The sequence below is a fragment of the Oenanthe melanoleuca genome, chromosome 1, assembly GCF_029582105.1.
Source record: "Oenanthe melanoleuca isolate GR-GAL-2019-014 chromosome 1, OMel1.0, whole genome shotgun sequence".
Classification (NCBI taxonomy): Eukaryota; Metazoa; Chordata; class Aves; order Passeriformes; family Muscicapidae; genus Oenanthe; species Oenanthe melanoleuca.
In genome coordinates this window covers 41,632,508-41,741,891 of record NC_079333.1, presented here as the reverse complement: position 1 = coordinate 41,741,891, position 109,384 = coordinate 41,632,508, and the positions used below count along the sequence as shown (strand labels likewise).

The 109,384-nt window shown below is 38.0% G+C and overlaps 3 protein-coding genes across 9 annotated transcripts; 1 reads left to right on the top strand and 2 right to left on the bottom strand.

Moving 5' to 3' along the window:
- Nucleotides 1-12,899: 12,899 nt before the first annotated feature.
- On the bottom strand, nucleotides 12,900-68,673 carry ATM (ATM serine/threonine kinase). Of its 3 annotated transcripts, none has more exons than XM_056492446.1 (63): nucleotides 68,589-68,673; nucleotides 66,715-66,815; nucleotides 66,517-66,629; nucleotides 65,151-65,296; nucleotides 64,569-64,733; nucleotides 63,949-64,114; nucleotides 63,435-63,673; nucleotides 62,494-62,657; nucleotides 62,090-62,259; nucleotides 61,171-61,542; nucleotides 60,445-60,639; nucleotides 60,023-60,118; nucleotides 59,341-59,566; nucleotides 59,081-59,212; nucleotides 58,275-58,400; nucleotides 58,064-58,153; nucleotides 56,941-57,109; nucleotides 56,100-56,299; nucleotides 55,493-55,575; nucleotides 55,246-55,404; nucleotides 54,718-54,793; nucleotides 54,450-54,580; nucleotides 53,975-54,095; nucleotides 52,719-52,895; nucleotides 51,808-51,977; nucleotides 51,300-51,546; nucleotides 50,603-50,721; nucleotides 49,226-49,352; nucleotides 47,827-48,026; nucleotides 46,424-46,598; nucleotides 44,734-44,898; nucleotides 44,348-44,480; nucleotides 42,389-42,484; nucleotides 41,515-41,686; nucleotides 40,961-41,102; nucleotides 40,137-40,313; nucleotides 39,626-39,794; nucleotides 37,377-37,464; nucleotides 36,869-37,024; nucleotides 36,000-36,108; nucleotides 35,140-35,228; nucleotides 34,942-35,044; nucleotides 33,799-33,947; nucleotides 32,964-33,068; nucleotides 32,346-32,465; nucleotides 31,565-31,799; nucleotides 30,046-30,213; nucleotides 27,945-28,064; nucleotides 26,405-26,622; nucleotides 25,496-25,703; nucleotides 24,852-24,965; nucleotides 24,283-24,441; nucleotides 23,486-23,624; nucleotides 23,021-23,103; nucleotides 21,651-21,791; nucleotides 20,676-20,792; nucleotides 19,383-19,532; nucleotides 18,505-18,670; nucleotides 17,166-17,252; nucleotides 16,972-17,086; nucleotides 15,519-15,582; nucleotides 14,701-14,837; nucleotides 12,900-14,570 (listed from the first exon to the last, which is right to left on the bottom strand). In XM_056492446.1, the coding sequence occupies exons 2-63, from the start codon at nucleotides 66,784-66,786 to the stop codon at nucleotides 14,387-14,389; spliced, it is 9,204 nt and encodes a 3,067-aa protein (XP_056348421.1). In that variant the 5' UTR covers nucleotides 66,787-66,815; nucleotides 68,589-68,673; the 3' UTR covers nucleotides 12,900-14,386. The 3 variants fall into 3 exon arrangements, with proteins under 3 accessions (XP_056348421.1, XP_056348436.1, XP_056348430.1); XM_056492461.1 differs by having other exon boundaries at nucleotides 12,900-14,567; XM_056492455.1 differs by lacking the exon at nucleotides 68,589-68,673 and adding an exon at nucleotides 68,286-68,360.
- A 24-nt stretch (nucleotides 68,674-68,697) lies between these two features.
- LOC130253648 (protein NPAT) lies at nucleotides 68,698-91,742 on the top strand. Of its 5 annotated transcripts, none has more exons than XM_056492421.1 (18): nucleotides 68,698-68,844; nucleotides 71,867-71,985; nucleotides 73,501-73,561; nucleotides 74,989-75,061; nucleotides 75,522-75,565; nucleotides 76,302-76,532; nucleotides 77,053-77,137; nucleotides 78,132-78,264; nucleotides 78,758-78,849; nucleotides 78,933-79,020; nucleotides 80,781-80,877; nucleotides 81,293-81,424; nucleotides 82,175-83,878; nucleotides 85,142-85,257; nucleotides 85,351-85,459; nucleotides 86,475-86,532; nucleotides 88,556-89,717; nucleotides 90,458-91,742. In XM_056492421.1, the coding sequence occupies exons 1-18, from the start codon at nucleotides 68,808-68,810 to the stop codon at nucleotides 90,533-90,535; spliced, it is 4,419 nt and encodes a 1,472-aa protein (XP_056348396.1). In that variant the 5' UTR covers nucleotides 68,698-68,807; the 3' UTR covers nucleotides 90,536-91,742. The 5 variants fall into 5 exon arrangements, with proteins under 5 accessions (XP_056348396.1, XP_056348361.1, XP_056348368.1 ...); XM_056492386.1 differs by having other exon boundaries at nucleotides 68,701-68,844; nucleotides 78,132-78,285; nucleotides 85,351-85,516; XM_056492393.1 differs by having other exon boundaries at nucleotides 68,705-68,844; nucleotides 77,056-77,137; nucleotides 78,132-78,285; nucleotides 85,351-85,516.
- Nucleotides 91,743-92,145: 403 nt separating this feature from the next.
- On the bottom strand, nucleotides 92,146-106,227 carry ACAT1 (acetyl-CoA acetyltransferase 1). Its single transcript, XM_056492434.1, has 12 exons — nucleotides 106,124-106,227; nucleotides 104,191-104,238; nucleotides 101,605-101,722; nucleotides 100,615-100,710; nucleotides 99,411-99,511; nucleotides 97,517-97,660; nucleotides 95,614-95,764; nucleotides 94,991-95,086; nucleotides 94,197-94,310; nucleotides 93,748-93,812; nucleotides 92,941-93,098; nucleotides 92,146-92,520 (listed from the first exon to the last, which is right to left on the bottom strand). The coding sequence occupies exons 1-12, from the start codon at nucleotides 106,181-106,183 to the stop codon at nucleotides 92,400-92,402; spliced, it is 1,272 nt and encodes a 423-aa protein (XP_056348409.1). The 5' UTR covers nucleotides 106,184-106,227; the 3' UTR covers nucleotides 92,146-92,399.
- Nucleotides 106,228-109,384: the final 3,157 nt, after the last annotated feature.

Genomic DNA, 109,384 nt, shown 5'->3' with positions numbered 1-109,384 from the left:
AGCGTTATATAAACTTATGATATTATCAGCCCCTTTAGCACTGCAGTTTTGCAGAGATTTTGTCTGTAAGGGCGGTGATGAAGTGCAAGATTTAAGTGCACAGGATTTAACAGCTAGAATTTTCTTGCCTGTGAGAGGTTTTATAGCATTTTGATGAGGCTATATGAGTAAAAATGCTTGAGTTTTGAGTACAGTGCTTCTGTGTTGAGTTGTTAATAGGAAAATCTATACTGCAGACAGTTATGGCACTAATTTTGGATTTCGCTGTGAGAATAAGGGAAAAAGGATTATTTGCGTGTTTGTTTGAAGTAATTTTAGACATTGTAGCACATTCCTTAATTGAGTCCCATCATGTGAGCAGTGACAAGCAGGAGGTGCAGGTACTAGCAGGAGTGTGGCCAGCAGGTCAAAGCAGGTGTTTCTTCCCACCTGCTAGGCAGTTGTGAGCTTACAGCTGGAGTCCCATATTCAATTTTGGACTCCCCTGTACAAGAAATACATTGGACATGGACCACCAGGATGACAAAGGCAATGGGGCACATGGTGTATGAGGACAAGCCGAGTGAGCAGGGTTAGAAGAAGACTTCTCAGAGGGACACAGCAGAAATCCTAACAACAGACACAAGCTGCATCGTGGAAATTTTCAATTAGATAAGTGAAAAAGAATCCTCAACTGCTATCCCCAAGGAGATGAAGCTTGGTCTGTGCAACCTCCAGATGTTCATTTTTCTGTGAACTACATTTCAGTCATACAGCAAGCATTTATCTAGTCACATAGCAGAAGGATGAACCCAGGTCTTGAGTGTCTCCAAGAGGCAAAGTAGCGTTTCTGTGCTGACACTTTTGGCACTATTCATGGTTATGTCTCCCTTGATAATACTGAGAAAGTTTTGCATGCATTTTTGTGTGGGCTTGTAAGGCTATAAAGTTATATCTTAATTACACTTTTATAATATTAATATGTATAATATAATAATTTGCCTTAGTAATATACATTATCACAATATATCCTAGTCATGCAGTACACAGAAGATTTGACAGAAATGAGATACATTCATGTAGCATTACAGGCCTGGACTGAAAGTGCAAGACCTGCTCTTTCAAGAAGCTGAGTATATACTTCACAGGTATGAGACAGTTGTAAAATATTGTGAATACAGTTATGAACCATCAAAGTAATTGATTTTAAGCAGTCAATGAGAATATGAATGTATTTATTAGTTATACATATGCTTAAATGCCAGCATACTCTGTAGGCTACTGGTGAATGAGCATGACATAGTCCCATCTCACTCCCAGCACTAAAAAAATCAGTCAGGATCATCCATCTGTAGCACAGGTTCACAGTGTAGTGTGGAGAGACTCAAGATAGCTCAGCAGAATGCCAGAAGCGCCTACCCATACAAAACATGTGAAACTTGATAACCTTCCTGCTGAAACCCCACAAAGTACATTATCCTGCATGGAACCTGGCTGAAAGAATCTATCTGAATCAATTCAGCTGTGCTTGTCAGACCTCAGCTTCCCCTGGAGGTTATGAAACTCAAAGAGGTCATTTACCATTAGCAGATGGTTTTGCCTATCTTTGAGTCAATGGTAGCCACACTTTCAGCTATTCTTTGTGTCCCAAAATGCCCAGCCAAGCTGTTTCACCACTCCAGCTGCAGAGATCTGCCCTCTCATGCTGATACCCACGATAAACCAAAATGGTTGCTACCACATTAATATCCTGCAGGTCCAATGCCTGATTTCATCTTGCATGTTACTCTCACCACATTTTTCACTGTTGCAACAGAAAGGTATTTGAGTATCTTGTTAACCTCAACATGGAAATCTGCTCTCAGAGTGAAATACTTTAGAATGAAAACTGAGTTTGCTTCCAGATGATGATTTTTTTTTTTTTTTTTTTTGCTTAGGACCATCAGCTTTTAACTCAGGAAGAAGGTAGTTCTGTCGGCACAGTTCATTTTATTAATGAATGAAGAAAAGAAACATTATTAAACCAAAAAAAACCCACTCTGCAGGTAGAAGCTGTTACTCTTTCTAAAAAGATGCCTGTTACAGATATGTTGGTATGTTCTTTGCAGTGAAGGCAGAGTGTGAACTGAACTCTTTAAGCAGAATGAGTTTGAAGGAATATTTTAGGAGCAGCTTTCCTGTATTACTCTACACTGATAGTGAACTCCAAGACAGATAATTCAAAACAGTGAAAATAAGATCCTAGATTATATAGTAAGATTTTATATGCTAAAACATAAGATACAGAAGAATCAAGAAGACGTTCTACGTCTGACATAAGCACTCAAGCAAAATCCTGTAGTGAAGAGATTCAACTCATTCTGCCAAATGTCCTTAAGTTTAATTAGGCTTTTTGGCAAGGTGAGTTATTTAGAAAATATCAGGAATGTATGTTACTGACAGAAGCTGCATCTCTGCCAATAAATTCTGCTTTCTTCTGCCTTAGGAACAGAGGTACTTTAAATGTGGGCTAATCCTCACTGACAAATTCCAGCGTGCCTTTTCACACTACAACCATTCCATATTATTTAGACTTTGGTATTTCTTCTATTCCCTGAAAGATTTGTGTCTGTAAGGCAACCAACAGTCACAATGATCCCAAACTTCTTGTAACTCAACCTGAGTGATGTGACTTTTAAATACCTGATTTGTACTAAATTAGCTTTTGACTCTTTAAAAAACCAAGCATTTAAAGGTGGTAGAGATCACATAGATTATTACTTTCTAACAATTGTAAGTATTTGGCAATACTTAAGTATAGGTAGTACATAGATAAGATGCAGAATATTTCTCAGTATTTCTTGTGAAATAGTTTCCAAATTCTGATTACCTGTGGGATGGCAAGTTTCCCTGTAATAAAATGTTGTCTCAAATCAAAATGTTCACTTAAGATGCCAATTTGAGTGAGGTCCCCTCTAGATCTCCTCTACCATCATATGCCAGTCCTATGAATCTGAAGAAATAAAGTCTTCAGGGAGTCCTTCATGAATACCCAGCTCTGAGTACCATCCACAAACTCAAGCATTTACTTGAATCTGGTGATGATTGAATTTGGTATGAACTACCCTCATATGCAGTAGATATTTTCTCCATTCCAGTCCCTAGTTGGTATTACACCAAAGCCAAACAATTCTGCTCGGAAGTCACCACCTTCAGCCTTCTGAAGCAGCTATGATACTGTCAAATGTGTTTGCTATATTTAATATCAAGTTACACCCTGCCTTGATGACATGCAGTAATGCCCAATTGTTGTCAAACTGGATTTGTTAAGTAGGTTACTAGGTGCTGTTGTCACCAGTTCTTTGATGGATTATCTTGTTAAGGAGGCCACTAAAAAATCACTTTTGATGGGGATTACAAATTATATTCACATAGAAAGGCCAGACTATGGTACCATTAGAGTAAACAGCACTGGAGTTTTCCTGAGTGCATTCAGATTTGTAACAATAGATAAGGTATTGAAGGTACCTGATCCAATGGAAAAATTAAGGGAAAAGCACCTACTGTTCATTGACAAATGAAAAATTAGCTTGCTTATCTTTAGGGTTAAGACACAGGACATCTAAATTTAGCTAAGCAGTCTCCTAGTTGTAAGAACTTGATAGTTTAACAATTTGTCCCCTCAATCAATTCCTTTGAATTTGTCAAACTAGCAAAAATCCTAAAGCAAGTAAATTATATGCATAACTGTTAGAGCTATGGAAATGAAATTTAGTCCCTTGTCAGTTAGATTTATTTCTCATGGTTACATCATCAAGTAAAATTTTAACAACCTCTGCCCAGATCTGAAGAGCCCAATGAATGTGGATGATAAACTGTCATTTTCAGGGCAACGGAGGCAACATCAACACCCTCTGAACTCATTAAATTGGCCCTTGAAAATTGCATCATATCAGATGCAATTGTAGTCTTCTACTTGTTTCTGAGAGCAAAATGGTCTGTTCCTGGAAAATTCTTAATTCTATAGAAAAAGCAAAAATACATTATGACACTGGTCACTTAAGTAATCCAATTTGATAAGTAAGAAAAAATTCAGACATTTTCTGGGACTTATCACTTAAAATGGTCTGGCTTTTACTGCAAAGCTGTGGTAATTAAGCATATTATTTATTAATTTTGGACTTCTTGAAGTGGATCACTATGTTACATTATCCCAAGTAAATAAATGGTTAAAATTTTCCATACTCATCAATTGTTTGGGAAATAAGTATTTCCTGATTCAATAAAAATATCCTGATAGTGCTCTAAGACTTAATAGTGGTTACCTGAAAAGAAGACAGAATAAAACTAAGCTAAGGCTCTCTTTCACACAAAATAATTGTATGTTGAGTTGAATCTCAACCTATAAAGTTTCTTCTCTTCCCCTTCTTGAAAAAAATCATCAACTCATTAAGGATCAGTAGTTCACTAATTGCAGAGGCCAATTTTCCTTTGGGAAAGAAAGCAAGCAAAGAAAACAAATCATGAGTTACAAAATCAGTGTTTCAACTTCCCAGGAACACTTGCTCCCGTCATGGAGCCAGCAGGTATTCCCTTGGCTGATATCTCAAGGTCTGGGAGCTGTGACAGCTTTCCTGGCACTTCCCCAGCATCAAGCAGTCACTCCCAGTAGGGAAATCAGCCCTATTTTCAGTTAAACCAAAGCCTATTACAGGGTCCTCTCTATTTATAGTTATAACTGCCTTATTTGTATAATACTGCACATACATTTGTATTCTCCCTATATTGTCAGACTAATACTTTGTCTGGATTTAGCTTTGCATTTTAATTCAATGTTAAATTACATGTAATTGCTTTCTGTAATAAGTCTTAATTTGGAGTACTGATGGGGATGAAGGCCTCTGGCAAGAGCTGGCTCTTAAAACTGGCCTGAGTAGTTTCAAAAGCTATCTTGTGAGTATAGTTGGGCCTGCTTTCAAACAGACTTTATATTACTTTCACAGCTTTTTGATCACTGTTTCAAAGTCTTTGTCTTTGAAATCAAGTTGCAATATCATCAGAAAATCTAGGGTGTGTTTTCTCTTGTGCTTTATGTCCTCTTCTTCAATCAAGGATTTTGAAACTCTTTGTTATATAGAAGGCAGAAGGTTTTGTGGAACAGTATCTCCTGGCTTAATCAGTACAGGCATTCTCCTCTTTTATTTACCTGATTTTTTTCCATCTAGCTGATCTAACAGCACTAACCATATATAAGAGGTTTGTTTTAAAATAAAAAAAAAACTTTAGGGTTTGGTTTGAGGTTTTTTTGTTTTTTTTTTTTTGTTTTTTTAACCTGTGATAAAGTAAATAATATAGGATAATATGCTACATTATAAGAAGGATAAATAAATTAAAATTAAATGAAGTTTCTTCTTTCTCTGAGACATTTAAAAATTCCCGTTACCTGGGGCTGGATCAACAGTGTGAATGTGATTGTCATCTCTCAGCTCTTCACATTACTGACAAAGGAAGTCAAAGTAATACACATGCTGCTACCATATCTGACTGGTCACAGGCTATCCAGAAATAAACATATTTATTTGCTTATCTGGTAATCTCTGATTTAAGAAACAGAGATTCTGCTTACTTACCAAACTGATGGACATTACATAAAAATACAAATGGGCATACATATTCCTTTAAAAATGAATCTGTTGGAAGATTCATTTGCATGTCTTCAACTATCATTGAAATCAGTCACAAAATCTACTTTGTTGGCAGTAGGTATTGTTTTCTTCTATTATTCTTTAAGTAATTGGATATTCTGACAGGGAGGTTACTCACCTTCTTTAATGTTCTTGATGCAACTTTAATTTAAACTGTAGAACTATTCAATAAGAGAAGTATCATACTAAACAAATAAAATTTTTTTTTAAAAAATGACGGAGAGTCGCTCCCTGGCAGGCAGCAGATGCCCCAGGCCTGGAGCAGCCAGGGCTTGATGTGGGAGTGCCAGCTCCCTGTGAGTCACCCCCTCCCCTTGGCTTGATCCTTCCTCAAAGAAAAAGGCAGATTTCTCTGCTCATTCCCAGCTGGTGGGAAGCACGTTTGTCAAGCCATGACACGAGTTTCAGCTTGTCTTGCAGCTTATACCTGAGTGTCAGGCTGAGGGGAAACAAGCTCTGTGAAAGCATTTATGGACTCAGGAATCTTAAATGGGGGTAGTTTCATTGTTCAGGGATGGCTTTCTGTGATCTTTATGGAAGCTGCCCACAAGGAAGGGACCCAGAAGGATCATTAAGTCCAGCTCCTGGCCCTGCACAGGACACCCCAAGGGCCACACCATGTGCTTGAGAGCCCAAAATCCTGTGTATCCCAACCTCAAGGATGATCACAGAACTGTTCCAAGCTTTCACTGATATCCTGTTCAGCCTCAGGTTCACCTCTCATCTCCGTTCTGCTCTCTCACTGTACCCAAGTCTGTTTTCTGGACCAGCTCTTGTGAAAGGCCATTCATAAACCTGTTCCTGACTGCTTTGCCTTTTGTTATTCCTGCTTTTTCCTTCTGTGCATGTCCTTTGTTTTTAATTCAGGGTCATGGACTTACAGAGGTCAGTCTTCCAGAAGTGAGGACCTGTCCTACATGCTTGCTTGTCCATCAGATGACTCTAATTCATCAATCATACTTATATCCTCTCTTACTATTTAAAAAGGAGGAGGGAAAGAATTCTTCAAGGATTGCAAGCTAGAAAAGAATTAAAGAAAGATATGGATATGATGACCTAAAAAAGACAAAAAAAAAAAAAAAAAAAAAAAAGAAAGAAAGTTGTGTAGGACTCAAACATTATTTTTCAGAGTATCTCTGTAAATTCTAAGGTGGGGGGAAAGAGCTGAGTTTCATCTAGGGGTTATTTCAGGAAAAATAAATTTAGGGATCTAGATGCTCTATTTCAGCCTACTTTCTATATAGTGAATGTGGGACTGTACTTTATACTGATACATACTTCTCTCTGAAAGCTTTTCCACTATTAGCTTATTCTAATGTAAAAATAAACTATTTCTTTAAAAATGTGCTCAGTTTCCCTTACATGAATTTGATTTATTAGTTCAAGTTCTTCATTAGTTCCAATTCACTTGAAGTTGTTAAATTCTCTAAGGTTGGAACAAGAAAATCTGCTCACAGCTTTTTTCCACAACTGTAAGGCACAAAGACCTTTTCTTGTATATTTGCACTCTTCCACAGGATGCCCATATATTCCTTTATAACAAAGAACTTGCTGGTGTCAGAGGAACAGATCTTTTTCTTCTGGTGAGGAGCATTTACCCTCAGATGAGGGCTGTACAAGCAAGGGACTGCAGTGCAAGACAAAATGAATTCTACTAGAGGCTTGCTGGGTTCCACTGCTGGCTGTCTCACTGCTTCAAAGTTGTGGCACAGGGTTGTAAAATAAGGCTCATTACAGTAATTTAAATCAGACAGTTATTTTTGATTGCCCCCAGTCTTTTCTGGGTCCCACAGTTACGGATGCACTGTGAGGCTGAAAACAACTGAAACTGATCCAAGGGAAAACAAAGCTGAACATCAAAGTAAAGACAAAACTAAAGGGAAGGAAGAACAGAAGAAACAAAGCACACAGAAGGCAGCTGTCTTTGAGAATTAGTTATGATGAACTGGAATTCATTTCTTACAAGCCACTTGAAAGCTGCTTGACAATTATGAAAATATTTATAGGCCAAGTTGACTTCCTTTGCTTATTCTTGGGAGACTGTAGATGGTGTATTCTTTAAGCAGCTTTGTCTGCCTGCTGGAAACCTCACTATGCTCTGCAAGTTTTCTAGTTTCTCTACTAAAGGGCCTAAACATGATCAAGAGCCTGTTTCTGCAAGTACTGCCAAGTAATTGAAACAGAATATTCACAGTAAAGTACTTTCTGACCTAATTTCTCTGTAGGATGCAAGCATTACAGATCATTATCTTTCCACTTGCAGACAGAGTTGCTAGGTGTTGCAGCAGACACTGTCATCAAAATCAGGCTAGGTACTGCAAGCATCACTTTACCATATGGGGTATTTTCTGTACTATTCATTCTGGATGCACAGAATTGTCACTGCATGAAAGCACTAAGAATATTTGCATTCACTAAATGAGTTCAGCACAGCAAGTCAAAGTGGATAAAACTAGATTCCTAAATCCACAATAATCTCTGCAGTGCTAACCACTTGTCAGTGTTATTGACCTAGAGATTAGTGGGGGTTTTGCTCTTACTAAACCACAGATTTCTTTTTTTTCTCCAGCTCAATCTTAGTTTTTCTGTTGATTTCAGCTGCACCTGATTCTTATGGCAGACTTTTAGTGGCCAGATTTATTCCACCTGTCTTTGGTCCCTTGGCAGAGATACATAAGCAAGGACCAAGAGTTGTTGAAGTTTCTTCTGTAATTAGGAGGAAGAAACTGGGATCTCTGCAGGGCAGTTCAGTCTTGGTGCTGTAGAATTGCTCTGGGGAAGGACCTTTCCAGCTCTGGTAGCTACAGAAGGAGCCTATGGTGTGTAGGCTTCTGACTTGGGTGCTACAGGGAGACTGGAAAACAGTGAAGTGCTTAAATTAAATGTTATTTCTAATTGAAATACCTTAGTACATGTGTTTGCTCTGATTTAGGCATATAATGCTTGTCTCTTGATTTTTGGTGTGTAAATGACTTGAAAAATCATGGTCCTATGTAAATGAATAATGCTTTTAGCTAAGTATTATGGCTACCTCACCTGAAATTGCTGGAAGGAAGCTAGTTTATTGCCCAGATGTCTGGCATATTTACTAAATTTCTGCTTTCCTTCTATAATGACTTGGTTTCTGTCTCAAACCTCTTCCTCATTTAACTTTGCCTTATGCAACAATGTCACCTCAACTCAATTATACACAAAGAAAATGAAGCATTAGGCACATCTATACTTTTGAATTAGCTAAGGATTTAACTGGTTTTATTGTGTTTTATTGTTGGCATAAGGTTTTGTTAAGCAAGATGGTAACTGCATGTGCACTTAATTATTTTAGAATTAAGTTTACTTTGGTTCTGACTTTACTTTTTGAAGAGAAAAAATTAATCAAAGGCTGCAAATGCAGTCCTCTGCAGGATTTTCCTTCTATTTAACACTTCCAATATTAGGAAATAGTGTCTTCTTGTAAAAAAACCAACAAACTGGCAAAGGCCACACATCAATACATGGGAGTGGTGTCATGAATCTTTCAAGAAAAACATCTGGCTTGCATTAATCTGCAAGGATAAATCACTTTCTGATCATAAAACATTGAGCAATTCTACAAGGGAGCTCTGATTTTCTTCTTAGTGGATGACAATGCATTTTCAGTAAATTCTAGTTACCTCATAGTGAGACTTGGAAGACAAATATCAAAATAATGAGTTATTCATAAATTGGATATGTTAAATGCATTGTGACAGCCAGCAATAAAAGTAAATTACTTATTTTATATAGAGATCATGTTGTAACAGCCTCCTCCTCCAGCTAAGAAATCCATTAAACTCCTTGGTGTATAGTCAATTGGATCACTTCTGTACTGAGATACTCATATTTCTAATAAAGAGTAACTGGAAAATGCAATAGAAATGTAAAAATATTTTTAATACAATCCTATTACTTTCTTAAAATGTTTTTATAGACATGCAATTTCTGAAAGCAATATTTAACTTTAAAAGCTTAAAGCATGCCTGTAATTAAGAGATGAGTAGTTCTTTCATGGCAACAAGCTATAAAAAGACCCCTCAGCTACAACTGTAATGCAGATGCTGTAATGAAACCAGAAAACAATGAGAGAAGTAGGGGAGGGACAGGCTGAGAGCCATATTCAGTAAGGGCTTTTGAAATTAAAAAAAAAAAAAAAAAAATACTTTATAGCCATTAGAACAAAGGCTCAAAAAATAGTGTAGGAGTGAGAAGAAAAGTGGTTGAGAAGAACAGTGAGAAACAGGGAGCCCACAAGCTGACTTCCATGTTTTACATAAAGTAAAACTGGTAATTTGGAACTGAATGATGACAGGACACTTTTGCTTTAAGTAATCCTTGCATATCCTGAGGAGAAGCAGAGGCTCAAAGGTCTGTGTTTATCTTTTTGCACATAATGTCTGCCTCAACACAATACCTGGCGTATTGTCAGTGCTTTATGAGACCTTGTGTGTAAAAGACAGAATTAAGGGGAACAGATAAGAGATAATTACAATGAGATGTGTGTCACATGGAGGTTTGCACCCACTGTGGTTTGCACAGACCTAAATAAATTGATTTAAAACTGGTTTTAATTACACTGGTAGGACAGCTGTGTGCTGATAGGGCATCAGTTTCTGTGTTTTGACATAGCCAAGGGGCTCTTAGTGTGTATGCTCTACTTACACATTATGCAATGCATAGGTGTGTTAACATAATCAACTGATTAGGGTAGTGAGGCAAGTCTGAAAACCAAAACAAAATCACATAGAGAGTCAGATTCTCCTTTCTTCTACACTGGAATGATTGAAATAGTTTGGTGTAATTTAGGACTCACACTGCTGTCTAGAAAAAAATCGGCCAACAAACTTATTTTGTGAGAAATAATGTTGTATTTTAAACAATGGAACAATGTGAAGTGGAAATTATTAAGTAAAAAAAAAAAAAAAAAGACTCAAACCCCAGAGATATCAGATATGTCTCATAATTACAGAAACTACTTTTGTTAGGTGCACTATCTTAGAGAAATTTAATTTGCTTATATCTCCATTTCTGCTGCACAAATAGAACTGTCTCTAGCTTTGATTTTGCTTGTTTTAAAGTTTTAATTTAGTGTTATAAGGATTTGTAGCAAGTATGTGTATAATGTAATTTTAAAGATGTAAATTTTATATTTACTCACATTTTCACTCTTGTTTAGATTTCAGTTTATTAAGTCACAACATGATCCATATCCACACCATAATTTCAGAACAGAGGCTTTTACTCCCTCTCAAGAGAAACAGATTTCATATCAGGACCAGATGTAACACCAGTGAGTTCACTTTTTCTCTGAGAAAGACCTTTTTCCAATGGATACAAATCCTAAGTGGTCATTTTGCTAGTATTTATTTATATTTTATCTGCTCCATTGTGATGTGGAGTTATAATTTCAGCAGAAAAGCTGACTAAGCAAGCACTGCCCGACTGAAAAAACAAATGTCAGCTGCTTTTATAGTGGACTCTGTTTATAAACTCCAATGTCAACATTCTGCTCAAAATGCACTTGCAGTAATTTAGTTTTTCAGAATGCATTTCTTCAGAGCACAGCACAAGGCTTCTCCAAAGTAGGTTGCTGAATTAATGCTCAAAATTTACACTGAAAGCTGAAGAAGTTGTTGCAAAGTGACCTTTTATTTTTAGCTCCTATTACCAGGATTTTTAATCTTTTAATTTTAACCTGCTTCAGTGACATTTACACAAATTTTGCCTGTAAAGTAATCCCCTCTAAACTGTGATTGTGTTCTCTCCCTGTCCAAGGTTGTTTGCTTTACTTCTGGCAGGTGACAACACAGAAGTTTCTCAGGAGAGGATGCTGTGAGGGGATGTTTTGTCACAGTCAATATGGCTTTTAGGGAAGATGAAGCCAAACCACAGAGCTTGTCTGCAGCATCAGCCCTAAGCCCTGAAGAACCATGGAATTCACCTTGGTTTTGCTTAACTAAAGTCTTTGCCTTTATTGCTAAATAATAAGGGGGTTAGGGATCCTGAGGGCCGTGGGTCAAGCAAGCTGGATCCTCCATGCTCCACACTGCTCAGTCATCACCTACTCCATGGGCTCAGCTTCGGGCAGCACCACTTGGCTTTTGCTCAGCTTTAGTTTGAGAGCTCGTTTCAGAAACAGGGTGCTAAAGGGACAGTGGATAGCACTGCATGAGGTTTGGCTCCACAGCCTTTATGTACATTGGACTGTGGGTGCAGTCAGTCTGGTAGGAAAAGGAAATGCAAACCAATGTGAGGACAAACAGAGTAAGGGATACTAAGGGAGGTTGGTGAGACATTGCTTCCTTTTTCTGTCTGATTAGAGTAACTGACTTAACTTTTAATTTTTGAGTGAGGGGATATTATTTTCCAATTAAAGACTTACATCATGTGTGAGCTATTTCAGGTATCTAGGCAAACTTTGTGGAATGAAAATCTTAACCAAGGAGTACTGGTCAGCTGCCTGAACAGAGGTCAGGCCACTCCAAGAGTCTCTCCTCCATGAAAGCATTTGTTTTGGGAGTTGCCCATAAGAAATACTCATTTAAGCAAAACATCTTGATTATTGATAAGTGTTATCCAGAACTTCCATGGCATGTTTAAGGGCTTGGAAGCAGGGCTGGAGACTTGAAGAAAAAGTGTAAACTAACACTATCTAACAATTGACTGCGTTGATAAAGTTTACAATGTGTGACCTTGCTGGTAAGAAGTTGAATTCCCTTGAAGAACAGGACAGCAGGTTGGGAAGGTGTGCTGAGGAATGTGCACAGCACAGGCTTCAGCTACTGTACAACTATGTAAGTATAGGTTTTCCTTTGGCTTGATGGGCCCAAGTCCAACAGTGGTGTCCAGGCAAAGCTAAGCTCGGGGTATGATGACTGGAAGATGTCTGGAAATTCCAGGTGGATCATGGGAAGCACAACTACCTTATTAGTCGTTTATTTTATATAGTCTGAACTCTGTACAGAGCACTTTTTGGATAGTTTCCAAAGCCATTATTTTCTCTGCAGTGGCTTGAGAAACACTTAAAATAAACATTTGGTCTTCTAGAAATCAGAATCTGTCTCTATGGGAAATCTCATAGACTCTCTACCACAGACAGAGGTAAGTGGGGAAAGTGTAAGTGGAGGCAAAACTGGGTTTTGTATGGAAGTGTTAACAACTTCGATGAGAGTCTAAAAGAACTGTATCTAGATGGAAAAAAAATCATAGGAAAAAGAAAAGCAGGATCTGCTCTCCCTTTACTGAGGATATAATGTACAAAAATACTACAAAAATGATTAATAAGATACAGTAACAATTTTTGTGTGCAGATAGATATGGACTACAGTAACATAGATCACCCCAGGGCAGCCTGTGGTGAAGAAAAATACTTTAAGTACTTCTTGTTTACTCCTTTCCTACCTGCCATTGCTTGATAGGACATTTCCCCCTTTCCTAAGTGTCTTTTAAATTTCACGTAAAGATCGTGTGCTCTGTCAGTTACTTTAATTTTCAGAGAACAAAAGATCACTGTACCCCTGGACAGGATTTCCTCCTCACAAAAAAAGCCAGGCTGTGCTTTTGGTTGCAAGGATCAACAGAAATTCATCAGCTGCATGAAAACATACAACAGACTCATTTTGCTGTGTAGACAATATCTTATAAAATAAAGGCACAGCACAAAAGTTGTGGGAACACCATACAAATAAAAACCCATTCAATGCTGATTGGAACAGGAGTTCTTCATTCATACTGCTGCAAAAACGTATGAAATGTAAACTAAAATAATGTAAGGGTACACCAACCTTAATTCATATTTTTAAATATAAAGATGATTTGGGAAAATTTATTAACTATGCAAGTTAGACCATTATTTAAATGGATTCTCTGATTATCCATATTCACTGACTACCCAATCTTTTCCTTTCAAGAAGGACCAATGTCTTCTGTAAAACCACATGCACTCAGAATGAGATTTTTGTGTTCAGAATACAACTTCAATGTTTCTGAGAGGTGTTTACTGCAAACACAATGACTGTTTGCTTTACAGACATTTCCAATATGCTAAGTTTCATTGTACAGTCAATATGTTTTGTCAAGGAAGTCAGAGCAACAAAAGCTAATTTTTTTTATTGTTTTATGCTATTAGAATAATATAAAGTAGCAGCATAATTTAATTTACATCAGGAACAAAAAAGCAGCCATATTATACTTGACCTAAAGTTGTCATCTATACAGAAGTATCATTCAACTAAGCTTAAAAAACCCCAACTTAAAAAACCCTTGATTTATTCCAGATGAGGTTCTCTGGTTTTCTTTTCTTTCACTGTGGAATTAAAGTATAACCCACTTTGGGAAATGTAGCCACGAGTCCTGGTTTTTGAATCATCCATTCTACACAGATACAGATAAAAGACTACCAGATACAAGAGTCCAGCATTTTAGCAGATACAGAACAGTGATGAATCTCATGTTTTAAGAACACAACACATCCAGTCTATCCAAACAAAGTCTTCGTGGATCACAAGGAACAATGCAAAACAAAAAATGCTTCTCAGTAACAGGTTATTGAAAGAAAACCCAAACCATCCACCAAATGCTAATATGTAAAAGGAAGGCATCATGGTTGCTACTGATATAAATTTTGTGAAATACCAGTTTGAAATGTTAAAATGCTTGGTGCAAAAAAATAGGGCTCTTCTAAAAGTGTGCTGGATCCTTCTTTCAGGTCATACCCAGGGTTTCCATCCAGGAAAGAGACGGCTCAGGTTTTTAGGGTCCATGGCCTGCTGTATGAGGAGGTTCACCTGCCCTCCCACACTGAGCACTGTTCCCTCCTCAACACCCTTCAGCTTCTCCTGAAGTCTCATCAGAACACGCTCAGCCACCTTGTTAAAACTCTGGTCGTCACTGCTGGCAGAATAAAAACAGGAAAACAAGTGCTCTAGGTATGGATCATGAACAATATGAACAACTTCCAGTGAGAAAACCATAAAGCATGGCAACAGTGCAGCAAGAGGAGGGTAAGAAAAAAATCTTGCACCTGGCTTTTCTTTTAGGTTCCTGTGGATGAGTACCAAGTGTAGAGCTCATGTCAGCCTCATCCTCTGGCCTCTGCTGCAAATACAAAGCTTTCAGGGGGTTCATGGTCCAGTCGAAAAGAGGATCATAGAGCAGGACCTGCACAGTAAATAAACCTCTTTTTAATTTAAACTATTAATTACAGCTAGTTCAGTGCCCTGGTACTGCTGGAAATGCTCACACTAACCACAACAGTAGGAGAGTGGGTGTTTTGTTCTGGTTTTCGTTTGTTTTTTTTTTTTTTTTAATCAGTAGAATTGAGCTAAATTGCTTAGTAAATGATCCAACAACAAAACTGCCTCTGATCACTTGCAGGTATTTGTGTTGTTCATACTTCACGAAGTTTTGCCATCAGTCCCACCTCAGCAGTGAATAGGTAATTTTTCAATAAGCTGCTAGGCACTAAAGAGAATCATTAGCTTTTAATGCACAGCATAACCTGCTTTCAAAAATCAGTTTAATTCTCTTCTTTGTGACTTATGCAAAGAGGATTTAATTCAATCAGGATTACTCCTGCTGCGAATGTTGCACTATGGCTAAAGCATGTAAGTGTTGAAGAGGGAGAACTGCCTGAAGGAAACAGTTCCCATGGAAAATGCAAACTGATTATAACTTTATCAAAGATTATATGAATTAACAAATCTGACCAACACCACTATGTTCTAATTCAGTACAAAAGCCCTAAATGAGTGTATGGTGCAGTGATACATACAAAGACAAAACCAAGAAACTGAAGGTATTCTGGCAGGTTACTGTCCAAAAGAATGAAAAAATGCTTACCTCTACAATAGTCAACAAAGCTTCTTGAGAATTTCTCATAACTGCCATTGTTTTCTCACAGCATCTAGAAAATATTTTACAGTATTTTAGGTTCTTTTCAGTAAATTAAATTGTATTTTTGTAATTTAAATAATGGATATTTGTACTCAAAGTGTAATTTCTAACATAGGAGTAACATCTCTGATTTTTTCACTTGGGAAAAAAAAAGAAATTTAGACACGTAAAACCAAGAGAAGACTGTGTAGTTCACTGATTATTATTTCTCTGTGGAAAGGGATGACCTGTTTCACTGTCTTAAATATTTTGATATGCAGAGTTAACCACTGAGTTAACACTGCCTGTTAGGGTATCCCATGATGGCAGAATTGCTTGGCTGAATGAAAACATTGGAGAATCTTGGTATGGTGGTTTTCCATGAAATGAGCAGATCCCGTGGCCAGACCATAACTAATGTCTGAAATCTCCCCACAATGAGTTTTGATACCATAGTGGTTACCCACATTCACTCCCAAGCAAACTAAGCTCCTGGAAGGAGTTTTGGGAAGATACTCCTGTGAAAGAGGGATTTGGCCTCCTGTCTCCCTCAGGATGAGAACACACACACCAAAGTTAACTGAACACCTCACAGCCAAGGACTGGTTTACCACTGTACTGTTAAGCACAAATCAGGCTGGCTGAGGCAGAAACAGCATCTGCACCATTGCCTTTGATACTCTTACTTACCTCAGCTGGAGCCCAACAATTCATGTATTTCTGTATCATGGTTTCAGAAGTAATTCCAAACTGTAAATTTGACAGCATCATCTTTAGACAAGAAATGGCAGTGACTGCTCCTTTATGGGACAAAGGACTTATTAACCTTAATTGCTGCCTTAGAAAGACAACACCTATTCTGTGTACTTTTTTAAAGACATGAAATTTGGGGGTTACAAGTAATACTTCATGAACATCATCAAAGTCTGGAATGAGAAATATCCTGCTATTTAGGAGTCCCTTGGGTCATTCATAGAAGGTAGGATGGAGGTTGACAGAAACTCAGCTCATTTGGGATTCTTCTGTTTTGCAGTCCAGATCTATTATGGAATTTAGATTTTGCACTTGCAAAGTAATACAAAATATATGATCCAAAAGGAAGAAAAGACTCCAAATTACACATAAAACTAAACAGAAAATAGGAGTCAAAATAAATTGGTTCAAAGATATTTAACAGCTCTAAATATGGAGTATAGCTCTGAAAGAAATACACAGTTCTGAAAAAAAAAAAACCAAAAATGAGCTTGCAGTTGGTTATATAAATACAAGCATAGGAGTTACATGTCAGCATTTAGGTTTAGGTGTTAGCAGCAGAAATCTGAGGCTCCTCTCAAGCATCAGAACAATTAAACATGTAACAATCCCAAAGCTGGAAGTACTCTGCTGCCTTCTTATCCCTGTGCAATTCAGGAGCACTCACCTTCTGAAGACCCCTTCCACGCCAGTGATGCCCATTCCATCCACAATGTCCCTGGTTAACCTGAAGGGAACAGTCTCTGGTGTGGGAAGGATTTTGCCTTGCTCAAAAGCAACCCCTAAATGAAAGGATAATAAAAGTTTTTAAAAAAAGTTAAAGTAAAAAAAAAATTAAGGTTCTCTTGCTGTCCTACTTACCCAGATCAATATGCACCAGTTCTGCTGTTTGCTCATCTATCAAGATATTCTGAACATGTCTGTCTCCAAGTCCAAGAATGTAGCCAACTGAAACAAAAATGTAAGTGCTGAAACCATGTCATAAAAACCACAGAAAGCCTAAGAAACATTATTGGTGTAATTGTAACAGGTGAAAAAAATTATGAGAATATTTCTTCCTCCACAGATAGATCTTGTCCAAGGAAAAAGCAAATGCCATTCCACAAATCCAAAAAGAAAATGTTGACTGAATGAAATTGCAAAAAGATTATTTTCATACAGATGTGCATTTTTTATCTACTCCACAGATTTCTTCCCCATTTCTACTTGTAGATCAAAGTCTATCAAATAATATTGCAGCTATAAAAAAAAAATTAAAAATTAAAAGAAAGTGCATAATAAAACCAGGTTATTATTATTATAATTGTAATTATTACCATCATTAGCAATCCCCCCCCCAACAAAACAGACTTTCTCTAAGTCAGTTTTAAAAATCTCCAGTGATCCAAATTAAAAGATCTTTCATGTAAGCCTATTTCAGTGCTTTACTGTCCTTAAATGTAGAAAAAATATCCAAACTGCATTTCCCTTACTGCAATTTGCACCTGTTACTGTTTTTATTAGCTGATGGACATGGACAGCAGTAGCATTTCCTACAAAAGTCTTTCATCTGAATTGTACTAAACCGCAGATTTACTTCTTTTTTTCAGTAAAAAGGGAGTGCATGAACATGTTACCTTCTAAAACGGGATCTACTGCAATGTACACAATCTACTAAGAAATGTCTTCCAGAGACTCGGTATAGAACTGAGTCATCAAAAAAAAAATCCACAGTACTTACAATTAAGTATTTCTTTTTCATTGTTATGACAGGGAAATCAAAGGAAATGTCCCAGAGCTTAAATAGCCATTTCAGCCATGGATAATAATGCCAGTACAAAGGCAGTAAAAGACTGAGCTTTTCAATTCAGCTAAAGCATCAGAGGCTACACATGAAATGAATGAATGGTAAACCAAAACAACAGAAATAAAGTCAGGGAAAAAAAACCAAAACAAACAAACTACCAGAATCTAAGAAAATGAACCACTATATAAACAAAGAAACACAGAATTTCATTCTACCTTCTGCACAAAAATGGGGGTCGTGGAGGAACAAATCAGAAATCTTAAATTACAAAAATAATGCCGATGTTCTTGCTGGCCTTTTTTGGCCCTACTATGCCTTTTCTGACATGTGACAAAAGCAGGAGAGCCAGTATGTCTGAAATGGTATAAACTCTTTGGTGGTTATCAGAAGAAGGCACTGTAAATAATCCAGTACCTATTGAAGATGTTGCCACACTGCGAGTGTATGCCAGTCGTTTTTCAAACCACACAGCTGGGTCCAGGAATTTCTCCATGCAGAAATAGCGGAACACAGGTTGAAACTTCTCACAGATTTCTGTGAAAATTCTGTATTTCTCTTCAGAATGTTTCTTTTGGGCATCCTTTAAACACATAAGAAATGTTTTACCCATGACTAAGTGCTCTAGAAGGAAATGACCTCTTCCTTTCTTTCTACCCACCTCCTCTCCATCCAATGCTGTTCTCAATTCTCTTAGTTAAGAATTATTGTCTTTTTTTGCAGCAATTATTAATGCACCTGTTTTACTAAACAATTCTATTTTCATACACAACTCAGAAGCTAAAAAAAGTGGCAAAAACCACATTCCTATTTCCTTGATGCAGCAGATGCATGCATTTATTTTACAGGCATGTGAAGGTAAATGGATCTTTGTTGGGAAACACTTCCTTTCTCTGCACTCTCTTCTGGTACCTTTGCTTACCTGCTGGCCTCATGTCACAGTGAGAAAGTCATTCTCACTCATTCCCATGCAAAACTTCACAAAGCCAAAATTAAATATACTTTTATCCTGTTACTACTATAGCAATTTGAAAGGAAATAGATTCTTGCACAATTATGGGTATATAAATTAACAGGTTTACTTGACTGCAATTTTGCAAACTGATGGTGAGGTGATCTGTGGAACTGAACTGAAAATCTGAGTATCTACTCATTCCATGCCACTGGTCATATTCATTATTAGATATACCAAAAGTATAGTACATAGTTCTCTGTAAATTCCAACACCCAATCCCCCAGTAAATATTATGAATCAGCTATTTTTAGAGTGTTTTTTTAAAGTTATTTGGACTCACCAGCATTATTTTATGACACTGATAACTGGAGTAGTCCTTTGGCCTGTATCTCTTGTGAGCTCCTTCTTCAGCATTCACAAGGAACTCTCCAATGGGAGTTGTTCCTGAGCACCACTCCAGAACTCCACTTCTCTGGGAAAGGGGAACCACCTGGAAAAGCAAATCCACAGAGGGGAGGTTATACATGGAGAGAGGTTACATACACTAAACTATGAATACACACCCTGCAGAGCCTGGGTGCACATTTCTGTTTGTTTAAAAAGACAAAGAAGGTGAAACCATGTAGCTGACCATAAAATATCTTCTAAATACACACATACACATATATAAAAATCCATTCAGATTTTTTCTATCTAATAATTGCAATTCTTTCCTAGCCCAGAGAACCTGCCACTAGACATATCAGCACAACCTAATGATTAGCTACTGCTGCCTGTTTCCTTCAATTTTCTTTTCTTATGAAAGTCTCTTTATCTGTAATGCAACACCCATTCTATTTTTCCTTGCTCATTTTTACACACATAGAAACCTGAGTGTAAATTGAAAATTTTTCAAAAAATGAGACACTAACTCCATCTGAGAATTCTTAAAACCACACTAGCAATTCAGATAAGCACCTTTAGAGATTCAGAGTGCACATTTCTCATTTGTCAAAGAGAAGAGCTTATACTTTGAGAGTATACTTATTCAGAGGTCACCTTCACAGCTATTATTATAATCCCAAGTACATAAAAGAGAAGGAGGAAGGAAAAATTCCTGTTTAAGTACATTTTCTGCATTCACAGTAATAATTTATTGCAATTCTTATTCCCAGTTCCAATATGATTTGGAGCCATATTCCCAATTCCAAAAAAAACCCAGTTCAAATTCTGCATGAAAGACCCTTGGTGGGACTTCTGAATTCAATATAAGGAATATTGCAAGACTAAAATTAATTATTAATTAAGGAATATCACAAGGCAAATTAATGAGAATTCATAAACAAACTTGTACGTTCAAGTTTAATGACTAGCAACTTAGAATTTAATGACAGTGCATTACCTAATTGCTTTTCAATTACAAGTTCATACAAAGAAATCATTGAAGAGTATTTAAATATATATTGGGCATCAAGAAATTTATTTTAATTATTTGAAAAAAATTAAACTCTAATAAATACATTCCAAACCTTAAGGCACAGTGACTATTTTAATAGCACATAAATGAAAAGCCTTTAATATTGCTTTTGGGTTAAAAAAAGGAGAAGGGAGCAATATGTTTCATTTCTCTGCTGCCACAGCTGCTCAGGGTTACCTTGTATCTTCGGATATTTAATTTCCTCTTTCGTGTTTCAGTGTTTTGCTGGAGCAATGTATTGCACATCTGGAAAACTTGTTGCATGACAGCATCTTGTCTCAGGTCATCACGCCCCTTCAGCATAAACAGAAAAAGCAGTTAAAAAACACTTCTCAGCATCCATTTCTTGCTCAGCAAGTAAAAAAAAAATAAATTTAAAAATTGCACAAAACACAAGTTACTTTTCCACAATAATCACTTCCAACAAAATGTAATTAACAGTTGTTTTTTCTCTGTATTTTCTGTTAGTGCTCAGCTGCTTAAACAGAACCATCATTAACTTAAATCATCACCTTTCTCTTTAGCAACCCAGCACACAGTGAAGCAGCATCAGTTGGCACTGCAGTTCTGAATGCTGGATGCAGATCTAGTGACTCATGCTTCTCTTTAAAGCTTTCAAAACTAACCCATACTTAGCAGCAAAACAGAATTCTCCGAGCAACTGCCCAATGTTTTCAATCATAGAGAGAATGAAATCAGCTGAGGCTAAGGAGAAATAAATTTTTTAAGAGACTTTTATTTCTACGAGCATGCTTTTGATTGTCTCTGAATTGCAAATACTTTTTTTATATGGGGAAGAAGACAGGAGGTATTTAACACAAGATTTGATGGTTTCCATTTACAGTACACTTCAGGTCACCAGCTGAGACATGACCAGGCAAGCCTGGTAGTTGTCAGGTAAGCTACTAGATATTAATTACATGCACTGCTGAAAAAGAATTACAAACATATTTAATATCATTACTTATTATTTATATTATATTACTTTTCAATATTTTGCAGTTTCATTTATTAAAGCATTCCTCAACTGAGAGAGCTGACAGTGAAGTGTGAAAAGTCTGCTCATGGTACAGAAATGATACATGAAAAAACTGACAGGAGAACTTAAAGAAAAAATTCCTCTGAGATGTTGTTACAACTGACAGAACCCACCTTAACCAGCTGTCTCCTTCCTTTACCATCTGATCCTACACAATCTATTATTTTAGGCAGATTCATGCCTCCTGCTAAACGAAATTCTCGCTTGAAAGAACTTATTGTGACCAAATTTTCATATTGTCCTGTGGGATCCACCTGAAATTAAAAATATGTTTCAAATGAATGTAAATATTACCTCCATTTCACTTTTCACTCAGACAAAGCAGTAATAAGTTGTTTGCAAACCTCATTAGCAGACTATATGCTAAATATTAATATGAGCACTCCATCATCTACAAGGATAATACCACAAAGGCTATGTAAATATGCTGAGCAAAGGATTTTTTTGATTCCTCCTTGTTCACCTCATTGGTAGAGGGGATGTGGCACTGCAGACTTCTTGCCAGTCAGCACTGTCCCAAGAAACTGCTCACATATGGCTGGGGAGCATTAGGCTTAGACTAGGCTGCAAATGGACCCAATCTACAATCCCAAACCTGCTGCAGGGTACAGGATCTGTACCTCAGCCACCTCCTGTATCCTCATGCCCCAGAGCAATACTGCCCCAGGAGGCTACATCACAGACCTGCAGCCATCTCAGTCAGTCTGTACTGGAGAAGAAAGGCAAAGAAAAGAAGGATCTAGTTGTACAAAGGAGCAACACCTGGGGCCAACCAGAGTCTGACAGACAGATGTTATTTAGCATGGGTGGCAACTTCTGGCCTCTGAAGTCAAACACCTTAAAGCATTTCTTTACTTATTCAGCTTTATAGACATAACCTGAGGGATTTCAACATGAGGAATTCTGGCTTTGCAACATTTAAATTCAGACACTGGCCCAAAAAGCAACTCCTGAAACTGCACAGTTTCCCAGGTGGATCATGTGGCATCAAGAGGTGAGTGCCTGTGCACCCATCCAGTCAACTGCTTATCCAATGGGAATGGATTTCCCTCCATTACAGAATGGTAAAAGCAGAAGAGGAAAGTCTACTGATTCTCACACCTTTTGTGACATTCAGTGCCTCCTGAAACTCTGAGCTAGCACCTACAACACACGAGATTCACACTCCCAAATCTCCTGTGTGCATTAGCAGCTCACTAAGGTATCACCTTTTGATAATGAGAGACTACTCAGAGGTAACAGAGGCAAAACTGTCTTTGTACAATAAACCATTATCCAGCACACATAACATTTGAGATCAAGGTTTTCTAAGGAAACCATCTCACCCTGCACCTCCCACATGACAAGAAAGTATCCCCATAAGTGGACCTGTAAAAACCATGGGAATTGGATGAAGAGATGACTGCCATTACAAAAGCCTGAAGATTATTCTATAATTCTATGATGATGGTATCATAGTGTATATTTTTTCAACTTCAGTCACCTTAATTTCCATGGTAGGAACAGCAACATCCTCCAAGTTTTTCAGTTTAATAATTGGCTGGTCAGCTGGAATACTTATTCCTTCTGTAATTAAGAGGAATTAATATTTTTCAGTTCAGAGCTATAAAAATACACCTGAATTGACAAAACCCAGCTTAGATTGCTTTTGGGACCTCAAAACTTCACTGCATACTTTTACTGAGCTGATAAAGATGACCACAGGACAACTACTGATTTCTGGAATTTCATACTAAGGATGTGAGCCCTACAGTGCAAGTAATTACTATTAATTTTAATTCAGACTGCATTCAATATCTATCAAAAATAGGACACTATGCAAATATATACTCTTTTATCTAAATTAAAGTACCTCCTTTAACTAAATATCATTATTTAGAAGTACACTTTTTAATCTAATAAAAGCTATCTTCATTATTAAAACAAAAATAGGCTTCCCAGTACTTACTTCTTTGAGATTTCCATGGACTAGAATCTAAATTTGCTAGTGTGATGTAAGCATCACAAAGTGCTTCAATGTCTCTAACCATAGCAGCTCTTCTTTTCCTTACAATATTCATTATCGTGCTAGCAGCTTCCATTCTGTCCTAAAAAACCCCAATGGAGAACATCAGATCTTGTAAACCACACTTTGTAATACCACAGATGCATCACAACATGCAGTCAAGTACAATTGATATTTGTCCTATGAAAACAGAGCAAACTGCAGCATTGGAGAGCCCTTTGTGACATGACCTGAAATAATTATAAGAAAAAAATTCTGTGCTGTCTAATCTGAGATAATAAGTAATGAAAAATATTATTGGTGAGGGAGAGGGAGCAAACATGTCCAGACAAAATGTAAAAGAGATGCAAAAATTCTTCAGAAAAAATACCCAATTCAGTATGTACTTCCAACAATAAAGCCACTCAAGTCTTTCCTGCATCTAAAATGCCTTTTGCAGAATGACACATCAGGAACTTTTATCACAAGAGTCTGCTATAATCAGGATTATTTTTGGCACAAAACATTAACCATATTTTGTTCAACCCTGTAATGATTTCTTTCAATAATAATTACCTATGTATGCACAAAAGGGGCGGGGTTAATTATTAAAAGCACTGTTTCCCTCCTACTGCTCCTTAACAGAAGTCTGCTAATGAGCTCTATACTAAAATATGCTTTTACATGGTGATTTTTTTTTCATTTTTAAACAAAATTAAAGGATTGAATATGATTAATAGAATAGAAGTTTTTGTAGTCACCACATCAAGCTGGGAGATCTCTTTTGGTGTATTTTTAGTTAACTTATTTCTTCTTATTTCATCTGGTTTTGTGAGGAGTTCATCTTTGTTAGCATTAGCCAAAGCTAATATTATAAACAAAGTATGATGTGGATGATCCAGTGAAATTCGAGACATTAGCTGCCAACAAAAGAAAAAGATGCCATTATTGATAACAGAAGAAAAAAACAATACTTAATTAACATTATCAATTCTTTTGAACTTCTAAGGTTCCTAAGATGAAGTAAAAGGTAATACTTAGAAAGCATTTCCATAACTGAAAAAACATTCAAAGTAGATTTCCATAGCTGCATAAAACTACTCTAATACTACAAGAAAATCCGTGAAGTTGATTTTTTAAGTTAAGAAATGAGAAAAGTCCCCAATCCTCTTCCCCCACTATATTGATTTGGGATCACTCAATTTTAATACACCCTTATCACCTATATAACTCATTTAGCTGTAACTGCTCAGAGGAATGTGGATATTGTTTAGAAGCAGGCACTACCAAGCCCATCAAGATATCCTTAGATAAGAAAGGCAAAAATTACATTGTTCAGAACTTCATGAAATCCTAAACCACCCATCATCTTAGTTCCCATCCGAGCAGCCAGCTGGTACATCAGAGGCAAGAACTTGTATGAAGGGATCTTCTGTGCGTTTTTCTGTAGCAGAGAAAACTCAGTTAGAGAGCTGTGCAAAAACTGTAATCATAAAATGTATTTTTTAAAAATTAAGAAAAATCACAGTTGTGTGATGAAGCAGCAATTCTGTGAGCATCACATCATCTTGGCCTGTGTCTCCTAAATGCTGCAAGTCCTTCATAGGAAAAGTACTACTTTCTATTCTATTCTATTTTTCATGGCTTTCACCTAAAAGTATATATAATATGAACAAGAATAATGTACCTAAGGATGTTCAAGAAAATTCCAAGGTATTTGAAGAACAAAGTGACCACAGGAGATATGTTTAATCACACAGACTTATCAAAGTAAAATGCTAATTAAAGTTAAATTAAAATGCATTGAGAACTACAGGTCTCACTCATTAAAAACTAATTGATAAGCAATGACAACAAGTTCTGGGGCAAAGTTAAGGAGCTACATAATTCATCTTCTAGAAATACAGGAGAAGGAGAAGAAAGATGAATATTTATTTGTCCAAGCATTAGGAAAAAAATGGAGCAAACATATACCGTCATCATTTCATTGACTCTATCAACTGCAGAATTTTCCAGCCATAGGGAACAGAGTCGGAATATCCACATATCATGCTCTTCCCCACTCAGCAAACAGCTGATGTAGTTCTCCACTGCTTTGCACAAGAAGCGTTTACGATCCTCGGTCAGGGCTTGTATTGCCCCTTCATCCAGCTCCAGTTCTCGCTGAACCTTCACTGTGTATCTACGTGAACAGATGGCACGTTTGAACAACAAATTATTTCTTAATGAACTTACAGCCAGGCTTCCCTAGGTCTCTCATTTACTAATTTAACATTTCTTAAATTATTCTGTACAAGCACAGTAAAATAAACAATTAAGAAACTGGGAGCTACTCCCTTGCTGTATGTGCACACAGACCACTGCTCTAAGTAAACTTCCTGTCTTCTGTCTTCCTGACTTAATCTCAATATTGTTATAAATGTGAATATCCAGTGCAGATCATTTGTAAAGACTTCAGTTTCCAGCAACTGAAGTTCATCCTTCCTTTTCTGCTCACTTGCAGTTTCTCTTACTAAATCCTCAAGAATTCTGCATTAAATTCAATTCTACTCTCTCAGTAAATGTGCAATAGAGAAAAATCCCAACTCTTTTATTTACACTATGTAACATTTTTGTCAAATAAACTGAGTAGATCCAGGGAACAAACATGAATTCCAGTCCATGATCATCCACACTGTGTCCCTGGATTAGTTTTGGCTCACGCTACCCATCACACACCTAGACCACGTCCAGGCACAGTTGAGAAACCATTCACAACAAGCACTATGGATGTGGCCACTGCTTTGTGGAGAAGGGAAAATGCAGCTGTAGAGATATTGCCCAGAGAGCAGAGCTGGAGCCTGAGACAGCTGCCCAGTATTCAGTCTCCACCTGAATGCTCACCTGTTAGTCTGAACTCTACGCTCCCTGATGAGACCAACCTCCTCCTTGGCCTTCTTCAGCAGGGCCTGCTTATTTTCAAACTCTGAGGATTTCATGTAATTCTCAATTCGCTGGTACTGATTATCAGAGAAACGAGCCAAGGAGAGGAAAGCCTTCATCTTTCCTTTCTTCAGCTCATCACTGCTGTCTCCACTGTGGCTTGCAGCAATTTCCACAGCCTAAAGGAGAAATTACAATAATGGTAAGGTTAATCATCAGATAAATAGTGTTGCTTAACACTTGATAAAACTATTATCACAGAAAAATGGGCTGGAAGTAACATGGGGAGCTCATTTTTTCAACTTCCTCCCTGCTCAGGCAGGGTCATCTGCTTGAATAGATTAGAGGGAATAAATATGCATATAAAATAAATGTAACACGCTTAATATTTTTCTCCTAAGTGAATTTAATCTTTGAGAAATGTTTTGGTGCAGAGTCAAAAATTATTATCCTGTAGGAAACAGCTTTTATAGCCATACAGGATTTTTCCATGCTTATCTATCATTTACAGAGGCATGAAGTTTTAAAATAGTATTACAGCCTTGTACTACAAGATGGTGAGAAAAAATGGATGAGAGTCCAAAAAGTGCCAAAAGTAAAGGAAATTATATATGAAAGTAATGGATTCAAATCATCAGAGTGAAGAAAGCATATAGAGAGCAACAGAGAAAGGGCAACTATGTTTCACAAATTAGTATGAAATAAAGAAATGCAGAGTGGAGAAATATTAATACATTTGTATTGCTGGCTAAGAGTTTAAAACAAAAAAAGTACAGTACTTTGAAATACTAGAACAAGATGTTGGAGAATATCAGGGGTGACCTTATCACTGTCTACAAGTCCCTGAAAGGAGGCTGTAGCCAGGTGGGGGGGTCAGATTCTTCTCCCAGGTAACAAGTGGTAGGACAAGAGGACATAACCTGAACCTTAAGCTGCACCAAAGGGGGCTCAGGCAGGACATTAGGAAGAATTTCTTTACAGAAAGGGTAATCAGACACTGGAGTGGGATGCCCAGGGAGGTGTTGGAGTCACCATCCCTGAAGGTGTTTAAGGAAAGACTGGACGAGGCAGTCAGTGCTGTGGCCTGGTTGACATGGTGGTGTTGGGTCACAGGCTGGACTCCATGGCCACAGAGGTGTTTTCCAACCTAACTGATTTTGTGGTTCTGTGAAATACAATGGGCATACTGAAAAACTGAATAATCTGTCCCCTGAAGGAAGAAGTAGGGATAGGGAACAGGAAACTAGACTAGTAGCTGTAATCACTGCACTTCTAAGCCAACAAAAGATGTTTCACTGTGATTTCTACAAAGCCATATTCTGAACATTTAACAAAGTTACAGTGCTACACAATACAATGGGAAACCATAACATTTATATAAGAAACAATATTTTCAATACAGAAAAATAACGACTGCACTGAAAAATCTACTTGACATTTTAACACTGTATTTTAGCACAGCATTATCTCAAAGACTGTACATTTCAAAGACTGGATGCACCTTTTCTAAGTATTTCTGCATGATGACTGTAGGGTTCTCCAAGCATGTTTCTGCTAACCAGGTTCCACAGAGCCTCAGACACTCTGTATACATCAATTTCAGGTGAGGATCTTTCTCCACCTTTGAAAAAGCAAGTTTTGGGAAGAAAAGATTAAAGAGAGGGAGGCATTGAACAAAAATATCTTTTATATATGAGGCAGGAAATTTCTAAAGCTTTTAAAGTCTGAATAGAATTCAATCACTGAGGCGTATTACACATAATGCATCTACAGAGTTATTTTCCATACACATCTACAGTAGTCAATAACCTTAAATCACATTCACATTCTACGTAATGCTAAAGGAGAGTGAAAGAAACATTTAAGAAATTCGAAGAAGTTTTAAGAAGTTTAAAGAAACATTTTAAAACACCTGATAGTTTGAACAATCAAAAGCAGAATAAACCAGAGACAAAACGTAATAAAATTTTTTAAAATTCACGGTATGTTTTCAGAATTGTATTTTATAATATCCCCATTCAGTCTGAAGTACCATAGACAACTCCATAGGTAACAGTCAAGAACCACAATAATCATGTGTAACCATCAAATTCCTCAGACAGACTTCTACATGGAAATTTGATCAAAAATGTTTTGAGAAGAGGAAGGAGCAGGTTTCCAAAGGACTTGTCTCCAGACTGGATGTTCAATTTTAACTTTAGAGTAGAATAACTTTGCAAAATACTTCTAATATAGGGTACATATTAAAGACCATGTGACCAAGATGGCAACTGACTGTGAAATACCTATGTGAACATCACAGGCTGTGAAAACACAAATCCTCCTTGCATGGACAAGGTAAATACAAGGAAGGACAAAATTTTTGGAGTGCCTCATCAATTGATTAATGGAGAGATTCCAGAAATCAAAAGAGCAGATACCTTTGATTTTACTCTGGTATGTATAGAGAAATTGGTCCAAAATAATCCAGCTTTTCTGAAGTGTGATATTCTTTAAGAACATACATGGATTCAAAGCAAATGTCTTTCATCCTCCAGAAATTCTCAAAGAATGCCATCACAGCAAGCATAAAGTATGGACATAAAGGCATTTTTACCACAGTGGTGCACAAAATTAAGTTATAGTCAAGTATTTGTAGACTATATTTTATCAAACATCATCCTGAGAGATCTGTAAAGGCCTGATGGGCCAAGGTCAACTCTGTGAGGTTCAACAAGGTGCCAGGTCACAGCAACCCCAGGCAGTGTCGGGGAAGCTGCCTGTTGGAAAAGGACCTGGGGGTGCTGCAAACAGCAGCTGAACATGATCCAGGTGTGCCCAGGTGGCCAAGAAGGCCGATGGCATCCTGGCCTGGAGCAGCAGTGCTGTGGCAGCAGGAGCAGGGCAGTGACCGTCCCCCTGCACTGGGCACTGCTGAGGCCACAGCTCCAATCCTGTGCTCAGTTCTGGGCCCCTCACTGCAAGAAAGACATTGAGGGGCTGGAGCGTGTCCAGAGAAGGGACACGGAGCTGGGGAAGGCTCTGGAGCACAAGTGCTGTGAGGAGCAGCTGAGGGAGCTGGGGGTGTTTAGCCTGGAGAAAAGGAGGCTCAGGGGGTACCCATCACTCTGCAGCTGCCTGACAGGAGGGGGAGCTGGGGGGGGGGTCTGCCTCTTGTCTCAGACTACAAGAAGTAGGACCAGAGGAAATGGCCTCAAATTGCACCAGGGGAGGTTTAGATTGGATATTAATCACTAGAAGGATTGTCAAACATTGGAACAGGCTGCCCAAGGAAGTGGTAGAGTCACCATCCCTGTTTAAAAAGGATTTGAAAGACATGTACAAGTGGTGCTTAGGGACATGGTTTAGTGTTGGGCTATGAATAATGACATTTGCCAATTTGACATCACATTTGCCAATCTTATAGACTGACTTTGATAACCCACAACAAGATTTGCTAACAAAGGTTTTCTTGTCTTCATACATTTTGACAGTACAAACCCGATTAGTATTTAATACTGCAGATGGGCTTTTAATTTTCTTCTATGGGAAAACTTCTGAAAGTGGAATTAGCACCTTAAATAATTTAATTCCCATAAGTTTATACATTATGTAACACATACCTGAATCCAATCTGCATCTAATTTTTTTATCATCGTTTTAAGTATATTCAGTGCAAGACTCTCTTCCTTTTTAGCCCAGAAAACCTGAGCTTCTTCAAGTTGCCATTCACAAACTCCATTTCCATTTGGATTGTGTTGTTTGATTTGAAACATAGCTCTTTCTGGAAGCTGAAATTGAAAAAATAACCATGAAAAATTCTTTAAGTAAAATATCTGTATCTCACAGCAAGTTTTGTTTTCAGATTCCATCTCCATTTTCTCTATTTGTGCACCACAGTTTGCCCATACAATGCTAAGAATTTATTTACAGCAAAGATATGAAATCATTTTTCCATACAATTGCAGAAAATCCTGATTTGCAACAAAAATAGACTGGAATCAAACCTCTCAAACTCTAAAATAAAGCATCTTAGTTTAGCATTTTAAATTGGAGGTAGAGAAATTCTATAATGTGTACCTACAGAATTAATGGATTTATGGCTTGGCAATTATTATTACATTATTACATGCTTTACATACATTATTACAGACCACAGAAGAATAATTTTAAAGATGGCATCACCATACACTAATTCTTTTGAATGCCTAAATCTTCACACAGATCACTGGTAAAGTAGTATCCTCACTACTTAGTATCACTATGACAGGACAAGGAGCAAACCATGTTTTTAACAAACTTCAGGCTCTTACAGGACGCTCAATGCCACAGTGTTGGTAGCTGGGCAGGCATGAGACAAAAATGTCTGAAATCATTCCCCAAACAGCTTCAGAGGCACTGAGTAAAGTGCCACTGCAAAATCATGAAATCAAAGACAGCTTTTCTACTGATTTCATCACTACTCATAAAAAGAGTTAGAACCTTCCTTAAATGAAAGTTCAATTTAGTTTCGCATACGTGAAGTGTTAAACACCTTTCCAGGTTCTGTATTTAGCTGCAGCTATTTTCTACAGAGGTCCTTGGAGGATACTGTACTCTGCAAATTCTTGTGGAGTTATTCATCCAGATGCACCACTCAGAACAAGACAAGGCTGACTCTGGACCTTAAATACATCAGCAACTGAAAAAAACCACTGATACTGCAAATCCCAATAAGTCATTCACTGAAAGAGATTTAACACAGTGCAACGATGTTTTGAGAGTATGAAACTTTACAACATTAAATATAAAGATGCAATGAAGTTATCTCAGCAGTTTTATTCTGGGATACTACAACATATGATGCAAGTGAAAGCTGGATAAAACCGCAGCAAAATTAGAAACAGACCTAGAAGAGCATTCTTGACTAAAAACGTCATTTTTTGTATTACCTACCTCATTCAGTGGCTTACACTTATGAAAAAAATTCAAAAAACATGCCCATAAATACAATTTATTAATAAATTCTACATCATTTAAGTCTCAGATTAATCGATTTATTGAACAAACTTAGAATACAGTTAATCATTAGTACTGTTAAAAATGAAGTTCTTTTATAAATGGAAAAAACGTCTGTTTCTGATCTTTCCTGAAATTTATTACCTGAGTATTTTTAGCAGTTCTTGCCAATCTAGAGAGCTCCACTAGATGTTTGGTTAGGAGGTCTTTAATACATTCTCTTTTGGCATTTTCACTCTCCTTTTCAAGCAAGATTTCCAAAATTACGGTGCGCAGAGCCATGACAGGTTCCTGGAAATGGAAGTCACTGTCTTTGAGAAGCTGGGACTGTCTCTGCCATTTCAAATAAACATCATTCAGTTGTTGAGTAGTAACAGATCTGCAATTGGTCCCAAAAGAAAAAAGACTTGTTATTAATTCTCACTAAATATCAGTGAAATGCAGGATGAGTAAAAAGTATTTAGGAACAATATTGATGGTAGTAGAAGTCCATGAAGAAAATTATTCAAATTGACACAGCTTCCAGTAATGCTATGGATGTCATTACAGAAATGGAAAACATTTTTAGAAAAGAAACTAGAAGAGGAAGACTCAGCTACTTGAGTAAACCAGAAGCTAGGAGATATGACTGTTACCTTGGAGTATGAGGGAACTCAACATAAAGAAAAGAAAACAATTATTTAAAACAGAGTATTGGCATGATATCAAATAACTCAAACTAGGCTGTAAATTAAGCCAGTCTGGAAATAAAGAGAATCCAAAATTGTCTTAACATAGTGAAGCTAAAATCCTTGTAATTTTCAATATGAAGTTTGAGATGTTGATGAATAAAATCTGTAGAGGTCATATTAAGTTCTGTGCTATGCCTGATTACTAAAAATCCTGAAAACTGAGGAAGTGGTGTGAAACAATCTTAAGAAATCACCTGGAGAACAGCAGACCTGCATTTTCCAACTCTCCAATTAGCTGTAGTCTGCAAAGGGTTGGATATAATGAATAAACAGACTCAAGACTTCCCTTGCACAGCTCTTCTACTTCATTCACTCTATGGATTTAATAGAAAAATAGTCGATTATTTTAATTTAATATCAGTAAGTAATTCCAAATATTCATAACATATTTCCACAAAGAGAACAGCATTTAAACAGCCAAATTATTCTGTTTAGAGTTACTTTGTATTACCATTAAAATTAAAAAAAATTAAGTTTGTCAATAAATGAAAACACAGTAAGCACAAAGAAACTCCAAAATCTATGTGATAGCTCAGCTAAAGAAGAGCATTCAGCACTGGAATCCACTGAAGGTATCCACAAAGTAAGAGATGTGCACAGGAAATGTATCTTCAACTAGCACACAAATTATGTATGCACAGATGACAAACTGAAGTTAAAAAAACTTAGAGCTGCAGTCTGGAAGTAGTTTTACTTCTATGCATGAGTCTTTATCTAAGCCCATGACTGTCCTTCATACATAACCTGTGACTACAAATACACACATTGTCTCCATCTCTCTAACATCAGAGTATTTGCATAGAGTTTGTTACCTGGCATCTTTAAGACTGTCATGGAAAGCAGAGAATTCCTTATCTCGTAAAGACTGAAGAGCATCATACAATGATTCATGGTACCCTGGACTTCCTGCTTCATCTCTAACAAATAAAAGAAAAGGTAATATAGAATAAATGAACAATGATCTTCAGATTGTGCAGAAGAGAAATGAGCACACAAAATGTATGTTCCTCATCCTGCTGTAAGAATCTTAGAAGAAAAATTCTCCTGACTACTAAAAATTGATGTAGAAGGAGTTACTGAAGATCCTATCATGTAACTTTTTTTTTTTGCTTTAGCCAAAACATGAGTCTATTTTGCATTCCTCCTAAACTGTGCAATGATGCAGCTGTACTAAGGAAGGACAGAGGTCACACTAGACCCCAGTCAGTCACCTCCAATAACTGCTGCCAGGCACCCAACAGGTATCCTCTCTCCAGGACGTTATTCCTTATGAGGGAGTAGCCATTTATCAGTGCTGGTGTTTGCTTATCCAGGACTTGATAACCTCTTGTGGCTTACTGAGTAATATTTTCCCTATTTTCTTATAAATTAGATACTAAAAGCTATCCCTCTCTCATACTTAAGATACAACTACTATATGAGTCAAAAATGGAAAATTTCAGTTTAGTGTTACAAACAATCAAAAAGCAGAATCACCTGTGTACAATTTCGCAGGAAAAAAGTGAAAAACACTGATTTCAATTCAATGATTAACATGAATTAGGTGACCTCTTCAAAGAAACTATATTCTAATCTTGTCTGGTTTTGGTTGGATCTGGTCCTATTGCCTTTTGCTTAGGGAACTAGCAAAAAGATAAGATAGTTTACTTGACACAAGAGATGTGGTTCCACTGCATATTCCTCCACGCTGCCTGGTAGCGTATTTCCTGGAGTTCTGCACACCACTCAGTGTTTTCATGTTCCAGTCCTTTTAAGTACATGGAAAGAGTGTGGCAAAGCCCAAAATTCTGCAAAGCCTGGAATTAAGAAAATTACTCAAAATTGATCTTCCTCCTTTATTAAACTGAACTGGTATTGTTAAAGGGCTTTGTTTTACTTTTGGAAACCAAGAACTTTTTGCAGGAAAGACCATAACTATTTCTAAACTCTACACATAAAATGAAAACTTTTTAATACGACTACCAATCACACTATTGATATCTGCAGCTCCAGGAAAATGGTTTTACTACTACTGTGGCTGGCATTCTTTGAAATAAATTTTCACACCGTGCTTCACATTAACTATCAGCTCACATTTCTCCATCCTATTATTCCTGGGTGGTAAATCAAAATTCTTAAAGAACTCTTTCTCCTGATGAAGATTTGAAAAGATTTCCTATAAGTCTTTATAATTGTGACCAATTAATCAGATTACATGTGAAGCCACTATGAAGGACAAACACAACAGAATTTTAACAGTGATACTAAATGATTTACAGTAAGAAATTAAAATTACCATAGGAAAATTAAACTGGGGAAAACACATATACCTCTGTGCTAAACTATTATAGAACAGGTAAAAACATTTTTAGGCTAAAAATGGCAATGTATTTTTAATGGTTCAAAATAACATTAATTCTTTTTATCTACTGTATCAGAAAAACCACAGTTTCACAATGGAGAGGTTTAAAGGAGATAGCAAAAATAACCAATTACATTACTTTCTATACCCTGTCATTTTATGAATTGGCCATGTTGACTCTACTTACTTTTAAGTATTTCACAAAATTCATTACCCATGATGGGGATTACGGGTGAGTGACAAGAGGACTAATAATGTTAATGTTTTCAGAACAAATATTGACTTGTCTTCCACTACACAGTTTGGATGTCTATGACAATGGGCTAGACTTAATGAACAAAGAGATCACTTTACAAAGAGATCCTGAAACAATTTTGGACACACTACAAATGACTCAATATGATGAATATCACTTCTTACACTCATTTCCTCTAATAAAATAATATTACCTCTATTATTCCTGCCTGGCGAGTAGATGGAGAGAGGCTTGTCTCAAGATCATATGTTACAAGGGCTTTCTCCCATACTGCTTCATGCTCATATGTTCTTATCCTTTGGTAAGTGAAAAAGAAGTTTTCAATTTAAGTTCCTTACTAGTAAATGAAAGCAATGCCTTTAAAGAACATAAGAACATGAATAAATTTTACCGTGCCAATGGCTGTAACATTCTTCCTCCACCACAGCCATAAAGACTGTCAGGTTCTCCTATGCTTCTATAGATGTCCATGAGAAGGTCCTAGAACAAGCAATACAAAACAAAGAACTATTTTTCTGGAACCAGCTCAAGCTAGTTTTACATAAATCATATCAGTTTATAAATGTTTTTACAGGTAACATCATCGCTTTATTTTTCTTTATGTAGCACCTGAGCCTGCTATCATGACAGGGACAAAATGTTCTGTAGTCTAGCCAAACTCTTCAGGCCTACTTTCAATGCTGATTTATTTTTAAAAGATCTAGAACTGGGCCTTAAGTGGGCTAGTTGAAAAGCAAAAGGCAATAGTACTGAATGGGCATTAGCCACACTGGCTAAGCAATGCATCTTAAAAATTATACAAGCACAGCTCAGGAATAATCAACTATGGAAAGAACAAGAGGGAGTAGACAAGGCTACTGGATCACATTTGATATGTCAAATAAACCTGAGGGAGATAACACTACTTTGGTTTTGATAATTACAGCTTCTACATCACTTGCTGATTTGTAATGAACATGTATCTGTGACAAAAGAAACTGAAAAATATTTGGCTAACTACTATCCTGAAGTCAGCTCTTTTGGCAAACAAAGCCTGCTTTGCTGTAATTTAAAACTTGCCAGTTAGTGTTTCAGGTGAACTAATACTCCATTTAATTTGTCTGGAAGGCAACTGAGTTGACTTTGAATTAAAGTATGAAGAGAACTTTAAAACACGTTTTCTGAATTCAACTAGATCTACCCTCAGCTCAGATAAAATCAGAATTACACAAGAAGGTTTGCATTCAGATTAGGAAGCACACACACAGGTACCTGTAAACTTAGGCCAGTTTCTTCTTTACTTTTTTCATTCAAAGTAGAAATAGGTGTTTTTTGACTTTCCTCTTCAAATGTCAAACTCTTAGCTGCTTTAAAAGAAGATCTGAAAGAAATGTTTCACTATGAAATTTCATATAGAGAACTAAAGTAATTCTGAGATAACACTCAAGAAATAAGGGGCACAAACAATAAATGCAAGATTGTCATATCCCCAGGTTATTCAGTATGGTTCTTCATCAGAATGAGGAAGTGATCAGTTGAGCTGGGAATTTCAACATCAAGGGATTTTAACACCAAGGTGTTTTGGAGAACCCCCGCTACACACACTGTGTAATTGCTAATATCTTATGAAATCAAATTGCTTTTGTGAATGCCTGAAGTGTTCTGTCCCCTAAAAAAAAAAAGCAATTAGTGAACGTATAGGCATACAAACAAACTTTTGTTATATTTTCACTACCTTACAGTAGTTTGTTACAAAATCTAAACTAGTTCCATATTTTGATCTTGCTAGACCAGAAAGAAAGATACTTGTCTGTCATGGAAGAAAGTTCCTACAAGGATCATTTAGCTCTATTCAGACAATTCTGGTCACGATTCTGGGATTTCTTTCTCCTCTTGATTAACTTCTGGCTGTAATTTAACCAACAGTACTAACAAAACTTTCTGATTATAATTCAACACCATACTATTTTGAGGCTTGGATCACACTCAAGGATTGGAAATATTTTTCATGTCTATACGCACACCTATGGAATATTTTTAAAGTTTCCTTGCCTTTTCATAAACTAAAACCAAAACACTGCTGGGACTCACAAAACATGATCCATTTTGCCAGAACTGTCAGGAAACAGCACTCCTCCTACCTTTCTTGCTGCTTGTCCCTATTTATCTTGTCTGCGTAGATTTCTGCGTAGAGCAAGGCTGTGAAGTGAGCAGCACACGACTGTGCTGCTATAGCAACCTCCAGATAATTCAGATCTAGCCAAAAGCTGTCCTCAAAAACTGTACCTGAAACAGATCTGATTAAATAAAGACTTTAATACTGCTGTAACAGACTTTTTCTCTGGCATTAAACAAAATAAATCCAGTATTAACTATAAAGCTTTCCAAAGGGTAACTTTATCTTAGCCCCTGGAAAACCCACACCACAAGAAGTTTATTAGACAAAAGGGTTTTAGAAAACTCCTTCAACATAGTTAGAACCCTTTAACAGTAGCCATATCACCTCTGTAACAAATGCAAGGTCATCACTATATTTTCTTTTAATCAACATATTCTCTACCATGTTCTTTTTCTTTAATCTACAGTACTAAGAGATCTTTGAAAAGTCCCAATTGAATTAAGGCAATGTTTTGAAAAGCTTGAATTTACCTCTTTTGTCTTCTCAAGTAATCAACAACAGCAAGCATGGCTCGTCGAGATACTTTATCCAAACTTCTAAAATTATGGGCTTCTTGCTCTGGGATGTATTTTTCAAATGAAAGGATATAATGAACTTTAGTCATAATACATCCATTTACACAATAAAAAGGTCTATTTTGCAGTCAAGAAAATAACTAAGAACTTCCTTGAATTGCATTTCCAAAATTAAATTGTTTGCCACAAAATGTATATCTTCTCCTTACATGATGTTATTGATGTAGCATATTGACATCATAATTTTATGAAATTATCTTTGTATTATTAGTTTATGGATTCTATCTTTTCTTACAGAATTCAGAGATGAATTAGTATAATTTTAAAAAGCTCTGTAACAGACCTCTCCCATTAGGCTTCTGCTGTGTAAGTTATTCCAAAGTCACAGAAATACTTCTTATTAAATTACTTGATTGCAGAATGTCAAGTGTGTATGGTGACACAAAACCCCCTACTTTCCACACATAGTTTGAAAGAATCTATGTTTCCATGTGTTGCTTCTGGATTAAAATAAAAATCAGATGGCTACAGGTTATGTTCTGTTGATTGGATTAGTAACTTCTTTGCCCTGGTCATTTTTGAATTACCAATTACAAGAAGCAAGAAATAGGGAGAACACAGGCAAACGTTTGACCACTATTACATTACAGTAAGATGTAGAAATAGCAGTTTCCCCTAAAGAAAACTAAAGCCTGGGAAATTTGTGTGTTTCAACAGAAATAAACCTGTTCAGAAGCATTTAACTCTCCCATGTCTAACTGCTTGTTTTTTTTTGAAGTTTGGATCCTGATGGATTGGAATGAAATTTATCAAGGTTTTCTAGGAAGAGGTTTCTTCTTGTTTTCACAGGGCAACAGTTTCTACTTGAGGAAAATGCTAGTTTCACACCAGGCAATTAATTTTTTTGCTTCAAATACTGATGTCATATGACTCCAATTTTAGAATTAACATATCTTTGCTCTGTTGGCTACTGCACCTCTGTAAACAATCACTCATACAATGAGCTGCATGCATCTCCATGTTTGGAATGTTTGGTTTGTTTTTTTTTTCCTGTTACCAGGTTAGTTTTTCATCTGGAGAACTCCATTTAAAGCTTCTATTTATCTTTCCTTTCTTTTTTTTTTTTTTTAATCTATTGCCTCAGTACATATCCCTTGCATAGAATTCTTTATGGGAAGAATTTTTATGGAAAAGGTGATTAGATACTGGAATGGGCTGCCCAGGGAGGTGGCAGAGTCACTTTCCCTGGAGGTGGTGCTCAGCTACAAGTTGGACTCAATGATCTCAGAAGTCTCCTCCAAACTAAGTGATTGTGCTTCTGGGAATCACAGTGTTTGAAGGGGCCTCCATCATTTGCTCACTGATACCATTGAACTAACTGCAAGTTTATAAACTTGGGAAAATCCACTCATATTTTTCATACAATATTTTGGGTCGCTCTGTACATCTCAGCATAAATTTGTGAGCTGTAGAAAGAGCTTGTTACTTGAACTAAAAAATGAGAAAAAATAGTGTTCTGGTCTTTCAGTCCAGGCTAGTCAGCATCCACAAAAAGTACCTTAAATACACCTAGCATCATTAGGGTTATTTACACCACTCTCAGTAAAAACTGAAATACTAAGGGCTCCTCTAACTCTACTTTCTGCTAACTTCAACCATAATCAAATTGGAATGGACATGAATAGTTTTCTTTAAGATGAACTTACTGCCTTTCTCCTACTCTTCTGCAGTTCATTTAGTTACAACTTCCTTTTATTTTGCTGGAATGGAACAGGTTTTCTGAATGTATAGGAAGACCATTATCAATATAAAGTGAAGGTTAGTCTTCTCCAAGGGAAAAACTCAGGTGAAAATTGCTTTTTATTGCTCTTGTTTAAGTAAGAGAGGAATTTAACTGCCAATCAGTAATTTTAAAAGACAGTCCATGACTCAGTCTTGCAGCACTTGACACTGGGTAACACCTCAATTCAGCAAGTATTAACATTACCCAGTCATGAATAAGAAAATAAGTTAGAAGAAACTTCTTGGGTGCTGCCAATGAATACCTTCAAAATTACTGGTATTTCCATCAAAAAAGATCAGCTTGGCAGAAGCTTCTAAATTCTGCCTGCCTACAAGTGCACATTATACATTTGATATCAGAAGATTTCTTTTTCACAACCAGAATTCCTCTTTTAGCTGAAACAAAAATATTATGGCATTACCTGAATCTGAAATTGGAGTAGATCTACTGGATGAGGCAAATTTGCAACAGGCTGTAAAAAACTTCTGGATATGAAGTGACAAAAGATTTCTCCAAGATTCATCTGAGTCATGAAGAAGGATATCATGAATCAGGTATGGAAGCAAAGTTTGACACAAATCTGTTTTCACCTAGAAAACAATAATGCACAGCAGCTGCTAAGAAAGAAATGCTTTTTAGTTGTCCTTCTCAGGTTACAACCAATCTCACAACTGCTCAAACATGTAATGCTTGAGAAAAAACAGGCAAGCCAGGGCTATGCTGGCATTCATTTAAAGCAGCCATATGAAGTTTACCTATGTTTGCAATTATCTCTCAAATCCTATATTTTGGAGTATATTAAATGAGTACCTGCAATATATGATCACTAAGGCCCTAAATTATTTAACAGCAGAAATTACTATCAAGATGAGTAATTGTATTTTTTGTGCATCACAGCGCACATACAAGTACAAATGCATGATTTAGCTCACCTCACACAGTGGCTTCATTAACTGGAGAACTTCATTTTTCACACCTCCACTGTCCAATATTGAACTAGTTAGGTGCTTGATCCAGGTCTCATGACTTTCTCCCAGAGGAATCCACAGGTTTGTGTCATCCAATCTTTCTAAAGGAGCCTCCATATCATTAGCAGATACTACAAGAAACTGCAAGGAAAATATACATATTGCAAATATGAAAAAAATTCTATGGCATTTTAAAAATCCATACTGCAATGCACACATTAAAACATATTAACTATTACTGGTCCTTCAGCTGATTAACAATATTAACAATATAAATTTTGTTCAAGCAAATGTAAAGTTTTCCAAGGAAATCTGAAAGTATTAAAAATAAAATTTTACAGGTGACATCAACAAGGTCGCATTAGACATCACATTTAATTTACAAACAAAAAGACTGAAAATTACGAAATGTCTGATTTATGGTTAATTATGTACTTTCTTTTGGCTTATTTTTCACCATTTTTTGCATCAAATAACACTGAAATGTTGAGAAAGAATGTATAACATTATTGATTAGGAAATCAAAAATTGTCTGTCTAAATGAAAGTGCACAGCTTTCTAATGTCAAACTAGTAATTTCCTATGTGAAGGGAAACCTGCAACTGGTAAAACAGAAACAAGAAACAGAAGTACAAAAGCTATCAGACTTGCAATTATATTGACACCAAATCTGTCATTTATCAAAGCCTATCTCAAATATATTTTCAAATTTACTTCTTTTTTTAAAATATATTTATTTCTTTTTTCTCTACTCCATATGCCATGTATACAAGATTTATCAGAAGTACCTTTTTCCTAGATGTTCTGAAAGGCTGTAGATAGATTAACATGGGATCAGCTTTACTTTTATAAACTTCCCAAAATTCATTGCCAGACTTGGTGGCTAATATGTTTTTCAAACATGAAACAGCAGCAGCTCTAACATCAATGCTGAAAAAAGAACATACATAACATTCTTATTATTAACTTAATTCAGGTATTTAATTTTCAAAATCACCTTTGTAAGATAAATAATTGCACAACCAATGGTACCATGGCATATTTTATTACAAAACAAAGCCTGAGTATTCACTCCCTAGCACTGCTATTCTCTACAGCACAGAGGAAACACTTTGGCTTGCATCAGGGATCTACATCCTACTACTATTTTCCTAAAATTTCTAGGAAACATCTAAGATTGACTGGGTAAATAATCTGAGCCCTGGAGAAGCACATGGTTGGACACTAACAGATCCGACCTTTCAAACACTTTCAGAGAGTTACTCTGAGGTGATCTGAACAACACAGAACTTAATGGCTCCTATTTTGCTTTTAAGTTAACTAAATAAATAAGTATACTCACCAATTATCTGTTAAAGCAGTGTTTATTTGAATTAACATTATGAAGACACACTGAAGTTTTCTATCTTCAAGTAAATCTGCTGCTCTAGAATCCAATGCATTTTCAGCACGCTGAAGAGCTGTGGTGGAGAAATCCATGGGACCTATTTCTCCCAAGCAACTTCCAACAGCCTCTGCAAATGCAAATGCAAAGTCTTTCTGTAGTCCTATGCACACTAAGATCAAGTCTCACCTTACTTTTAAAACTGACACTCTTATGGGGTAAGAAGCAGCAAACGTTTATCATCACTTAAGGAGCTTTATGATTAAAATCACAAGTGAATAAATTTTGCAGCCTGAGACTCATAAATACTACAGTTATGCTTTTAAACTCAATTTTCCAGGCATGCCTATGGCTCTGGATTTTCCAGCTTATATCAGGTGCGTATTTTATGTTTGCTTCTTCTAGAAAGTGGCAAAAGCAAAAGGCCAGAATCACTAATTTTCAATCCCTAAAGGGTTAGTAAATACGAACAGTAGTCTATGTGAGCCCAAACAGTAGACTGCAAACTCAGAAAGAATTAGTCTACATTTTATATATAAATATGTCCCTCATTTGCTTTCCAGACAAAGTATTTTATTAAAACACACAACTATTGAAAAAAGATAAAATAACGCAAAGCAAAACCACCCTCAAAATAATTTTTAACAAGGGACGTTAAATGCTCATCAGAAAGAAAACAAGATCTATCTCCCTCCTCTTTCCTTCACACTTCACACAGTGTTGGTGTGCTGAAGTGGGAAGCACAGTGGGAAGTAACACTGAGAACAACCACAGTTTCAGTCTGGTGTTTGCAATGACAGACATAATTTGTCTGTGGGACTAATTAACTTACCCAGCACTGCTTTTTCTCCTGTGTGGTTAACTGCCACCTGGGACAGCTGCAGTAAGCTCACCACCAGTTTCACTACTACAGAATCTTCTGGCTTTTCTATCATTCAGAAAGAAAAACAGATGCCAAGCATGTCAGTATATTTAGAAGTATTATCAGAAGAAAACATTTTTTCAGTGCCTTTTACCTAGAAATACCAATATGCATCATTACTGTTGAAGCAAGATGGTATTAAATAGAACAACTAAATTACTGATTTTTCTTACTCATCATGGCCTGGAAAAATGTCTATGCATTTGAATAAGCCAAAGAATCCCCCAAACTAGAATGCACCTATTCTATTATTTTTCAGTGTTTTGATGCAAAAAATGATAATTAAATACATGAAATATTAGCATAAGTTGGTGTAAGAGTGCTATTTGAAATACTGAAGTCATAATACATGGCTCCACTAACAGCCCTTAAGCTAATGCATCATTCTACTTTAAATCTGAATCCAAGCAATACCTCAAAATTAGGCTTTCTGACAGGAATTTCTAAGAATTTGCTTAGCTTTCAGTTGCCAAACTAATTCCATCAAATTACAAACTCTCAAGATGAGTATTTCTTGACACATTTGCTCTCTGCCTGAGGTCTTTTCTAAAAATAAACATTCCAAACAAAATGGTCTAGGAAAAAATATGATGATTTGTCAGTGTAAGGAAGAAAAAAAAACCCAAGAAAGCAGTACATTTTTAAAAGTCCTGACTGGAGTACAAACCTGGAATCAGACTTTACTCTTGTTGACATCTTTAGAAAACTGAATACATAGAATACATTGTAAATGCTTAACAGAATTTTATTATAAGGCAAAAAAGCAAGACAAAGCCTTGCCAGCCCATCTCCAGCAAGCAAGAGAAAGTACCTCTCAGGTTTTGCCTGAGCACATCTTCATACCTAATCTCTATAAAATATGTCCAACTCCTTTTAAGGTCAGTTATGTTGTTAATCTCCATAGTTAGTAGTAGTAAATGCCATGGTGAATATATTTTGAAGAGATTACATGGTTTCTCTTGTATAACTGCTCTGTCTTTGTATTGTGATAGAAGTGGCAATACTGCCTACTACGATTCATCATTCCATTCCCCAGTTCATACAGCTCTATCTATTCCTTTCAATCTCTTCCAATCTCACAAGGCTCTCCTCTGATGGAAGTTGTTCCACACAAGCTTGTTGTCATTTCACTAACTCTGCTCAATGAGAGTTATTTGTAAAATTGTAAATGATATACAGGACGTGGGGGCCAAAATGCACTTGCACTGTGGCCTTACATTTGGCATTACAATTCTTATCCAAATTTTACTTTGTACTTGTTTACAATTAATCACATAATTTCTTTTCATCTTCCTGCAATGCTCACAAGCTGATGAAAACTTAAAGCAGAGGAGAAAAGTTAAATGGTCTGGCACAATTATCTGAAAACCAAACCAGAAAGTAACTGAGTCTGGACTGAGGGCTGAAACACAAACCTGGGACACAAAATTCAACTAAACTAAATCCTACTATTTATTCTGAGAGTTTTATCTGCTAACATGCTTTTAATAAATTGAAGTTTTGTTGCATTTAAAAGAGTAGGGAGATTCATGTACAAGAAAACGCATTAAGCTACCACAAATCAATATACTTCTACATTATCCTGGTCTCTCACAGTCATATATGACCCATGCCAAAAGCTTGAAGGGTATTTAATCCTCTCTGCCATGTAAGACCTTATCTATTTATTTATAATGCACTTTTCTAAAGATATTTTTGATGTTGCATGAATCATAAATGTCAATCTACTCTGCATGTCAAATTATCATATGATTACCCTGTTAAAGATACAAAAAAAGAAAAACATTCCATGTCAAATTAGAATGGAGTACATCACTAAACACCTAAAATCAGGTAGAAAAGAAATAAAACACAATCAGATATCAGTACCCTGGAAAATTTTCAGGAGATCCTTCATCTGATCTTTATATTGTTCCAACTTTTTGCGTAAATCATACAGTCCTTCAAGCCGTGTTAAGGGCAGTGAATCACAAACCCCAACCGAGAGAAAGTGATTAATTTCCTGCAAAACAACACTAGATTAAGCACATATAGCATGCAAATAAAGGCTTCAGTAAAGAAGTGGCTCTCAGCAAGTTCATAATGTGGATGCAAAGTAAAAATGGAGACCTACAAGTATCTCCGTGGCTGAAACTGGCAATAAAAAGAATCCACGTCTCATTTAAACTTTAACTGTAGTTAGAAAATTATTCTTTGGTGGAAAGTTTGCATTACAAAAAACACTATGCCTGAGATGTATTTTAAAAGGTAATTACCTCCAAAAGAGAATATGGTCCTTTACTGTATTTTATTTTCTGTTGAGTTGCTCGCAAATCTTTAAAAGCTGGGTATTCTGGAAAAGGATCTAAGCACTTGATTGCTTGGTACAGGCTTTCATTATCCTTATTATCTATCACCAGGTACTTCAACAAGCCTAGGACCTGAACATAAAAAGCAAATGAAAAGCAAAAAAGGCAGATGAACATTTTTGAGCCGTATTTCTTATTCGGGTTATAAAGTTTGTATTTCTCTAAGCTCCATTAAACTAGTAAGATAATTTATTTACACTGTTAAAAGTGTTAAGATGTTTACAGGCTTGGAGAAATCACAGATATATTCTAAAATGGTGGGCATTTTTGCTCTTCCTCCTCTCAAAACGAAATCAAAGGTTTTACTATCCCAGCCTGTAGTTTCGTTTTGTCTTTGGATGAAACTGATTTCAAATGCTGGCCAATATAATCTCTATGATGTTCACAATGATTTAACTATTCACTGCAACCAAGCAGTTCGGGTGTTATTAGGACTTTACTGTTCTCACTAAAGTGCTGGTAATTTGGAATTTAGACTAATGCCTATATATCAAATCTTACTACCCAAATAACTGAAGTCTGGCAGAATTTGCATGACAACATATCTACAACTTGAATAAATGTCAAAGAGGTACCATACTTTCTTTGGAAAAACATTGCTTTTATTCCTCACTTAAAAATCAATATAAGTGGATATTCAATCCAAGAACCTTTGAGGTGTTTTAGATCTAAATGATGAGGGCATTTACCTGAAAATATCAACTAGCCCCCATTCAATGCTAGAAGAAAAAATAAAAAGAAGAAACTGAAAAGTGATCACTAGAGGGTGGGCATCCCTGCAGGAGTATGATATGAGAAGGCTTCACATTTGACATCAGCTCCAATTCAGAGAAATTTCTGTCCTCCCCACTTTGTTCCTGCTCAGGGATTCCCAGACAGGTGGCCTTTGCAGATGTGGCATGTGCAGCTGTTTACACAGACATATTGTAAACCTGATCACAATCAGGAAGCTGTGAAACAGGACTGCCAGGTTATTTTCAGCTGGGTCAGCAGACAGTGTAGGGCTACAGTGCAACCACTGAGATGCCTATGGTACAAGGAAATCAGATTAAGCCAGAAGGCAACATGAGAACTTAAGTGCAACAGGCACACTCTTCTCACCTATAGCTACTAACTGCAGGTCTCTGAATCCTCTTCATTTTTGCCCCCAGCAGAATGTACATAAAATACAATACAGGAGGGGAAACAATGTTTGCCATACAACAGAAACACTTTGTTTCCTTTTTAATACTTATGTGCTACATTTACTTTTAATGATCATTCATTAAATAAACAGCTGAACTTCTCACACCTATTCTCTGCACACATTTCCTCTTGTGCCAAAGGTTTTCATCATATTTCCCAGTGAATCATCCACAGAGTTTTTTAAGGAGCTGCTCAGCAATTTGACATGCTATTTGGCAAAACAGTAGTACCAAAAGTGAAATTGCATTTATTAAAGGCATGGTATTACATCCAAAACAATAGTATTTATATAAATCTCCAAAGCATAGGAAAAACTAATTAAAATTGAACATGAGTATAGATCGAGCCTTAAGAACAGTGAACATGAACTGGAAAACTAGCAGGTAAGGAATAAGCAGCATCACAAACCTACCTGTTCCTGAACCTGAGACTGGTCCATGGCAAGAGGTATCAGGGATCCTACAATAACATGAAGGTGGGTCTCCAGAGCATCACTGCAACATGTAACTGCTGTGTAGCACACATGATGAAGAAGATCACAGCAGAGGGAAAAGCTGCGCACAGATATGTCTCTGACTATGACGGGTCTGTCAGAGGAAACAAAGTGAAATTAAAGAAATACAAATTGTCACTGTCTCAAGTGTCAACATTTTATACATCAAGTAATAATAAGGGAAAAGAAAATCAGGAGGAATTGATTCTAAACTTTAAAATTTATCAACTGCATGAACCAGCTCTAAAGGCTTAGCTCAGGAGACACAGACAAACTGAAACACAGGGAATTTGACTGATTACTTTAGAAAATGGCATAAAATCTTGTTAAAAAATACATACCAAAAAAGAAAAAAAATCCCCAAAAGGGTTTTAAACTATTATTTGTCAGGACAATCTTGACAGAAGCAGAACAAAATGGAAAACATGCTCTCTGAATCCTCCTCTATCTAAAATGACCATTAGTTTTAAAAAAATATGGTTATACAGGACACCTGGAGATTATCTAATCCAGCTGCCTCCCTGAAGCAGGATCAGCTTCAAATTCACATCATCAGGGTTTTGTTGAGCTGAGTTTTGAAGTCCCTCTGAAAAGAAGTGCTGCTCTTCAGTGCATCAGTGGCCCCCACCCCAGCTCAGTCTTCAACGTAACAACAGTAATGCCATGATAATGGCATTTAATATAGAATTCACACATCTCTTCAACATTTCTGGGTATGAAATGCTTCAAATCAGCCAAGAAATCAATTTATACATAAACTCAGAGACATGTAGGCTAATAACTGTCTGAGAAACCCAAAGTTAAAGCTCAAGTAAGAAAATATCTGTAGTCTTCTTACATGAAAGGTAAGAATCCTAAAGCTAAGACAACGTGTTCCAATTCTCACTGTGCTATAGGTACTTAGTGGTGAGTATGTAAATTTCAACACTCTTATTAACTCAATAGGCATATTTTATTTGACATATGCTTACTTTGCATTTAACTCCACAGTTTGAATTTTTCTCTCATATGCTTTAAAGTCCTAAACACCCTGTCATCAAAATTGCCTAACCCAGCTTGTTTCTACAATTTGATAGCAAATTACACATACAAAACCTGCAGTACAACAAACATCTAAACACAAGGCTAGCACATTCCATATTTTAGTAAGAGTTCTAAGTTTAAATTCTGAGATTATAAAAGAATAACAACTTAATTTTTAATTTTAGAAAACTAGAATTAATTTCACAGATTAATTAACATCTGCTAGCAATATCAGAATGTAAAGTTACAGGAGCAAGGGAGCTCAGGCAGGAAGAACTAGAGGTAATTACTTTGTTTACCTGCTATTGATGTGGTGAATCAGGGTGTAAATTACATCTCGAAGGACAAAAGCCCAGGCTCCTCCTAAACTGTCTTTGATCTCTTTAAGTAACAGACCAACAAACAAGTGATAGATTGTAAGAACTCTGTGTTTCTTATACATGTTTTTTGTATCTGATGCATGCTTACAAAGAGCTAGAAGGATTTTCTGGAATGAATCCTAAAAATGAATAAAATATGAGTAGAAAAATTATTCAGAATGTCAATACAGATATTAAAAAAAACATCCTTAAAAACTTAAAACTTAACATGGGCAAAAAAGCTTCATTATTTTTATTGTTTTAAACAAAAAGACCTACAGAGAAATCAATTCTCCAAACAGAACTATAAGCTGTATACCTCTTCATTTTCCTTATTTTATTTCCCCCCACATGAGAAATGCTACATTTTTCAGAAAGCCAAACAGTTATAGCAATGTCTATCAACAGAGAAATATCAATTAAAAAGCATGAAAACATCAGCTACAAATTCAACCTATATTTTTTTCAAACATAATACACATGTGTGCAAGATGCACTATTTCACAGAACACAGCATTACAGGTTGCAACTGTTAAAACTGTAAACTTAAAAAACACTAGGCAGGTTGTGTAGCATTTTAAAAAAACTTATTTCACTGGCTGGTAACATTAACTTTTACACTTAAGAGATTTAGATAAAACATAGTTCAGAAAAGTTTTTTTTCCTATTTTTAGATTATTTAGAGTAGACAAATGAAGTTGTTGACAACATATGCAATAAAACAGCATAACTTTAAACAGATACAAATCTAAGGAACAAGTTAGAAGACAGTAGTATGCTTATGATTTATTGCAAAGCTGTGTATTTTCTGTTTTCATATTTGCCTTTAACAAATGAAAATCAAGTGTCAAAAAATATCCCTGAGTATAAAATTTCACACTGTCAGTAAAAGTAAATAAATTTTATATTTTAATTGTAGGCTGTATTTTGTTAAAATTGACCAAATATAATTATCTTAGAAAATTCTTCAGGTACATGACAAATATGTCACATTCTAAACTGTGTCTGGTACACAGAGATTTCCTCAACCTTTAACATAATCCTCTCAACTTTACATGCATTATATAATGCACATAATTACATAATTTACATACTTATATAAAACATATTACCCACATAATATAATAATTAATAAAGTAATATAATTATATAATGCACATAACTCTGTCCCTGAATTTAGGACATCTTCCATTTCAGAAGGCAAACAAATGAACAGAAAAGTGTCTAAGGTTGTGTTTTCCTCACATGGAAATGATGAAAATGTTTAATTTAACTAAAGGGTACACATAATCAAAATTTCACATTCTACAGCAATAAAAAAAAATTATTACATACTTACAGGGCTTTTAGAAAGAACTGCTACAATACTTTTTAATTTGCTTTTATGGCAGTTGCTAATATAGTCCAAGGTTGCCTTAATCACATAAGATGGAAAATGAGGAGGATTAGGAGCAGGATCCAGTTCCCTGAATGAATAAAAAAGAGATTTATATTTTTCTTCTCAAAAATCAAACTACTTGCATTTAGTACAGTAATTCTTAATAATAAACACTTAAATTCCTAGAAAATATTTTCTGCTTTCAGCAAGAAGCATCAAAAGCATTCAGAAAAGTGACATGCACCTATTTTATAGCTGCTTGTTGTTCCTCTACGGTAGCTTTCAAAACTGTACTTTCTTAACCTTCTTCTTTTTTTGAAAGATAATATTGTTAAAACCCCACACATTTGTCTCATCTAAGGTACTTAGTACAAAAATCTAATTACAATTCATGGGTAAATCTTCTGCATTTTATAATTGTGGGAACAGTTTGGTTGACAAAAAACAGGGTTGTGAACTTTTCTGGGACCTCAAAAAGTAGTAGTAATAAAAGTGCATAATCTAAGTTTCATCACTTTTATTCTTATAATTTCCTTATTTAAAAGAAGAGCTTTGTTTACAAGCAGACACCACAGTTTGTTAATAAACTCACTGCAAAAGAATTCTTTAGAGTTCTTCAATTCTCAGCCATTTAACTTTTAGCAGATTTTCAGAGAAATGTTTTGGATTCTTTCAACTTACTATTTTTACAATAAAGGTATCTTCTTCAAGAACTTTACAAAAGCAATGTTTTTCCAAAAAGTTTGTATCTGAACACAAAAATCTGGAAAATTATTATGCAAATAGGGATATTTTGGGACAACAAAAAAGACTGAAAAACTAATAAATATGAAGACATTTATGGCACTGGGCTATTTCTATTAATTAGGAATTTGTTTATTTGGCATTGCTTAACTGATCTCCTTACCAAAGACAAGAGCTGCCCTTCAAGAACCACTAAGAGACAGCTCACTTTAGCTCTCCATGACTTCTAGTTATTAAAGACCATTAAAATAATTACTTTCATTTAGAGACAAAAACCTGATCAATTTTACAGAGGGTAGTTCATCTAAATCTGAACTTATCTCAACTGGCAGTGCCACAACAGTCCAGCTCACCAACACACAACAGCACTCCCTAGCCCATTGTTCATTCCTTCCATTAGCTGCAGTATTACAGAGCTTCTCCTTCCTGCTCCTGGGGCATAGCTACCTGAGAAGGTGTGACTATGACATATCATTACTATAACAATAAACCCTCTCAGATTCAGGGTTACCCTTTCTTATGCCTGAAGGGCACATTTTAATGCACAATGTTACACAAACACACCCAGCATTTAGAACATCTGCAAGTACATACCTTATATATTTACTTAGATGAGACCCTTCTTCAACTGTCGTAGCAGCTGGTTCATGTAAGGTCATCAACAGCTCAACCACAATCTCTGGCAAGTTACTATGAGACAAGTTGTCCATTTGCTACAAGAAGAAAAATAGCATTTTAATTAGAAAATGGTACTTCAGCCAGAAAGATTTCTCTGGCTTCTGAGAAAGCCTACTTCTTGTCTAGATTCTCTACTTGCTCCATTATGCATGACATGCAATTCATTCATAAATTAAGCCTGGTTAAGCTTCTCTATAGCAGTCACAGGTAGAACAATCTGCTTTCTTACAGTATATATAAAAAAAAAGTTTCATTTTACTACTAGTTCTGAGCATAAAGTCTGACTCTGGAAAAGATGGCTCCTCATAAAGCATTAACAAAATTTTTTAAGAGGAAAATGTGACAGATATACAACAGAGAAACTCAGGGCTGGACAATGAATGGCTAAAAAAATGTATTGCATTATGAAAAAAATTATGCTTCAGTCAACTGTCTGCCTGAGAGTTTCTATTGAATAGCTCCTTGAAATCCTTGGGGTAAAAACTTGGCTAGTTTGAATTTATTAAATACTACTTTTGCAACTATAAATTTGAACTATTTGCATAATATACAAATGTTTCTTTCTGGTCTGTTAAACACCATAGAACTCAATTTACACATTTTAAATGGATACCTGTTTTCCTAAGCAGTTTTCATCCTCAAGCATGTCATAGACTTTAGAAGCCATTTCTCTTTGCTCTGCTACTTCACTCCTTCCATGGCTTTGATAGGCAAAGTACGGGAGGATATTGACAAGTAACTTTGGAAAACAGTCTGCCAGAACTTGTCTCCAGTCTTTTTCAATCATGCTGGCAAGTGATTTCACATCTTCAAACTGACTTCTAATCACCAGGTGTGGGACCAAAACTTTGTAACAAGACCTACATGTAGTAAATACATTTCCAAAATGTCCTTAAATTACTTTTTTTATAAAATCTTGAGCATCATATAGTAAATACCATTCCTCTACTGTATAACTAAACTTACAATAATACACGTGATGCTGGGGGGAATACATTTCAAAAGTTCTCAATACATCACCTTACAAAATCCTGATGCATTACTACACTAAGCAAGTTGAGACCCTGTGTCATAATTGTACATAAAATCGAAATAATTGTTTCATCATATAGCAAACTTACCTGTAAAACTCCTCAAGGCTAGTATAGTTCAGAAGAACATAAGGAAAAGCAGACAGGCTATATCCACTATCATTCATTTTCAGCCACTCCATCACCAAATAGTCTAAATGTGATGTCATGAAGTCTTCTATACTTTTATAGCCAAAAATGTCAGACACTTTTTTCAAAACCTGAAATACATGAATTAAAGTTGCAAAAACAGCATTAAGAGTACATGGTATCATGGCAAACTGGTAATAACACACTACCATGTGTATCCCCAGCCTTTTAATGAATATCTGTGTTTAGCCTAAGCAATCTCATTATTTGTGCTGCCATATTTCAGGAGAGTGCAATCAAGAAACTACAACTAATCCACGTAAGTTAAGAAAGGAGGGCCAGTACCCATTTTGCAGGGTACAGACTGTGTGCAAAAACAGGAAGCAGTGAATAGAAAGAAAGGATAAAAGGAACATGTGCACTTAAAAAATTACTGGCATGAAAGGTTGAAGTATAAATAGCAATCATTTCAGTACACTCTTGTAAACTTCAAAATAGAATTCCACAAGACACATACCATCTTCCAATACACTGCATTTATTTTACATGTTTTCCACATAAGAAAACTTGCTTCCACTGGGTAGAATGATTTTTTTTAAATGGGATCTGCAATATTCAATGTATAAAATTCTATTTTCAGATCTCTGCTTTGAACATACAAGATTTACAATTAAAATTGCCTTTCATGATTTCATTATTTCTATACAAGTCATTAAATATAAAGACAAATTAATTCAGTTATATAAGTACCACATTAGTTGTACCTTTACAATATTTAACAAATTTTGATGCTGAGGAAAACATGTTGTAGTCTGCCAATCTTAACTTAACCTTAATGTATAACCTAAATATCAATGAAATGTCAGACTTGCCTTTTTCACAAGGTGAGGCTCTAATCCATTCTCTTTCACAGACTGGCAAATAGCAAACAGAGCTTGCTTTTCACATACTGGGCTGCAGCATAGAACCATGGTTATAAGCATCAGCAAAACTGCTTTTCCATTACTCTGTTTGTCCAAAAGATCTTCAGGACTTGCATCACCCCTGACCTTCAATTAGAAATGAAGAAGACTTTGAGCAAATATTCTGTTAAAGCAATTTCCAAGTTAATAAATCAGCATAAATAATTTAAAATTAAAGGCACTGACATAAATACTTCTGAACAAGTCAAGTCTCCTTTTTTTACTCCTTGATGTATACAGGGAAGAAGTGCCTTGCCATTTAAATGCAGTTCTCTTCCTACTAAGGCATTGTGTTGACAAGTCATGAGTTTAAATAAAAGTTAAAAGAAACTGCAGTGAAAGGGGAGAAGCTAACAGACACCACCAAGATGAGGGGACAGAACAAGGACTCAAAGCAACACAGAAACCAGAAGATGACAGAGAGGGAGGTGACAGTACAGAGGGATGAAAAAGATGGCAGAGATGAGGCCTCAGCTGCAAGGCCAGGCTACAACACAGCAGACAAAGGGAAGAGGGATAACATGCAGGTAGATAACAGCATGACAGAAAAAAAGGGAAAACGTGGATGAAGTAGCATGGTAGCAAGGAAGGAGAAAGGATGAAAGATACTAAAAGAAAAATTGCAGAAATTCCACACTACTACACCACAACGTTGTATTTCCAGTCACTGCACTAGAGTGTAACTTTTCCTTCATTTCAAGCTTCTTCTGAATAGTTCAAATTCCCAAGCAAATCTCAGTTTTGTGAAAACCACTGGTCTAATACCCCTGGAAACATAATCTTTCCAAAGTTTACAAATCTGGTTTTATGCTGTGTAAACACATAATTCAATGTACATTCCCCTTATTATCTATACATTTTCTAGATTACTGAGACTATGTTGTTCTATGATTCTTAAGTGCTACAGCTCTGAAATTGCAACAATTAATAGTATGATACAGAAGAGCAGTCTGAAACACACGATTTACAAATTTACAAACTTCTAATGTCAGCAAAACTGTGAGTGACTCGATATGAAAGGAGTTTCCTGATTATCACTTTCTTTCATAAACTCAGATTACCAGAAGTCCAGAAGAATTACTGTTTTTGGAAAACTAAACATGATCATGTTCAGCTTAATTTTATCCAAAAGATCAAAACTAGGCAAAATGAATAGATGTTGGTACCAGATTTCTCATTCCTTCCTGAACTCTGAGGTATGCATTCTCAAAAGCCTTTTGCTGGAGCTTCAGGGGAAGAGGTCTTGACATTCCAGAAGAATCTCTGTGTTTCACATCTTGAAACAAACTTATAGAAAAAAAAGAACAATAATTATTAGCATAACACTACAGAATTACTATATGCTGTCCATATCAGTAAGATTCTGATTTTCTGAATATAATTATTTTTGTCTTATTTGCCTTACATAGATTTTTCTTTAATTTCTTATAGAGCAGTTTCTCTCTATATATCGATCTCTCACAGAATAATGGAAATGCAAAGTTTGAACACTTTAACAAAATTTGGTAGGCTTCTATATTCTGTCAAGATTGAAGTTCCAGAAGTATTGAAAACAGCAGCTATGCAGTAGCAAAAGTGACATCCAGTTAAGTAAAATTAAGCATTATTCCTATAAACAGAAAAAAATATCTACATTATCACCTGGTAATTGACTTTGCAGCAAGAATGCGAACTTGATGGTGACTGTCTGCAAGGAAATGTGGGAAAGCATCACTCACAGGTAGATTTTTATTTTTCACATGAAGGATTGCCCACTTGCAATGAGGATCAACCTGAAGAAAAGGAAGATTGTGATTTCAAATGTACAAAAGATACACTGCAATATGCAAAAGATGTTTAGACGCTGTTTTTAAGTATATCTTAAATAAATATTTAGTATGCTAATGAATGTCAGAAAATCTGGGATTACCTCAAGCAGGGCTTTCATGCAGTTTAAAAGAGCCACTCTTACTGATGCTGTGCATTTCCCTCCTTGAGATAAATGCCTAAAACAAGGAATGCTCAATTAACAGAAAAAGTTGCCCACAATTTTGAGAAACAGTCTAGCAAGTTAGTTTCTGCTGCTCACAGCTGACTCCTTTGTGCTCCTTGGGCATGTTTTGGAGGATTTGACATTTTTATTGGTAATTGCAAACAATATTCTTTATAGGTTGCTAAAGTTATCACTTGTTATCATTACTGATGCAATTCAGCATAGAATCAGTCTCTATTTATATACAAGAGTGTGCTGTTTATTATTCTAGTACTATTTTAAGAATTAATTTTTACTACAAATATAGCATGACAGAAAATGTAAAAAGTTAAATGCATTAAGATTTCACATTACACACAAACAGCAACACACAAAACAGCACTACAGTCCCCTTACTGACAGCAAAGATAAAAACTAAAAATGAAAAGTTTTATGTCCAACAGACTCCTGCTTTAAATAACATACCAAAAGGCTTCAACAACTGTCAAAAACTGTCCTTTGGCAGTCCCTGCCTCTTCAGCAGCATGTTCATCAAACTGGGCCAGGCCTACTGCTATAGGGAGCAAATTATTTAGGATTACTTTGCAAACTTCTTGATCTCGACGATACGCAGAACACACAGTACTGTAAAGAAAAAAAGAAAAAAATTCTTGAAAAAGCCACCAAATCCCCTGAAACAGATGTAAAACATGCTGAATAGTTTCTTTCTTACGAAAGAGGCTTAAGAAGCATATCAACATCAACTGCAGACAAGAGGTGTCCTTCAGCAGGGAGCTCCTTCAACAGGATCAAGTACTGTGAAATGAAAAAAACAAATGGAAAAAAATCTCAAATAAAACCAAAATGCAAAACAGCACTTAGGAAAATAAGTAGACAAAAAGAAAAATTAGGAAACTTTTTTGTGTTTATAGAAAACCATGCGGGAAGACACCCATCATCAGATATTGAGTGTTAGACTGGTCATCTTTTCATGCAAACACCGTCACACAGTAATACAGATCATCAAACTTTTAGTTCTGGCAGTCAAAAATATTTCCTTTGTAAACTAAGTATTCTACTACAGAGAGTATTTCTAGTTCTTTAACAAATAATTAATTATAAAGGCAAGATATGTATTTTTCTCAACTCTTCGTTTTCTGGCTTAGAAATTTGAACTGCTGTTTTCCTGAGTACAACACTCTTCAAAAAAACCAAATGTAGCCATTTTATGTCTTCCCAAGGGACTGATAACAGGAGAAAGACAATGTATAATCAAGAAGACTATTTGGTAACAGTACATTTACAGAAGTGGGCCTGCTGTAAAAGCCCCTCATACTCACCATGTGCAGATGCAGTGGCTTAGTGCTGTCAAAGACACTGCCTTCAGTCAGCATTAGCAGCCTCCTCCGAATATCAGAGGCTCGGAAGCTCAGTGTCTGAACTTGGACTGTAGTTACACTAATACATAAGAACCTCACAATTTCAAGGAGAAGTAAATCCTGCTTTGTCAAGTGTTCTTCAGCTAATGGGCTCAAAGCACCTGGAAATAAGATTTGCATGTAAGAAATGCTTCTTCAAAGAGAAGAGGTGGTAACATTTTAGGTCTTTACAAAACTAATGTAAGTTCTCAAAAAAGATAGAGTACAAGCAACTTTCATGTCCATTTGTTATTGAACAGTTAGGGCATTTTATGTAAGAATTTAAAAGAAATCAATACTTGTAGCTCTTAACAGGAATGAACAGGCAGATTCATGCTCCTGTCCCTCTGAAGGTCCAGATATATTGTCAAGAATTATTAATCAGGAGAAGGAGAAAAGTTAAATAGGACTATTTTAAAGAAAATCAAGCACAATCTAATTAGAGGCAAGTACTCTATAGACACATTTTCTAGTCTTTTCTTTGCCAAAACTTCTGACTTTTAAAAAGTTAGTATCTTTTCTTGCATTATTTGATTTATAAAATGAAAAAGAAACTACTCCTTTCTAAATGAGCTCCAACACTCCATTACCATTTTTAAAACATTGATGAAAATTATTACAGCTCAGAAAGTACATGGTTCAACCATTACATGGTTCAACTACTAATAAAGCAGCACAATTTTTTACCTCAGTATCTTTCAAGCAAAGAGATATTTGCAAAAACAAGCTTTTGGAAGCAGTTTTGGAGGTAGAGAAGACCCACCTGTTACAGTTTGCATGTCACCAGATTCACTTGTATCACTGATGTCAGCCACTGAATGATCATCAAACATATCATCAGATGCCAGGTTATCTACTTCCATTATACTCTCCTCAGGATCATTCCTGAAATCCACTTTTCCCAGTACACTTGGCTTTCCAGTAACTGTCATCTGACAAAAACACCATATCCTTTCAAAGTTTGCTTTTAAGGACAGAAAAAACACCACAGACATCGCACAAGGAGAGACACTGCAGTTTTCCAGTGAACTAGAACAAGTGAAGACAGTAGCAGTGGCACAGAATTGATGAATTTCATCCTTTGTGATAAACCTGTTTTCTATACATGGTCTGAACTATTCTCTTCAGGATAGAAGCTTCCTCAGGCAAATGCTGATTTCTGTGTTTTAGATTCTGCCAAGGACAGTGTTAGTTTCTAAAAACAGTTCTTCTCTCTGTAAGACTCACCAACAGCTCACCATATTCATTACTATGGAGAAATAAAAAGGAGGCATGTGACTTTCTGAGGGCAAACTAATCACTACTTTCCCTACCAGATGGCAAGTTAACACACAGAAAAACCCCCAGCTCTACCTCATCTGAAAAGCAGGAACTTGTTTTCCTAGACCTGACTACAGCACAATGTGCCAAAGACAAGTTTTAAGAATTGTGCTAAACACAGTGATGTGCCACACTTCTACTTTTCCCAGTGAGAAAGGAGTAACTTACAGTTAGACTTAATTCCCACATAATGAAACACAAAAACCCATGCTCCTTTACAACTGCATTAATGTTAACTGTCATATGATATAGAATTCTTTTGTATATACTTCTACTGTAAGAAATAATTAGAAACATGAAAAACAGCATAAATTTGTTTTTTAATGTGAGCTAGAATGCTAACCTTGATGAAATATTACCCATCTGCTCTTCTTTTTACCCTAAGCCTGTATTCAAATGCTAAACAGAAACATTTCTGGATAGGAATTCTCTACAAACTCAATGTATTCTAATTTATTTCTTTCAGTAATATGTATCTCATTTGGCTTGCCTCCAGATCATTGTGCTGTAAAAGCAATCCTCTCACAGAAGAGCACTGCATTCAGAAACAGACAGAATGTACTTACCAGATTCTTGCAAATGTCTATCAGGTCGTTCATAAATTTTGATGTTAACAAACGCAGGAATATATTAGACAGCTTCTTATTAGCACTGTTCTGTAAGGAAGCAAGGTGTACAGATAGGTTAATTAATTTTTCTCAGGAATTAAAGGCATGATACTCAATTTCCTGATCTCATTAATGAAGAAAGAAATTTAAAGTTCTTTAGAAACTTTACCTTGGTACAATTGCACAAGCATTTTGTACACTGCATTATCAAAGTCCTCAGTGTGTGGATCTGTGTATCTTCGTTTAGTTTGTTTTTAGACTGGGAAATGCTTTCGCCAGCGTAGTGAATGAGAGACTGTAAAAATACAACACAGTTAGAAAACCCCAGTGAAATGTCCTTACACATTGGCACCTACACAGTACACACATAATGACAAATGGTTCTCATTCATATAGCTTTGATATTCCACATTTTTTCCTGTGATTTTTGCTGTGCTCATTTTGCTCAAGAAGTGACAAAACCATGGCTTAGACATGCTTGAAACACTAGCATTTTCATCACAAAAGAAAAATACAGTGTATCTCCATAAAGCATAAGTTTTGAGTTTCTATATTTAAGCAAGGAATGACCTGAGATAGTACTAATAATAAAAATAACAGCAATAGCTGTCTTCATATTGGTTTGAACAATCAAATTATCTTAAATAAAAGACCTAGAAATGAAAGGATTTGTTATCCTCTAATTAATCCTTTGTTTATATGTTCATGACTTCCATTATTTTGAAATTTGCAACTCAGAAATGCATCAATATTTTGAATAATATCCAGTGCAAAACTCATGCATTGGTGTACTGACAAAATTTCAGTGACTTCTCTCTTTCAGTAGCAGTAACATATTTAAACCTCTCTAAGCTGCTTTTCCTGAGAAGATACCTGTGCTCTGAAAATGTGTCAATATGAACAGAATTTTATGAATTAACTTAAATTCAATGCTTTATTTAATTTTTTACAGGTCCTAAGTGCATTACTGCTTACCTTAGCATTCTGGAACAATGCTGACTTACAGGCATCCTCCTCTTTAAAAATACCAGTGTAGCAATAGCAACCCAGAACACCAACCAAGAGACTGACACATCGGACGAGGTGCTCAGCAGTAACAACCTTAGACTAAATCAAATACACAGTATGAATACCAGTGGTTCACCACCACAAAATACAGAATCCATAGACTCTGCCTTGGAAATAGATTATTTGGGAGCACAAATGTAAGGATGTAACAACAATTTCTAACTTACCGTAGGACCACAACTGCTTAAAAGCTTTTCTGACATTGCTAAAAGGCAGTTCTCCAGTGTTTCCCTAAGATTTTGGTTGATGGCAAGTCTTGAACCAGTCACATTTTTATCTGCAACCTTTGCTGCAAAGTTAGTGAAAATATCCATTTCATCAAATGTAGTCTGCAGGTAGAGCTCTTCAACATCAGAAAAATTGTTTTCTTCTTTCCCCTGCAAATGTTGCTCACTTGAAGAAGAGACACAATTTTTACTGTAGCAGCAAGTATATAACTTACAAGTCTTAAATACACGAAATATACAAAAGCAAAATAAAATATTTTCTGTTTTTTGTCCTTCCAAACCCTGGCTGACCTTACTGTGGAATGGACAACACCATTCTATCTGTAACTGATCTGTAAGGAAACATGAAGCTTGCATACCTTCTTCTGCAGTTATGGAGCAGCATTGGCTTTGTATTAGGGTCCCCAACCTCAGCCTACTTGACACAGCTGAAGTAGAAATCCACAAAGCCCCTGAAACTAGTATTTTTAACTTCTAACAGGTAAGCCTTATGTCCCTTCAGATCAAGTTACACACATTTCAGTCTTATTAAGAGGATAACTGGATGTAGTCCAAAGCATTGGTGAAAGATGCAGCAGCATTCCTAGCTTAAGTACCTATAATGACTAATATAAAAACATACCACTTAGCACCATTTTGGAAGAAGATCATGGAGGCTCTGCAGTTCTTCATTGTAAGGCTCACAAGAATGTTTTGTAATACAAGATGAGGAAAATCACTGTAAAAAAGAAAGTGTTTTCATATTTTCTTGCAGTCAGACAAGCTCTTGGGATTCAAACATTACCCACATTAACAGTGTATCTTAAAAGAAATTTAAATTTTCACTGCAGATTTCTAATGCATAGGTCACATATCTGCTATGATATGGACAGATAACCATATTACATCCCTAGAATGACATTCTACAGGAAGCTCAAAAGCCCTACAAACTCTGCTTAAGTTTTAATATAACAGAATTCTGTACTTATATAATAATTTTTCCCTGCAGAATGTTTTGTGTTACAGGGTGAGCTTACATGTAAAATTATGCCACAAAAACCTTACCTGCGGAGCACAGGAGGCAACTCTGCACATTCTTCTATTTCTTCCTCCAAATAGCTGGACAGGAGCCATTTCATAATTGCCTCCCTTAACACAGAACCCAGATTTCTTTCAGAACTATTCTGCTCCATTCCTATGTCCAAATTTTCTGGCACTGAATAGGCAGACATCACTAATGATAAACAAGATACAGCAGAACTGCAATAAAAATGGAACAGGGGATTTGTGAGAAACCATATGGTATTTTTTGATCACCATTCTAAAGCAAAGTCAGTGTTTCTGCATGCACAGGAAGCATCAAGTACATAAGCAAGTTAAACATGCATACTAGTCAACTCCATGAAAATCTTTGCATTTTCACCTTTCTTGGCTATTACAGACATTTCCGACCTATCTTAAAGACTATGTCAGAGTATTTATTTCAGAAGAAAAGTTCAGAAAAAAACATACTTCTTAATTTCAAAAAATCAACATTTGTCTGTCAGTCAGAGCTTTAAATTTTTGAAATTTTAGTATATTCTAAATTTAAAGATCTTGCCTCTTCTGCCCCTTTCAGTGTTATTATGTATTCGTGATAATTTCAAAGGCTTATAACACAAATATGTGCAGTTCTTAAATAGAAATACAGTCACAGCAACAACAATAATATTGAGTAACACAGTGGTTTTGGATGCACAGTAAAGAGGAATGTGAATCAGACACAAGACACTATCCTTGATTCCATTCTACCTTGAAGGTTTGCATGCAGTTCCAGAAAATATCTTCCAGAGTTCTTTATCTGTTACAACAAGGTTCCCTTGAATCATAGCTCCAAGCAGCCCAAAGCTCTCCACTTCAATTTGCTGAAGGCTTACACTGCGAATGGTAAGAGTCCAGATCTTTGCCCAGGTTCTCTGGAGCTCCAACTTATGGGTGCTTTTCAAATCAGTTTTCTGGCTTTGACACAGAGCTACCTCTGTGAGGCACTTCAGCACATATGGGGTTCTTTCTCCTCGGCGCTGCTGAGGCAGTAACTGGTGAAGAACATTGAGTAAGGCAGGCAGCTCACTGTTAGGAAGACTCATGGGATACTTGGATATTAGCTGACTTGTAATCTGTAACCTTGAAAAACACAAAGTGAAGCAATTAATACCAAACATAGAGAAATTTGCATTTTCAGAAGTAAATGAACGAACAAACAAACCCTTCTTCAATTGCCATTTCTCATTTATACTTTCCAGTACTGAGCTGATTTGTTCATTGTCAAAAGTTAAAGATTCAGTATTTCTACCATTTTCACTTGTAAAGACTGCTCATCTACCCTCACTATCCCTAAAAGTATCTTCCAGTTCCGAGGTTGCTCATGGCAAACAAACCATCCCTCAATCAAGGTCCAAGGTAAGAAGTCAGGCCTTGGAGCAGTTTTCAGGACAGGTATTACAGAAAACTGTATGAACTAGCCCAAAATGGCCAAACTCTTAATACTTATGGTACTCTGACAGCCAACTTAAAGCAACTTTCCAAATGCTCTGACAATCTAAGTTCACTGCTTAGATATATAATTACAGTATGTCCAGACACCCAACTTAAATGCACAACATATTCAGGAGAATGTTAAATGTAAAAAGATGTCTGGAATGACACTACTTTCATGCAAAGGTGTAATTACCAAGGTATGATATCAAAATCCTTCTGGGATCTTTGCAGGTTGTCTCCAATGACCCCCCAGGTCAGCTCAATCCTCCTGCGCTTGTTTGGTGCCGTGTTCTCACCAGACTCTCTTTGTGAAACAGCACACGGCTGGGTAACTTCAAGGACTTTGGTACCCTCTGAAAAAACCTTTCACAAAGAGAAATTAAAAAGTATGCAAATTTTTAAAAAAATAGCAGTATTTTCAAGACTGAAATGCTTACAGTCTAACAAGAAACACTAGTGAAATACAGTATAATACATTTCTAAACTGTAGAGAACTAACAAAACACAACAGAACACAGACAGAAGGTATGAATACTTCAGAAAAGCATAAAGCTCAGTAATTATACAGTCAATCTTATATTTAAATAAAAATGTTACCTGATGACAAATATCAGCCATTAACTCAATTAAATTTTCCTTCACAGCAATATTACGTGAGCCTGAAGAATACTTCCCTCTGCTACTGATGAGATTTATTTCATTCACCAGCAGATCATACAGGTTATGTAAGATGCTTTGCCACTTTGTTAAGTCATATGCTCCTGTACATGCAAAAACAATTAAAAGATAGCATGTGTCATCTATTTGATACAATATGCAAACCTACCCAGACAACGCAAAATATAGCCAAAATCTGAGTAGGGCACACAAAGTTTAACAAGTGCAGGCCTGAAAAGCAAATTCTATAACGGAGAATGAATAAAGTAAAAAAGGGGAAAAGTTAAGAGAGAACTTAATCAGCATATAGAAGGAATGAAGGTAGGAATTAAGTTTCTAATAAACAATTCTTCATCTAACTGGAAAGAATACAGTTAAAGGTAATGGATAGATTTGTACATAGTATAAAGAAAATGCCAGAACTAAAACAGGCCATGACAAACAAACATAATTACTGAGTTATATTCTCTGAGCAGTTTTATAGTGTAAGCCAGACTTAAATGACAGTAGTAGCTTCTGGGTTTAAACAGACCTGGCAAGACACCAATACATGTGGCAATCTAAACCCAATCTAAATTACGATTTAATTTCCCCAAAGACTTTCTATTTTCATTTAGCAATCAAAACTGCCTTTTGATTAAAAGATGCCTCAACGTTTAAAGGACTTAACACAATTAATATGCTCATAGTGGATACAATTTGAAAATTCCTTTTCACTTTCACTCAATATCAGCCATAGCATAAAACTACTGACAAATAATCACTACCATTAATGTTTCCAAGACTCAGTATCAAAATTCAGAGTTGGCACAATAATTTAAATAATCACATGCAGGGAAGAAAAAAAAAAAAAAAAAAAAAAAAGAAGCTTTTTATTGTACCTCTTCCCTGAGTTTTTGCACCCTTTGGATGATGAATATGAACTTGGAGGCGAAATAACTCAATTATTGATTCTTTCAGGGAATCCTTTGGTCTATATTGAGTCCAAAAGTAAAGCACTGTAGGCAGAATTTCTTCCCCTACTTTGCAAATCTGTATGCGACAGTTGTCAGCAAACTTGTTGCAGAAGATATTCATAGCTCCAAAAATATGATCCAGGCCTGCAGTATTCTTCTCCTGCCTGTAACACAAACCTAACATTCAAACTTCCAAAATAAATAATCCTATTTATTTTTGTAAGTATAGTTTAAATGCAAACACTAGCAAGTAACAACATTCAGAACAGTATTTGCCTAACAAATGCAGAAATTATCACTATTTTAAAGAAATTCCTTCATTGACATTCAAAGATAGAAGAAAACATATCTGAAGAATTATTACCTGTTATTACTCAAGTCTAATACCGAATACTTAAAGTAAGTTTTCTGGCATATAAAAGGAGAACTTGCAACATACCTTGCAGACTGCATTGCTTTTGAAAAGAAGACAAGCATGTCAGAACACAATCCATCAGTTTGGAAGCAGTACCCTCTTGTAAGTGTGTGAATTATCCTAGCCACTAAGACTTTATTAATGTTCCCAGAAGGTCTGAGGTATAAATGGCCATACAGGGTCAGCAACTCTGGAAATATATTTTTAAAAAACATAGATCAGTATAAACATATATATTACAGAGGACTGCATTAAAAAATCTTAACAAAAAATATTTCATTAAAGACACAGAGACCACCACTCTGTGGGCAACAGCTGGAATCCATGTTCTTCCTTTCAACAGGAAAAACAACAGGAAGAAACTTGATTTTATAATTAAAAAAACTGACTTCTCTAACATACCCCAAGAATTATAAGCAAGCATTAGGCTGGAATCAGTAGAAAAGGTTATAATAACCTTTACATAGATTGTATACCCCTCTTTTAATAAAAGCAACTTGTTTCATTTAATGGATTAAAGTCAGACTTCCTATGATTTATTTGTTTACTACCTCATACAGCATGGCATCAAACAAATTAAAATGTGTCTAAGACATTCTTTTATAAAAGGAAAAGACATTTCTTAGAAGGCTCAAAAATATTACCTGACCATTGCTGGTGGGATATCTCACACCAGTATTTCCTTACTGAGAGGATATCCTTTAGGAGTATACTACTAGAGTCAGAACCATAAGCAGCACAACTTGTTGGATCTCTTATAACTTCCATGACATAAATCAGAAGTTCCTGACATTTCAGCCTGGGTCCTCCTACACAAAGAAACAACATGAGATTATTTAATTAATCCAAATTCTACCAAATAAAACTGCAATTAATTGTTTGTAAATGTTACTTAATTAAAAAACAAAACACCCAAAACCCCAAAATCTACAGTTCTGAAGCAGTTCTATTAGGAAATATTTTCTTAAACTGTTTCTAAAATATGAATTATCAATGGGAGGATATATCAATTATAGACACATTGAGTAATTAGAAAAAGGCACTGTGAACATCAAAAAGGGCAGAAAAGCAGCACAAATGACAGATTCACATTAAGATATTTAAACATCTGGAAGCAAATAAGAAGAACTCTACAGTGGTAACTTAACTTCTAAGTAAAAATTCAAAGTTGACAGTAAAGTACCAAACCAAACCAGTATCTCTATATGATAATGTGTATTACTGACGTTTATTAGCACATCTGATGAAGTATTTAACCAAGCTTCCAATTTCTTGCATCTTTTTCTGCCTGGTAGTTTGGGTTGAAGCTGATGCATTTGGCTTTGTCTGCTGCAAGTTTTTAAGTTCTTTCTGGAAGTATTTCTGCAAGACACTTCAAAAATAAAAGAGAAATCAACCAAGGACCTGCCCATCTATAACTGAAGTAAAAAAGAAAAATGCTGTTTTAACCTAAAATGCCAGTTCCTATTCTTCTCACAATTCTAATTACCAAAGATTAAAACCAACTGAAATATACTACAGTCCAAGCATGATGAAAACAGTCTATAAAAGGACATCCAAATTTTAAAGACAACCCAGAAGCAACTTAGAGCAGGAACTAAATTTTCCTTTAAATTTTGCACAATGTTAAACATACAACTTATAACTAGGACAAAAAGCATTGCCAAGTCTTTTTACTTATGCTGCAACATTATAAAAGAAAATAATAAGAAGTATTTATCATCGTTTTTATTGGGAAAGCCTTCAAGTCTTATTTCTTTCTTTTTCAAAGTTAATATACCAAATATAATTTAGATCTATTTATAAATTAAACTTTTCACTGTACTTGTCACTGTAATTGCTGTAGATTTTCTGACCTACTATTTGGATTCAGTTTAGAGGCTCTATTTTTGTATTCCTACTGCATATTTCTAATATACACAGCAACTGTCTCTAAAGCAACATATAAAATTGATCAAGTGCTTTTTATGAAATTTTTGGTACACCTGTGAAACAGAAACTATTCCAATGCTGTCCAATTAAAAAATATAATGCAAAGATAACAGGACACTATTCAATGAAAATTAATAATTCACATGAACTTTTATAATGAAATTCAACACTGTTTGAAGTTGCTGTAAGAACTTATCACACTCATGTTTAGTTCAATCTTAAAGTACACCTGAAGCAGACTGTACCAAAGATTAGCCTCTACAAACATGACACAATCCTTCTACTGTGTCTTGAGGAATTCAGCAACACAAGAAACTTTAACAAAGCTACCTGTAATCCACATAAGAGCCATGCATTGAAAGTCAGAGGTGAAGAAAAATTTTCTGTAGAAGAAAGTAACTACTATTTTTGCAAGGAAAAGCATCTACCCAATTAATGATAAGTTTCCTACCAGCTTTCTGCAAGTGGTAAGTGTGGCACTTCTGGCCATTTTAAACTTACTTCCCTTGGAGAACAAGGTAAATAATTACTTATTTATAAGCTGACAAGAAGTCTAAATCAATATACAGAAAGATAAGCACTAAAATAGGCCTAACAAACATAGAATGACGTCCCCTTTAAGAAAATTGTGCCCATTCACAAACAAAACCAAGAAACTACCTAAACACAGCATCCCAGTTGAGTTGCTTTCCTTGCTTAGAATCAGAATTCCGGTCCAGCTGGAGAACTATTTCAGAATCACGGAGAAGTCGCTTGAAATTTTCAATTTCCTTCTGCAAACATATTACAGGAAGAATAATCTTTTACCATTCCCTTCATTGCTATTTGAGGTACACTGCCCAAAAGAAAACTTGTTACCCTTCGCTCCACAGCTTTCTCATTTTCAAGGCGACGACAACAATCGAGCAGATCGTGTAATGCAAAATTCATGGTTCAGCTTAAAGAAGAGTCATTTATGTCTGCACACAGAACAAATGGATAAAACAGTAATTATTGAACACACACAGTCAAGTAAAAAATAAAAATATGGGATTGCAGTACGCTGAAAGTCCAGTATCAAACAGAACCATGATGTTCAATGTTTCACTGTAAAGCTGACTTGTGGCTGGGTCAGTCTTACTGGTTGCAAAACTGAAGCAGTTTTATGTCAAGAATGTGATATGTTCCCACGGACAACAGTCACAGAACAATTGCAGAGAACCTCTTCACTTAACTCTGACTTCCTCCCTTTCTATGAGTGCTGAGTAGAGCTGGGCAGACAATTGGGAGTGCAATTATAGTATGAATGATAGAGCAAAATACATTCTGGCAAGCAGCACTAACTTTCAGTAGCTCTCTTAACCTGATGCTGCTAGGATAAGGCAGCACTTGGAAAATGCTCTCTCACATTGTACATTTTCATAGGTATGCACTATCTATTGACAAATCCCCAGGGACTAAACATGTCAAAGGATGATTAAGTATCAGTCATATGAAAAAACAACTTTTTCCCTCTGTGATCACTTAAAATTATGCTGCTTCTTCTTTCACAGTGGTTGGAATTAGCTAGACCTTGCATTACATAAAATTATGATGCTGCAGATCACAACCATGACATTCTATTTAACTTTCCTGCTTCTACTTTTACACCCTTAATGCAGACCCAAGAGGAAACATGTTTGGAAAGGACAGATCACACAAGCTGGGAGTAACTCCAAACATATGCTGGTGCTGTAATAAGCAAGGGAAAACAGGCATTCATGATGCACTGCAGCCTGAGAATATACACGAGAATATAAAAACAGCCATTTAAATAAATAAAATTTTAAATATCTACTGCCTTAGACTGCATTTATTTCCTTTGGCTTCAATCAAGATGAGGCTGGGACTAAGTATCATCAGAGATTTGGTGACTGATGGATGTATATGAAAAATAAAACATTTAAGTGTGAAGGCTGCCTATATTATATAACTGCACTTATTTAAATTAAGTGTTCCTTTACTAACTTCAAGAATGGAATATCCTGAGTTGGAAGGGACACACAAGGATCCCCTAAGTCCAATTCCTGGCCCTGTGCAGGACACAAGAATCACACCATATGCCTGAAAGTGTTGTCCAAGCAGCTCTTGCACTCTGGCAGGCTGGTGCTGGGAGCTCTTCCCTGGGAAGCCTGTGCCAATGCTCAACCACTCTCTGTCCCTCTGGTGGTTGGGCACTGGAACAAAAACAAAAAAAAAAAAAAAAAAAAAAACCAAAACAACCCAGCAGTCTTGCTGCTGGAAACGAAACAGAAACTTTTCAAACACCAGTGGTTTCTGAAGTGCTTGATCCAAAACTGTAGCAACAGGGCCTGTGCATTCAAGAAGACGGCCCTCTCGTCTGTACTCATTGCTATTTCAACAGCCAGAACAGCGGCAGTGGAAAAACTCCCAAGAATGAATCCACGTACTTCTCCTAGTGATCACACAGCTTTCCACACGACGGCCACCCTCACCCGCGACACAAACGACACAGGGGGAGGCAGGCGCGCCAAACACGGCGAACGGCGGAGGGGAGGCGGCTGAGGCGCTGCCAGGTGCCCCGGCACAGCGGGCACAGCGGGCACGGCGCCGAGCGGCAGCTCCGGCCCCGGCAACCCCGGGCCGCCACCGCCCCCCGCGCCGGCGCCCGCAGCCCGCGAGCCGCCCCTCAGCATCCGCAGCCGGGCCGCCCCGCCCGGAGCGCAGCGGAGCGGAGCCGGCCCGGCTCTCACCTCGGCCGGGCGCACGCAGCGCCGCTCCCGGCGCGGGCTCACGTGTGGAAGCGGCGGCGCGGGCGGACCTGGAAGCGGATGAGCGGCCGCAGCGGGTTCCGGCGGAAGGGGCCGGGCGCGGCGCTGGCTGGCGGAGTTTCCGCGCCTTCGCCTGGGTGGCGGGGCTGCCGGCTGCGCTCGGCGAGCTGCGCCCGCCCGTGCCCCGCTCCGCCGCGGGCCATGCTGCTGCCGTCCGACGTGGCCCGGCTGGTGCTGGGTGAGTGAGCGGGCAGGGACGGAGGGATGCGTGGCTGAGGCGCGGACCGCCGGCCGCGTCGGGAGGGCTCTGCCGGGCATTGTCAGCCGCCCGAGGCGCGGCGGGACACGGAGCCGCCCTTGACCCCCGGCAGCGTCTCCTGGTCCTCCCAGGCTGGGATTGTCACTGCCGGGGCTTGTAGCGGGCAGCCCTGGGCTGGGCACGCCGCCCCTGCCCGGGCTGTGTCGGGGAGCGAGCGCAGCTCGCTCCTGAGGGATTCGGTCCTGAGGGACCAGGCCGCTCCCGGCCGTGCCTTGGGCTCGGGCTCCAACGAGTGCAGGGAAACGCAGTGTCTCCGGTGCCCCCCTGCACACTGAGAGATTAAACAGGTTCTGATTACAGGAGGAGGTCAGGGGTGACCCGAAATGCCAGGGAAGGATGCCTTAGGGGTCAGATGGTTTTTCTTTCCGGCCGCGTTTCGCTCACCTTTGAGGGTGCACTAAAAGTTCAGGCGTGGTCAGAGTCTGTGGAAAGCACGGCGTAAGCGTGTTCAGGACATTCGCAGCAGTGTGTTTTTTAATTACTTGATGCTTTTTTCATTTGGATCCTGCCAAAGGTGAGAACAAATTGATGGTAAGCGAAAATATGACCCACATATTTCAGTCCCACATGTAAGTACCTATTGACACAGGTTGCCAATATTTCCTGGCAGCTTGCCCTGTGAGATTCAATTTTCAGTTGTTCACAGCTTTTTGAAATCCAAAATGACTGAAGTTGAATCTCTTCTTCAGTGTTCCCCCAGTACAATTTATTTTTAAATACTACGTGAAATGTTTGCTACTGTCTTGAGACAAAGGACTATTAAGGATGCAATTTTTTTATTACCATGAAGTAGAAGGATTTTTAGAAACTCTGTGGCCTGTAAAGGAAGATTTGAAATCATACAAGTGAGATCTCTCATTGCACTCTTCCAAACAAGACCGATGAAGTTACAAGTTTCCAGGTAGAACCCTCATCTCATGTGCTTGCCAGAGACTTGCAGAAGTAGTACACAATCTTGGCAACATCCTGTGTGCTGAGAATGATCCATCCCATCTTGGGTCTCTTGTGGTGTGGAGCGTGCATCATGTCTGGCAAACCTCTGAGCAACCTAAGGTTGTAGAACAGGATATTCCTTGTAGCCATTTCTGTTCTCCAATAGGGATTCCTCTTCTGTGAGGCATCTCTGAATTTCAGCAGGTAAACAGATTTCCCGGTGCAGTTCTTCTGTATTTCTCCCCCAAGTTTCCCCCCAGATTTTCTGGTGCTGTGAAGGCTGATGAATATTTGTTAATGAAACAAAACTAAAATGATAAGCTGAGCTCACATACAGGAAAATGCATAAGAACATTTATCTTTTCCTAACTGATAGAGTGAATGTGTACTATAAGTTAGACATTTCTTAAGGTAGAACAAAATATTGAATAATTTCCATACATTCAAAATATACATCACCTTTTGTGCCTTTAATTTTGGCAACCTTAGGGACCCCATGTGCTGTGTCATTATACAGTGTGTGCACAAGCACTTTGGGTCAGCTGCACAGGCATTTTTAGCCTTTGGAATGCTTTATTACCAGGAAATTGGTGTATGTAAAACGTGCCCCTGTGCAAGCATTCATTCACCTCTTGTGACACTTGTGTGGTAGGTTCGAGAAAGAAGAACTGCAACTTTTTGAGTAAGTGTTCAGGTAAGTTTGATTTTAAGAGCAGTCACACCAGCACAGATCAGAGCTCCACTGAGCCTAATACCCATTTTCCAGCCTGGACAGCAGCAAGATGTAATTGTGTTTACCAGAAATACACTTTCAGCCACTTGTGGCTTGAGGTTTTTCTAGAAAAATGTATTTGAAAAATTAAGTAGGATATTCCTTTCCACAGGCACCACTAGGCCTGCTCATACATTGTGATTAAGTTCACGGTGATAATTCCCAGGCTCTGTTTAACTTTCAAGTTTGCCCGCTTGTTGAAAACATGAACAAGGGCTTGCATGTTTGAAATACTATTCGTTTTCTTTAGCTATGCTCAGATCTGCTGAAAGATACTTGTTTTCATTTAAACTTAAAGGCCACATTTTTCTCCAGGCATTCATGAACTGAGGTGGACCATTTTGGGGATCCATTGAAATAGATGATGTATGTATATACTTTGTGTAACTAGGCACATGTTTTATCTTATCTTTAAAACGTTCCATGCTAAACTCTGCTAAGAGTGAAAAAGAAGAAACATCTTCTTTGTAGTTCTTTGTTTTAGAATCCTTCATTCAGATTGGTCTATTTCTATCTTTTAGTGTTTAAGGTGTTTGAAGATTAAAGCAGGGTTAAAAAAGTTTGATTAAAGCAGAACATACTTGATGAGGAGTGGAGTTTTGGAAAAGAAAACTTTGTCAGTACATTTTCTGTGATGGTAACTACTGAGGCTTAGGGTGTAGAGAACACAATTTACATCTAGTACATCTATCCTAAATTAAAATTATTGTGAAGGAAAAAAACCTCTTTCTGTTACTAATTTTTGTACAATGCCAATATTTTTAATAAATCTTATCCATTCTGGGAGCAACTGTACAAGTTTTACCTCTTTTGAAACAGTACAATGTGTGGAGAATTACTGTTACATAGCAATGCATTTTATTAACAAAATATCATTGATTTCCATTGAAGTATCAAATAGGGTGGTTCAGCCTATATGAGGGTTTGTCAGCCTTCTGAGCCGAGAACTTTTATTTTCTTGTGTGTACTAAAGATAAATCAAAATTTGTTCATATTGCCTCACTTCCAGTCTTGAGTACTTTGTAAATACAGTGTAATACAATCTATATTTTTTGCTCTTCTGGGTTTTAACTGTTAAATATCCAGTAGGAAAATACCTTTTGTCAAAATAACATCACTTTATTTTTCTTACATAGAAGTTTTTATGGGATTATTCAAACATTGCATGCAGCTTTGTTACCTGTTTAGCAGAAGTAATGAATGAAATAGCAAAATTTTCCATCTGATTTGTTGCAGGCTATTTGCAACAGGAAAATCTTCAAGCTACCTGCCATCAATTTATTCTGGAAAGCTCAGATTTGAAAGAATATGCAGAGCACTGTACGGAGGATGGTTTTATTCCAGCCTGCTTGCTGGTGAGTTTGTTTTTGCAATGCTGAAAGTTACATTGTCTTGCATCCATGGAAAACAATATTGGAGATTTCTCACTGTAACAAGTCTCAAATGCTGCTTAAAAGGTGTGATATTTGATTTGTTTATTGTTTTTTTTCATCCTGTGATATTAGCAGTTATTTGGTTTCTAGTATTTAATGTTACTAAGAAACATTTAAGTGTGAAATATGCAAATTGGTTTCTGCATTACAGCTTTGAGGTTGATTTACAGAAGGGTGTTGTCACAAGGGTTTTATTGATTTCAGGGCTGCTTTTGTAGTCTACTGAGGGTCACTTTCCTGTTTCAGACATGGCAGCCAATAATGTTCCATTTCAGGTACATTGTAAATATTTAGGTAAGGCACCTCAGATTTATCTAAGTCTAGCAAATTTTATTGACAAAAACTGTATTCAGCCTCCTCTCTGTTCATTATCATCTGCATTGTTCTGGGTACATGTGTAGGGCTAGAGCATAAATAGACTGTGTTTGCATTTTTAACAAATGCAAAAATTGAATTTTTACTATACTGGGGAAATTACAGAGTTTAGGTACTGCTGTGTATAAAAATTTTAGTGTTTATATATGTGTGTCCTCTTGATGTTTTTTGTTTCATTCTTCTAGTTATATTAGTTAATTTCGTAGTCTGGAATTTTGTCCACAGTATTCAAAATTTGCAGAAGTCTTTTCTGAAATCCAAAGTGCATCTTCTTGGTGCACCTTTTCAACACAAACTGTTGAATTTATTTTATTTACAAGTGTTTAGTCATCTGTCCTTTGTGATACGGAGTTGAGAACCAAGCTGTAGCCAGCAAAAATTAGAAAACCCAAATGTAAATAGATTATTGAGATTAATAAAGCTTTTTTTATAATCATCCTTTTCTCAATATAAATGTTTTTCCTATTATTCACGTGAAAGTGATATCATAGTATCTAAAACAAAATTCTTACTGCAGCTCAAATACTTGCAATGAAGGGCTGTATTTGTCATGTCTTGTAGAGCTCCCACTAGTAAACAAGACAGGAAGATACAGCAGATGATAGTGGTAACTTTAAAATCTTAGTTGTCTTTGTGTCACCTAAAATAACAGGACAAGTCAACATGATAAGGTTAAATCTGTGACTGTTTTAAAATACTGCTTCAGATATAGGTTCCTTCATGTTTGCATCTTAGTGCATGTTGTTTTCCAGCATGATACATACTCATTAGTCTGCTACAGCCCCCCATCTTCTAATTTTCATGGTTTTATCCCATAATAAAAAAGGTGAGTGAGGGTCAAACAGCTCTACCAGTGTTTTGCCTTGAGACAGGGTATTTCACATTTTGGGTACATAATGGGATTTTGTTCCATTGATTGCTCTCTACCAAGTACAGTCCCTTGTGCTCAGAGTCAGCATGGTATAAACTGCTAAAGAGCTTCTTAAATATGATGTGATACAGCAGATGGAGTAGAAGTTATTAGTAAGGATTCTAAGATCAGTTTGTTTATTTTTTTTCCAGTCACTGTGTGGAAAAAACTTGACAACTATTCTTAATGAATACGTAGCCATGAAAACAAAAGGTAAGCCTTCAGAATGAGGTGTTGTTTTATTTTATGTATCTGTTGTGAACTCCTTGAGGAAGAGGTATATGGTCTAAGAGTAATCCCCCATTTAGACTACAGTTTGAAGGTCACCATATTACACAGCCACTACATCTAGTGAGCAGAAGTAATTAATTACCTTAGTTTGCATATGCCAGCGTATATTTTCACTTCAAATGTGAGCATTCCTATATCTCAAAAGCATAGAGATATAATAAAATGTGCAAAATATATGGGTTTATGCTTGTAAAATTAGACTGTTTCTTGGTTATACTATCAGTGGGGAGGAGGGGTGCTTATCTCTCTGGTGACCAGCAACAGAATGTGAGAAAACTAAATGCTGTGTCAGGGGAGGTTTACATTTTACCTTAGGGAAGAGTTCTTCACTTCACTTCACTGAGGGTGGTCAGTAACTGGAACAGGCTACCCAGGGAAGTGGTCATGGCACTGAGCCCTGTCAGAGTTTGAGGAGAGTCTGGACAATGCTTATAGTCACATGGTTTAGTTAGGTAGCCCAGTGAGGAGCAGGGAGTTGGGCTCAATGATCCTTACAGGTCCCTTCCAACCTGAGGTATTCTGTGATTCCACATCAGGAGGAGTCCTATGGTATGAAATATTTCTTGGCTCGTTTTTAAGACTAAGCAATTTCAGAACTACTTAATATTTTGCATGAATACTACGAACAGAGTTGGAGTATTGGCTGTTTTTGAAAGCAGTTGTCAAGTTTCTGAATGTTGCCAAATCATACAGATTTTTGGTATCTGTTGTATGATTGTATTTTAGTGGTGCTTTGTTTTAAAAATCATATGTGGAACATTTCTGAACATTTTTTCCCTTTCACATTAGGTTTGACAGAAATTATAACTTAGACACAGACATACTTCCTTCAAAATGCTTTGTACTTGGCATCTTGAAAAACTTAGTAAATTGAACTGTTTACTTATCTTTTCCATCACACTTTTAATGTTCTGTGCGTCAAAAAGACCAAATGTTTTTACCTGTTTGGGCAATATCATAAAATAAATATTAATTTTAAAGGTCTGTCTGCCAGGTTATAGTTTTCAAAGGCACAGAAGTGACTTGGGAGTATGAATACCATTTCCAGAAGTGAGTTGGGGGGGTTAGCATGGGTTAGGTTAGCATGTGTGTGCTGAGGAGTCAATATGTAAATTCCACCGAGAATTGCAGTCATTAATTCAGTTTCATCAAGGCTTTAAAACCAGAACTGTATCCATATCAATCAAAATTCTTTAAATTAGGAGTTAGAGCTCTTTAATTAATAGACTATTAAGAAGGCAACTAGGCACCTGAAGTTAGATGATGTCTGAAACACTCCATAATTATTATTTTGCTTGTGAGTTTACATTTTTCTCCGTGTATATCTTTCTTGTTATGGTTCGTTTTAGAAACAACAAATGAAGTTCCAGCAATGATGTCATCTCTGTGGAAAAAATTAGACTATACACTTTCTCAGATCAGGTAATGTAGTTTTGAAATCAAGAAAGTAGTATTTCACTTTGAGTCCCCTTATCATTGTGTGAGAAAGGTTTAGCTCTCTTGTTTCCTCTGAGAGACAGTGAAAAAGGTGGGTATGTTATGTGAGAGTTGATAGTTGAGCAGACATTTAAAGATTTTAAGGAGGGGCTAGAAAATAAGGAGGGCGTCAGTGTGAGCATGTGGCCTTCCTGTAATAAAACAATATACTGTGACTAATTTAGAATCTGAAGCATTTGTCGTTACTTGATCAAAAATGAAACAGTAAGCTGAAGAATCTGTGACCATTGTTAAAAACAATGAAAATAGCAATCAATGGATTTTTCTGAAGGAATGTTTGGTTAGGACCAGACTGACATTAACCATGTGATAGGTACTGTAACACTGTGTAGCTGAGTGCTTCCATTATGCTCCATTCATTTATGTCATTTGCTTTATTTTTTAGGAGCATGCAGAATTCAGATTTCAGATTTTCTTCTAATCAGAGGAGTAAGTAACTGAGTCCTTTCCATGGGATCAGTAGGTTTTATGTTAAAATTATCTCTTTTGGCAAAAAATAGGTGCCTTCTGCAGCCATCAGTAACACATCTGTTGTCTTCAGTGTGGTCTGGATTACTGATCAGGAAAGGAAAATAAGAAAAGCTGGGCTTTTTGCAAGGGGTTTAAATTCTGTATATAGCATTTTCTCTGCTGGAAAAAAAAAAAAAAAAAAAAAAAAAAAAAAAAAAACCAAAACTTTTTGGAAGTTTACATGGTTAAAAGCTTTAAAAACTGCTACTTCATTCCTGAAACTGCTGACTTAATTTGTGGTTCATAGATGAACTGAAAACATAGCCAGTCTAATTCTAATGCAGTTGGATTTCTATAGAAGGGGAACATAAAAACATACTGCAGTCTTGTAGTATTTGTTATGTATACAAACATATATCCAGCCAAAATACAAAAACATACTTGTTATATCTAGAGTTGTTTCGTTCATTACAAAAGCTGAAAATGAACAATCAACAAAGAAAAATTGGTTTACTTAAAAATAAGTTTTTCTCTAGTATTTTTATTGTATAAGGTAAGAGAGCGTGACATATAGATACTGCTTGTTCCCAGGTTTGAGATTCACTGGATTTGGTGGTGTTCTGTTATTTACTTTTTTTTAAACAGGTTTTGTGTGAATATCATCAACCTTTTAAAATTCCTTTATCATATATATTCATCATGTCTTTATTTCCAGTACGTACAAGAAGTGGAATTGTAGAAATGAAAAGGCAGAGAATGCTTCAGCAGTCAGCTCCTCCAAACTCAGGACTGTTGTCAGTAGCCCAACAGTCAGGGCCACAGAATTCCTCTTCTGTTGTACCTCCACAAGTAATTCACAGGCCAACAATAAATCAAAGCATTCCACAGACAAGACTGAATACACTGTTTGTGAATCAGTCACAAACTCAAGAAAACAAGATCAACAGTAAGTTGCAAAAATTTTTAAACCTTTTTTTTTTTCTGTGAAAAATATATGGCAATCTATGGAAGTTTTCTAAAATCAGGGCTAACCATCTTCCACCAAAAAGTTCCAGAAAATTCATGCTTTGTTCCCCAGCTCTCCAGACTGGTTCAGGTGATTAAAAGAAAATAAATGCCCAGAAGAGAAATGGTTCTTGCATACCTGCTTGCCAATGTGAGTTCAGAGATCAGAAGTACATTAATTGGTGGTTATTCTGTTCTGTGCTTTCACTCTCACCCGAATAACTTGTTTCATCAGGTAGGGATGATCCAGATTAAGTGGATGTCTGTTTCAGGATATGTTTAAAAGGAATGGTCCTCATTTCCATGATAGTACCAAATTATTTTGTATGACTTTCCGGGAATTGATTGGAAGATAGTAAGTAATGTATAGATCTCGTAGTGATTTAATGGCATCACTGGAAAAGGTATTGGCATCATGACTTTTTGTTTGTTTGTTTGTTTGTTTGTTTCCCTTTATAAAGCAGGAGGTCTCATACACATTCAAGTTCCAACATCACAAGAACGAAAACTTCATTCAAACTTGCTTTCTCCAGGAAGGCGAAAAAGGTAAACAGGGGTCTGGGTTTGGGTGGTTTTTTTTTTGTTTAATTGTTTAGAAATGATACAGTGTTCTAACCTCTAGAGTAAATTTTCTTCAATGGTGGAGTGTTTCAAATGTGAGATCTGCTGAGGGGGCCAGTGTTTGATGTTCCACAAAAGAAAGGAAAGTCAAAGAGTTTAACAGTAGACTGATGGGAGGCTACTTATGCTTCTTTCTGTCTTTGCTTCAGTATTAGACATAGGCAGATCATCTTGGAGCTGAAACTTGGTACTCCTTCCAAAATGTCCTTTTCAGTTATGAAAATTCTTAATATTGATAAAAATGTGAATTTAACTCTGCAAAACTATTGAGTACATTCTGTCAGAAAAATATTAATATTTGCACTAGAAGTTGTGTGAAAAACTTGTCTTACGCTAGTTTTGCTTTTTTATTCTGATTCAAATATACATTTTTCCCCAAGTCATTCCTAATGTGTCTTGATTTTTTTTATGTAAGTAATTTTAGTGCTACTGCTGATAGATGTTTTCAGAAGAGCCTACACTGTCTCCTATAAAAATATTACATTTTCTGTTTATCATCTAAATTCTTACAGAACCTAATATTTGTTTTCTTCTTTGAAAATAAGTGCTCTTTTTTTCAGTGGTAATGCCAAAATCTGATTTTGAGTTGCAGTTAATTAGGATCCATTAACTGGTACCACCAGTTACAGTAACATGTAGTGGAGGGGCAGTAAATGCTGAATAGTGGGCATGGGATTCAGTTTGCCATTGGGCTGTTTACACACAATCTCTGAATTTGTAACTTCTGTAAAGGCAGACACAATAGATGCATAAGAGATAATAAAACAGGTACCAGCATTTCCAATATGTAGATAATTTTCTGGCAATTAAAATATTTTATTTACTAAGAAGGAAGAGAAGTACTTGATTTACTCACCATTAGGTCTCCTGTTTGCAATTTTCTCATAAACTACATCATAAATTTCCTGGAATCTTTCAGTGAATCTCAGAAGAGGAAAAGTACTGCAACATCTGGACCTCTTTCAGCAACTAGAAGTACTCAAGACTCTGAAGAAGCAGTAGTAGAAAAAGAAAGTGAGCCCCTAGAAGAATTAATTGATGGTAACTTCCCAGTGAGTATATGCCTACAGAAGGTATTTACATTTAAGAAACAAATTCAAACTCAAGAGTACTAGTCTTTAGTGTGTTGTTCATCTTGGTTTCTTTAGAAATTACCTTTAGAAGATAAATGTATTGGTTTGTATTTGAACTAGCTCTTGTGTGTACTAAATATATAAAGTTGGCATGGCTATGTAGAGTTTTGTTTTTCTTGGTTTATTTGCTTTGCTAAAATACCTGTAGGTTGTCAGAACATAGTAATTCTTTGGGGAATGGAAACCCAAAGGCACAATAAGCCTTGCTATACTTCAGGAGAATAAAAGTACAGGAATGTTTTGGGTTGATTTTCATAGCAATGTAATGCAGTGACATATGACTCTCTGTTACAAAAGTCTTCTCTATTTCAATTGATTTTTTAATTATTTTTTACTGGTCAGTCAGAAATTCATGCTTCTTTTCTAGTGATGTTAAAAATAGGGACCTGACCACTTCAAAACTGTTTTTCAGCAACTGGTTATTGAAAATGCCAGAGAAAAAATCTTGAGCAACAAATCTCTTCAGGAGAAGCTCGCTGAAAACATTAACAAAATCTTGGGGAGGTAATAAAAGGAACTTCTAAACTTCATATGTATTCTTATTTGATTTATTTTTGAGTTTTGAACTAATGACATACGTGTTGCAGTGATGGCAGTGTTGCTCAGGCCCCTAAACAGACAGACAGTGGTCCCACAGAACAGGAGACTTCAATTGATGAAATCCTTGGACTTCAGGTAGGTGTAGATTGCACTGTTCACATTGTTTTTAACACCAGACATGTGAGAATGGTCAGTTATGGGAACTCTGCTGAACCTCTGACATCTGAGGATATTCTCTCTTCTTCCTGTCCTTTCTTTTTGTTTCTGTTTGCCAGCACAAACAGCTGAGCCTCCCTGGTGTTCCCCTCTGTGCAGGAGCAGCTCCAAAGCTGCCCTTGCAGAGTGTGAACTCTGACGTTGTGTGGGCTGGGCAGGTTTGAGGAGCTGAGCTGGCCCAACATTGGTGTTCTGCAGGAGTTCATTTTGTGCCAGTTTAGCATTCTGAATTCATTCCCAGTGCCTGTCCAAGGCAGTGTAAGCATGCAGCAGGGTTGAAGCCAAGAGAGTGGGATTGCCTCTAGCAATAATTAGGTGGTAACCTTACACTCAGACTGGATTTAAGAATTCTGTCCCAGGCACCAGCTGCCTGCTTCTCACTCAATCCTTCATAACAGTAATTGGCTACCAGCTTCAGACTGGGATCTAATCAATAGCCTTAAGGAAGAAAAAAGAATTTAAAATACCTTGCTTTCTCCAAATACATTTAATCTGATCTGATTTTGTGGTTTGCTCCAAGATAAGCATGGACTATTTAGTGTAGCAAGAAAAACTATTTGTTTTGAGCCTAAGTAATGATGCTTTTTCTTAAAATTTAGTGTTTTCTTGCTTTTGGAGGAAATGTGCATTCTTCTTCTACAAACTAAACATAATTGTAGTGTTCTTCATTCTTTTATAAGCCTCAAGCTGGCAATCACAGAATTAAAGAGGACTTTTAATGAGGGAGATGACAATTTTCACAGCCCTCATGAAAAAGATGTAAGAGTAGAGGCAGTTCCCTGTTCATGAAGTAGAGGTGTCTGGTTTATAAATGCTGTTCTTCTGTTGCTTGGTGATTTTAGGTTAGCTGTTGTCAAAATACAGAGCTAAAAAGCTGTATTCCATTCTTCTGAACAGAAATAAATCCAAGTAGCTTCTTGGTTTGTTTGGAGTTGCTGAGATAAAATCAAGGCTATAGCATGGAATATCCACCCTTGAAGCCACCATATCAAAGGTTGGAGAGTGCTTAGAGGGTCTCCAGAAAGGCAGCAGAAACTTTGTATTTATTGTCTGGAGTGTGTACTAGATACTCATTTTATTCCTGGGCTGCCACAGAAGTCAGCTTGAATCTGGAACCCTAGGGCACTGTCCCATGTAGCTGTGCTTTCCAAATGCCTTCCACAAAGAAGTAGTTATAGGCTGTATAATAGACCGTGTAATGGGTATATGAAAAAAAACTTCCATTTGCTTAGTGTTGGCTTCTAGATACATTATATATTCAAGCCTAAGGAATTAGGATTAATTGGGGGATTTTTTTACCTGTGGTTTTCTTGTACAGACTCACAGCTTCCATACCACCTGCATAAGCTTCCAGTGTAGCCTGAGATTTAGTCCTCCTTTTTGGTTAGTGCTGGCCATTATGCAGAGGGTACTCCAGTACACACATGGTGGGGTAATGTGTCTGACAGACACATTTGGGTTTTCGAGAGTCTTCTCTCTTAAACTTCTGTCACTAAGATTTTTTTAACAGATATAAAATTTGTGGCAGAAATGTTCCAAGGATTAGTATTAATGCTTTTGTGCTGTGCGGAAGTAATAGAACTAAAAACAATCTGAAAAGAAAACAATTCTTGTCTATTTTTCTTTTTAAGTTATGGAAGTAACTGTCTAATAGTTCTGTATATCATGTCTTTTCTCAGGGTGAAATTCATATGTCAGAAGAGGCTATCCAGGACATTCTGGAGCAGACAGAATCAGATCCAGCTTTTCAGGCTCTGTTTGACTGGTTTGATTACGGTAGGCTACATTGTACTCAGTTGTACTGTTACTGTAAAGCATCCTGAATGATGAGCTTTCCTAAGCTTTGCTTAACAAAGCAAAGGAATACAGCAGGCCTCTTGCAAGAGAAAGGGCATTGACATGCCTTAATACAGAATGAGATTCTTAGATACATTTATACACAGCTATAAAGTACAGCATTTTCCTGTGGCTGATTTTATGGGTTTGTGCTGGCTCAGTGATTGTTTTATTGCTGTTATTTTAGACTCTCCAGGTCTGAAGGATGATAGTTTATACTTGTTTGCTGTTGCAAAATTTTCCTCACATCAACCATAAGGAGATCTTTACACTGTGGTTCATTTAAAAGGTAGTGATGACATGTATATGGAAAACTACATATTTAATCATTCTTCATGCTTTATTTTAAAAATAGGAAAGAGCAAGGTAAACAAGAACTTACCAGCTGGTATTTCTGGTCGGAATGGAGTGGAAAACGAAATCCTGGTGGGTGAGGATAGCCTGGAAACATTTGGAAGCTCTTTAGGAACAGAAGAAACTAACAGATGTGGGTATTTGTTTTTTCTTTCTAAGATTTCTCTGTTAACTTTTTATTGTGAAAATATTTTCAGACAATTCATACATTTCAGAATTTTCCCTTTTCACTGATAATATCCATGTAAACATTTACATTGCATGAACATACAGATACACGTGGTCTGTTACAAAGTTTCAATCTATTAAATTTAACAGTGGTCCCATCAGTGTACTTAAAAGTTATACTTGATAAGCTCCTTAATGCAAGCAGACTAACAGTAAATAGATACTTTGCACTATCCGTTGTGGAACACATAAAGAGAAAATTTTACATCTAACCATATTGATCTTTTATCTCTATTCTGTAATGTATCTGTTAATTAATACACAAAAAGAGTGTTACTCTGGACTGAAAGCATGTTGGTCTGTCTCCACTATCCTTAACAATCATCCATGAGTAGCAGGTATTTAAAGTGTATGAGAAGTAGAGCCAAGAGAGATGAGATGGTTTTTGTGCTTCTGGAAATCCAATGTAGTGACCTGAGCTGTTTACATGTTATGTGTGTACTTATTAATAATGTACAAACTGATTTTCCAGATTATCTAGTGTATGTATGTTTTATGTATATTTCATTCAACTTGGATGTAAGGATGAGTAACATTATTCCCCCTTAGTTTCATGTGAAACAGTTTTCTGTTGAACTGATAGTTATTTCTAAAACACTCTAAAGGGATCAGCTGTTCTAATAATTATGGAACTAGTTTATTCTATTTTTTACAGGTGATAATTCTAGAGAACCACTATCCTGTAAAGGCTTTGAATTAGGAGAAGCATCATGTGCCTTGAAGACCAGCATTAATGATGATGATATGGTTAAGAAAAATCCAGAAAATCCAGCCAGTGAACAGCTGGATGCAAACTGTGGACCAAGGAAGCAAACTGAAGAACTTACAGCCATTACCCCTGAACATATTAGAGAACTTGAAATTGCTTTTGACTCGGTGTCTGGTTTGACTGAGCCTAACAAGGGTCCGAGTTCTGATAGCAAATGTAATGAACACTGTGCAGACACCTATGTTACAAAAGAGTCATCTGCATTAGTATCTGAAAGTGAGAGTGCTATGGAAATTGAAAAAGGCCCACCAAGTGATACTTCTCAAAGTAGTCCTAGTTTAGAATATGTTCATTCTAGTACTCCACAGATTCCTTTGATTTCAGTGGCAGAGGATACTATAGCTAGTGAAAACAAAACTGATTCTGGAAGTAAATGTTCATTATCACCAAATAGATCACTGTCTGAAAAAGGACTTTCTGGAAGCCCTTCTGATGGGAGCCCTGGCCACAGTGCACTGCTGAGACAAAACAACTCATCCATTCCTAGCCCATCAGCAGATGCAGGAAAAGAACAGGCTGCAACCAGCGATCCAGCTGCCTTGCCTGGTGTTTCACAAGAGATCTCCAGCCACCCCTCTGACCATCAGGACCAGAGCACACAGGCAGACTGTGCTGTGGGATCTGCAGTAGACATCACGGGTCTTGACAAAACAGAGTTGCAGCTTGAAGTTGTTGATACTTCTAACAAAACTTACTCAAACGATCAGCGTACACTTGATGAGCCTTGTAAGAAAGATTTTAACCTCCCTTCAGGACTGTCAAACACAGAGGGTACACAAGAGGAGATTCAAGAACCTTTATCTTCTACAAAAGTAGATGCTGATAATTTATATTTCTCTTCTGGTGATAATGCATGTACAGACATTTCTGTAGTATCCACTGAAAACAATCTTACTACCTCTGAAATATGCCACTCTCCTCTCCCTGAAACTACACCCTCAACAGATGAGTCAGGTACTGAGGCCAAAAGTATAACCAGTGTATCTTCTAGTAGTCAACCAATGGATGTTGATCCTTCTAATATAATGTCCCTCAAGATCATCATCAGTGATGATCCATTTATTGCATCAGACACGGAGTTAAATAATGCTGTTTCCAGTATCACAGGAGAAAATTTGCCTACTATAATATTGTCATCTCCAGCCAAATCCCCAACCAAAACGGCAGGCCTGCCCAAGTGTCTGACTTCAGAAGACACAGAAAAAAACGTGGATTCAGCTGTGGCAGAGCAGAATCTTCTTGTGCTTAGACCTAAGGATCCTGTGGTAACCTCAGTTAACACTCAGAATGAAGACTGCACTGGTTTTTCAGCTGCAGGTTCAACTCATCTTTCCAGCGAAGGGGGATTTATACAGTTGATGCCAGCCACAAGCACAGCTTTTGGGAATTCAAGCAATCTTTACATAGCCACCTGTATGACTGATCCAGCAACCTTGGGGGCAGCTGTAACACCATCAAATGTAGTTGTATTGCCTGGCAGTTCTATGCCACTGGCTTCCCAAGCTCCAGCTGTACAGCAGTTGCGGACTCCTCCCAGATCCAGCAATACATTTCCAGCAACCCAGACTGTATCCCCAAACTTCCCACAGGGTAATCTCATTATTAGAAAACTACTGGGAATGTGGTGTTTATCCAATGGTCTTATTTTTGTTTTTCCCCTAAGTGCATTAAAAGCAAACAATTTTTAAACTGCACTGTCTTCCACTTGAAACTGTTGAGGAGTTACTTTGTTTTTAGTGTATCAGTTGCTAGTAGAAATAAAACTACCAGAAGTCATTGATCAGGCTGCTTTGAATGAAAAAAAAAAAGCCTCATATTTCAGAAGCTTAAATTATATAATTTTAGCAGCATTAGATGTAGGAATCATATTTCAGTTAACACTGGAAAGGATTCCATTACTTTGGCTAAATAAAACAGGTTTTTATTTTAATAAGATTCCTGTTATAAATGGAATATTTTGTGTTATAAGTGTCCATATTTCATGTAGATAACTGGGTAGATGTATCCAGTCCTTCGCAAATCACTTCCTTGGTTTTGTTTCATTTTTCAAAATCTAGTCTGCCTTAGAAGTACACTTAAGTAAATATGAAGGTATAACATTATTTCTTTCCATGATTTGAAATCTGGAACAAGCTTTTTTTTACTACAGCAATAAAAATTTGAGTGCTTTTTTAAATGAAAAAAAAGGGCTGTAAACCAGCTGTAGCCACCATTTAGATTTCTTTCAAAAACTAAGAACATTTTGGAGTGACCTTTGAATTTCTGTGTGTAGTCATTCCATTGAAGTCAGAGGCCAGTGCAGTCAGAGATCAGTATGTGCAAGGTCTTAGGGTGACATCCTTTCCTGTCATTAGGATTTCTTTATGGAACTGTTACCTTCAGTGCTTTTTTCATAGAGAAGGAACAGTTTTCTTTCACTTTAGAAAATACTCTTCCACTTTTCAATTAATGTGCTAGAATAATATCCATATTTTGTAATTCCCATGTATCTGGCAGCTAAATAAGATATTTACTGTTACTTTTACTTGTTTTTATAAATGACTTTGAATTAAAGCTTAAACATTAAGATAGCTTGAAGTTTATCATACTTCAAGCTTTATTTTGAGCTACCTCTTACAAAGGAAAGCAGACTTTAACTAAATAATTCCTTATAAACTAAAAATAAAACTGGTGAGTACCCTGTTTTCTGGTAGTGCAGTATAGCAAGGACAGTGAAGTTTTTCTAAAAATGCAGAGCTTTTCTTGCCACAGGTTTTGACCACACATACTTTTAAGAAATCCTGTCTTGAAGCTTTTCTTTTCACAAAATTATTTTTAGTTTCTGTACAGTCTTAATACTTTGGTATTTTTTAGGTTCTGCCATCATAATTGCATCTCCAGTGCAGCCAGTTTTGCAAGGGATGGTGGGAATGATACCTCTCTCCGTAGTAGGACAGAATGGAAATACGTTCTCAGCACCTGCCTGCCAGGTAGCACACTGCAAATCAAGATTTTCAGAATTAAAGCTGGAGTGATAACACGTGCTTTGGCAAATTGTAATAGAATATTTTGATTCTTTCAAGGTTCTTCACATGCCTGTTGCTAATCCAGTGTGCAATGGGAGTGTCCCAAAGCTCCCCATCCCTCCCAAATCACAGAAGATTCCTGGAGCAAGAAACAAGACTAATACAGGTGCCTGCCTTGCGTTCTTGAGAGGGACAGAAGAAAAGCAGAGGGTTCTAAGAACAAGTCAGTTCTAAGTAAAAAAAGTTTTATAAATATCTCTGCTTCTATTCCTGGCAACTGCTGGGCTGTCTTTAGACAGGTCTGTACCTGCTTTTAGTGACTTTGTTTGCTCAGTTTACAAAGAACTTCCAACATAAAGCATAATTTCAGTTTTGGCATGAAGCTTCTTTCCAAAATGTAATGTTTCAAGGCTCTCATGCAGTTTTAAAAGTACTTTTCTTTATGTTTCTGATTATTTTTCATCTTGGTGGTATTAAGTAGTTCACTGCTGCCATTGGAACTAGCCACATAGTAATGAAGATACTAGAAGAGTTAGCAGTTAGCATTTATTAGAAATGTTACATGTTTATATAAAATTGCACTGTACTATCTATTTTCCTTTTGCCCTTTCAGGCATATGCTTCTATATATTCTTTTCATTGAGACCTTCCATCTTTAAATAGTTAATTGGAACAAGACTAGAGTTATGTTAATTTCTCAGTGTTGGGAAGGGGTAAAGAAAAATAATTGAAAATAGAAACATTGAGTTATAAGGACAACTTGTGCTTCAGCCTATCTGCCTTTTTAAAGAAAAGTACTCTTACACATAAAAATGAAAATAGAATGAAATTTCAAATTAAGATAAAAGCTAGGATTGTATAGTAGCTTGCATTCTGGTTTGCTGATGGATAGCTGAGAGTTCCCTGTGATAATTTCCTTCTGCTTGGAAATCCCCATAGTGCAGTTTTAAGTTCAGGATAATTTGTTTTGTCTTGCCAGAGCTGTGTATTGTCTAAGTAGACAGCAAGCTGCTTCTTTGTTCTTAGTTGGAGACCTTAGCTAGTCTCCTAATCAGTAAAGTTTAAAGTTGCAAATTACTGCAGAGTTTGTTATTGGGTTTTTCTTTATTTGTTCTCCGTCAGGTGTTGTACTAACTGTGAAATTTACCTGTCATTCATTAATACTTCATCTGTTGTTCCAGGAAAACTGTTACCAAATGTAGCTGAGCCTTTGAACCACGCAAATCCTCGAACACAGAGGTCAGTAATGCTAGGTATTGAAACTTGCTTTCTTTCTTCCTCCAGTATTGGTGAGGAGAGGAGCTTTTTTTAGTAGTGCCATAAGCAGTACCACCTTTCCTGCTAGGAGTATTGATACAGATGTGTGCAGGGACTGGGTGCAGCCTATGCTTGAATTGTCTTATTACTGTTCCTGTGTTAATTTTATATGGCTTTCTCTTCATTGTCTCCTCTCAATTGTCAAATAAAAATTGTTTGAGCAGAGTCTAAGCTAGGAGAATTGCCTGTTACACTACTGACTAAATGACTAAAACCTTTGTTTTTTTCTTTTCAGATGAGTGGTACCCATGGTTTTGTAGTGTAGTCTGATTGCCTTTACCATTCTCTGACCCAGATCCAGTAGAGTTTATTAGATTGAGTTCTGCATCTGTATTTCAGCTATGTGGATTAGAACTCTGCTTGGTCATTTAAAAAATTAGAACTGAATGCAAAGATAGCAAGCACAACAGCATGTTAACTTTGTATTTATGAACATAACTTAATTTCTAACTGGGGTGGGTACTAGTTTTCTGTTGGGCAAATGAGAGAAGGAATCAAGGCTGCAGGAGTAAGTCTCCTTACCATTAATGGACTTCTGAAAGAAAAGAATGTTGGAATGAGCAAAAGAGTGTAGGAGGAGATCAGAAGTTCAATTTAAATATAAGAGGTGAAATGATCTTTTATTGGAAAAATAGCACATACTTCAAAAAAACCTACTTGTCTGGAATTCAGTTAAAATGTTGGAAAAATGGAGGTAAAACATGAACATAAAAGTCAACTTATTAAAAAATCCGAACTGATATATCAAGTTATACCATATACATGCATGCAGAAAGTACTGATTTTTTAAAAACCACTGAAGCAAGATCTTGGATTATATCACTTCAATAATTCAGCTTTCTGTTAACGTTAACTGATCTTCATTGATCTCTAGATGTATGTTTTGCATAGCAAAGAGAGCAAAATCTTCCCTGCAAAGAGATGTAATTTCTTATTTCCCCTTTCTACCCTCTGTCTCATCTCAAATTTCATGGCAGTAAAACAAACTGCTATCACAAAGACCTTCTCTACCATTTCAAAGGTACCAAAGTTAGCATCCCAAACACTTGACTTTTCCTCTTAGAAATCATAGAGGTTTGTGTGCAAGGAGAGAGCCTTACAGGCATAGATGAATGAGCCAAAGATTCTCTTGAAAATGCAGTGTAGGCCAGGCAGAGAGACACAAGAGTGGTGTGAGCTGACAGCAAAAGCGTTTATCTTTCCACAGTGTGGTGGCTTTTTCACATGGATGGGGCTGGTTGTCAGGTGGAGACCACACCCCAGGGAGTTTGGGTGGTGTTGTCCAGATGCCCACTGGAAGCTTTTTGTCTTGCTCAGTGTCCTGCTGCGCACAGCAAGTGCGTAGGGAAGGGTACAAGGCACACACATGATTACGTTGTCCAAAATATTCTGGCAGCCTCTTAGGAATTTCAGTTCCAAGGACTCCAGAGCCATAAGTAGTATTCTGGGATGGACTGTCCTGTCATGAATGGGCTCAGTTTCTTTTTGAAGTCAGGTAAACTACCAGCATCCACAAATATCCCAAGGTAGAAAAGTTCCCAGGTTTAGTTACCTGCAGTGTCCAGCCCTCCTTGTTGTGTTTTGAACCTAATAACTGTTATTTCATGCCCCTAGTTTTTCTACTGGAAGGTACAGCAGATGGTTTCCTTTTTGTGGGCTTTCTTCACAGAGCTCTGTTGCATTTCTTCTCAGTGATCTCTCTTTCCAGGCTGAAGAGCCCTAGTCTATCTAGTTGTGTATAGGCTCTGTTTCATACTTTTTTGCCAAGAAAGCCTTCTCTGGGCTTTCTACAGTTGTCATTCTTTACTCTTGGTCTTCATGTATTGATAAAATAGTTGTATTTAGGATGGAGAGAGCTTTTTTGAGGGATGGGTGGAAGCCAGCTGAAATTAACTTGCCCAGTAAGAATAAAAACGCCAATGAAATGTTTTCATCTTGTTTTCAGGACTGGAAATTGGGACAAGCTTACGAGTGCAGAACCAGGAAAGAAAGTGGAAGAGAACGTATCTGTTGCACCAGCAGAGAGCACAAGCTCAAATTCAAGACAGAGTGAGAGTCACAGGAGAGTGCTTTGCTTTGATAACTTCCTACCCACTCCAGGAGGAAACACCCAAATTCAGGCTACTAAGAGTTCATCCCAGAAGGAAAGAAACGAAAACCCTTTATTTGCTGTTGACGCTGCATCCTCCTCTGCTAAGGCACAGGTACCAAAGAGAGACAAAGACAAAACATTGCCCAGAATTCTGTGTAGGCCAGAAGTTGGTAGCAACAGAGGTGCATCTGCAAAGGAGCCACAGTCTGAGCGGAAGGTGGCAGCCACAGGGCTTTCATCCGATCCCTTCCACAAGACAACCGCAAACAAAGAAAATGAGCTACGAAGGGATACTGATGAGAAGCAGAAGAACCAGGACACTGCCAAACTCTCAAACGGCCAACAGAGCGTTGCCTTGTGGACTGAGAAGACGGTTCCTTCGGTACAAGAGCTGAACAAGAAGCAGGGGTCGCTGTCAAACGGGGCTGGCAGTGGCAAATCATCAGTGTCCGTTCCTTTGTCCTCGAAGGAGGCGAAGCGCGAACCTGCCAAAGCTCCCAGCCAAGGCCTGGGCCTGCCCAGCCCGTTCAGTAAACAGCACGTGGAGATGATGCAGGACATGCAGTGGCAGAGCCCCGCTGGGAAGGCAGCTGAAAACGGAGAGCTGCCGGTACCGCGGACGCCGTCTGGCGTGGGGGACAGGCACGCGGACGACACGGCGGACAGCATCCGCACCCCGACGTGCCGGCGCTTCCCCGAGGAGAGCGGCACGCCCCGCGTCATGGTGCCGCCCGCCACGCCCGACCTGCCCGCCTGCAGCCCCGCCAGCGAGACGGGCAGCGAGAACAGCGTCAGCATGGCCGCGCACACCCTCATGATCCTGTCGCGCGCCGCCATCGCCAGGACCAGCGCCGCCACGCCCCTCAAGGACAACACCCAGCAGTTCAGGGCCCTGAGGAGCACCGTGAAGAAAAGGAAGCTGGAGGACTTGAGCGAGGGCGAGAGAAATTCTCGTTCCGCGAGTAGAAAAGACCTTCAGAGCTCTCCAACGCCATCAAAAAAAAAGAAAATCAAGGCAAGTACAAACATCTTCTTTTGATTAAAATTCCAAATATGTGTTAGGTATCTTCGTGTATACTGTTTGTAAAGGAATGGTTCACAGATGCTAGCGCAAAAAACTGACATCCTTTTTACATTAGCCAGATTTTCCAACTTCGCCTCTTTAATCTACTCTAAACGAAGCTCTTACGATTGGTTTAGTCTTCACATACACACAAGTAACTCCTAGTAATTCTCTAAATAGGCACCAATGACAATTACATTATTTCTCCTAAAACATGAATAAGTTTCTAAATTCTGAGTTTCTAGGTGGAATGTAAGAATTAAGCCAAATTCAAAGTAGGCCTTACTAGAGTTCAGGCTGTTCTTGTGTCCTTGTTTAGTACCACGAGTGATACTCCCATTCTCTGTAGTGTGCAGCACTGTGCCTTTGATTTGAGTATTTAAGGGCAAATAGCCAAGGTGTGAGACACAAAAAGGTGTATTTGGATATAAATAACCAAAAATAAGTATAACTTTGTAATTCCCATACTTAGTATTAGCACACTCCTGAAACACCGAGACTGGAAAATGCTCCATTCCACAGAGGGGGGACAGATGTGAAGGGCACATGGCAGTGTCTGAGTCCTGGGGCAGATCTGTGCAGGAACAGCTACAAGGTGGATGGAAGGATGAGGAAGAAAGGAATACTTGCAAGTTCTTTAGTTCTCCCAGGTTCTTTGTATTTAACACAGTTGTTACTTTCCTCCCCTACAGAAAAAGAAGCTCCCAAATTCTTTTCCAGCAGGAATGGACGTGGACAAGTTCTTGTTGTCTTTGCATTATGATGAATGAACAAAAAGAAGTTGAAGTGGGGCCATCTGAAGCTCAGTGGAGCAGTGCTGAGGTTTTGCATGGGAAGAGAAGTTAACTCTAAAGGGCAAGTTGCACTTTCAGTGCACTGAAGTTTCACTTTATAGCAAAGTCGTGCTGTTTCTGAAGCAGGTTGCAAAGTGTAAATATCATTGAGTTGGTATGTTTATTTTTGAAAAAGCACTTGCATAATTATAGAGCCATTTAAATTGCAAAATTGTAAATTTGTGTAAATTAAATGTAAGAAAGATTGTACATTTCCTGTTAGACCACGTTGTCTGTTCTGCTGCTTTCTCTACTTATCCCTCCAAAGCGCTCAGCCGGTCTGTGACAAGCTGGTGCTTGTCACTCACCACTCTAAGATGGGGCAGCTACCTTGGCCACTTCTCAGTGTTCTGTTGTAGTCAGCTCTGACTGGCTTGTGCTCACACTCTTGTTTCATAACTGTCAAACCCGTGTTGTAAGGCTTTGAACAAAGTAACAAAAATACCAATAGCTAAACATAAGGCCAGTGAAACCTCAAAAAGCGTTTCTCAGCTGGTGAAGCTTTTCCCAGCCAGTCATTCAGACAAGAACTTTAATTTGGATAGGCCTCCTCTCTGTACAGTATTTGCTGCATAGGATGTCATTTGAATGCAAAAGCTGTTTTCAAGCAACGTCCATTTATGTGGGGTCATGCCTCAGTAAGAATACCCAACTGAAGCACCAGGTACATAAGAACTACAGTGTGTTCTAATGCAAAAGTTAATTCCCCCACCTTTCATTTATACTGCTGAGAAGTTCTATTATCTAACTCTTAAATTTTTAGCCAGACACGGATAAATTTGCATCTGATTTTTCTGTTTAACATAGAGGTTGTCATAGCTATTACACAAACTTTCTCTAAAAGGGGTGCAGGAGGAGCTCAGCCTACATTTTGCTGAATGAGCACACCTCGTTCCAAAACTGCAGAATTCTCTCTACTGGTATTTCTTCCTTTGTTCTCAAATTGTTGATGTCTTAAAAAAAAAAATTGCAAGTTTTCTTGTAAGAGATCTGTACAGCAACAGGGCAATGTTTCAGATACAATACAAGGATTCCTAAGGAACCAAGATTATGCAGTAGATGTTTATATTAAACCCATCCAATAACTAAATACTGCATAGCATTTACAGCTTGAATAAATATTTTTGTTGTAATAAAAAGTTGTGTGTCTTGCTTAATGTTTTTAAGCAGCTTTGCAGATACTGAATGGAAAAGTCCTGTTTGCTAGTTGTTTTTGAAGACAGAGTAGCAATTGTCAGAGGGACTAGGGCAGGCAATCACAAAAATTGTCTTAAGCATAAACTGCTTAATTGTGATAGTGACATTTAAAATTAATTTGCTGTTTGAGACCTAAATGTAGCTCTTGCCTGGGGCATCTACTACCCACCATAATGTTACAGCTCAGGCACTCTGGTCCTACAGAAGATGTGAATTATCCATTGAGTTTCAGCGCCAAGCTGCTGTCAATACAGCAAATAATTTTAGAAGAAAGCAGCTGTTTCCAGGAGCAGCAGGAGAATTCCTTTTGAAGGGCCTTTGAGAAATGGTATGTCAGTGACAGAGGGAGCCATAGTTAACATTCTTTATTGCCAGGTTTCAAGCCAAAATTAAAATTTGACATTGTTTATTTGTACTGTATAAAAACTTGCACTGATAGAGCAATAAAAGGCCAGGTCTCTGGATCAGTAATCATTGATACTTTAGGAAATTTTAGAATAGCAGTTATAGAATTCATCCACTGATTGATAAATAAGATGTAACAGCTACCATTCATAATTTTGATCAGAGAGCATTTAAGGCTGTGTTTCTGATGGTACTTGGGCTACAGCTTCTGTATCAGTATTGCAGAAGCACCTCCTCCTCCATTGCAGATTCCTGCAAGACCATATTGTCCTGGTTTCAAAGCATGGGCCATGTGAACGACAATTCTTGCTCCAGACATTCTAAATATAAAAAAAAAACAAAAGAACATAGCTTAGTTTAAAGGAAATTCTTAATTTGACCTACACAGTTGGCAGAATACAGTACCAACAAGAAAACTGAAGCAATCCTTTTGTCTGCAGGTATATGATATAGATTAAGTATTTGACCTATAAGAGGAATACACAAAGGTTCTTCAACATGGAGTTTTTGTGCATGTACAGCTAAAGTTTCTTTGGGAGAAAGAAAACACCTCCATGTCAGCCTGTATATTATGGAGGACCTCTACATGCAACAAAGCTCTTTCAAAGAAGGGAACACATCTCCCACAACCAAATCAATAATAATGATTAAATTCAAACATACTCTTACTTGCTTAAAATTTGTTCACCTATAAGACAATGCCTCTGTGCAGAGCAAAACCCAGAGCTTATTTTGCTTACCCTATTGGATGTCCAAGAGAGACGGCGCCTCCATTAATATTTACTTTTTGTGGATCAATGCCCAGCATTTTAATATTGGCCAGCACCACAACACTGAATGCTTCATTAATTTCCCACATTGCAATATCTTCTTTTTTCAGGCCTGTTTCACTTAGAATCTAGAAATAGTAAAAAATAATTACTACTATGAAAAAATTAGGAAACTAATTATAGAAATAATAGGTCTGTTTTGAAGCCAGTGACTCAGGCTGCCCTTACTGTGATTCACAAATTCACATTTAGGAACCTCTTTGTCAGATGGGAAAAAGCAAAACTGAGGGACTGAACCACGAACTTGAGTTTTCACCAAAGAAGGAATGGAGAGCAGCCCATGCCAAGGATGCATTTCCATCATACAACACTAAGACTGCTGCTACAGTAAGTCCATTTAAACTGACACAGTACTGCTTCACACCATACAATTCTCTTCAGTTCCTTTTAGAACAAGTCTATCCTTATATAACTGTACTTGTTTTTGCCTTTTGGCTGTACGAGCTGCAAAACTTCAGAGGTGTAAACATGTCCAAAGTTGCTAAAAGTAGTACAGAGCAACATTCTCTTTCAAAATAGGTGTGAGAAATTTTTTTAACTCTGAAGATCTGCATTCTAGCCTTAGTCCTCTGTAAAACATCTGTTCTTTGTATTTATGACATCATTATAATTTCAATCCTAATTCAAGAAGACCCACAAGAGGGGATGAACCAGCAGTGGAATGCTAGGGAAGATTGTTATTTTTTTTTTCCAAAATCCACTCAGTTTTATTCTTACCTTGGGAACAGCATATGCAGGTGCAATTGGAAAGTCAATAGGATCGACAGCAGCATCTGCAAAAGCTGAAAAAAGAAAAAAAAAAAAAGAGAAATCACAAAAGGTGTTAAAGGTGTTTCTATGATACATTATTTTGCTTTCTTTGCAAGCAGCAAACACTGACAAGGTAGAAAAATTCTGAATACTATGATCCATGAAATAGCTGCATCTACAATGTAGTGCCCTAAGTAAGCCACACAATAATATTTTCAGATTTTTATTATTATTATGTATAGAAAAAATCTATTTATGGTCAGAAGTCTGCTGGTATAAGACTTGAAATTTCAAGGACTGGACTGGGAAGATGCAGCCATAATGTCAGGTAACCAGCCAAACAGGATTCCCAGTTTGAGAGCACACTATGGGAGTATTTTCAAGGGCTTTTTTCCTAGAGGTAAGAAAAATCATACCTACTATCCGTGCCAAAGGCTTGACTTTCAGTCTCTTGGCTGCCTCTGTAGTCATCAGCACCAAAGCAGCTGCTCCATCATTCAGAGTACTGGCATTAGCAGCTGTAACTGTTCCTAGAAAAGGTAAAATGTTCCTTAGACAGAGGGGTAAAAGTGTTATGCAAAACAGCTCACATATATACTGTTAAGGATTGTTCTTCCCTGAGTTCATTGAACATGAAGTCTCAATCATTTGATGAAACCTGTTGCACTGAGTTAACTAAAAATGAGTTGGTTTTTGTATCTGTTTGATGAAACAAATGCAGCCACAGGTATTTGTATCCTTATCCCAGTACCAGTTTAGATCATGCCTTCCATGGCAGTTATGTTGCTGGCATTTTTACAGAATTCCAGCTCAGGAAGGGTTGTGAATGAAGGGCAGCTTTGAGTTAGCCAGGAAGGTTTATCAATTACAGAGTCAGGAAGCAATGGCAACTCTCTAAAGCCACTCCAGCTCCACAGCAACAGGAGTTTACACTTGGCAGAGACCAAAGCCAACAGCAAAACAGAAACCCATCTGTCACTCTTCATGGTAAATATCCCAAACAGAGGTGTTCACTGGTTTAAGGTTCTTGGGCTATCTTTTAATCCAAGCCAGCTCATGCTGTTGTGCAGCATGTTCCTTTATCTCAGCAGGCATTTGAAAATACAGGGTCAGTTGTTGGGCATTGGAGCTCTTGTGAACAGTACTCTCCACCCTGACAGAGCATCCTTGCACTGGCAGAAAGTTAAGCAGTTCTTTTAACGATATTTACCATTTTCTTTTTGGAAAACAGCTTTCAGCTTTGGAACTTTACTGAAATCAACACGTTTGTATTCTTCATCTTCTTTCACTTCTGTATCCGGCTTCCCTGAAATTCAGATTTGGTTTAGTATTCTGTAGAACAGTTGACTAAATACTGCCTTATATAAATAACTTATTTTGGTAAAAGAGTGCAAATGCATGAAAAATGTACATCAAGAAATGTGCTTACATAAACTGAAAAAAAAGTTATTGCTTAATCAAATTTATTTACAGCAAATCCCTTTATACTTCCCAGTGACTGAACAAAAAGGACAAAGAGCATATCTTTAATGTAAATTAAAACAAATAGATACAAATAGATGTTCTTAAGCCATAACTAAATTCAATAGCTAACTTTTCACTTAGACAAAAAAGAGGATACGGTGTGTAACACTGAAAAAAATTGAAAAACAAAAACCAGATGACAGGTCACTGACTGCTGTTCACCAGAAAGTCTGCCTAACAGAAAATTCTAGGTGATCAAAATTAATATTCCTGAGATTGGCATGTTTAAACAACACAGTTTGCATTGAACATAGACAATGTTACAGCTTTCTATGAGAAACACAATCTCATCACACCTTCCCACAGTACCTTTTTTTGAAATAGTGACAGGAACTATTTCATTTTTCAGTACTCCTGAGTCCCAGGCTGTTTTGCTCTTGGTGTAAGAGCCTATGGCATAAGTGTCTTGCTCCTCTCTGGAAATAGTGAATTTCTTTGCAGTGTTCTCAGCACAGTTGCCCTTGGAGAAAACCAGGCCTGTTAGGTTCGGTATTCCTGAAGATGCAAAGCACAGCTACAACTGAAAAAAAGCTCAACCAGCAGATTTCCAGAACTGAATGGGACTAATATTTTATGTCCATTTCTGATTTACACAGTCATGGACAAATTGTAACTTTTGGTTTTGAAATGCAATCATCAGATTTAGCAAATGTTTTCTGGATCCAGGTGATCAAAGTCAGAGGAACTTTGCTTACAAGGCTTTTTTTTTCTCCAGTTAAAAAACTGCATGTAAAATTAAGTTTTACAGTGCTTAGGGCTGACATCTTCAGAGACTGAAAATCACTGTTCAGCTACAGAACCACATGTTCACATTCCTTTCCTAAAATTTTTACTCCATTATTATTACCTTGCCTATTCCAAAAGATTACAAGAACAGGACAACACACAGGGCTTACTTAGCCTTCAGAATCTCTAAAAACTGTAGAAATAAAAGTATGTTTCCCTTTTTTCTAGTAACTGGAATGAAATAAGTAGAATGAAACAATCAAACATTTTTATATAGGCAAATCATGACTGTAATCATACACTCGGAAAGATTTCCCCTTGAAGAGGCTTTTTCCACCTCTCACTTCATTAGAAAACTCAATGAATCAACACAAAACCCTTTAGTACTGTGTCCCTCCAGCTCTTCAAACAAGCAAGTTCAGTTGAATGTAATTAATGAATTTAAGCCTTGAAACTTGAAAGCACCAGCAACTTAGGCTATTGCCAAAACACAGATGAGTAAGTTCCTAAAGCCATCCTATGGACTTTCTTGTATGTTCTCACACTGACTGCTAAGGCTTTCTAAACAACCTACATCTGCTATAAGACAGATAAAAACATACTGTCCCAATCTATTAAAATCTGGTTTATTATAACCAACTGCTAGAATTTTTCCTCACATGAGAGAACTATTAAAGCCACCCTTTAGATTCCTATGAAATCCTCACTTTCAAAATCCATTTAAGCTGAAATGTATGAATGAATTTCAACATTCCCACATAGCCTAAGCACTAGAGTGCAAAAAGAATAAATCATACACAAGTGAGGTCTGTGTCTAATCTATGGATCACATTAAATATTCTTCATTACATATTTTCCTGTATCCCACCAAGAACATCAACTGATCAATCAATAATGCCCTACAGCTTACCACTGGTAAAGGTCAGAAATATTCATGAGCTGAAAAGCAGCTGCTCTCTTTTCAAACTTTTTTTCCATGGTGATTGTTCTTGACTATCTTTCTGTCATTTATTTTCCAAACCCATCCAAAGTTTGCCCTAGTTTGTCCAATTTAAGTTACCCTGCTGATGAGTAAGCACACCAGCTGACTCAAACCTTCCCACAGGAGATATGAGATATGTACTCTGGGGGAGGGAAAAACATGAGCCTGCTGGTATCCTAAAGACACTAAGAACTTGATTGCTCCCTCCCTCAGATGGAGCAACAGCAACCTATCAGTAGCAGAACTAATTTTTCTCTCAATCCTTGCTTTAGGCTACTCAGACTGCAGAGACAGGTAATTACTAACAAACTGCTGTGCTATTTTGGTCTTCTGTCCAGTCCCTCCATTACAGCTACTGCAGAAAACCTGGAAATGGAAGACTTTTTCCTCCTCATATCCAGGCTTGCTAGATGAAGCAGTTTCATAACAACTATTAGCAAGCTCTGCAGATCTGCACCAGGTCTATCTATGGCTGGTACATGAGCACTGTGCAGGAATAGTTACCATATGGATATGGTTGTAAGCATCTGTCAGCCCATCTTTTACTATCAGGTCTTCCAGCTTTACTCCTCCATAAGGTGTTGCCCCTCTGCTCATTGTGTAGGGAACATTAGACATGCTCTCCATGCCACCAGCAACCATGACATCCTGCCCAAAGGAAACAAGATAAAATTAATAATCATGCAGTGTGTTCTCCATGACTTCTTGTAGGAACAATATTAGTAAAAGCTTAAGCACGGGCACTTCATATTTCTGAGGAGTCTTTGGGAAAGAGGAAAAGCCCAAAAAAATGCTTTAAGCATTTAAAAAGCAAACAACAGGGACAACTGAAGATAGCTAATCCACCCTGGCAGAAACATGACATGAAGTAATAAAGAAAAGAAAGAAGGCTGGAGACAAAATTATTGAAAAGACAGATAAATTGGAAAGGCAGTGGAGATATGGAAGCAGCAGCAGATCAGAGGAACAAGAATCCCAGGCATTTCAATTCCATAAAGTGAAAGACCTGGAGAGAGAGCCAATACAATTGTTTATATAATGGTACACTGACTCAAGCCACTGGGAGCCATCACTGACTGTCATACCACAGATACCTCACAGCCCACAGCCAGGAAAAACAAACCAATACCATCCCCCCAAGATTTATAGCTCTAAGAGACTAATAACTGGCTGAGGCTCTGCTTTTGCTGAGACTGGCAGCAAAGCTTGTGTGATTAATTCAGCTGAAAACTCCAGTTCTATTCAGAGCTCCTGGCCTACATCTGTCAAGCCAACCAAAGGCACAACCACTCTCATGAAGTCATTGGATATAAATGACTAAATCCAAATGTAGCTGTTTACAAAGACATGCTGGGCATGGTTCAAAGTCTGGTGACAAGATTTCCATCAACTTCAGCAGGCCCCAGACACAGTGCTGCTCTCTGCACAGCAAGGCAAAGCAATAAAGCAGTTGCTTAACTCCAGTTACACTGTGATTTCCACAGAAGGGACATCAAAACTTAAATATTTTACTTTTGTTCTAAACACACACACAAAAGTACTCCTCACTTATGAGCCACTTATTTTTAAAGCCAAAAATATATATAATTGAACTGATTATATTTTCACTTCAAAGAACCAAGGATGCTGCCAAAATGCTTTGGGTGTGGAATTAAAAACAAAAACTGAAGTGCCTTTCTTCACATTCACACTTCTCCCACATTCTTTTCTGCACAGCATTTAATGGCTGACTGAAAATTATGCATTCTCCTATCCTCCCTTCAAGTGATAGAATTTTTTCCCATTTTATAGAAAATCTTTTAAGAAAGTTGACAGAGATGAGCAATTCTCCTTCATGAAGCTCTTTAATGAAAAAATTTATTCACCAACAATAAATTCTGCTTCTTCTTAAACAATAAAACAGCCTGAAAGATCTTTAGTGTACTTGGAAACACCATTGCTTGAAAATGTGTATTTAATTCATTTAAATGTTAACACTGTCTGAAAGTCAAGTCACCAAAAACCAAGTCTATAAAACTTTTTTCACCTTTTCAAAACTGATAGCTTGAAAATTCCCTTAATTATATTTTGAGGGCTGGACTGGTAGGTGGGGTGGGGATAGAGCAGTAGAGAGATGATGCAAAAACCCCCAAACAATCCACCTTGTTTTCTCAGCTCTAAAGAAAATCTGAATTTTTCAACTACAGTATTTACTTTCTTTTCTGTTTTGAACTCAAACATACTTAAATGACTATAAAATTAGGGTTGCACAAACAAACCAAACCAAACCCTTGCTAATTAGCTTCATTATCCCGAGCCAAAACACAATCCCAAATCAAAGAGGACAGTCATTGGGAGGACAGGATCTACAACATTAACTGGGTGCTTTTTTCCACAGAACAGCACAAAATGCACATACCTGACTCCCACACATCAAGCTTTGTGCTGCCATCATGATTGATTTCATTCCTGAAGCACAGACTTTATTGACAGTTGTGGTAGGAGTGGCGATTGGCAGACCTGAGTTAAAAAAAGTTGTTTGTACAGCTGTTATTTAAAGGGTAGACTTTAGTATTTTATTGGTGTTTCAGCAACATTTCATATGACACCAATTTTTATCTAAGCCCAGGATGACCAGCTTGCACTATTTAGCCTGCCAGGGCAATTTATCTACACTTATCCATAGTTACCATCCTTCTTGGAGACTCCTGTTGTTTCTTCCCTTCCAACAACTGACTTGTGATAGGGGGTAAGGCAAGGAAATGGAAGATCAAGGAAGGGACTCCAGAACTGTTCCTGTTCCCAAAATTCTGATCCCTGCCCCTAAGCAGCATCCAAGGCTGAAAAAACATAAATAAGCTGCAGAATTTAGCAACTGGTAACAAGACAGACCCCAGGCAAGTCTGGACAGGGCTCTGAACACCCTGGTCTAATGGAATGTGTCCTTGCCCATGGCAGGGCAGCTGGAATGAGATCTTTAAGGCTCCTTCCAACTCAAGACACTATATAATTCTGTGAAAGAAAAGAGCCATATTTATCACTTTGCCTAACATGGAAGTAGTTCCTTCTCTTTCAAAAATGTACAGGAACAGATCCAAGAAACTACACAGCCCTTCCCTGATCTACAGACTTCTCTAGAAACATGCTAAGGTAACAAATCCCACTCCCACAGAGGAAGGGAAAAGAAAATAATTTCTGCACCAAATAACTTTCATCTTACAGCTAACATTATACAGTAAATCCTTCCAGTGTCAGCTCCAGACTCCACAGGAAGATGAGTTGTACATATTCATGAGTTGAAGGAAACTCACTGACTCCTTATCCAGTAAAAATTAAGAATAATGATAGACTGAAGAAAAAAAAATGTCTGTTTTATGAAACATTCAGAGCAGCATCCGTCATTAATGTAAATTACTGTGGAATTACCAGCCTGGTCTCCAGTATCCTCTAGGCAGAAACATCCCACTTGCATGAGTGCAACAAGAACTCTTCACCCATCACAGGGAAAAGAGCATCCACGGACTGTCCTGACAAAGGGCTGCCCACCACTCTGCTTTAACTCACAGCCCAACAGCTACATAGAGACAGAAAACCTTCAACCCCAGTGCCAAGAGAAGGAATACCTGCACCCAAGACTGCTTGTCTTGCTGGAGCTTGTCCTTGTCCAGCCTGCAGGACATTGCCCATATAGGCCTCTTTCACTTCTTCCGCAGGGATTCCTACAAAACAAAATTGTTTTGATCCAGGATCCTTTTGACAAAGGTCTCCATTGAAGTTTTCAATCAAAGACTAATGAAACTTGCCACATCCAACCTATGTGCTAACAGAACCCAGGCCCCTGTGGGTGCATTCCAGATCTCTGCCCTCATATCCATAGAGTATGGTGAACTGGTGACACCCCCAGAAGATAACTCCCCTGTCACCTTGCAGAGCAAGCTGCAGTTATTCCACTGAAGCCAACATTTCCAAGTCTCACCAATCACCTGAGATTCTCAATTTTCATGGATAGTTAAATACACAAAACTTCTTTTGTGCTGGAATTATGTCTAAAGACAGTTTTGTTTGTTTAGCAAGGGCAAGCCAAGGCCACAGCAAGCTGCCACCAGAGAGAAGTGGTTTGCTCTCCTGCTGCATCTCTTGCAACAGCCCTGGGGTCCAAGTTCCTAACCCTACTCTTCCCTAAAAAAAAAAAATAATTTGCTACATTGAGTCCATCAAAAGGCTGACAAGGCTGCCCTTCAAGCCTACGTGCCCACATAAAGATGGGCAGGGAAAGGAAAGGCCACTGGTCTCAGCAGCAAGTAGCCTTTGCATCAGCTTACACACATCATAAAAACACATCCCAAAAAAACAATTACCATGTTCAATCACATTTGGACTAGCACAGATAATCCTAGGCTACATTCTGCTCCTAGAAGCAGCACATAATTTAGATTGAACCAAAGCCTGACAGTCAACTTTACTTTAATGGCTTTTGTGGAAGACTTAAAAATGCCACAGGAGCAAAAAACCCAGGACATTGCAGGTTTTTTTCATTGCCAAGCCATTGAAAAGAGACACTGAGCCATTTGAGGTTTCCTTCATCATAGGAAAAAAAAAAAGTGCATACATACCTGCTTTGTCAATTGCTCCCTTAATTGCAATGGAACCAAGTTTGGTGGCTGGCAGTGATGAAAGAGATCCTTGGAAAGATCCAATAGGGGTCCTTACAGCACTTGCTATCACCACCTCCTAAGTGCAGAAGAACAAAGTAAAAGTCACAATCTCTCTCACAATTGCACACACATACCAGTATATTTCAAATGTATCTACTTATTATTTCATTGATGTCACAGGTTCTCTTTCACCCTGCAAGTGTTTCAGAGCACTAAAATCTTTATTAATGCATGCAGCATGGAGGATAAACATAAAGAGACTGGTGTGCACTACAACCCTAGGATCACAGAGCTGTGTGAGATGGCTCACAAGGCTGGAGTGCTGCCATGCAGGGATAAGGGCTCTCCAGGAATGACAGATCAAGAAGACAAGGCAAGGGGGGAGAGGAGAGGCCTTGTGCCTTATGGGACAGAACAGGTGGAGCTCAGCATTGAGCTCAGTCCTGGAATTGATGATGCTTGCAGGAATCTTGAACATAGTGGAGCAAAGGGGGATCAAAGAGATTGATGTTCAAGGATTACCCCTTTTGAGATCCAGAGCAATCCATTCCAACCAGCAGTAAGTCAGGTAAAAATACCAGGATGGACATCAAAACTCTCACACAAAAATTGAATCTGGCAAGGGTTGTCAAAGGCAACAGGAGCACCTAAGATGAGCATCTAAGAAGCAAGGAAAATATGGGCCTGCTGCTGAACAGGACAGGGGACATGGTGACAAAGGACAAGGCTGAAGTACTGAATGCCTTCTTTGCCTCAGCCTTCAGTTCTAAGACCATCCTTCAGGAACCCCAGAGACTGGGGGAAGGGTGGGGCAAGGAAGATACACCCTTGGTGGAAGAGGAACATGTCAGAGCAAACTGGACATACATAAATCCATGGGTCCTGATCAGATGCCCCTATGAGCTCTGTAGGGGCTGGCAGGTGACTTTTCAAGGTCACTTTCAATAATGTTGGAATGGCCACAGCAATTATGAGTGATGCCCAAGGACTGGAGAAAAGCCAAGCATTATTCCAGTCCTCAGGAAGGGTAAGAAAAAGTAGCTAGGGAACTACAGGTCAGTCAGACACACCTTAATCCCTGGAAAGGTGATGAAACAACTAATCCTAAAAACCATCTGCATGAACAAGAAAATCATCAGGAGTCATCAGCATGGATTCAACAAGGGGAAGCCATGCCCAGACAAACTGCCAGCTTTCTACAGTGAAGAGACTGGCTTGGTAGAGGAGCAGAGAGCAGACACTGTCTACCTGTAATAGAGGGAGCCTTTCACCACTGTGTCCCATAAAATCCTCATCCAGAAGCTAATGAAGAAGAGGTTAGACAAGCAGCCAGTGAGGTGGATAGACAAGGGCTGAAAGGCCAGGCTGGGGGTGGTGATGGAGCACAAAGTCTGGCTGGAGGCCAGTTAGCAGTGCTGTGCCCAGGGGTCAGTGCTGGTCCAGTGCTGTGTAACAGCCTCATTAATGAACTGGATGATGGTGCAGTGCACCCTCAGCAGGTCTGCTGGTGACACCAAACTGGGAGAAGTTGCTGATTCACCAGAGGGATGTAGTGCCACGCAGAGAACTTCAACAGTGGCACTTCACCATGAGTATTAATACAGAAAGAAAGAGTGCAAAGAAGGTGGAGCCAAACTCTTCTCATGGTGCCCAGTGGGCACAAAGTGTGACAAAAAGGAGTTCCCACTGAACATCAGGAAACACTTCTCCACTGGGAGTGTGACTGAACTATGGCACAGGTTACCCAGAGTGGTTGTGAAGTCTCCAGCCCTGGATAAATCCAAAAGCCCAGCTGCCAGTATAAGGTGTAAGCAGCAATTTAAGATATGGTATGATCTTTGGCCCTATACTAGCAGTAAAAACAATTTATTCTTATTTTGCCTCTTAGTTTTAGTGCTACATCAATGTGCACTGATAACTCTGTGAGAGCAGCATGAGAATTTGGCACCAAAAAATGCACATGGTCAGACCTCTGGATGCCCCTGGCAGCTCTCAAGAAGCAGCAATGATTGCTTCCAGCTGTATTGGTTTCAGTGAAAATTAACCACAAAGGTTTACAGGGTCTGGTCTTTTTTATTTAGACAGACTAGCAAAGAAAGAAAACACTAGGAAAAAAATAACCAAAGACAAATGATACTTGTTTAAAACTATGAGGAGCTGTCTATTACTGTAACTCCTTCAACATAATTGACTTCAGTGATAGTAACAAACTTGTGCTTATCTTTTATGTTGTAACAGCAAGTTGCAAAATAACACAAAATTTCAAAAGGATCAGTTGATATCAGCTGTCTTTTCCCATTCTGGGTTGATAGTTACATGAAGCTTACGTCAGCTGACACACTTCTAATTTTGTCCCACACTTAGCAAATCAAAATAAAAATGGCAATCTGATTTATTTCAGATTTTTCAGCAAAATGTAGCTTTAGGGCACAAGTGACATTATCTTTAAGCCAGTTTTTTAGTGAGGATTTTCTTAAAAATGTCAGTGATTAACAAACAAACCTAAAATAGCAGTTTATTAGTCAGACAGTGCTTTATACTTACATTTAAAGTACGCTGTGATGCATAGCCACGGTTTGTATACTTCAGAGCCTGAAAATAAGAAAGTCCTCAGAATCTCACATCAAGAAATCAATGCCATAATATTTCAATATGTAATGTACCCATTTCCATAGAAGTCATTATTAAAAACATTCATCTATAAAATTCATATCTATCAAAAATATGAAAAAAATCATAACATGCCTTTGAAAAGAAGTGTAGTCTAGTACAGTCTCACCATAACATCTGTGATAAAATGTTTTCTGAAAAATAAACAAATACTCCTTCAAGAACAACACCCAATTCATTTTGTCCAAGTCTGTTATGTACACCTCTACAGCATATGTCTAAGACAGGGCTGAGTAGTGTTATCTTGAAAAAGTTTACTAGTCCCTCTGTCTGCTTCCCTGGACTTTGTTCATTCATTTCCTACCATTAACTCCTCTGCTTTTAAGCAGTGGCAGTTCCCATCTACAACTTCCAGTCCCTTGGTGTTTTATGAACAAAAATGAAGATAACAAATTCAGAACACCACACCAAGATAGGCAATAAAACAAAACCAAGAAAAAGCCATTATCTGAACAGTCCAATTCACCAGCCAGTAGCTTCATCTAATTAAGCAGTGCAAAGATATAAAACTATATCTGTAGATATGGTTTCATATAGTAACAGAACAATCTTTCCATTAGTGGATTAAACCACTTTCTTTAGCCATTTCCTTAGACAACATCTGAGCACACTGGGAACTTCTGGCCATCACTGAATTACAGCTACATAAATACTAATTAAAAACAACTGCTTAAAGAACACCACCATTTTTATATATTAGACAATGCCTTCTGGTTGGTGTCTGGAACACGAAAATTTAGCCTGTTTCTCCTCTTCATTTGCCAACCTTCCACTGACAAAAGGCGAAAATGTTTTAAAATGTTTTTAATTAGATGTTTGATTTTTCTTTTTTGGGGGGATTGTTGTCTAGTTTTCTCCCCAGCTCTAGTTATAATAGCCAGCAAGAAGTTTTAAATTAAACTTCTCCCTGAGATAGAATTATGTCCCTGACATACAGGGCTTAAACAGCAATGCTTTCAAGGGTTAGGGTCAAAAAACAAAGCCTAACCCAGCCTAGCAAAGTAAAGAGCTATACTACCACAAATCCTCTTGCTGCACAAGGCCTGAAGTTGAAACTGGACAAACCAGACAACTGTTTGCCAAGTGCAACCGGCGTCTGCTCCGAGTATTCATGGGAAGGAAGGAAGGAAGGAAGGAAGGAAGGAAGGAAGGAAGGAAGGAAGGAAGGAAGGAAGGAAGGAAGGAAGGAAGGAAGGAAGGAAGGAAGGAAGGAAGGAAGGAGGCCCCACTTCCAGAGGCAGTAAAACCAACCCTCCGCCTTGCACATGGCAATGGGCGCGATCCGCCCGCGCTCCTTTTCCTCGCCAGCGCCCCAGGGAGGGAGGCACAGCCAGCACCAGCAGCGCTCCGGGCTGTGCGGGCACAGCATCCCACCGCCAGCTGAGACACAACACCTGCAGCTGCGGTATTACACCTCCACACCGCTTAATTACAGGAGCCGACCCGACCGCAGGCGCTGCCCCGGCTGGGACAGCCCCATGGCCATCGGACAGGGCTCGGCAGCCGCGGCACTGCCGGCGCTGGCAGCGGAGAAAGCCGCGCTCAGGATCGCGGATAAAGGTCCCTCCGGCGCCGCGGGGGCGGGACAGGCCGCCCTTCACCCTCCAGCGGCGTCACCTCACCCCGCACCCCGCACCCGGCCGGACCCGCTCCCTCCCGCCCGGGGCTTTTCCCGAGGGTGCGGGGAAGGGGCGCAGCCGCCCCCCGCAGGGACGGTGTGACCTTGGCCGAGCCTTTCCGGGCCCGGCGGCGGGGCCGGGGCTGCGCAGGGCAGGAGAAGGGAAAGCGCGGCCCGGGGTCGCCTCACCCGCAGCAGCCCCGCGGCCGGCCGCCGCCCGCACAGCATCGCCCCCGCTGCCGCCGCCATGTTCCCGCCGGCGCCCCCGTCACCTTCACCGCGCCCCGCCTCTCCGGGGCGCCCCGCCCCCTGCGCGCTGCCATTGGCTCCGCGGCCGCGGGCGGTGCCGCACCCGCCCCCGCCATTGGCTGCCGCGGAAGGCGGGTGGCGGCGTCAGAGACGCGGGGCGCGCGGTGCCTGAGGGGCGCGGCTGCCGCGTGCGCGGGGCCGCCGCTCTCTGGAGCCCCGTCAGGCTGGACAGGGGGGAACTGCTTCAGGAAAGGGGCTGGACGGGGGGGGAACTGCTTCAGGAAAGGGGCTGGACAGGGGAACTGCTTCAGGAAAGGGGCTGGACAGGGGGGAACTGCTTCAGGAAAGGACAGCGGGGGAACTGCTTCAGGAAAGGGGCTGGACAGCGGGGGAACTGCTTCAGGAAAGGACAGCGGGGGAACTGCTTCAGGAAACGGGCTGGACAGGGGGGAACTGCTTCAGGAAAGGGGCTGGACAGGGGGGAACTGCTTCAGGAAAGGGGCTGGACAGGGGGGAACTGCTTCAGGAAAGGACAGGGGGGAACTGCTTCAGGAAAGGGGCTGGACAGCGGGGGAACTGCTTCAGGAAAGGACAGCGGGGGAACTGCTTCAGGAAACGGGCTGGACAGGGGGGAACTGCTTCAGGAAAGGGGCTGGACAGGGGGGAACTGCTTCAGGAAAAGGGGCTGGACAGCGGGGGAACTGCTTCAGGAAAGGGGCTGGACAGCGGGATGGGCTGCCCAGGGAGGCGGTGGAGTCCCCGTCCCTGGAGGTGTTTAAAGAAGGAGCGCGCGTGGCACTCAGTGCCCGGTTGGACTCGATGATCCCGGAGATCTTTTCCAAACGAAAGGATTCTGAGGTTCCTCTCGCCGGCGGTGCTGCCAGCGGACCAGGGGGTGCGGGCGCCTGCCGGGGATGGCCGCCCGGGAAGGAACCGCATGGACACAGCGTGGAAGATCCCTGCGGGAAAAGAAGCCGCCCCCGGGGGCGCGTCCGGCTCCGCCCCTCCCGCCCCACACTGCAGGTTAAGCTGACCTGAGCCGCGGACATTTAATCCCGTATCGGAAACATCCTGTGCACGACAAGGTCGCTGGGGATGGAAGTGCCGAGTGTAGCTAAGCCCGGGACATTTTGTGTCTGGTGCGCCCTTGTGCTGTAGCTGCTGTGCTGTTTTCAGAAGAGTCAGCGACTGAATTCCCCCTGAACCCCTTCCTGCCTGGCCAGGAAATAAACCCCTGGCATCGTTATCTCAGAGTTCAAACCTGGCCGAGAATGGCCCCGGCAGCTGCCTTCACAGAACGACTCAACCCCAGCTGAGTCTCAGGACGCCCATCCCAGTTCCTCGATCTTTTCTGCACTTCGCTTTTCCCCTTCACACTCTCTTGTCTCTGAACCTGGATGTTTAGACGAAGGCCAGGACTGAAACTCTACAGCTGTTTGCCAGCCTGACAATGCTTCTCTTCACTGTCTCTCCAACATGCACAGAACTAGGACAGGAAAAGCCTGGTTCTTTCCCGGTCTCGAGCTTTATGTCTCAAAGGAACAGGTTCAAAACAAAGTGACACTCTCTGAACTTGTTAACATCCATTTGCTACCTCGACTTTTAAAAAGAAAATATTATTATTATTATTATTAATATTAATATTAATAATAATAATAATAGATCTTCACATTGTAGATCTAGCATTTGTCAAAACTACTTCAATTTTCAGTTCTACATCTCACTCATTTCCCTGTGAGAGAGGATTTCACTCTGTTTTTGCTCTCAAAAGTAAAATACTTCTTGCTTTCCATATATAACCAAAGATTCTCCAGACATGCAGCAAGAGGCTGACTGGGACAGGCACTGGCAAGGGAAGCATTTGTACTCCTTTGCTTCCTTGACTCTCAGCAGCTGATGTTCTAAGGTGGCCTAGTCTAGACCTTGGATTTAGAGACAGAGTTTTCAATTACAAACCAGAGATAACATAGGAACAGATAAATATTGTCTCAGGAAGAACTGAAGGTTTTTTTCTGAAAATATATATACCATATACCAAAAACATCCAGGTTGGCTACTTTTCAGAAATGAGTAATGCTGAAAACTTGTAAAGCAAAACCCAGAAAACTCTTTTTAAACTTTGCCTTTACTCCTGCAGTACTAATTTCAAAGTCACTCATTTTTTGTGTCCAGTCTTAGACTATTAAAAGGTCACACGCTCTTCCTTAACTCAGCAGGTGATATTTGCTTTGGCTATGCCCTGGAGGGAAGCAGCAGCTGCCAGTTGTACCTCCAGCCACTCTTTCTTACAGGTGTTTGAGGTTGCATGCAGGAGCTGAAGCACAGTACTCAACTGAATTTCCATAGTGGATCTCCATCACTAAAATAAATGAGGATCAAATGCCAAGCACCATATCTACCTAGAGATCAAGAGCACAAGTGCTGTGAGGAGCAGCTGAGGGAGCTGGGGGTGTTTAGCCTGGAGAAAAGGAGGCTCAGGGGGGACCCATCACTCTACCTGAAAGGAAGGTGTAGCCAAGGGTGGTGGGGTTGGTCTCTTCTACCAGCTAACAAAAACTGGCCTCAAGTCGTGCCAGGGAAGGCTTAGATGGGATATTAAGAAAACTTTTTTCATGGAAAGGGTAGTAAAGCAGTAAAACTGGGAAGTGAGTCACCATCCCTGGACTTAGTTAAAAAATATGTAGATGTGGCACTCAGGGACAAGGTTTAGAGGTGCACTTGGCAGTGCTGAGTTCTTGGTTGCACTCAAGGGTCTTTTCCAGCCTAAACAATTCTATGATTCTATGTGACAGGTAAAGCAAATAAGAAAAATGAAGCCAGATTCTCACTTTATCAGAAGAATGAACCAGGTTTGCCTTTTGTATTTAGGTCAATGATTCTACCTAAACTGTGATCAATTTACAGGGGCAGGAGTTGATTCAGCCAAGGACCTCCTGTGATAAGTGGCTTCTAAAGAACAACTTCTCCTAAGAAACCATTGTGAAATACTACATGTTGCTCTAACAGAAGGAAAAAAGTTAGAAATAATGGAAACCTGCCATCAAAACTCTGCCTACAAGAACAGCCAGTTGGCCAATTGCCATGCACAGTACTAAGCACTCAAAAATAGCTGTTTATTCCATACAAATAGTTCTAAACCCTGCATGTACAAGAAAAGCACAAAACACTGATGTTAGCTGGTGCATTAAAGAAAGAGTTGAA

Excerpts from the sequence above, each read along its gene's own strand:
- ACAT1 (XM_056492434.1), bottom strand. The coding sequence starts at position 106,183 with ATGGCGGCGGCAGCGGGGGCGATGCTGTGCGGGCGGCGGCCGGCCGCG. Across the intron at positions 104,239-106,123 it reads CGGCCGCGGGGCTGCTGCGG|GCTCTGAAGTATACAAACCG; the intron begins GTGAGGCGACCC and ends TCTTATTTTCAG. Across the intron at positions 92,521-92,940 it reads TCTCTTGGACATCCAATAGG|AATGTCTGGAGCAAGAATTG; the intron begins GTAAGCAAAATA and ends TTTTATATTTAG.
- ATM (XM_056492446.1), bottom strand. The coding sequence starts at position 66,786 with ATGAATTTTGCATTACACGATCTGCTCGATTGTTGTCGTCGCCTTGAA. Across the intron at positions 35,229-35,999 it reads AAACTGGCCTAAGTTTACAG|GACCTTCTCATGGACATCTA; the intron begins GTACCTGTGTGT and ends TGCTTGTTCTAG. Across the intron at positions 23,625-24,282 it reads AGATCTCCCAGCTTGATGTG|GACAGAATGGAAGCTGCTAG; the intron begins GTGACTACAAAA and ends GGGGTTTTTTAG.
- LOC130253648 (XM_056492386.1), top strand. The coding sequence starts at position 68,808 with ATGCTGCTGCCGTCCGACGTGGCCCGGCTGGTGCTGG. Across the intron at positions 76,533-77,052 it reads TCAAGAAAACAAGATCAACA|CAGGAGGTCTCATACACATT; the intron begins GTAAGTTGCAAA and ends CCCTTTATAAAG. Across the intron at positions 85,517-86,474 it reads GCAGAGGGTTCTAAGAACAA|GAAAACTGTTACCAAATGTA; the intron begins GTCAGTTCTAAG and ends CTGTTGTTCCAG.